This window comes from Chelon labrosus (assembly GCF_963514085.1).
Source record: "Chelon labrosus genome assembly, chromosome: 19".
In the NCBI taxonomy this organism is placed as follows: domain Eukaryota; kingdom Metazoa; phylum Chordata; class Actinopteri; order Mugiliformes; family Mugilidae; genus Chelon; species Chelon labrosus.
Genome location: NC_140352.1, coordinates 8894364 through 9015419, shown reverse-complemented (window position 1 = coordinate 9015419; position 121056 = coordinate 8894364). Strand labels below are relative to the sequence as shown.

Below are 121056 nucleotides of genomic sequence, written 5' to 3'. Positions count from 1 at the left end.
GGTGCCGTGTTGCTGCAGAAAGTGCAGAGAAAATATCAGAACGTTTCAGAGGGAGTAAAATATAGAGGCATTTGTATTCACTGAATATTAGTGAGTGACATGAGCCTGAATCTGGACAGCAAAAAGAAGAACGGATCACAGAGGAAGAAAGAGAAAAGAGACAGGAGTGGACAGATGTGCTGGTACCAGTTTGTAGTCCTCCAGCTGTTTGAGGTCAATGCCCTCTGGATTGTAGATGGCTCCATCAATCTCACCGATGCCCACACACTTGGCCCCGAACCTGTGCAGGTACCTCATGGAATGGAGACCCACATTACCAAAGCCCTGAGAAAAGTCACAGCAAGATTAGAACTACCACAGTCCAACAACACAGTCCAACCAAGAAGTACAGTGTGTTCAGCTTCATGCAATCACATCCTCTGGTGCCATCATGTGGCCAGTGTACATTATAACATTATCCTCATAAAACTGATGTGTGTCCTGAAAAGAGACTGTGAAAAAGATGCTATTTATTCCCTTTGCTCTAAACTGCAACTCCATTTTAGTCAACGGGCAACACTAAATAAAATCATGAACACTTTTATGTTTAATTTAAATCAGTTTAACAGCACCACGAACTACATTCTCCAAAATGATCATACAGTTGATTTACCACCTTTCTGCATAAACTGGACCTTAGAAAAGTCATGAAACTTTAGTGCAGGATTGTTATGGCAATACATATGTTTTCCCAAATCACACAAAAGTATCTTGAGACCTTGGAAAAATACTTAAACTGACTTTATTTGTCTCTCTTTGTTTCCTCCGTAGTGTTGTAATAATCAAATATGCACACAAAACAATGTTTGAGTGTTAGGTTGTTCTTAAAAGCAGCTGCTATTTATGACGCAAACTTGAGTGCATTTGTACTGATTAAAATATGCTCACTACCTTAGTTGGTTTAGGCAACAATGATACTAATAATAACCATACTAACCATGCAGCTCCTCTGTGGTAAAGTGGTAAAGTGACATATCATAGAAGCCCTCAGTATAAATACATTCATGGATTGCACCAAAATAGCTTCTAGCACTGCTCACGGCCTGCGCAACAAGAGCCTGGTAGGTGAAGGTTTTACACTCTGTAAAGTTGTAATGAACTAACTGACCCCTCAGGAAGGCTTACGCATGATAACCAAACTTGATCAACCGCATAGCATGTTTGTCTTAGCCGCTTTATATCAGAGCTGGAGAAAAATGAAAGCTAGATAGTCATTGGTGCTCGAGTCCCTCCACCCTTCCATCACCTCATCCTTTCATCTTGACCAGAAAATCCACCTGTCTTTGGTATGTACCTAATTGTCTTTGTGGTTTTCTCTTTCTGCAGGTAGAGTACAGAGGAATAGAGCAGGGCAGGAAGGAGAAGGGGTAAGTAAACAGGTTAAGTAGACTAGATCACTTGTGACTCCAAACACACCTCCAGACTGTGTAAGGGTTATTTGACTAAGAAAGAGAGTGATGGAGTGCTGCGCCAGATGACTGGCCTCCACAGTCACCTGACCTAAACCCAGTGGCGATGGTTTGGGATGAAATGGACCGAAGAGTGAAGACAAAAGGGACAACAAGTGCTCAGCATCTCTGGGAACTCCTTCAAGACTGTTGGAAAACCATTTCAGGTGACTACCTCATGAAGCTCATTGAGAGAATGCCAAGAGTGTGCAAAGCAGTAATCAAAGCAAAGGGAATAATCTACAATATCTATATAACGACAAAATAAAGATGGTTTATCTTCCTTGTCAAATCTGGTGTCTACATTACCCATAATGCAACTTGATCACTGTCAGGTCAGCGTGTTTTTTTTCTATACGTGGCTAATGTAGCCATGATGTCTTTCTTCCCACATGCTGAACTTCAGATATGCCGTAAATGTTTTTCTCCCCATGTTCCAAAATGAAAACCTTTTCTGGAGTAAATGAAAAACTTTTGCAACACCTGACAAACGTTTCAAAGTTTCTCCAAAATGTGATCACCTTTTGTTCTTGTGCGGCCGCTTTTGTGAAACCGGTTTGCATCATGTCCACAAAGAGTGTAGATGGAAGCTGACTGACATCTTCAGGTTTATTCTATTTTATATACTTTTATTTATTCACATTCTACCAGAATGAATCCTAAAGTTTCCAAATAATCCAAATGCTGTTTAAAATGGTGCACAAGAAAACAATAATATTTTTGGATGGAAGGTTCTACCTCATTAAAAGAACGAGTCTCAGTGTCGATGTCTGAAAGCCACAAGTAAGAACAAGATGATGCAGAAAATATTCCAAAATAAAAGAGACATTAAAATGAAAAACTGGATTTGAGGAGTTAAAATGTTGATTCAAGAAACATCTTGGTTGTTTTTTGGTCTTCGTGAAACTGGTTTTCATGCCAACAAGTAGTTCGAACAATAGTTGGCACCTTTTCAGACGTCCGTCAATCAATAGAACAATTATTAAAAAAATAGAATCAGTTCTCTAAGAGAAAAAATGTTCCAGGAAATGTGATGTTGTTCTTGTGCGGTCGCTTTTGTGAAACCGGTTTGCATTGAAAGATCATGTCCACGTAGAGTGTAGAAGGAAGCTGATTGACATCTTCAGGTAAAACAAACTTTTATTTCACATTCTACCAGTATGAATCCTAAAGTTTCTAAATAATCCAAATGCTGTTTAAAAAAGTTGTGAAGGGAACTCAAGAGATTGGGACTGAACAGCTGTGTAGCCTTAAGAAAACCACTAATCAGTGAGGCTAACTGGAAAAAAAGGCTTCAATTTGCTAGGGAGCATAAAGATTGGACTCTGTTCCAGAGTGATGGGGGCATCAGGGTAAGAAGAGATGAAGGCAGATGAAGTGATGCACCCATCATGCCTACACTGTTAGAAATTGCTGTTAATTTACAGCAGAATTCCAACAGTATTAACCTGTTATTATTTTTGAATACATCACTCTACTGTTAATACAAACAAAAAACTGTGAAATTTTGGTGATTTACTGTTCTTTTAACGGAACTATACTGTCTTCCTAAAATACAGCATTTTACTGCTAATCATTCATCCTAACCTTCTAAATCACGGTATCATGATGTATTTTTTGCATTCTGGGAAATTTAACACGAACTACACATGGGAAGCTGGATCTGTTCGGTGTCACAGTGGTTGGTGGTTAGCACTGATGCCTCACAGCGAGAAGGTCCTGGGTTTGAATCCATGGGCCGACTGGGCCTTTCTGTGTGGAGTTCGCATGTTCTGCCTGTGTCTGCATGGGTTCTCTCCCACAGTCCAAAGACATGCTCGTTCATTGGTTCATTGGTGATTCTAAATTGGCCGTAGGTGTGAGTGTGAATGGTTGTCTGTCTCTCTGTGTTAGCCCTGCGATAGACTGGCGACCTGTCCAGGGTGTACCCCGCCTCTGGCCCAATGACAGCTGGGATAGGCTCCAGCAGACCCCGCGACCCTTCACAGTTTGTAGATTTTGTGAAGACTGATAATGTATTTTTAAACAAAGCAGTTGACTGTAAAGTATTGTGAAAGTAATCTTAACAAACAGTAAACGCTGTATTTTTCAATAACAGCACAAAACTGTAAATTTTAGTGACAGTAAAAATATGTTAATTGTACAGTAACATAATGGCAACCCTGCTGCCAGTTCTTTACTGTTATTTTACAGGAAAATTCTTAACAGTGTAGTGTCTACTGTACAAGCCTGTAGGAGCAGTGCTATGATCTGGGGTTGCTGCAGTAAAGGTGGCAACTTTTTTTTTTTTGCCCAGGCAGTGTGTGTGTGTGTGTGTGTGTGAGTGAGATATATATATATAAATAAATAAAATGATATATATACATTATCATATATATAATGATAATGATGTGGATCAAACTACTTCTTGACTGCATGATGCAGCAGATCATGAAACAAACACATTGGCACGTTTTAGTGTCTCTTTCTGAACATTTTATTGGTTTCCAAAAAAAAAAAAAAAAAAAAAAAACATGAATAAAATAAAAATAGAAAGTAATGTCCTCCTTAATAATTTCGATGCTGAGGAACTGGACGGTTAAAACTGAGGGAAGTAATTCAACCAGGGACTGGGCGATCACAGTGACACCTCGCCCCATCCCTGCTCCTCTTTCTTGGCCAGCGGAGGAGTCGGGGAGAAGCTGCGTTTAAGATGAAGCCAGCAGTAAGAGAGGAAAAATGAAGGGGACGAGGAGCAGGAGAGCATCTACTGAATCCTAACCAACCTTCACACCTTAAGAGTGAGAAGACAAACGTGTGCAATAAAATGATTATTCTCAATACTCACAAGAAGTTAAATCTAAATCCCTTTTATTTAACATTAGACTGAAACGGCCATCTCCCTTTGAGAGCAGACCTCTTTCTGAAATAAGGCAACTGTAGTGTTGTCATCTGAAACAACCAAAACTAGAGAGTCACACATGCGTTCAGCGATCACAAATAGGGCGCTGTGAACATGGCTGCCATATAACAATATAGACATTGACGGCTGAGGGAAGGGCAGAGCCTTTCTTTCTCTCTTGGGATGTCCCGTTTTATGGTCAGTGCAACCTCGGGAATAAACAAGAACATGGCAATGTCTAAACAGAGTTGCAGAGATATAATGGTGGCACAAAGATCACAGGATAAATACCAGGCTAGCCAAAGCGTCGCTGTGTATGTGTGAAAGAGCGGAGTAAACAGTGATATGTTCCAAAGGCTTTTCTAGGAGGTGGAAGAAGGCAGGAGAGGGGGGATCAATAGCAGGAGGGAGGGGTAGCAGCTCGGCTCTGATTGGCTGTTTATGTGAAGGTGAGCCCCGCCTCATTGTAGACTTTGAAGACTTTCTCAATGGCGTTGACATAGGCAGCTGTCCGCAGGTCCAGGCCCAGGTTGTACTTGCTTGCAGTGCGCATGATTTGCTATAAATAAATAATAAATAAATAGAAAAAGAGAAGATTACAAAGTTAGTTTTTGAAATATTCAGGGCTTTGTTATTAGATGTATATGTGTTGAGTTAGGAAACTTCATGTCAACCAGACCAGAGATAGAGACGACTTAATGAAAACATGTTTATACATTTATTCAAAGTGATTTAAATTCCTTTTTAATATCACAAAGAATTAAATTTAATGACTTTTCCACAGTTGCGTCAGAAACAGAATCAAGGCTTTCCAAGATAAAAGTGTCTCTGGGAAAAATGATGGTCCTTTTAGCTAACAAATTCACACTGTTTGACCCTTTTTCCAAGTCCAGTCTGTTGGCCATGACAGGAACACGTTTTTTCCAACTTTCCAAAGTGTATGTTGTATGTTGATGGAAAAGTTAACATATTCTCTGATTATCAAACATATATGACGATATTCACTTCACCACAGAGACATCTACACCCACTTATGACTCACGTGCACAGGAGTATAAATATAGATGTCACTGACAGATAGACACTGTGTTATTGGCTAGGCTAATATCATTGTGTCCTCTCCTTGCTGTGAGTAAAAAAATCCTTAAGTCAACCTCGTCTGGAGTCTGTCTCGTCTCTTCTCTGAAGTGCTGGTAATCTTGAAGATTTATCTGACATATGTTTACTATGGTACCTCACTAAAACACTAAAACAGTCCTGTGTGATCACTTACCCGGGCAGATCTCTCCATGGTGTAGGCCAAACCAGAGTGAACGATGTCCTTCTCAGAGGCACCCTGCAAATGAAGATGGTATCTTAACCACACAACTGAACTCAGAGGAACACTTCTGACTGTGGTTGTAATTTGGTTAAGCCTCCAGGACCCAAGAGGTTTCATCTGTGATTGTTACTCACAGCAACTCTGGCCTGGAAGTCAGCAGTAGGTACGATGGGGATGGGTCCTCCATGCTTGCCAAACTTCCTCTCTAAACTTTCCTGTACAGACACTGGACAGGATGACAATGGAAAAGGAGAAATAAAGTCAGCTATAAAATCCAGAGTCATGGGACTCACTCATGTGATAGCTTGATTAGATGACGTGGTTTTACAACGTAGCACCTATAACTTCTTTTACCATATATGGTGAATAATTATTCTGCCACTCTATGATTGGCTGTGTGAGAACAAGACAAATAGTATAAATGAAAACAGAGAGATGCTGTCAATACTCTTGGACAGAACTCCTTACCGAGCATCATCACCAACACTGCCTGAACTACTAAACTGAGTAAGAATACATCTATTTAACTTTCCTACAAATTCTCATTGACTGATGTTTTTGTACTTAACAAACAGCGATATCTGGGACATAAAACAGTAGAGAAACTGGAACTAAGCAAGGTTTGAAAGAAGTCTGATGTGAGTCCTGAGCTGAGGTTTGTTTTATTCCTTCAGGAAGCAGCTGTGGGACCATACACCTAGACATGGCGTCAACTGGACCATCAAAGGAACGTACACCACCAGCTGATGTAGTAAGTAGTGAGAACATTTACATAAGAAAGGACATATTGTAATGTGTTCTGTAGCTCATTAAGGGAGTCAGATCCTGAACTGGCATCCTGGGAGTTAAGAGTCCATAGGTTTTTGTTAACTTTTGTTAATGATCTCAGTTCAACATAAATCTATATAAATATAATGAATAGAATGAATAGAATGTCACATTTTCATGACTAACATTTATTACATCAACCATGGAAACATTTATTAAAATTATTCACAAACTGCCACTCCAGCCTGGTGTGCTAGTTTAATACATAGACTGGATGTGTGTGAGGATGATAACATCACATTTAGATGTGAACAAAAGCTTCAAAAAACTAACCCTATATGTTTTTATCACTGTAAGTAAGATGCCAATTTATATGTTTCTTTTGTTTCTTTGTAGGTGACTAAGCAGTTTAAGTACAAGCCAGGTGCAACATACTTTGCAAAAAAACAACAGAGACGCGAGCAAATGATGGCAGATCCAGAAACTCTCTTTGAAACTGAGGGGAACGATAAATTGATGTTTTATACAAAAGATCATGAAATATGGAAGAAAACACTTTTGGATATGCCTGAATTGAAGGAGGACATAATAACAACCCACAAATACAGCCTGCCAGAGTTCACAATTTCTGTGAATTCTACTGGATCGTGTGTGATATATAGCTCACAGGGGAATATGCAAAATGCTAAAAGGAAATATCAAGAAATAAAAGAAATAAAAGAAAAAATCATGACGGTGAAAATGGAAGATCTGAAATTGGGTGACAACAGTCAAGGAAAGTCAGAGAAGTAGCTCCCAGATTACTCTTCTCAGTTCCTGCCAGAACCCCACTTCAATTCCTGTCACTTTTGTGAGGCAAAATATCTTTATGTACAATGACAAGTAGAGCAAAAATGACTAGATTCAGATCTATAAAAACTATATGGATCAATATAAAGGGTATATTAATTTTTTTATGACATTATGTTTAATGGATAACCTGGGTTGTAAAAATGTCTAATCTCTGGTTCATGTCTGGGCAGCTGTCACTGGGTGAGAGGTGGGGTACACCCTGGACAGACTATCACGGGGCTAACACAGAGAGACGATGTAATGTCTGGTTGTGGTTTGAAAATATATTTGTCACATTCTTTACACTTTCAAAAATCTACTTCAGGTGTTTCTGGTTTGTTGTGATCATGTCATAAGAGTACTGGCATTGTATCATTTGATTGAGCCCTAGTTTGTCTGTAGGTTTTTGGGGAATCACAGAGCAGCTTTGTACTCACTAAGCAGGTGGTAGTTTGAAGGTCAGTCTTCCATAACTGACATGGTTGAGATTCTTCAGTGACTCGAAATAAGATACTGTCACACCACCAGCATTCAGGTACATTCAGGTGTCCTGCAAGATGAAACATGACATCCTCAGACATCGGCCTGTTTGTAACGATCTTCACTGCTCTGTTCGTGGAAAAGGCTTGTTAAATGTTAAATACTGCAAAAATGATTTGATTAAAACACTACAATAACACTTTTGACGTGTGCTTGTCATATTTAAAAATATCACAAAACTGGTTGAAGAGCAAGAATCTGAAATGTATAAAAAGCAAGTCAACGGAGTAAATCTGTCTACATAATGTTATCATTATTGTTTTAGTCAATTAGCAACACTAAATAAAAACATAAACACTTTAATGTTTAATTCAAATCAGTTTTACAGCACCACAACCTACATTCTCCAAAATTATCATACAGTTGATTTACCACCTTTCTGCACAAACTGGACCTTGGAACAGTCATTAAACTTTAGTGCAGGATTGTTATGGCAATACATTTGTTTTCACCAGTGTACCCAATGAACTGTTTACTGAGTGTGTGTCCATCATTTAGATATGACTGAAATACATCAGTCATATCTAAGGAGGAATGACGTTTTTCTGAATGTAAATCTATACCCAAATCACACAAAAGTATCTTGAGACCTTGGAAAAATACTTTATTTTTCTCTCTTTGTTTCCTTCCTTCCAACCTAGGTTGTTCTTAAAAGCAACTGTTATTTATGACGCAAACTTGAGTGCTTTTGTACCAATTATGCTCACTAAACATATTCACTACCTTAGTTGTTTTAGGCAACAATGACTTAACGCCTCTGTGTAGGGTTAAGTGACACATCATAGAAGCTCTCAGTATAAATAAATTCATGGATTGCACCAAAATAGCTTCTAGCACTGCTCATATGGAGCCAGAGTGAGCATATTAACTGGCTCTTGTCTCTCTTGATTGTTTGTCTAAGAGTCGGTTAAGTTTCGTTTCTCTGCCGGCCGACTAAGTGGCTGAAGACTCACGGTTAAGCAGGGATCCAGGGATCCATGAGCAGCGGTTATGAGTCGGTTAAGTTTCGTTTCTGCTTATTGTGAGTAAGTGAGTGAGTGTCTTAGTTTGCTAGTGGTCAAGTCGGGTAGTACGTTTTGTTTCTCTGCCAAATGAGATGTAAGATGTATGAATGGTGCAGTTTATTGATTATATATCAATCAAACCTAGTAGGACTCAACTGAGCCGGTTAAATAGACTCTAGATTCATGATTCTTCAGTCGTCTTTGATGGCCGGTTATATGAACCGAATCTTTAATCTTTTCATTTTCCTCATGTTCAGATCAGACGCAGCAGATTTCCTGGTTGGAGACGTTTAAGGATCATGAAACAAACACACTGGCACGTTTTAGTGTCTCTTTCTGAACATTTTATTGTATTGTTTATTGTTTCCAAAAAAAAAAAAAAAACATAAATAAAATAAAAATAGAAAGTATTGTCCTCCTTAATATTTTTGATGCAGAGGAATAGGACGGTAGCCTGGGTGTTCCCTGAATGTCAATTGGTTCAGAATTTATGGAAATCTCTTCACGACCTGTTGTCCTCCAGATCTATAAACATAGATTTCTTTTCATATCTAAACATCCAGATGGGTGTAATCCTCAAAAATAAAAAGGATGAATATTTGGTTAATAATCTAATTATAGCAACAAAATATTATATACATAAATGTCGATTTGCTGAGTCCTCCCCCACATGGTCTGCACTTAAAAATGAACTCTTGCTGCTCCAAAGCTGTCTTATAAAGGTAGAGAATGCCCAAGCTAAAAAACTGCATAAACTGATATTAATACTTCAGTTGAGCTGAGTCCCTGTTATTTGGTTTGTTTTATGTTATTTATTTTGTTTTAGTTTATTTCTGTTGTTTTTTTGTTTTTTTTGTGTGTGTGCTGTCTTTCTAGTTTGTTCTCCCTTGTCATGTGAATGGTATGTCTTTTCACCTTTATAGTTGGTCTGCTGGAGGTGTGACTCTGAGGCAATGTTCCCTCTAATTTTTCATGTGTCTGGGCATACACAAAAACTCTGTGAGTACACTGTGGACCACTGTGAGCAACATCACACGTGCATGCTGGGGCCACACACCAGTATCACACCTGTCCAAAACCTGAGATCATAGCAAGTTACATAGTTTATCAAAAGAATCCCATTATAGCAGTAATTTTTTACCTATATATTATATTCATCTATTTATTGCGCATAGTGCTGTCTGTGATGTGTGTGTGTTGCTTGTATGTCTTTATGCCACTGTCAAAGACAATTTTCCATTTTATGTAAGTTTTATGGACATTAAAGAAGTCTAAGTCTAACTGTATAAATGAATATAAAACAATAGAAAGCAGAACATTCCTCTTGTAATAGCGCAATAAGAAAAGTTCAAACAGAAAGTTTGAGGAAAAGTTGTAGCTTTGTTGTCTTCTGGTATCTTCTTCACAAGCAACAGTACCTCGACCAATGAGATGAGCAGGATTCCCGCTGTCAGCTTATTGGTCACAGTTTACCGTAAATGTTCCTATAAAGCGCCTTGTTACTCATTAATTACATTGACATTTTACACGCTACTTTTGATTCTCACGGTAATACGGGACAAAGTGCGTCCTGTTTCAGCTCAATACGGGACGCGTACTTTTGTTTCTAAATACGGAACGATTCTGTTTTTCAAGGGACTGTTGGCAACCCCAAGTTTTGCAGAGCAGACCTTTCTCTCTCGAAAAAGAAAAATCTTACCCAGTGTCACCGCTGGTTCTTTGTTTGCACACACTCCGACAGCCATTCCATCTTAAAAGAACCACATTTAATTTTTACTTTGTCTTGGTGAGTGGATGCGCCACTGCCTTAACTCCGCCGCACTGTTAGCTAACCTGCAAAACACCGGCGCCGCGGTGGATATGGGGGGGCACGTACTGTCATGATTGGCAGCGTAAGTGAACCGCATCATACCATTGGCTGGACAGCTGTCACTCACTGAGTTACATTGCAAAATGGTACATAAACAAATAATTTACTTGTTTAATTTATTTACAGTTCATGTTGGATTTTTTTATGCGCTGCATAGATTTTCTTGTGCGCGGAGAACGTGCGAGCAGTGCGCGATTGCGCAAGCGCGCAGCTTAGAGGGAACATTGCTCTGAGGTATTGTACTACAAGATTTATATTGTACAATTTGAGGATGTCATTCTTTATTTTTTCAGACGTATTGTAATAATAAGAAAAGACTAAATAAAAGGTTAAAATGAAAAAAAAAAAAAAAAAAAAAAAGCCTGGGTGTTCCCATACTGCTTTGCTTGCGATTTCATTCTCACTGCAAAAGCAGTCTGGAAACCATCGCCAGAGATATGTCTATATTGTATGTTGATGGAAAAGTTAACATGTTCTCTGATTCTCAAACATATATGACGATATTCACTTAACCACAGAGACATCTACACCCACTTATGACTCACGTGCACAGGAGTATAAATATAGATGTCACTGACAGATAGACACTGTGTTATTGGCTAGGCTAATATCATTGTGTCCTCTCCTTGCTGCAAGTAAAAGATCCTTAAGGCAACCTCGTCTGGAGTCTGTCTCGTCTCTTCTCTGAAGCGCTGGTAATCTTGAAGATTTATCTGACATATGTTTAGTATGGTACCTGTTCACTAAAACAGTCCTGTGTGATCACTTACCCGGGCAGATCTCTCCATGGTGTAGGCCAAACCAGAGTGAACGATGTCCTTCTCAGATGCACCCTGCAAATGAAGATGGTATCTTAACCACACAGAGGAACACTTCTGACTGTGGTTGTAATTTGGTTAAACCTCCAGGACCCAAGAGGTTTCATCTGTGATTGTTACTCACAGCAACTCTGGCCTGGAAGTCAGCAGTAGGTACGATGGGGATGGGTCCTCCCTGCTTGCCAAACTTCCTCTCTAAACTTTCCTGTACAGACACTGGACAAGATAACAATGGAAAAGGAGAAAAAAGGTCAGCTGTGAATTCCAGAGATAACTCATGTGATAGCTCGATTAGTTAAACTGGTTTTACAACTTGGCACCAATTATTTCTTTTATTATACATGGTAGATAATTATTTTGCCACTCTATGATTGGCTGTGTGAGAACAAGACAAATAGTAGAAATGAAAAGAGAGAGATGCTGTCAATACTCTTGGACAGAACTCCTTACTGAGCATCATCACCAACACTGCCTGAACTACTAAACTGAGTAAGAATACATCTATTTAACTTTCCTACAAATTCTCATTGACTGAACTTTTTGTACTTAACAAACAGCGTTATCTGGGACATAAAACAGGGTTTGAAAGATGTCTGGTGTGAGTTCTGAGCTGAGGTTTGTTTTATTCCTTCAGGAAGCAGCTGTGGGACCCTACACCTTGAAATGGCATCGACTGGACCATCAAAGGAACATGCAGCACCAGCCAAAGTAGTAAGTAGTGAGAACATTTATCTAAGAAAGGGCATATTGTAATGTTTTATGCAGAAAGTAGCTCATTAAGGGAGTCAGATCCTGAACTGGCATCCTGTGAGTGAAGAGTCCATAGCACACGTGTCAAACATACGGCCCTGGGGCCAAAACTGGCCCGCCAGAGGGTGTAATCTGGCCCGCGGGATGAATTTGTGAAGTGCAAAAATTACACAAAAATTGAAGACATTAACTGCAATTTTTCCAATAAAAGTAACTGCTATTCGAAGGATTCATACATATTTGTGGACATAACAACTGAGACCCAGAACTAAACCGAAATTGCATTTCTTTTTCTTAAGAAATGGCCAGTCATAATGTACTTCTTTGCACTAAAACAAAGGGAATCATTTGGAGTTGTCGTTATTTATAGGTAACCATCGTGTTATTGGTCCAGCCCCCTTAACATCAAACTGGGCTGTATGTGGCCCCTGAACTAAAATGAGTTTGACAAGTTTACAATATTCACGTCTGTGTCTATTATTTGATCCAGTCATCCACTAATATCCATTTAAATTGAAAAATGTTGCTTTTTGGGGCAAATATTGTTATGCGATTAAAATGCGATTAATCGAGATTAATTAATTACAAAGCCTCTAATTAATTAGATTAATTATTTTAATCGAGTCCCAACCCTAATATATATATATATATATATATATATATATATTGCTCAGGTCTAGGTTCAGCAACATTATGTGCCCAAAGAATGAGGTCAGCTGACTACCTGAATATACTGAATGACCAGGTTATTCCATCAATGGATTTTTTTCTTCAATGATTTTCAAGGGCATATTCCAAGATGACAATGCCATGATTCATGGGGCTCAGATTGTGAAAGAGTGGTTCAGGGAGCATGAGACATCATCTTCACACATGGATTGGCGACTACTACGACATTAGCTAACCTGCCGGTAACTACAAAAATGTACTGAAAACACTGGCAGAGAGATACCAAAACATGATGCCATTCCATTTGTCATCTCCAAGATTTCTCAAGCCACCAGTACAGACTTCAAAAATGGAGTCTGCCTATGTTGAGTCATTGCCTACTGACACACATGCATTAACATCGGGCATCACAGACAGCAGCAGTGTATATGCCACAAAACAAGTAACCATTGAAGGCACAACTTTTGTGGCTGGCATGTTTGTTTGCACTGGTGCACATGTGCCAGCTAATGTCCAATAAACAGTGAGTTTATTGGACATTAGCTAACCTGCCGGTAAAGTACTGCTCAGCCCTCCACTCTGCTCAACTGGCTCTTCTGTGCAATTCAAATGATGTACGGCAGTTTGGATATGCAAAGGTTTGCACACCTCTCTTGCGTGACCTAAAAACTCTGGAAGACTCTGGTGTCTACATCGAAACGTTTGTCTCAAAGGCACAGTCTACTCTGTTGTGGCTGACAACCTTGCTGCCCATGGGCTAGTTGGTTTCAATGAGAGTTTCAGGTCTACATATTTCTGCAGATTTTGTCTTGCCACCTAGACAGAAATACAAACGTCAGATGCAGTCACTGGCAGTTTTGAGATGAAAACAAAAGATGTGCATGATAATCTTCAAGAAATACAGAACAGTGACAGTGAAGAGAAGTATGGTGTAAAACACTGTTGTGTTCTCTCTGACCATCTCTCTTATTTCCATCCTATCACAGGGTTTCCACCCGACATCCTACATGACCTGTTTGAGGACGTGGTTCCCGTGGAGTTGGCACATTGTTTGAAAGGTTTGATTGCAAAGAAATATTTGACTTTGGAAGAGCTAAATAGGGCAATAGTCCTTTTCTTTCCAAAGTTTGGATAAGGTTGACCGCCCTCACCCAATTGCTCAAAATTTTGCCAGTCGAGGAACAATTGGTGGGAATCGGCACGAGAACCACACTCTGCTTAAACTGCTCCCTGCTCTCATTGGCTCCAGAGTCCCAGAAGGGGAAACATTTTGGGAGGTGTTAATGGACTTAAAAGACATAGTTGAGCTTGCCATGTCTCATACTTTCACTGATGATACCATTCAGTACATGGCCTGTAAGATTTCAGATCACAGGCAGCTGCTTCAACAAGTCTTACCCAGCTTACGATTATGATCATAGAATCATTTCATTGAGCAACATCCTCATCTCATAAAGTGCTTTGGTCCTCTGGTGCATCTCTGGACAATGAGATTTGAGGGGAAGCCTAAAAAAAGTGAGTCAAATGAGTCAAATCAAAATAGTAACTGAACAACCCTACTACAGTAGTCACATAAGAAGTATGAAAAAATATGAAAATCTATACACTGCCTGGCCAGAAAAAAAGTCATCGCCGGGATTTGAATAAGCAAATAGGCGCGAGCATCCTATTGGAAAATTACTGCGTGGGTGATATCTTTCAGCTGACAACAAGTTATTCAACCCCAACTGATGCAATGAGTAGCTCCTCATTTCTTAAACAACCATGTCTAAAGACACATCCTTTGATCATGAAAAAGATGTTCGTCTGTTTGAGAAGGTTCAAATCATTGGCATGCATCAAGCAGAGAAAACATCTAAGGAGATTGTAGAAACTACTAAAACATAAAGATTGGACTCTGGAGCAATGGAAGAAGGTCATGTGGTCTGATGAGTCCAGATTTACCCTGTTCCAGAGTGATGGGGGCATCAGGGTAAGAAGAGAGGCAGAAGAAGTGATGCACCCATCATGCCTAGTGCCTACTGTACAAGCCTGTGGGGGCAGTGCTATGATCTGGGGTTGCTGCAGTTGCTCAGGTCTAGGTTCAGCAACATTATGTGTCCAAAGAATGAGGTCAGCTGACTACCTGATTATACTGAATGACCAGGTTATTCCATCAATGGATTTCTTTTCTTCCCTTATGTTCACGGGCATATTTCAAGATGACAATACCAGGATTCACGGGGCTCATGTTGTGAAAGAGTGGTTCAGGGAGCATGAGACATCATTGTCACACATGGATTGGCCACTACTGTGCTTAGCCAAGAAATAGTCCAGCACATAAGTCCCGTAACCATTCATTCATTCATTTATCCTCTATACCCGCTTATTCCTGTTAAGGGTCGCGGGGGTCTGCTGGAGCCTATCCCAGCTGTCATCAGCAGGGGGTACACCCTGGACAGGTCGCCAGTCCATTGCAGGGCTAACACAGAGAGACAGACAACCATTCACACGGCCAATTTAGAATCGCCAATTAACCTAATGAGTATGTCTTTGGATGGTGGGAGGAAGCTGGAGTACCCAGAGAGAACCCACACAGACACAGGGAGAACATGCAAACTCCAAACAGAAAGGCCAGCCGGCCCATGGATTCGAACCGGCATCAGTGCTCGCCACTGTACCGCCAGTTCCCCGTAACCACCACATGCCGATTTTACTCTACAGATTATGTACAGATTAAACAACCAAGATATAGTGTGTTGATCAGGGATCTTAAGAGCTGCTAGTACGTGGATTTTGTTACCTTTAGACAGAACCAGGCTAGCTATTTCAAGTGTTATGCTAAGTTAAACTGCTGACTGTAGCTTCGTATTTACTCTACAGGATTGTACAGTGTGGTATGTCTTCTCATCCAATTCTAGGCAAAATACCAAGAGTAAGCATATTTCCTCACATATCAAACTTTTCCTTAAATGCTGTGGCTAATCTCTGTCAGCTTTGACAATAGTTAAAATTATGAGCTATTGTTTAATATGTTATGTCTGTCTGAAAATGTCCTGTGCTTTTCTTTTCCATGCAGCTCTACACTGAATTCCATAGGATCACCAATCAAAATCTACCATTTTCCTTCTTTGCTGCACTTGACAAATATACTCCTCAGCTGTTAAAACTCTACAATAAGAGAAAGACTGGACATTTTGGTGAGAAGATGGAAGAAGTTTTGATGGCATATGAGGAACCGGTACAAATATTTTGAGTGCATTACATTGATGGTGAATGTGAACAGCAGACCCTAACACCCTCCTATGCATATCTTGTGTTTGTTTGTTCAACAGGACAAGAACGACATCACTGCAGCTAGAACAGCAGCCCTGGCCGGTCTACCACTGTACTTAAAGGAGGATTCATCAGAGGTCTTCAGCACTTTTTTTCTGAAAACTTCATTAATAGGTTTAATAAAAAGTAAACAGAGAGGAGTAAACTCTTTTTAGAGCTGTGAACATTGAAATGTTGTGTATTCAGTGATTAGTGTTCAGATTTCAACTAAATAAACAGTTTAACTTGTCTTAAAATGTGGATTTTTTACTTTGTGTTAATACGACTTGAAAGGCTTAAGGCAATCGGTTTCCTCAAATAAACTGAGTAGCCACAACAGAGTTTGAAGTTGTCACAGCTAGAATGTAATAATTTGCTTAAATACAAAAAACTGAGTCAGTTCAACTTAAGTGGTAACATTTGTATGAAGAAGATGCATTCAATGAGTTTATTGGACATTAGCTAAACTGCTGGTAAAGTACTGCTCAGCCCTCCACTCTGCTCAACTGGCTCTTCTGTGCAATTCAAATGATGTACGGCAGTTTGGATATGCAAAGGTTTTCGCACCTCTCTTGATTGACCAAAAAACTCTGGAAGACTCTGGTGTCTACATCGAAACAAACACAAGGTTTTCAAGAAAATTGTTCATGACACTCATAACTACAAAAATGTACTGAAAACATTGGCAGAGAGACACCAAAACATGATGCCATTCTATTTGTCATCTTCAAGATTTCTCAAGCCATCAGTACAGACTTCAAAAGTGGAGTCTGTCTACGTTGAGTCATTGCCTACTGATACACATGCATTAATATCGGGCATCACAGACAGCAGCAGTGTATATGCCACAAAAGAAGTAACCATTGAAGGCACAACTTTTGTAGTTGGCATGTTTGTTTGCACTGTTTATTGGATATTAGCTAACCTGCCGGTAAAGTACTGCTCAGCCCTCCACTCTGCTCAACTGACTCTTCTGTGCAATTCAAATGATGTACGGCAATTTGGATATGCAAAGGTTTGCGCACCTCTCTTGAGTGAGTGTTCAGAATTATGAGCGGTTAAGTTTCGTTTCTCTGCGTATTTTGCGTAAGTGAGTGAGTGTCTGAGGGCCTTAGTGTGCTCGTGGTCAAGGAGGGTAGAACATTTTGTTTAGTTTTGTTTTGTTTCTCTGCCAAGTGAGTGAGGTTTGAATTGTGTTTACATTGTGTTTAGTTTATTGATTACATATCAATCAAACGTGGTAGGACTCAACTGAGCCGGTTAAATAGACTCTAGATTCATGATTCTTGAGTCGTCTTTGATGGCCGGTTATATGAACCGAATCTTTAATCTTTTAATTTTCCTCATGTTCAGATCAGATGCAGCAGATTTCCTGGTTGAAGATGTTTAAGGATCATGAAACAAACACATTGACACATTTTAGTATCTCTTTCTGAATATATTATTTGTTTCCAAAAAAAAAAAAAAAACATGAATAAAATAAAAATAGAAAGTAATGTCCTTTTTAATAATTTCAATGCTGAGGAATAGAACGGTTTAAACTGAGGGAAATAATTCAATCAGGGACTGGGCGATCACAGTGACAACTCGCCCCATCCTTGCTCCTCTTTCTTGGCCAGCGGAGGAGTCGGGGAGAAGCTGCGTTTAAGATGAAGCCAGCAGTAATAGAGGAAAAATGAAGGGGACGAGGAGCAGGAGATCATCTACTGAATCCTAACCAACCTTCACACCTTAAGAGTGAGAAGACAAACGTGTAATAAAATGACTATTAATACTCACAAGAAGTTAAATCTAAATCCCTTTTATTTAACATTAGACTGAAACGGCCATCTCCCTTTGAGAGCAGACTTCTTTCTGAAATAAGGCAACTGTAGTGTTGTCATCTGAAACAACCAAAACTAGAGAGTCACACATGCGTTCAGCGATCACAAATAGGGCGCTGTGAACATGGCTGCCATAAAACAATATAGACATTGACGGCTGAGGGAAGGGTAGGGCCTTTCTTTCTCTCTTGGGATGTCCCGTTTTATGGTCAGTGCAACCTCGGGAATAAACAAGAACATGGCGATGTCTAAAGAGTTGCAGAGATATAATGGCAGCACAAAGATCACAGGATAGATACCAGGCTAGCTAAAGTGTCGCTGCGTATGTGTGAAAGAGCGGAGTAAACAGTGATATGTTCCAAAGGCTTTTCTAGGAGGTGGAAGAAGGCAGGAGAGGGGGGGATCAATAGCAGGAGGGAGGGGTAGCAGCTCACCTCTGATTGGCCGTTTATGTGAAGGTGAGCCCCGCCTCATTGTAGACTTTGGAGACTTTCTCAATGGCGTTGACAAAGGCAGCTGTCCACAGGTCCAGGCCCAGGTTGTACTTGCTTGCAGTACGCATGATTTTCTAAAAAAAAAAAAAAAAAAAACACACACACACACAAAAGAGAAGATTACAAAGTTAGTTTTTGAAATATTCAGGGCTTTGTTATTAGCTGTAAACGTGTTGAGTGAGGAGACTTCATGTCAACCAGAGATAGAGACGACTTAATGAAAACATGTTTATACATTTATTCAAATTGATGACATGGACAAAATTTTGATTTTCGATCATTTAATGGTTATTCTGTGCTTAATACACAATACAAGATGGTATCATTTCTCAGCCTGCTGGCATAGTGATTGACCAAACCCAACAGGAAAAGTAAATTATAAAAGACAAAAGTGTCTCTGAGAAAAATGCTGGTCCTTTTAGCTTTAGGAACATAAATTCTCATTCTTTGACCCTTTTTCCAAGTCCAGTCTGTTGGCAGTGACAGCTCATCATTGTAGTTACAACTTGTATGCATCTTTGATCATATAATTATTTATCTTTTCATATTTTGAGTAACTGAGTTGTTATTGTGTTGGTAACATGATGCGAGTTGTCTTTTCATGAAGAACTACACACGAAGTAAGAGTGTTCATTAGATTAATTAGACATCATATTAATATTGGCTTTATAAAGCAGAGTATAAACCAGATATGACATTCGTTAATACGCAGGATTAGATGTTACAATCCCTTGTGCCAAGACAAAATTTGGTGCTATGTCCCTGCAGGCACGCACAACTTCAACAACAACTCAAGACTACCGTCATTCTTAAATAGACAGCGCTATTTTTCTAAAGGTGCAGTGCACCAATTTTTCTTGAAAAAAATAAAAACAAAGATGGAAAGAACTTTTAACACTGGTAACACTTAGTATATATACTGTATATATAAGGGTAGATCACTTTGACTTTGTCATTGTAACAGCAGCTTGCGAGCCAAAAATGTGTGGGCACCCCTGACCTAAATGAACTAAGTAAATGCTGCTGGCTTGTATGGCCCGCTCAGCAGCTAAACAAACAAAGAAACATAATACTGTTACCAACCAACATGAAGACATCAGATACCTGGCCTAGTCAACGCAGCATGTCGTTGGGGGTTGACACATTAAATACACATTACTTCTCAAAGTCATAACATTTTTCAATTCAAATCACTTTATTATTATTTCATCATTATGAATTTTGCGCTCAAAAACTGACCGTTTAGGGAATTCATACAAATACCGATATGAGATATATAGGATGGGGGCCATGACAGGAACACGTTTTTCCAACTTTCCAAAGTGTGTGTTGTATGTTTACTATGGTACCTGTTCACTAAAACAGTCCTGTGTGATCACTTACCCGGGCAGATCTCTCCATGGTGTAGGCCAAACCAGAGTGAACAATGTCCTTCTCAGAGGCACCCTGCAAATGAAGATGGTATCTTAACCACACAACAGAACTCAGAGGAACACTTCTGACTGTGGTTGTAATTTGGTTAAGGCTCCAGGACCAAAGGGGTTTCAGCTTGTGACCCTGTCTGATGTCTGACAGCTGGTTTGGTGATTGTTACTCACAGCAACTCTGGCCTGGAAGTCAGCAGTAGGTACAATGGGGATGGGTCCTCCCTGCTTGCCAAACTTCCTCTCTAAACTTTCCTGTACAGAAACTGGACAGGATAACGATGGAAAAGGAGAAATAAGGTCAGCTGTGAATACCAGAGATAACTCATGTGATAGCTCGATTAGTTAAACTGGTTTTACAACTTTACCATATATGGTGGATAATTATTATGGTACTCTATGATTGGCTCTCTGAGAACAGGACAAATAGTATAAATGAAAAGGGATGTAGGTTGACATGAGACATCATTTTGAGGTCTGAGATTTTCCTCCAGGACAGAGATATTTGTGTAAGTAGAGTTTTTCTTTATTCATCTCGCCGAGTAGTGTCTATTCCATCAGTAGACAGCACTTTATCTTTTGTCCTTGTAGCTGTTAATCAACTAAACTGATAAATAATTATAGGAAGACTAAATGAACAACAGAAATTACAAATGATTATATTATATTATATTATATTATATAAATGAATAGTTTGTGTGTTTTATTTGAATAGCAGGAAGCAAGGAGGTGATATCTGATCACAAGAGGTCACGCAAGACTCAAGTGAAGACACATTCTGTCGTGAAGAGGACCAAAGAAAAGTAAAAATCTATTTATCTTCAAATTTTTGATGACCGTCAATTTAAAAAAAAATATATATATATATATTAGCAGCTTTGATAGTCATGACTTACATTCAGATAACCTGAAACCAAGGTACTATATTTATTAAAACCTTTTACTATTTTGTAAAAGCTTTGTCCAGAGAATGGACTGAAAGAATCTGAAAGACTTTCTTTAGAAAACAGCTGAATATAAAATATACAAAATATATCACCACATCACATTTATGTACCAAATGTGTTTTATGATTGTTTATAGATGCCTGCTCGTCCTTTTAATTACCCTGAGGGATTGACACCAGAGGACAGGGGAGAGTTCACAGATACAACTCTGCGGGACAACCCAGATGTTCTCTATTTCTACACTAGAACAAATGGCTCCAGATGCAATCTAATTTTCTTTACTGAATTTGCAGGTGACTGGGAAGCTGTAATACTGGAGGCATTCCCTGGTACCAATATAGTTAAACTGCCTGACAAAGTCAAACTTGAGCTTCCCAATGGCAAAGGCCATGTATGCATATATCCTAGTGGAAAATTTGTGATTCAAGGTACTGATAGCAACCTTGACATGTTTGAGGAGTGCTTTGACGAACTAAGACAACAAATGGTGATGAAAAGGCTAACGAGGAACACAAACAAGCTGAAGACTGAGGAATTCAGTGACAATTCTGAAACAGAGGAAAAGCCTGGCAGTGATGGGAGCAACATCCCTCCCCGCGAATAAAATGCAATAAAAACAGAAATGCCAGGGAAAGGTAGACATTGATTGTCTAATGAACATGTTCAAAAAGAGGGGGGAAAAAACACAACAGGGTTTTTAGAATGTTAAGTGAAGCTTGTTAAAGCTTTTATCTAGTTTTTAAACAAAAATCAATTCCATATTTCATTCTGATTTGCAATACTTCTATAACACACGTTTGTGACAGTTTGTGGTTCTGGTGTTTATTATATAAAGAACCATTTTAGAATGGTGACATGTAAAGGAAATTTAATGGTGATCTAGTTTGATTACCACCAGCATTCAGGTACATGTCCTGCAAGATGAAACATGACATCCTCAGACATCGGCCTGTTTGTAAAGGTCTTCACTGCTCTGTTTGTAGAAATGTCTTGTTAAATGTACTGCAACAATGATTTGATTAAAACATTACTATAACACTCTTGATGTGTTCTTGTCATATTTAAAAATATCACAAAACTGGTTGAAGAGCAAGAATCTGAAATGTGTAAAAAGCAAGCCAACAGAGTAAAAATCTGTCTACATAATGTTATCATATTGTCATTGTTTGGGTTTCAACTGCAAGGTTTACAAATGCATGTGTTCATTATGTTCATTCCCAGTTCATTACCTTGAACTGAGCTGAAGGGTAAACTCTAAATAAAGTTGAATAAAGTTTAAATTCCACTTCATATCCAAATGCAAAACGTGCATGAATCCTAATAGTGAAAAGGAACGTTGTAGCCGTGTGTGTGCTTACAGGAATAACCATGACGTTGTTCTCCAGGAAGACCTTGTCAGCATCTGGAGTGGTGGGACCGTTGGCACCTTCTGCAATGATCTGGAGAAAATGAAATAAATAAAAAGACACTTCACGACTGCGACCCAGCTGCCCTGAATCCAAAAGACAACCTAAATCACAGCACTTTTTGCGAGTCAAAGTATGTGGTACCTTGGCCAAGAGACAGGAGAGGACAGATGTGCTGGTACCAGTTTGTAGTCCTCCAGCTGTTTGGGGTCAATGCCCTCTGGATTGTAGATGGTTCCATCAATCTCACCGATGCCCACACACTTGGCCCCGAACCTGTGCAGGTACCTCATGGAGTGGACACCCACATTACCAAAGCCCTGAGAAAAGTCACAGCAAGATTAGAACTACCACAGCCCAACCAAGAAGTACAGTGTGTTCAGCTTCATGCAATCACATCCTCTGGTGCCATCATGTGGACAGTTTACGTTATAACATTATCCTCATAAAACTGATGTGTGTCCTGAAAAGAGACTGTGAAAGAGATGCTATTTATTCCCTTTGCTCTAAACTGGAACTCCATTTTAGTCAACGGGCGACACTAAATAAAAACATAAACACTTTTATGTTTAATTTAAATCAGTTTAACAGCACCACAAACTATCTTCCAAAACAATCATACAGTTGAATCAGCACCTTTCTGCATAAACTGGACCTTAGAACAGTCATGAAACTTTAGTGCAGGATTGTTATGGCAATACATATGTTTTCACCAGTGTACCCAATGAACTGTTTACTGAGTGTGTGTCCATCATTTAGATATGAATGAAATACATGTAAAATCAAGAAAGGAGGAATTTTCTGATGTTTTTCTGAATGTAAATCTATACCCAAATCACACAAAAGTATCTTGAGACCTTGGAAAAATACTTCAACCCACTTTATTTTTCTCTCTTTGTTTCCTTCCTTCCAACCTAACAGTCAATGTTTGAGTGTTAGGTTGTTCTTAAAAGCAACTGTTATTTATGACGCAAACTTGAGTGCATTTGTACCAGTTATGCTCACTAAATCTGCTCACTACCTTAGTAGTTTTAGGCAACAATGACTTAACGCCTCTGTGTAGGGTTAAGTGACACATCACAGAAGCCCTCAGTATAAATAAATTCATGGATTGCACCCAAATAGCTTCTAGCACATATGGAGCCAGAGTGAGGATATTAATTGGCTCTTGTCTCTCTTGATTGTTTGTCTAAGAGTCGGTTAAGTTTCGTTTCTCTGCCGGCCGATGGCTGATGACTCACGGTTAAGCAAGGGATCCACGAGCAGCGGTTATGAGTCGGTTAAGTTTCGTTTCTGCTTATTGTGAGTAAGTGAGTGAGTGTCTGAGTATCTTAGTTTGCTCGTGGTCAAGTCTGGTAGTACGTTTTTTTTCTCTACCAAGTGAGATGTAAGATGTTTGAGTGGTTCAGTTTATTGATTATATATCAATCAAACGTGGTAGGATTCAACTGAGTCGGTTAAATAGACTCTAGATTCATGATTCTTCAGTCGTCTTTGATGACCGGTTATATGAACCGAATCTTTAATCTTTTCATTTTCCTCATGTTCAGATCAGATGCAGCAGATTTCCTGGTTGGAGACGTTTAAGGATCATGAAACAAACACACTGACACGTTTTAGTATCTGTTTCTGAACATTTTATTGGTTTACAAAAAAACAAAAACAAAAAAAAACCCAACATAAATAAAATAAAAAATAGAAAGTAATGTCCTCCTTAATAATTTTGATGTAGAGGAATAGGACGGTTACAACTGAGGGAAATAATTCAACCAGGGACTGGGTGATTACAGTGACATCTCGCCCCATCGCCCCTTATGGACGCAAAGATTAAAAGCAGACTCAATTCCGTTAAGTTTCACTTCTGGGTTTTGGGAGAAAGGGAGTAGGTGGGTGGTGCTGCAGAGGATTTTCATCGTTCTTTGTGCTGTGGAAAGATTTTAGTTTGTCCTTGAAGTCACAGAAAGCCATATCCGTAAGTTTTTTATGCTTTAAAGGTTTAGAGAGAATTGGAATGTATGACAATCGTTTTTATGTTGTACGTTGTAATAATTATTCCATGTTCATGTGAGAGGCAGATTTGCTCAGCTCTTAACATGTTAGCCATGTAGCTCAGATGTTGTTACATTCATTTTGAAGTGTTGCACTACACGCTTTCTCTATTTGTGGGTATGTTGTCTGTACTTATTTCAGTCATTGTGATTATTATTTTCCTATATATTTAAAAACCTGTATTTGTGGATATTTTGTATGGTCTGTGAGTCTTTTCTGGCCATACATATTGTTTGGGATAGCTGGATAAACTACTTCAGAACGAAGAGGGAGGCCAGTATAATTATATTATATTATATCATAAAATGTGATGAAAATGAATAGTTTGTGTGTTTTATTTACATAGCAGGAAGCAGGGAGCTGATATCTGATCACAGGAGATCACAGAAGACACAAGTGAAGACACATTTTGTTGTGAACGGGACTGAACAAAAGTAAAAATCTATTTATCTGTCTTGAAACTTTTGTTGACTAAACTGTCTGTTTTTTAAAACTTATTTTAGCACCTTTGATAGTCATGTGTTACATTCAGATAAGGATTAAAACTGGACGAAGTACCTTTTAAAACTATGGTGCTATATTTATTAAAACCTTTTACTATTTTGTAAAAGAAACTGAAAGAACTTCTTTAGAAAACAGCTGAATATATAATATACAAAATATATCATCACATCACATTTATGTACCAAATGCATTTTATGATTTATTACAGATGAATGCTCGTCGTTTTGATTACCCTGAGAGAGTGACAGAAGCGCAGAAGAAACGGTTCAAAAGAAGAACTCTGGTGAAAAACCCGGATGTTCTCTATTTCGACACTATGAAAAATGACGCCAGATGCAATCTGATTTTCTTTACTGAATTTGCAGATGACTGGAAAGCTGTGATACTGGAGGCCTTCCCTGGTACCAATACAGTTCAACCGATTGACAAAGTCAAACTTGAGCTTCCCAACCGCGGTGGCCATGTATGCATATATCCTAGTGGAATATTTGTGATTCAAGGTACTGATAGTGACCTTGACATGTTTGAGGAGCGATTTTCTAAACTGAAAGAAGACATGGAGATGAGAAGGCTAACGAGGAACACAAACAATCTGAATATTGAGGAATTCGATCCTGAAATAGAGGAACAGCTCAGCAGTGACGGGAGAAGTGACGGGAGCAATATCCCTCCCCACGAACAAAATGCAATAAAAGCAGAAATGCCAGGGAAAGATAGACATTGATTGTCTAGTGAATGTGTTCAAAAAGACACAAAAAAAAAGAGAGAAAAAACACAACAGGGTTTTTAGAATGTTAATTACAGCTTGTTAAAGCTTTTTAGATTCTTCAGCCACTCAAAATAAGATACCGTCACACCACCAGCATTCAGGTACATGTCCTGCAAGATGAAACGTGACATCCTCAGACATCGGCCTGTTTGTAATGGTCTTCACTGCTCTGTTTGTAGAAATGTCTTGTTAAATGTACTGCAACAACGATTTGATTAAAATTCTACTATAACACTCTTGATGTGTGCTTGTCATATTAAAAATATTACAAAACTGGTTGAAGAGCAAGAATCTGAAACGTGTAAAAAGGAAGCCAACAGACTAAAAATCTGTCTACATAATGTTATCATATTGTCATTGTTTGGGTTTCAACAGCAAGGTTTACAAATGCATGTGTTCATTATGTTCATTCCCAGTTCATTCTCTTAAACTGAGCTGAAGGATAAACTCTAAATAAAGTTGAATAAAGTTTAAATTCTACTTCATATCTGAATGAAAAACGTGGATCCACCCCAATAGTGAAAAGGAACGTTGTAGCCGTGTGTGTGCTTACAGGAATAACCATGACGTTGTTCTCCAGGAAGACCTTGTCAGCATCTGGAGTGGTGGGACCGTTGGCACCTTCTGCAATGACCTGGAGAAAATTAAAGAAATAAAAAGACACTTCACGACTTCACCCAGCTGCTTTGAATCCAAAAGACAACCTAAATCACAGCACTTTTTGCGAGTCAAAGTATGTGGTACCTTGGCCTTGATCCTGGGGGCGTTGTGATGTGTGAGCTGCTGTTCTACAGCTGCAGGGATCAGGATGTGGCAGTCTGCTTCCAAAATGTTCCCTTCATAGGGCTTTGTTCCAGGGAAGCCCACAATGGTGCCGTGTTGCTGCAGAAAGTGCAGAGAAAATATCAGAACGTTTCAGAGGGAGTAAAATATAGAGGCATTTGTATTCACTGAATATTAGTGAGTGACATGAGCCTGAATCTGGACAGCAAAAAGAAGAACGGATCACAGAGGAAGAAAGAGAAAAGAGACAGGAGTGGACAGATGTGCTGGTACCAGTTTGTAGTCCTCCAGCTGTTTGAGGTCAATGCCCTCTGGATTGTAGATGGCTCCATCAATCTCACCGATGCCCACACACTTGGCCCCGAACCTGTGCAGGTACCTCATGGAGTGGAGACCCACATTACCAAAGCCCTGAGAAAAGTCACAGCAAGATTAGAACTACCACAGTCCAACAACACAGTCCAACCAAGAAGTACAGTGTGTTCAGCTTCATGCAATCACATCCTCTGGTGCCATCATGTGGCCAGTGTACATTATAACATTATCCTCATAAAACTGATGTGTGTCCTGAAAAGAGACTGTGAAAAAGATGCTATTTATTCCCTTTGCTCTAAACTGCAACTCCATTTTAGTCAACGGGCAACACTAAATAAAATCATGAACACTTTTATGTTTAATTTAAATCAGTTTAACAGCACCACGAACTACATTCTCCAAAATGATCATACAGTTGATTTACCACCTTTCTGCATAAACTGGACCTTAGAAAAGTCATGAAACTTTAGTGCAGGATTGTTATGGCAATACATATGTTTTCCCAAATCACACAAAAGTATCTTGAGACCTTGGAAAAATACTTAAACTGACTTTATTTGTCTCTCTTTGTTTCCTCCGTAGTGTTGTAATAATCAAATATGCACACAAAACAATGTTTGAGTGTTAGGTTGTTCTTAAAAGCAGCTGCTATTTATGACGCAAACTTGAGTGCATTTGTACTGATTAAAATATGCTCACTACCTTAGTTGGTTTAGGCAACAATGATACTAATAATAACCATACTAACCATGCAGCTCCTCTGTGGTAAAGTGGTAAAGTGACATATCATAGAAGCCCTCAGTATAAATACATTCATGGATTGCACCAAAATAGCTTCTAGCACTGCTCACGGCCTGCGCAACAAGAGCCTGGTAGGTGAAGGTTTTACACTCTGTAAAGTTGTAATGAACTAACTGACCCCTCAGGAAGGCTTACGCATGATAACCAAACTTGATCAACCGCATAGCATGTTTGTCTTAGCCGCTTTATATCAGAGCTGGAGAAAAATGAAAGCTAGATAGTCATTGGTGCTCGAGTCCCTCCACCCTTCCATCACCTCATCCTTTCATCTTGACCAGAAAATCCACCTGTCTTTGGTATGTACCTAATTGTCTTTGTGGTTTTCTCTTTCTGCAGGTAGAGTACAGAGGAATAGAGCAGGGCAGGAAGGAGAAGGGGTAAGTAAACAGGTTAAGTAGACTAGATCACTTGTGACCCCAAACACACCTCCAGACTGTGTAAGGGTTATTTGACTAAGAAAGAGAGTGATGGAGTGCTGCGCCAGATGACTGGCCTCCACAGTCACCTGACCTAAACCCAGTGGCGATGGTTTGGGATGAAATGGACCGAAGAGTGAAGACAAAAGGGACAACAAGTGCTCAGCATCTCTGGGAACTCCTTCAAGACTGTTGGAAAACCATTTCAGGTGACTACCTCATGAAGCTCATTGAGAGAATGCCAAGAGTGTGCAAAGCAGTAATCAAAGCAAAGGGAAGAATCTACAATATCTATATAACGACAAAATAAAGATGGTTTATCTTCCTTGTCAAATCTGGTGTCTACATTACCCATAATGCAACTTGATCACTGTCAGGTCAGCGTGTTTTTTTTCTATACGTGGCTAATGTAGCCATGATGTCTTTCTTCCCACATGCTGAACTTCAGATATGCCGTAAATGTTTTTCTCCCCATGTTCCAAAATGAAAACCTTTTCTGGAGTAAATGAAAAACTTTTGCAACACCTGACAAACGTTTCAAAGTTTCTCCAAAATGTGATCACCTTTTGTTCTTGTGCGGCCGCTTTTGTGAAACCGGTTTGCATCATGTCCACAAAGAGTGTAGATGGAAGCTGACTGACATCTTCAGGTTTATTCTATTTTATATACTTTTATTTATTCACATTCTACCAGAATGAATCCTAAAGTTTCCAAATAATCCAAATGCTGTTTAAAATGGTGCACAAGAAAACAATAATATTTTTGGATGGAAGGTTCTACCTCATTAAAAGAACGAGTCTCAGTGTCGATGTCTGAAAGCCACAAGTAAGAACAAGATGATGCAGAAAATATTCCAAAATAAAAGAGACATTAAAATGAAAAACTGGATTTGAGGAGTTAAAATGTTGATTCAAGAAACATCTTGGTTGTTTTTTGGTCTTCGTGAAACTGGTTTTCATGCCAACAAGTAGTTCGAACAATAGTTGGCACCTTTTCAGACGTCCGTCAATCAATAGAACAATTATTAAAAAAATAGAATCAGTTCTCTAAGAGAAAAAATGTTCCAGGAAATGTGATGTTGTTCTTGTGCGGTCGCTTTTGTGAAACCGGTTTGCATTGAAAGATCATGTCCACGTAGAGTGTAGAAGGAAGCTGATTGACATCTTCAGGTAAAACAAACTTTTATTTCACATTCTACCAGTATGAATCCTAAAGTTTCTAAATAATCCAAATGCTGTTTAAAAAAGTTGTGAAGGGAACTCAAGAGATTGGGACTGAACAGCTGTGTAGCCTTAAGAAAACCACTAATCAGTGAGGCTAACTGGAAAAAAAGGCTTCAATTTGCTAGGGAGCATAAAGATTGGACTCTGTTCCAGAGTGATGGGGGCATCAGGGTAAGAAGAGATGAAGGCAGATGAAGTGATGCACCCATCATGCCTACACTGTTAGAAATTGCTGTTAATTTACAGCAGAATTCCAACAGTATTAACCTGTTATTATTTTTGAATACATCACTCTACTGTTAATACAAACAAAAAACTGTGAAATTTTGGTGATTTACTGTTCTTTTAACGGAACTATACTGTCTTCCTAAAATACAGCATTTTACTGCTAATCATTCATCCTAACCTTCTAAATCACGGTATCATGATGTATTTTTTGCATTCTGGGAAATTTAACACGAACTACACATGGGAAGCTGGATCTGTTCGGTGTCACAGTGGTTGGTGGTTAGCACTGATGCCTCACAGCGAGAAGGTCCTGGGTTTGAATCCATGGGCCGACTGGGCCTTTCTGTGTGGAGTTCGCATGTTCTGCCTGTGTCTGCATGGGTTCTCTCCCACAGTCCAAAGACATGCTCGTTCATTGGTTCATTGGTGATTCTAAATTGGCCGTAGGTGTGAGTGTGAATGGTTGTCTGTCTCTCTGTGTTAGCCCTGCGATAGACTGGCGACCTGTCCAGGGTGTACCCCGCCTCTGGCCCAATGACAGCTGGGATAGGCTCCAGCAGACCCCGCGACCCTTCACAGTTTGTAGATTTTGTGAAGACTGATAATGTATTTTTAAACAAAGCAGTTGACTGTAAAGTATTGTGAAAGTAATCTTAACAAACAGTAAACGCTGTATTTTTCAATAACAGCACAAAACTGTAAATTTTAGTGACAGTAAAAATATGTTAATTGTACAGTAACATAATGGCAACCCTGCTGCCAGTTCTTTACTGTTATTTTACAGGAAAATTCTTAACAGTGTAGTGTCTACTGTACAAGCCTGTAGGAGCAGTGCTATGATCTGGGGTTGCTGCAGTAAAGGTGGCAACTTTTTTTTTTTTGCCCAGGCAGTGTGTGTGTGTGTGTGTGTGTGAGTGAGATATATATATATAAATAAATAAAATGATATATATACATTATCATATATATAATGATAATGATGTGGATCAAACTACTTCTTGACTGCATGATGCAGCAGATCATGAAACAAACACATTGGCACGTTTTAGTGTCTCTTTCTGAACATTTTATTGGTTTCCAAAAAAAAAAAAAAAAAAAAAAAACATGAATAAAATAAAAATAGAAAGTAATGTCCTCCTTAATAATTTCGATGCTGAGGAACTGGACGGTTAAAACTGAGGGAAGTAATTCAACCAGGGACTGGGCAATCACAGTGACACCTCGCCCCATCCCTGCTCCTCTTTCTTGGCCAGCGGAGGAGTCGGGGAGAAGCTGCGTTTAAGATGAAGCCAGCAGTAAGAGAGGAAAAATGAAGGGGACGAGGAGCAGGAGAGCATCTACTGAATCCTAACCAACCTTCACACCTTAAGAGTGAGAAGACAAACGTGTGCAATAAAATGACTATTCTCAATACTCACAAGAAGTTAAATCTAAATCCCTTTTCTTTAACATTAGACTGAAACGGCCATCTCCCTTTGAGAGCAGACCTCTTTCTGAAATAAGGCAACTGTAGTGCTGTCATCTGAAACAACCAAAACTAGAGAGTCACACATGTGTTCAGCGATCACAAATAGGGCGCTGTGAACATGGCTGCCATAGAACAATATAGACATTGACGGCTGAGGGAAGGGCAGGGCCTTTCTTTCTCTCTTGGGATGTCCCGTTTTATGGTCAGTGCAACCTCGGGAATAAACAAGAACATGGCAATGTCTAAACAGAGTTGCAGAGATATAATGGTGGCACAAAGATCACAGGATAAATACCAGGCTAGCCAAAGCGTCGCTGTGTATGTGTCAAAGAGCGGAGTAAACAGTGATATGTTCCAAAGGCTTTTCTAGGAGGTGGAAGAAGGCAGGAAAGGGGGGGATCAATAGCAGGAGGGAGGGGTAGCAGCTCGGCTCTGATTGGCTGTTTATGTGAAGGTGAGCCCCGCCTCATTGTAGACTTTGAAGACTTTCTCAATGGCGTTGACATAGGCAGCTGTCCGCAGGTCCAGGCCCAGGTTGTACTTGCTTGCAGTGCGCATGATTTGCTATAAATAAATAATAAATAAATAAATAGAAAAAGAGAAGATTACAAAGTTAGTTTTTGAAATATTCAGGGCTTTGTTATTAGATGTATATGTGTTGAGTTAGGAAACTTCATGTCAACCAGACCAGAGATAGAGACGACTTAATGAAAACATGTTTATACATTTATTCAAAGTGATTTAAATTCCTTTTTAATATCACAAAGAATTAAATTTAATGACTTTTCCACAGTTGCGTCAGAAACAGAATCAAGGCTTTCCAAGATAAAAGTGTCTCTGGGAAAAATTATGGTCCTTTTAGCAAACAAATTCACACTGTTTGACCCTTTTTCCAAGTCCAGTCTGTTGGCCATGACAGGAACACGTTTTTCCAACTTTCCAAAGTGTATGTTGTATGTTGATGGAAAAGTTAACATGTTCTCTGATTCTCAAACATATATGACGATATTCACTTAACCACAGAGACATCTACACCCACTTATGACTCACGTGCACAGGAGTATAAATATAGATGTCACTGACAGATAGACACTGTGTTATTGGCTAGGCTAATATCATTGTGTCCTCGTCTGGAGTCTGTCTCGTCTCTTCTCTGAAGCGCTGGTAATCTTAAAGATTTATCTGACATATGTTTACTATGGTACCTGTTCACTAAAACAGTCCCGTGTGATCACTTACCCGGGCAGATCTCTCCATGGTGTAGGCCAAACCAGAGTGAACGATGTCCTTCTCAGAGGCACCCTGCAAATGAAGATGGTACCTTAACCAAACAACAATAACTCAGAGGAACACTTCTGACTGTGGTTGTAATTTGGTTAAGCCTCCAGGACCCAAGAGGTTTCATCTGTGATTGTTACTCACAGCAACTCTGGCCTGGAAGTCAGCAGTAGGTACGATGGGGATGGGTCCTCCCTGCTTGCCAAACTTCCTCTCTAAACTTTCCTGTACAGACACTGGACAGGATGACAATGGAAAAGGAGAAATAAAGTCAGCTATAAAATCCAGAGTCATGGGACTCACTCATGTGATAGCTTGATTAGATGACGTGGTTTTACAACGTAGCACCTATAACTTCTTTTACCATATATGGTGAATAATTATTCTGCCACTCTATGATTGGCTGTGTGAGAACAAGACAAATAGTATAAATGAAAACAGAGAGATGCTGTCAATACTCTTGGACAGAACTCCTTACCGAGCATCATCACCAACACTGCCTGAACTACTAAACTGAGTAAGAATACATCTATTTAACTTTCCTACAAATTCTCATTGACTGATGTTTTTGTACTTAACAAACAGCGATATCTGGGACATAAAACAGTAGAGAAACTGGAACTAAGCAAGGTTTGAAAGAAGTCTGATGTGAGTCCTGAGCTGAGGTTTGTTTTATTCCTTCAGGAAGCAGCTGTGGGACCATACACCTAGACATGGCGTCAACTGGACCATCAAAGGAACGTACACCACCAGCTGATGTAGTAAGTAGTGAGAACATTTACATAAGAAAGGACATATTGTAATGTGTTCTGTAGCTCATTAAGGGAGTCAGATCCTGAACTGGCATCCTGGGAGTTAAGAGTCCATAGGTTTTTGTTAACTTTTGTTAATGATCTCAGTTCAACATAAATCTATATAAATATAATGAATAGAATGAATAGAATGTCACATTTTCATGACTAACATTTATTACATCAACCATGGAAACATTTATTAAAATTATTCACAAACTGCCACTCCAGCCTGGTGTGCTAGTTTAATACATAGACTGGATGTGTGTGAGGATGATAACATCACATTTAGATGTGAACAAAAGCTTCAAAAAACTAACCCTATATGTTTTTATCACTGTAAGTAAGATGCCAATTTATATGTTTCTTTTGTTTCTTTGTAGGTGACTAAGCAGTTTAAGTACAAGCCAGGTGCAACATACTTTGCAAAAAAACAACAGAGACGCGAGCAAATGATGGCAGATCCAGAAACTCTCTTTGAAACTGAGGGGAACGATAAATTGATGTTTTATACAAAAGATCATGAAATATGGAAGAAAACACTTTTGGATATGCCTGAATTGAAGGAGGACATAATAACAACCCACAAATACAGCCTGCCAGAGTTCACAATTTCTGTGAATTCTACTGGATCGTGTGTGATATATAGCTCACAGGGGAATATGCAAAATGCTAAAAGGAAATATCAAGAAATAAAAGAAATAAAAGAAAAAATCATGACGGTGAAAATGGAAGATCTGAAATTGGGTGACAACAGTCAAGGAAAGTCAGAGAAGTAGCTCCCAGATTACTCTTCTCAGTTCCTGCCAGAACCCCACTTCAATTCCTGTCACTTTTGTGAGGCAAAATATCTTTATGTACAATGACAAGTAGAGCAAAAATGACTAGATTCAGATCTATAAAAACTATATGGATCAATATAAAGGGTATATTAATTTTTTTATGACATTATGTTTAATGGATAACCTGGGTTGTAAAAATGTCTAATCTCTGGTTCATGTCTGGGCAGCTGTCACTGGGTGAGAGGTGGGGTACACCCTGGACAGACTATCACGGGGCTAACACAGAGAGACGATGTAATGTCTGGTTGTGGTTTGAAAATATATTTGTCACATTCTTTACACTTTCAAAAATCTACTTCAGGTGTTTCTGGTTTGTTGTGATCATGTCATAAGAGTACTGGCATTGTATCATTTGATTGAGCCCTAGTTTGTCTGTAGGTTTTTGGGGAATCACAGAGCAGCTTTGTACTCACTAAGCAGGTGGTAGTTTGAAGGTCAGTCTTCCATAACTGACATGGTTGAGATTCTTCAGTGACTCGAAATAAGATACTGTCACACCACCAGCATTCAGGTACATTCAGGTGTCCTGCAAGATGAAACATGACATCCTCAGACATCGGCCTGTTTGTAACGATCTTCACTGCTCTGTTCGTGGAAAAGGCTTGTTAAATGTTAAATACTGCAAAAATGATTTGATTAAAACACTACAATAACACTTTTGACGTGTGCTTGTCATATTTAAAAATATCACAAAACTGGTTGAAGAGCAAGAATCTGAAATGTATAAAAAGCAAGTCAACGGAGTAAATCTGTCTACATAATGTTATCATTATTGTTTTAGTCAATTAGCAACACTAAATAAAAACATAAACACTTTAATGTTTAATTCAAATCAGTTTTACAGCACCACAACCTACATTCTCCAAAATTATCATACAGTTGATTTACCACCTTTCTGCACAAACTGGACCTTGGAACAGTCATTAAACTTTAGTGCAGGATTGTTATGGCAATACATTTGTTTTCACCAGTGTACCCAATGAACTGTTTACTGAGTGTGTGTCCATCATTTAGATATGACTGAAATACATCAGTCATATCTAAGGAGGAATGACGTTTTTCTGAATGTAAATCTATACCCAAATCACACAAAAGTATCTTGAGACCTTGGAAAAATACTTTATTTTTCTCTCTTTGTTTCCTTCCTTCCAACCTAGGTTGTTCTTAAAAGCAACTGTTATTTATGACGCAAACTTGAGTGCTTTTGTACCAATTATGCTCACTAAACATATTCACTACCTTAGTTGTTTTAGGCAACAATGACTTAACGCCTCTGTGTAGGGTTAAGTGACACATCATAGAAGCTCTCAGTATAAATAAATTCATGGATTGCACCAAAATAGCTTCTAGCACTGCTCATATGGAGCCAGAGTGAGCATATTAACTGGCTCTTGTCTCTCTTGATTGTTTGTCTAAGAGTCGGTTAAGTTTCGTTTCTCTGCCGGCCGACTAAGTGGCTGAAGACTCACGGTTAAGCAGGGATCCAGGGATCCATGAGCAGCGGTTATGAGTCGGTTAAGTTTCGTTTCTGCTTATTGTGAGTAAGTGAGTGAGTGTCTTAGTTTGCTAGTGGTCAAGTCGGGTAGTACGTTTTGTTTCTCTGCCAAATGAGATGTAAGATGTATGAATGGTGCAGTTTATTGATTATATATCAATCAAACCTAGTAGGACTCAACTGAGCCGGTTAAATAGACTCTAGATTCATGATTCTTCAGTCGTCTTTGATGGCCGGTTATATGAACCGAATCTTTAATCTTTTCATTTTCCTCATGTTCAGATCAGACGCAGCAGATTTCCTGGTTGGAGACGTTTAAGGATCATGAAACAAACACACTGGCACGTTTTAGTGTCTCTTTCTGAACATTTTATTGTATTGTTTATTGTTTCCAAAAAAAAAAAAAAAACATAAATAAAATAAAAATAGAAAGTATTGTCCTCCTTAATATTTTTGATGCAGAGGAATAGGACGGTAGCCTGGGTGTTCCCTGAATGTCAATTGGTTCAGAATTTATGGAAATCTCTTCACGACCTGTTGTCCTCCAGATCTATAAACATAGATTTCTTTTCATATCTAAACATCCAGATGGGTGTAATCCTCAAAAATAAAAAGGATGAATATTTGGTTAATAATCTAATTATAGCAACAAAATATTATATACATAAATGTCGATTTGCTGAGTCCTCCCCCACATGGTCTGCACTTAAAAATGAACTCTTGCTGCTCCAAAGCTGTCTTATAAAGGTAGAGAATGCCCAAGCTAAAAAACTGCATAAACTGATATTAATACTTCAGTTGAGCTGAGTCCCTGTTATTTGGTTTGTTTTATGTTATTTATTTTGTTTTAGTTTATTTCTGTTGTTTTTTTGTTTTTTTTGTGTGTGTGCTGTCTTTCTAGTTTGTTCTCCCTTGTCATGTGAATGGTATGTCTTTTCACCTTTATAGTTGGTCTGCTGGAGGTGTGACTCTGAGGTATTGTACTACAAGATTTATATTGTACAATTTGAGGATGTCATTCTTTATTTTTTCAGACGTATTGTAATAATAAGAAAAGACTAAATAAAAGGTTAAAATGAAAAAAAAAAAAAAAAAAAAAAAGCCTGGGTGTTCCCATACTGCTTTGCTTGCGATTTCATTCTCACTGCAAAAGCAGTCTGGAAACCATCGCCAGAGATATGTCTATATTGTATGTTGATGGAAAAGTTAACATGTTCTCTGATTCTCAAACATATATGACGATATTCACTTAACCACAGAGACATCTACACCCACTTATGACTCACGTGCACAGGAGTATAAATATAGATGTCACTGACAGATAGACACTGTGTTATTGGCTAGGCTAATATCATTGTGTCCTCTCCTTGCTGCAAGTAAAAGATCCTTAAGGCAACCTCGTCTGGAGTCTGTCTCGTCTCTTCTCTGAAGCGCTGGTAATCTTGAAGATTTATCTGACATATGTTTAGTATGGTACCTGTTCACTAAAACAGTCCTGTGTGATCACTTACCCGGGCAGATCTCTCCATGGTGTAGGCCAAACCAGAGTGAACGATGTCCTTCTCAGATGCACCCTGCAAATGAAGATGGTATCTTAACCACACAGAGGAACACTTCTGACTGTGGTTGTAATTTGGTTAAACCTCCAGGACCCAAGAGGTTTCATCTGTGATTGTTACTCACAGCAACTCTGGCCTGGAAGTCAGCAGTAGGTACGATGGGGATGGGTCCTCCCTGCTTGCCAAACTTCCTCTCTAAACTTTCCTGTACAGACACTGGACAAGATAACAATGGAAAAGGAGAAAAAAGGTCAGCTGTGAATTCCAGAGATAACTCATGTGATAGCTCGATTAGTTAAACTGGTTTTACAACTTGGCACCAATTATTTCTTTTATTATACATGGTAGATAATTATTTTGCCACTCTATGATTGGCTGTGTGAGAACAAGACAAATAGTAGAAATGAAAAGAGAGAGATGCTGTCAATACTCTTGGACAGAACTCCTTACTGAGCATCATCACCAACACTGCCTGAACTACTAAACTGAGTAAGAATACATCTATTTAACTTTCCTACAAATTCTCATTGACTGAACTTTTTGTACTTAACAAACAGCGTTATCTGGGACATAAAACAGGGTTTGAAAGATGTCTGGTGTGAGTTCTGAGCTGAGGTTTGTTTTATTCCTTCAGGAAGCAGCTGTGGGACCCTACACCTTGAAATGGCATCGACTGGACCATCAAAGGAACATGCAGCACCAGCCAAAGTAGTAAGTAGTGAGAACATTTATCTAAGAAAGGGCATATTGTAATGTTTTATGCAGAAAGTAGCTCATTAAGGGAGTCAGATCCTGAACTGGCATCCTGTGAGTGAAGAGTCCATAGCACACGTGTCAAACATACGGCCCTGGGGCCAAAACTGGCCCGCCAGAGGGTGTAATCTGGCCCGCGGGATGAATTTGTGAAGTGCAAAAATTACACAAAAATTGAAGACATTAACTGCAATTTTTCCAATAAAAGTAACTGCTATTCGAAGGATTCATACATATTTGTGGACATAACAACTGAGACCCAGAACTAAACCGAAATTGCATTTCTTTTTCTTAAGAAATGGCCAGTCATAATGTACTTCTTTGCACTAAAACAAAGGGAATCATTTGGAGTTGTCGTTATTTATAGGTAACCATCGTGTTATTGGTCCAGCCCCCTTAACATCAAACTGGGCTGTATGTGGCCCCTGAACTAAAATGAGTTTGACAAGTTTACAATATTCACGTCTGTGTCTATTATTTGATCCAGTCATCCACTAATATCCATTTAAATTGAAAAATGTTGCTTTTTGGGGCAAATATTGTTATGCGATTAAAATGCGATTAATCGAGATTAATTAATTACAAAGCCTCTAATTAATTAGATTAATTATTTTAATCGAGTCCCAACCCTAATATATATATATATATATATATATATATATTGCTCAGGTCTAGGTTCAGCAACATTATGTGCCCAAAGAATGAGGTCAGCTGACTACCTGAATATACTGAATGACCAGGTTATTCCATCAATGGATTTTTTTCTTCAATGATTTTCAAGGGCATATTCCAAGATGACAATGCCATGATTCATGGGGCTCAGATTGTGAAAGAGTGGTTCAGGGAGCATGAGACATCATCTTCACACATGGATTGGCGACTACTACGACATTAGCTAACCTGCCGGTAACTACAAAAATGTACTGAAAACACTGGCAGAGAGATACCAAAACATGATGCCATTCCATTTGTCATCTCCAAGATTTCTCAAGCCACCAGTACAGACTTCAAAAATGGAGTCTGCCTATGTTGAGTCATTGCCTACTGACACACATGCATTAACATCGGGCATCACAGACAGCAGCAGTGTATATGCCACAAAACAAGTAACCATTGAAGGCACAACTTTTGTGGCTGGCATGTTTGTTTGCACTGGTGCACATGTGCCAGCTAATGTCCAATAAACAGTGAGTTTATTGGACATTAGCTAACCTGCCGGTAAAGTACTGCTCAGCCCTCCACTCTGCTCAACTGGCTCTTCTGTGCAATTCAAATGATGTACGGCAGTTTGGATATGCAAAGGTTTGCACACCTCTCTTGCGTGACCTAAAAACTCTGGAAGACTCTGGTGTCTACATCGAAACGTTTGTCTCAAAGGCACAGTCTACTCTGTTGTGGCTGACAACCTTGCTGCCCATGGGCTAGTTGGTTTCAATGAGAGTTTCAGGTCTACATATTTCTGCAGATTTTGTCTTGCCACCTAGACAGAAATACAAACGTCAGATGCAGTCACTGGCAGTTTTGAGATGAAAACAAAAGATGTGCATGATAATCTTCAAGAAATACAGAACAGTGACAGTGAAGAGAAGTATGGTGTAAAACACTGTTGTGTTCTCTCTGACCATCTCTCTTATTTCCATCCTATCACAGGGTTTCCACCCGACATCCTACATGACCTGTTTGAGGACGTGGTTCCCGTGGAGTTGGCACATTGTTTGAAAGGTTTGATTGCAAAGAAATATTTGACTTTGGAAGAGCTAAATAGGGCAATAGTCCTTTTCTTTCCAAAGTTTGGATAAGGTTGACCGCCCTCACCCAATTGCTCAAAATTTTGCCAGTCGAGGAACAATTGGTGGGAATCGGCACGAGAACCACACTCTGCTTAAACTGCTCCCTGCTCTCATTGGCTCCAGAGTCCCAGAAGGGGAAACATTTTGGGAGGTGTTAATGGACTTAAAAGACATAGTTGAGCTTGCCATGTCTCATACTTTCACTGATGATACCATTCAGTACATGGCCTGTAAGATTTCAGATCACAGGCAGCTGCTTCAACAAGTCTTACCCAGCTTACGATTATGATCATAGAATCATTTCATTGAGCATCATCCTCATCTCATAAAGTGCTTTGGTCCTCTGGTGCATCTCTGGACAATGAGATTTGAGGGGAAGCCTAAAAAAAGTGAGTCAAATGAGTCAAATCAAAATAGTAACTGAACAACCCTACTACAGTAGTCACATAAGAAGTATGAAAAAATATGAAAATCTATACACTGCCTGGCCAGAAAAAAAGTCATCGCCGGGATTTGAATAAGCAAATAGGCGCGAGCATCCTATTGGAAAATTACTGCGTGGGTGATATCTTTCAGCTGACAACAAGTTATTCAACCCCAACTGATGCAATGAGTAGCTCCTCATTTCTTAAACAACCATGTCTAAAGACACATCCTTTGATCATGAAAAAGATGTTCGTCTGTTTGAGAAGGTTCAAATCATTGGCATGCATCAAGCAGAGAAAACATCTAAGGAGATTGTAGAAACTACTAAAACATAAAGATTGGACTCTGGAGCAATGGAAGAAGGTCATGTGGTCTGATGAGTCCAGATTTACCCTGTTCCAGAGTGATGGGGGCATCAGGGTAAGAAGAGAGGCAGAAGAAGTGATGCACCCATCATGCCTAGTGCCTACTGTACAAGCCTGTGGGGGCAGTGCTATGATCTGGGGTTGCTGCAGTTGCTCAGGTCTAGGTTCAGCAACATTATGTGTCCAAAGAATGAGGTCAGCTGACTACCTGATTATACTGAATGACCAGGTTATTCCATCAATGGATTTCTTTTCTTCCCTTATGTTCACGGGCATATTTCAAGATGACAATACCAGGATTCACGGGGCTCATGTTGTGAAAGAGTGGTTCAGGGAGCATGAGACATCATTGTCACACATGGATTGGCCACTACTGTGCTTAGCCAAGAAATAGTCCAGCACATAAGTCCCGTAACCATTCATTCATTCATTTATCCTCTATACCCGCTTATTCCTGTTAAGGGTCGCGGGGGTCTGCTGGAGCCTATCCCAGCTGTCATCAGCAGGGGGTACACCCTGGACAGGTCGCCAGTCCATTGCAGGGCTAACACAGAGAGACAGACAACCATTCACACGGCCAATTTAGAATCGCCAATTAACCTAATGAGTATGTCTTTGGATGGTGGGAGGAAGCTGGAGTACCCAGAGAGAACCCACACAGACACAGGGAGAACATGCAAACTCCAAACAGAAAGGCCAGCCGGCCCATGGATTCGAACCGGCATCAGTGCTCGCCACTGTACCGCCAGTTCCCCGTAACCACCACATGCCGATTTTACTCTACAGATTATGTACAGATTAAACAACCAAGATATAGTGTGTTGATCAGGGATCTTAAGAGCTGCTAGTACGTGGATTTTGTTACCTTTAGACAGAACCAGGCTAGCTATTTCAAGTGTTATGCTAAGTTAAACTGCTGACTGTAGCTTCGTATTTACTCTACAGGATTGTACAGTGTGGTATGTCTTCTCATCCAATTCTAGGCAAAATACCAAGAGTAAGCATATTTCCTCACATATCAAACTTTTCCTTAAATGCTGTGGCTAATCTCTGTCAGCTTTGACAATAGTTAAAATTATGAGCTATTGTTTAATATGTTATGTCTGTCTGAAAATGTCCTGTGCTTTTCTTTTCCATGCAGCTCTACACTGAATTCCATAGGATCACCAATCAAAATCTACCATTTTCCTTCTTTGCTGCACTTGACAAATATACTCCTCAGCTGTTAAAACTCTACAATAAGAGAAAGACTGGACATTTTGGTGAGAAGATGGAAGAAGTTTTGATGGCATATGAGGAACCGGTACAAATATTTTGAGTGCATTACATTGATGGTGAATGTGAACAGCAGACCCTAACACCCTCCTATGCATATCTTGTGTTTGTTTGTTCAACAGGACAAGAACGACATCACTGCAGCTAGAACAGCAGCCCTGGCCGGTCTACCACTGTACTTAAAGGAGGATTCATCAGAGGTCTTCAGCACTTTTTTTCTGAAAACTTCATTAATAGGTTTAATAAAAAGTAAACAGAGAGGAGTAAACTCTTTTTAGAGCTGTGAACATTGAAATGTTGTGTATTCAGTGATTAGTGTTCAGATTTCAACTAAATAAACAGTTTAACTTGTCTTAAAATGTGGATTTTTTACTTTGTGTTAATACGACTTGAAAGGCTTAAGGCAATCGGTTTCCTCAAATAAACTGAGTAGCCACAACAGAGTTTGAAGTTGTCACAGCTAGAATGTAATAATTTGCTTAAATACAAAAAACTGAGTCAGTTCAACTTAAGTGGTAACATTTGTATGAAGAAGATGCATTCAATGAGTTTATTGGACATTAGCTAAACTGCTGGTAAAGTACTGCTCAGCCCTCCACTCTGCTCAACTGGCTCTTCTGTGCAATTCAAATGATGTACGGCAGTTTGGATATGCAAAGGTTTTCGCACCTCTCTTGATTGACCAAAAAACTCTGGAAGACTCTGGTGTCTACATCGAAACAAACACAGGGTTTTCAAGAAAATTGTTCATGACACTCATAACTACAAAAATGTACTGAAAACATTGGCAGAGAGACACCAAAACATGATGCCATTCTATTTGTCATCTTCAAGATTTCTCAAGCCATCAGTACAGACTTCAAAAGTGGAGTCTGTCTACGTTGAGTCATTGCCTACTGATACACATGCATTAATATCGGGCATCACAGACAGCAGCAGTGTATATGCCACAAAAGAAGTAACCATTGAAGGCACAACTTTTGTAGTTGGCATGTTTGTTTGCACTGTTTATTGGATATTAGCTAACCTGCCGGTAAAGTACTGCTCAGCCCTCCACTCTGCTCAACTGACTCTTCTGTGCAATTCAAATGATGTACGGCAATTTGGATATGCAAAGGTTTGCGCACCTCTCTTGAGTGAGTGTTCAGAATTATGAGCGGTTAAGTTTCGTTTCTCTGCGTATTTTGCGTAAGTGAGTGAGTGTCTGAGGGCCTTAGTGTGCTCGTGGTCAAGGAGGGTAGAACATTTTGTTTAGTTTTGTTTTGTTTCTCTGCCAAGTGAGTGAGGTTTGAATTGTGTTTACATTGTGTTTAGTTTATTGATTACATATCAATCAAACGTGGTAGGACTCAACTGAGCCGGTTAAATAGACTCTAGATTCATGATTCTTGAGTCGTCTTTGATGGCCGGTTATATGAACCGAATCTTTAATCTTTTAATTTTCCTCATGTTCAGATCAGATGCAGCAGATTTCCTGGTTGAAGATGTTTAAGGATCATGAAACAAACACATTGACACATTTTAGTATCTCTTTCTGAATATATTATTTGTTTCCAAAAAAAAAAAAAAAACATGAATAAAATAAAAATAGAAAGTAATGTCCTTTTTAATAATTTCAATGCTGAGGAATAGAACGGTTTAAACTGAGGGAAATAATTCAATCAGGGACTGGGCGATCACAGTGACAACTCGCCCCATCCTTGCTCCTCTTTCTTGGCCAGCGGAGGAGTCGGGGAGAAGCTGCGTTTAAGATGAAGCCAGCAGTAATAGAGGAAAAATGAAGGGGACGAGGAGCAGGAGATCATCTACTGAATCCTAACCAACCTTCACACCTTAAGAGTGAGAAGACAAACGTGTAATAAAATGACTATTAATACTCACAAGAAGTTAAATCTAAATCCCTTTTATTTAACATTAGACTGAAACGGCCATCTCCCTTTGAGAGCAGACTTCTTTCTGAAATAAGGCAACTGTAGTGTTGTCATCTGAAACAACCAAAACTAGAGAGTCACACATGCGTTCAGCGATCACAAATAGGGCGCTGTGAACATGGCTGCCATAAAACAATATAGACATTGACGGCTGAGGGAAGGGTAGGGCCTTTCTTTCTCTCTTGGGATGTCCCGTTTTATGGTCAGTGCAACCTCGGGAATAAACAAGAACATGGCGATGTCTAAAGAGTTGCAGAGATATAATGGCAGCACAAAGATCACAGGATAGATACCAGGCTAGCTAAAGTGTCGCTGCGTATGTGTGAAAGAGCGGAGTAAACAGTGATATGTTCCAAAGGCTTTTCTAGGAGGTGGAAGAAGGCAGGAGAGGGGGGGATCAATAGCAGGAGGGAGGGGTAGCAGCTCACCTCTGATTGGCCGTTTATGTGAAGGTGAGCCCCGCCTCATTGTAGACTTTGGAGACTTTCTCAATGGCGTTGACAAAGGCAGCTGTCCACAGGTCCAGGCCCAGGTTGTACTTGCTTGCAGTACGCATGATTTTCTAAAAAAAAAAAAAAAAAAAACACACACACACACAAAAGAGAAGATTACAAAGTTAGTTTTTGAAATATTCAGGGCTTTGTTATTAGCTGTAAACGTGTTGAGTGAGGAGACTTCATGTCAACCAGAGATAGAGACGACTTAATGAAAACATGTTTATACATTTATTCAAATTGATGACATGGACAAAATTTTGATTTTCGATCATTTAATGGTTATTCTGTGCTTAATACACAATACAAGATGGTATCATTTCTCAGCCTGCTGGCATAGTGATTGACCAAACCCAACAGGAAAAGTAAATTATAAAAGACAAAAGTGTCTCTGAGAAAAATGCTGGTCCTTTTAGCTTTAGGAACATAAATTCTCATTCTTTGACCCTTTTTCCAAGTCCAGTCTGTTGGCAGTGACAGCTCATCATTGTAGTTACAACTTGTATGCATCTTTGATCATATAATTATTTATCTTTTCATATTTTGAGTAACTGAGTTGTTATTGTGTTGGTAACATGATGCGAGTTGTCTTTTCATGAAGAACTACACACGAAGTAAGAGTGTTCATTAGATTAATTAGACATCATATTAATATTGGCTTTATAAAGCAGAGTATAAACCAGATATGACATTCGTTAATACGCAGGATTAGATGTTACAATCCCTTGTGCCAAGACAAAATTTGGTGCTATGTCCCTGCAGGCACGCACAACTTCAACAACAACTCAAGACTACCGTCATTCTTAAATAGACAGCGCTATTTTTCTAAAGGTGCAGTGCACCAATTTTTCTTGAAAAAAATAAAAACAAAGATGGAAAGAACTTTTAACACTGGTAACACTTAGTATATATACTGTATATATAAGGGTAGATCACTTTGACTTTGTCATTGTAACAGCAGCTTGCGAGCCAAAAATGTGTGGGCACCCCTGACCTAAATGAACTAAGTAAATGCTGCTGGCTTGTATGGCCCGCTCAGCAGCTAAACAAACAAAGAAACATAATACTGTTACCAACCAACATGAAGACATCAGATACCTGGCCTAGTCAACGCAGCATGTCGTTGGGGGTTGACACATTAAATACACATTACTTCTCAAAGTCATAACATTTTTCAATTCAAATCACTTTATTATTATTTCATCATTATGAATTTTGCGCTCAAAAACTGACCGTTTAGGGAATTCATACAAATACCGATATGAGATATATAGGATGGGGGCCATGACAGGAACACGTTTTTCCAACTTTCCAAAGTGTGTGTTGTATGTTTACTATGGTACCTGTTCACTAAAACAGTCCTGTGTGATCACTTACCCGGGCAGATCTCTCCATGGTGTAGGCCAAACCAGAGTGAACAATGTCCTTCTCAGAGGCACCCTGCAAATGAAGATGGTATCTTAACCACACAACAGAACTCAGAGGAACACTTCTGACTGTGGTTGTAATTTGGTTAAGGCTCCAGGACCAAAGGGGTTTCAGCTTGTGACCCTGTCTGATGTCTGACAGCTGGTTTGGTGATTGTTACTCACAGCAACTCTGGCCTGGAAGTCAGCAGTAGGTACAATGGGGATGGGTCCTCCCTGCTTGCCAAACTTCCTCTCTAAACTTTCCTGTACAGAAACTGGACAGGATAACGATGGAAAAGGAGAAATAAGGTCAGCTGTGAATACCAGAGATAACTCATGTGATAGCTCGATTAGTTAAACTGGTTTTACAACTTTACCATATATGGTGGATAATTATTATGGTACTCTATGATTGGCTCTCTGAGAACAGGACAAATAGTATAAATGAAAAGGGATGTAGGTTGACATGAGACATCATTTTGAGGTCTGAGATTTTCCTCCAGGACAGAGATATTTGTGTAAGTAGAGTTTTTCTTTATTCATCTCGCCGAGTAGTGTCTATTCCATCAGTAGACAGCACTTTATCTTTTGTCCTTGTAGCTGTTAATCAACTAAACTGATAAATAATTATAGGAAGACTAAATGAACAACAGAAATTACAAATGATTATATTATATTATATTATATTATATAAATGAATAGTTTGTGTGTTTTATTTGAATAGCAGGAAGCAAGGAGGTGATATCTGATCACAAGAGGTCACGCAAGACTCAAGTGAAGACACATTCTGTCGTGAAGAGGACCAAAGAAAAGTAAAAATCTATTTATCTTCAAATTTTTGATGACCGTCAATTTAAAAAAAAATATATATATATATATTAGCAGCTTTGATAGTCATGACTTACATTCAGATAACCTGAAACCAAGGTACTATATTTATTAAAACCTTTTACTATTTTGTAAAAGCTTTGTCCAGAGAATGGACTGAAAGAATCTGAAAGACTTTCTTTAGAAAACAGCTGAATATAAAATATACAAAATATATCACCACATCACATTTATGTACCAAATGTGTTTTATGATTGTTTATAGATGCCTGCTCGTCCTTTTAATTACCCTGAGGGATTGACACCAGAGGACAGGGGAGAGTTCACAGATACAACTCTGCGGGACAACCCAGATGTTCTCTATTTCTACACTAGAACAAATGGCTCCAGATGCAATCTAATTTTCTTTACTGAATTTGCAGGTGACTGGGAAGCTGTAATACTGGAGGCATTCCCTGGTACCAATATAGTTAAACTGCCTGACAAAGTCAAACTTGAGCTTCCCAATGGCAAAGGCCATGTATGCATATATCCTAGTGGAAAATTTGTGATTCAAGGTACTGATAGCAACCTTGACATGTTTGAGGAGTGCTTTGACGAACTAAGACAACAAATGGTGATGAAAAGGCTAACGAGGAACACAAACAAGCTGAAGACTGAGGAATTCAGTGACAATTCTGAAACAGAGGAAAAGCCTGGCAGTGATGGGAGCAACATCCCTCCCCGCGAATAAAATGCAATAAAAACAGAAATGCCAGGGAAAGGTAGACATTGATTGTCTAATGAACATGTTCAAAAAGAGGGGGGAAAAAACACAACAGGGTTTTTAGAATGTTAAGTGAAGCTTGTTAAAGCTTTTATCTAGTTTTTAAACAAAAATCAATTCCATATTTCATTCTGATTTGCAATACTTCTATAACACACGTTTGTGACAGTTTGTGGTTCTGGTGTTTATTATATAAAGAACCATTTTAGAATGGTGACATGTAAAGGAAATTTAATGGTGATCTAGTTTGATTACCACCAGCATTCAGGTACATGTCCTGTAAGATGAAACATGACATCCTCAGACATCGGCCTGTTTGTAAAGGTCTTCACTGCTCTGTTTGTAGAAATGTCTTGTTAAATGTACTGCAACAATGATTTGATTAAAACATTACTATAACACTCTTGATGTGTTCTTGTCATATTTAAAAATATCACAAAACTGGTTGAAGAGCAAGAATCTGAAATGTGTAAAAAGCAAGCCAACAGAGTAAAAATCTGTCTACATAATGTTATCATATTGTCATTGTTTGGGTTTCAACTGCAAGGTTTACAAATGCATGTGTTCATTATGTTCATTCCCAGTTCATTACCTTGAACTGAGCTGAAGGGTAAACTCTAAATAAAGTTGAATAAAGTTTAAATTCCACTTCATATCCAAATGCAAAACGTGCATGAATCCTAATAGTGAAAAGGAACGTTGTAGCCGTGTGTGTGCTTACAGGAATAACCATGACGTTGTTCTCCAGGAAGACCTTGTCAGCATCTGGAGTGGTGGGACCGTTGGCACCTTCTGCAATGATCTGGAGAAAATGAAATAAATAAAAAGACACTTCACGACTGCGACCCAGCTGCCCTGAATCCAAAAGACAACCTAAATCACAGCACTTTTTGCGAGTCAAAGTATGTGGTACCTTGGCCAAGAGACAGGAGAGGACAGATGTGCTGGTACCAGTTTGTAGTCCTCCAGCTGTTTGGGGTCAATGCCCTCTGGATTGTAGATGGTTCCATCAATCTCACTGATGCCCACACACTTGGCCCCGAACCTGTGCAGGTACCTCATGGAGTGGACACCCACATTACCAAAGCCCTGAGAAAAGTCACAGCAAGATTAGAACTACCACAGCCCAACCAAGAAGTACAGTGTGTTCAGCTTCATGCAATCACATCCTCTGGTGCCATCATGTGGACAGTTTACGTTATAACATTATCCTCATAAAACTGATGTGTGTCCTGAAAAGAGACTGTGAAAGAGATGCTATTTATTCTCTTTGCTCTAAACTGCAACTCCATTTTAGTCAACGGGCGACACTAAATAAAAACATAAACACTTTTATGTTTAATTTAAATCAGTTTAACAGCACCACAAACTATCTTCCAAAACAATCATACAGTTGAATCAGCACCTTTCTGCATAAACTGGACCTTAGAACAGTCATGAAACTTTAGTGCAGGATTGTTATGGCAATACATATGTTTTCACCAGTGTACCCAATGAACTGTTTACTGAGTGTGTGTCCATCATTTAGATATGAATGAAATACATGTAAAATCAAGAAAGGAGGAATTTTCTGATGTTTTTCTGAATGTAAATCTATACCCAAATCACACAAAAGTATCTTGAGACCTTGGAAAAATACTTCAACCCACTTTATTTTTCTCTCTTTGTTTCCTTCCTTCCAACCTAACAGTCAATGTTTGAGTGTTAGGTTGTTCTTAAAAGCAACTGTTATTTATGACGCAAACTTGAGTGCATTTGTACCAGTTATGCTCACTAAATCTGCTCACTACCTTAGTAGTTTTAGGCAACAATGACTTAACGCCTCTGTGTAGGGTTAAGTGACACATCACAGAAGCCCTCAGTATAAATAAATTCATGGATTGCACCCAAATAGCTTCTAGCACATATGGAGCCAGAGTGAGGATATTAATTGGCTCTTGTCTCTCTTGATTGTTTGTCTAAGAGTCGGTTAAGTTTCGTTTCTCTGCCGGCCGATGGCTGATGACTCACGGTTAAGCAAGGGATCCACGAGCAGCGGTTATGAGTCGGTTAAGTTTCGTTTCTGCTTATTGTGAGTAAGTGAGTGAGTGTCTGAGTATCTTAGTTTGCTCGTGGTCAAGTCTGGTAGTACGTTTTTTTTCTCTACCAAGTGAGATGTAAGATGTTTGAGTGGTTCAGTTTATTGATTATATATCAATCAAACGTGGTAGGATTCAACTGAGTCGGTTAAATAGACTCTAGATTCATGATTCTTCAGTCGTCTTTGATGACCGGTTATATGAACCGAATCTTTAATCTTTTCATTTCCCTCATGTTCAGATCAGATGCAGCAGATTTCCTGGTTGGAGACGTTTAAGGATCATGAAACAAACACACTGACACGTTTTAGTATCTCTTTCTGAACATTTTATTGGTTTACAAAAAAACAAAAACAAAAAAAACCCCAACATAAATAAAATAAAAAATAGAAAGTAATGTCCTCCTTAATAATTTTGATGTAGAGGAATAGGACGGTTACAACTGAGGGAAATAATTCAACCAGGGACTGGGTGATTACAGTGACACCTCGCCCCATCGCCCCTTATGGACACAAAGATTAAAAGCAGACTCAATTCCGTTAAGTTTCACTTCTGGGTTTTGGGAGAAAGGGAGTACGTGGGTGGTGCTGCAGAGGATTTTCATCGTTCTTTGTGCTGTGGAAAGATTTTAGTTTGTCCTTGAAGTCACAGAAAGCCATATCCGTAAGTTTTTTATGCTTTAAAGGTTTAGAGAGAATTGGAATGTATGACAATCGTTTTTATGTTGTACGTTGTAATAATTATTCCATGTTCATGTGAGAGGCAGATTTGCTCAGCTCTTAACATGTTAGCCATGTAGCTCAGATGTTGTTACATTCATTTTGAAGTGTTGCACTACACGCTTTCTCTATTTGTGGGTATGTTGTCTGTACTTATTTCAGTCATTGTGATTATTATTTTCCTATATATTTAAAAACCTGTATTTGTGGATATTTTGTATGGTCTGTGAGTCTTTTCTGGCCATACATATTGTTTGGGATAGCTGGATAAACTACTTCAGAACGAAGAGGGAGGCCAGTATAATTATATTATATTATATTATATTATATTATATCATAAAATGTGATGAAAATGAATAGTTTGTGTGTTTTATTTACATAGCAGGAAGCAGGGAGCTGATATCTGATCACAGGAGATCACAGAAGACACAAGTGAAGACACATTTTGTTGTGAACGGGACTGAACAAAAGTAAAAATCTATTTATCTGTCTTGAAACTTTTGTTGACTAAACTGTCTGTTTTTTAAAACTTATTTTAGCACCTTTGATAGTCATGTGTTACATTCAGATAAGGATTAAAACTGGACGAAGTACCTTTTAAAACTATGGTGCTATATTTATTAAAACCTTTTACTATTTTGTAAAAGAAACTGAAAGAACTTCTTTAGAAAACAGCTGAATATATAATATACAAAATATATCATCACATCACATTTATGTACCAAATGCATTTTATGATTTATTACAGATGAATGCTCGTCGTTTTGATTACCCTGAGAGAGTGACAGAAGCAGAGAAGAAACGGTTCAAAAGAAGAACTCTGGTGAAAAACCCGGATGTGCTCTATTTCGACACTATGAAAAATGACGCCAGATGCAATCTGATTTTCTTTACTGAATTTGCAGATGACTGGAAAGCTGTAATACTAGAGGCATTCCCTGGTACCAATACAGTTCAACCGATTGACAAAGTCAAACTTGAGCTTCCCAACCGCGGTGGCCATGTATGCATATATCCTAGTGGAATATTTGTGATTCAAGGTACAGATAGCGACCTTGACATGTTTGAGGAGCGTTTTTCTAAACTGAAAGAAGACATGGAGATGAGAAGGCTAACGAGGAACACAAACAAGCTGAATATTGAGGAATTCGATCCTGAAACAGAGGAAAAGCCCAGCAGTGACGGGAGAAGTGACGGGAGCAATATCCCCCCCCACGAACAAAATGCAATAAAAGCAGAAATGCCAGGGAAAGATAGACATTGATTGTCTAGTGAATGTGTTCAAAAAGACACAAAAAAAAAGAGAGAGAAAACACAACAGGGTTTTTAGAATGTTAATTACAGCCTGTTAAAGCTTTTTAGATTCTTCAGCCACTCAAAATAAGATACCGTCACACCACCAGCATTCAGGTACATGTCCTGTAAGATGAAACGTGACATCCTCAGACATCGGCCTGTTTGTAACGGTCTTCACTGCTCTGTTTGTAGAAATGTCTCGAAATAATGATTTGATTAAAACACTACTATAACACTCTTGATGTGTGCTTGTCATATTAAAAATATTACAAAACTGGTTGAAGAGCAAGAATCTGAAACGTGTAAAAAGGAAGCCAACAGAGTAAAAATCTGTCTACATAATGTTATCATATTGTCATTGTTTGGGTTTCAACAGCAAGGTTTACAACTGCATGTGTTCATTGTGTTCATTCCCAGTTCATTCTCTTCAACTGAGCTGAAGGATAAACTCTAAATAAAGTTGAATAAAGTTTAAATTCTACTTCATATCTGAATGCAAAACGTGGATCCACCCCAATAGTAAAAAGGAACGTTGTAGCCGTGTGTGTGCTTACAGGAATAACCATGACGTTGTTCTCCAGGAAGACCTTGTCAGCATCTGGAGTGGTGGGACCGTTGGCACCTTCTGCAATGATCTGGAGAAAATGAAAGAAATGAAAAGACACTTCACGACTTCACCCAGCTGCTTTGAATCCAAAAGACAACCTAAATCACAGCACTTTTTGCGAGTCAAAGTATGTGGTACCTTGGCCTTGATCCTGGGGGCGTTGTGATGTGTGAGCTGCTGTTCTACAGCTGCAGGGATCAGGATGTGGCAGTCTGCTTCCAAAATGTTCCCTTCATAGGGCTTTGTTCCAGGGAAGCCCACAATGGTGCCGTGTTGCTGCAGAAAGTGCAGAGAAAATATCAGAACGTTTCAGAGGGAGTAAAATATAGAGGCATTTGTATTCACTGAATATTAGTGAGTGACATGAGCCTGAATCTGGACAGCAAAAAGAAGAACGGATCACAGAGGAACAAAGAGAAAAGAGACAGGAGTGGACAGATGTGCTGGTACCAGTTTGTAGTCTTCCAGCTGTTTGGGGTCAATGCCCTCTGGATTGTAGATGGCTCCATCAATCTCACCGATGCCCACACACTTGGCCCCGAACCTGTGCAGGTACCTCCTGGAGTGGAGACCCACATTACCAAAGCCCTGAGAAAAGTCACAGCAAGATTAGAACTACCACAGTCCAACAACTAACCCAACCAAGAAGTACAGTGTGTTTAGCTTCATGCAATCACATCCTCTGGTGCCATCATGTGGCCAGTGTACATTATAACATTATCCTCATAAAACTGATGTGTGTCCTGAAAAGAGACTGTGAAAAAGATGCTATTTATTCCCTTTGCTCTAAACTGGAACTCCATTTTAGTCAACGGGCAACACTAAATAAAATCATGAACACTTTTATGTTTAATTTAAATCAGTCTAACAGCACCACGAACTACATTCTCCAAAATGATCATACAGTTGATTTACCACCTTTCTGCATAAACTGGACCTTAGAACAGTCATGAAACTTTAGTGCAGGATTGTTATGGCTATACATATGTTTTCCCAAATCACACAAAAGTATCTTGAGACCTTGGAAAAATACTTAAACTGACTTTATTTGTCTCTCTTTGTTTCCTCCGTAGTGTTGTAATAATCAAATATGCACACAAAACAATGTTTGAGTGTTAGGTTGTTCTTAAAAGCAGCTGCTATTTATGACGCAAACTTGAGTGCATTTGTACTGATTAAAATATGCTCACTACCTTAGTTGGTTTAGGCAACAATGATACTAATAATAACCATACTAACCATGCAGCTCCTCTGTGTAGAGTTAAGTGACATATCATATAAGCCCTCAGTATAAATAAATTCATGGATTGCACCAAAATACCTTCTAGCACTGCTCACGGCCTGCGCAACAAGAGCCTGGCAGGTGAAGGTTTTATACTCTGTAAAGTTGTAATGAACTAACCGACCCCTCAGGAAGGCTTACGCATGATAACCAGACTTGATCAACCGCATAGCATGTTTGTCTTAGCCGCTTTATATCAGAGCTGGAGAAAAATGAAAGCTAGATAGTCATTGGTGCTCGAGTCCCTCCACCCTTCCATCACCTCATCCTTTCATCTTCACCAGAAAATCCACCTGTCTTTGGTATGTACCTAATTGTCTTTGTGGTTTTCTCTTTCTGCAGGTAGAGTACAGAGGAATAGAACAGGGCAGGAAGGAGGAGGGGTAAGTAAACAGGTTAAGTAGACTAGATGACTTGTGACCCCAAACACACCTCCAGACTGTGTAAGGGCTATTTGACCAAGAAGTAGAGTGATGGACTGCTGCTCCATATGACCTGGCCTCCACAGTCACCTGACCTAAACCCAATGGAGATGGTTTGGGATGAGATGGACCGAAGAGTGAAGACAAAAGGGACAACATGTGCTCAGCATCTCTGGGAACTCCTTCAAGACTGTTGGAAAACCATTTCAGGTGACTACCTCATGAAGCTCATTGAGAGAATGCCAAGAGTGAGCAAAGCAGTAATCAAAGCAAAGGGAAGAATCTACAATATCTATATAACAACAAAATAAAGATGGTTTATCTTCCTTGTCAAATCTGGTGTCTACATTACCCATAATGCAACTTGATCACTGTCAGGTCAGCGTGTTTTTTTTCTAAACGTGGCTAATGTAGCCATGATGTCTTTCTTCCCACATGCTGAACTTCAGATATGCCGTAAATGTTTTTCTCCCCATGTTCCAAAATGAAAACCTTTTCTGGAGTAAATGAAAAACTTTTGCAACACCTGACAAACGTTTCAAAGTTTCTCCAAAATGTGATCACCTTTTGTTCTTGTGCGGCCGCTTTTGTGAAACCGGTTTGCATCATGTCCACAAAGAGTGTAGATGGAAGCTGACTGACATCTTCAGGTTTATTCTATTTTATATACTTTTATTTATTCACATTCTACCAGAATGAATCCTAAAGTTTCCAAATAATCCAAATGCTGTTTAAAATGCTGTTCAAGAAAAGAAGAATATTTTTTGATGGAAGGTTCGACCTCATTAAAAGAACGAGTCTCAGTGTCGATGTCTGAAAGCCACAAGTAAGAACAAGATGATGCAGAAAATATTCCAAAATAAAAGAGACATTAAAATGAAAAACTGGATTTAAGGAGTTAAAATGTTGATTCAAGAAACATCTTGGTTGTTTTTTAGTCTTCGTGAAACTGGTTTTCATGCCAACAAGTAGTTCGAACAATAGTTGGCACCTTTTCAGACGTCCGTCAATCAATAGAACAATTATTAAAAAAATAGAATCAGTTCTCTAAGAGAAAAAATGTTCCAGGAAATGTCATGTTGTTCTTGTGCGGTCGCTTTTGTGAAACCGGTTTGCATTGAAAGATCATGTCCACGTAGAGTGTAGAAGGAAGCTGATTGACATCTTCAGGTAAAACAAACTTTTATTTCACATTCTACCGGTATGAATCCTAAAGTTTCTAAATAATCCAAATGCTGTTTAAAAAAGTTGTGAAGGGAACTCAAGAGATTGGGACTGAACAGCTGTGTAGCCTTAAGAAAACCACTAATCAGTGAGGCTAACTGGAAAAAAAGGCTTCAATTTGCTAGGGAGCATAAAGATTGGACTCTGGAGCAATGGAAGAAGGTCATGTGGTCTGATGAGTCCAGATTTACCCTGTTCCAGAGTGATGGGGGCATCAGGGTAAGAAGAGAGGCAGATGAAGTGATGCACCCATCATGCCTACACTGTTAGAAATTGCTGTTAATTTACAGCAGAATTCCAACAGTATTAACCTGTTATTATTTTTGAATACATCACTCTACTGTTAATACAAACAAAAAACTGTGAAATTTTGGTGATTTACTGTTCTTTTAACAGAACTATACTGTCTTCCTAAAATACAGCATTTTACTGCTAATCATTCATCCTAACCTTCTAAATCACGGTATCATGATGTATTTTTTGCATTCTGGGAAATTTAACACGAACTACACATGGGAAGCTGGATCTGTTCGGTGTCACAGTGGTGAGGTGGTTAGCACTGATGCCTCACAGCGAGAAGGTCCTGGGTTCGAATCCATGGGCCGACTTGGCCTTTCTGTGTGGAGTTCGCATGTTCTGCCTGTGTCTGCGTGGGTTCTCTCATACAGTCCAAAGACATGCTCGTTCATTGGTTCATTGGTGATTCTAAATTGGCCGTAGGTGTGAGTGTGAATGGTTGTCTGTCTCTCTGTGTTAGCCCTGCGATAGACTGGCGACCTGTCCAGGGTGTACCCCACCTTTGGCCCAATGACAGCTGGGATAGGCCCCAGCAGACCCCGCGACCCTTCACAGTTTGTAGATTTTTTGAAGACTGATAATGTATTTTTAAACAAACCAGTTGACTGTAAAGTATTGTGAAAGTAATCTTAAACAGGAAACGCTGTATTTTTCAGTAACAGCACAAAACTGTAAATTTTAGTGCTTAGTAAAATATGTTAATTTTACAGTAACATAATGGCAACCCTGCTGCCAGTTCTTTACTGTTAATTTACAGGAAAATTCTTAACAGTGCAGTGTCTACTGTACAAGCCTGTAGGAGCAGTGCTATGATCTGGGGTTGCTGCAGTAAAGGTGGCAACTTTTTTTTTTTTTGCCCAGGCAGTGTGTGTGTGAGATATACTGTATGTATATATATATATATATAAATAAAAATAAATAAATAAATAAAATGATATATATACATTATCATATATATAATGATAATGATGTGGATCAAACTACTTCTTGACTGCATGATGCAGCAGATCATGAAACAAACACATTGGCACGTTTTAGTGTCTCTTTCTGAACATTTTATTGGTTTCCAAAAAAAAAAAAAAAAAAACATGAATAAAATAAAAATAGAAAGTAATGTCCTCCTAATAATTTCGATGCTGAGGAACTGGACGGTTAAAACTGAGGGAAGTAATTCAACCAGGGACTGGGCGATCACAGTGACACCTCGCCCCATCCCTGCTCCTCTTTCTTGGCCAGCGGAGGAGTCGGGGAGAAGCTGCGTTTAAGATGAAGCCAGCAGTAATAGAGGAAAAATGAAGGGGACGAGGAGCAGGAGAGCATCTACTGAATCCTAACCAACCTTCACACCTTAAGAGTGAGAAGACAAACGTGTGCAATAAAATGACTATTCTCAATACTCACAAGAAGTTAAATCTAAATCCCTTTTCTTTAACATTAGACTGAAACGGCCATCTCCCTTTGAGAGCAGACCTCTTTCTGAAATAAGGCAACTGTAGTGCTGTCATCTGAAACAACCAAAACTAGAGAGTCACACATGCATTCAGCGATCACAAATAGGGCGCTGTGAACATGGCTGCCATATAACAATATAGACATTGACGGCTGAGGGAAGGGCAGAGCCTTTCTTTCTCTCTTGGGATGTCCCGTTTTATGGTCAGTGCAACCTCGGGAATAAACAAGAACATGGCGATATCTAAACAGAGTTGCAGAGAGATAATGGTGGCACAAAGATCACAGGATAAATACCAGGCTAGCCAAAGTGTCGCTGTGTATGTGTGAAAGAGCGGAGTAAACAGTGATATGTTCCAAAGGCTTTTCTAGGAGGTGGAAGAAGGCAGGAGAGGGGGGATCAATAGCAGGAGGCAGGGGTAGCAGCTCGGCTCTGATTGGCTGTTTATGTGAAGGTGAGCCCCGCCTCATTGTAGACTTTGAAGACTTTCTCAATGGCGTTGACATAGGCAGCTGTCCGCAGGTCCAGGCCCAGGTTGTACTTGCTTGCAGTGCGCATGATTTGCTAAAAATAAATAATAAATAAATACATAAATAGAAAAAGAGAAGATTACAAAGTTAGTTTTTGAAATATTCAGGGCTTTGTTATTAACTGTATATGTGTCTGGTGAGGAGACTTCATGTCAACCAGACCAGAGATAGAGACGACTTAATGAAAACACGTTTATACATTTATTCAAAGTGATTTAAATTCCTTTTTAATATCACAAAGAATTAAATTTAATGACTTTTCCATAGTTGCGTCAGAAACAGAACCAAGGCTTACCAAGACAAAGGTGTCTCTGAGAAAAAAGGTTGGTCCTTTTAAGTTTAGGCACATAAATTCACATTGTTTGACCCTTTTTCCAAGTCCAGTCTGTTGGCCATGACAGGAACACATTTTTCCAACTTTTCAAAGTGTATGTTGTATGTTGATGGAAAAGTTAACATGTTCTCTGATTCTCAAACATATATGACGATATTCACTTAACCACAGAGACATCTACACCCACTTATGACTCACGTGCACAGGAGTATAAATATAGATGTCACTGACAGATAGACACTGTGTTATTGGCTAGGCTAATATCATTGTGTCCTCGTCTGGAGTCTGTCTCGTCTCTTCTCTGAAGCGCTGGTAATCTTAAAGATTTATCTGACATATGTTTACTATGGTACCTGTTCACTAAAACAGTCCCGTGTGATCACTTACCCGGGCAGATCTCTCCATGGTGTAGGCCAAACCAGAGTGAACGATGTCCTTCTCAGAGGCACCCTGCAAATGAAGATGGTATCTTAACCACACAGCAGAACTCAGAGGAACACTTCTGACTGTGGTTGTAATTTGGTTAAGCCTCCAGGACCCAAGAGGTTTCATCTGTGATTGTTACTCACAGCAACTCTGGCCTGGAAGTCAGCAGTAGGTACGATGGGGATGGGTCCTCCCTGCTTGCCAAACTTCCTCTCTAAACTTTCCTGTACAGACACTGGACAAGATAACAATGGAAAAGGAGAAAAATGGTCAGCTATGAATTCCAGAGATAACTCATGTGATAGCTCGATTAGTTAAACTGGTTTTACAACTTGGCACCAATTATTTCTTTTATTATACATGGTAGATAATTATTCTGCCACTCTATGATTGGCTGTGTGAGAACAAGACAAATAGTAGAAATGAAAAGAGAGAGATGCTGTCAATACTCTTGGACAGAACTCCTTACTGAGCATCATCACCAACACTGCCTGAACTTCTAAACTGAGTAAGAATACATCTATTTAACTTTCCTACAAATTCTCATTGACTGAACTTTTTGTACTTGACAAACAGCGTTATCTGGGACATAAAACAGGGTTTGAAAGATGTCTGGTGTGAGTTCTGAGCTGAGGTTTGTTTTATTCCTTCAGGAAGCAGCTGTGGGACCATACACCTTGAAATGGCGTCAACTGGACCATCAAAGGAACGTACAGCACCAGCTGATGCAGTAAGTAGTGAGAACATTTATCTAAGAAAGGGCATATTGTAATGTGTTATGCAGAAAGTAGCTCATTAAGGGAGTCAGATCCTGGACTGGCATCCTGGGAGTGAAGAGCCCATAGCACACGTGTCAAACATACGGCCCTGGGGCCAAAACTGGCCCGCCAGAGGGTGTAATCTGGCCCGCGGGATGAATTTGTGAAGTGCAAAAATTACACAAAAATTGAAGACATTAACTGCAATTTTTCCAATAAAAGTAACTGCTACCAAGGATTCATACATATTTGTGGACATAACAACTGAGACCCAGGACTAAACTGAAATTGCATTTCTTTTTCTTAAGAAATGGACAGTCATAATGTACTTCTTTGCACTAAAACAAAGAAGGAATCATTTGGAGTTGTCGTTATTTATAGGTAAATACGCCATCATGTTATTGGTCCGGCCCCCTTAACATCAAACTGGGCTGTATGTGGCCCCTGAACTAAAATTAGTTTGACACCACTGGTCTATAGGCTTTTGTTAATGATCAGTTCAACATAAATTTATATAATTTTACCTCCTTTAAGACTAATTACACCATCTACTACACAACAATCACTGTCAATGCAGAAGCTACAACTGACTTTCTTTGATAAAATATCACATGCCTGTATTTATTCATAAACTGTTCTTTTGTTTCTTCACAAGGTTGGATTTCCATCGAGTTATTTTTGGTTAAATGATTAACTGCATATTATTGAAGGTTTCAGATGTGAAACCATTCCCATATTGTGATACAAGCATGTTTCATTTTCATAACTAACCTTAGTACATCAGTCATGGAAACGTTTATGAAAATGATTCACAAACTGCCACTCCAGCCTGGTGTGCTGGTTTAATAGTTTGGATGTGTGTGAGGATGATAACATCACATTTAGATGTGAACAAAGGCTTCAAAAAACTAACCCTATATGTTTTTATCACTGAAATGTAAGATGCCAATTTATATGTTTCTTTCGTTTCCTTGTAGGAGCTCAGACGTTTTGTGTACACACAAAATGCATCACAAAATCAAAGAAAACAACAGAGAAGCGTGCAAATGAGGGAGAATCCAGAATCTCTCTATGTAACTGAAAGACAAGGGAGAGATGATGCGTTAATGTTTTATACAGAAAATACAGACGCATGGAGGAGAGCAATTGTGGAAAGCCTCAATGTGAAGGAGGAAGAAATAGGGCACAATGCATACAGATACACCACCCCAGAGTTCACCATAGATATGACTTGTACTGGGGAGTGTGTGATACATTCCACACAGGAGAATATGGAAGAGGCTGCAAGGAGAATTGAAGAAATAAGACCAACACAGTAAAACCTTTATGGATCAATATAAAGGGTATATTATTATTATTTTTTTTTTTTTTTTTGATGGATAACCTGGGTTGTAAAAATGTCTAATGTCTGGTTCATGTCTGGTCAGCTGTCACTGGGTGAGAGGTGGGGTACACCCTGGACAGACGATCACGGGGCTAACACAGAGAGACACGATGTAATGTCTGGTTGTGGTTTGAAAATATATTTGTCACATTCTTTACACTTTCAAAAATCTACTTCAGGTGTTTCTGGTTTGTCTGTAGGTTTTTGGGGAATCACAGAGCAGTCTTGTACTCACTGAGCAGGTGGTAGTTTGAGTCTCTCTCGTATTTGAAGGTCAGTCTTCCATAACTGACGTGGTTGAGATTCTTCAGCCACTCGAAATAAGATACCGTCACACCACCAGCATTCAGGTACATGTCCTGCAAGATGAAACATGACATCCTCAGACATCGGCCTGTCTGTAACGGTCTTCCGGTTCATATCTGAATGCAAAACGTGGATCCATCCTAATAGTGAAAAGGAACGCTGTAGCCGTGTGTGTGCTTACAGGAATAACCATGACGTTGTTCTCCAGGAAGACCTTGTCAGCATCTGGAGTGGTGGGACCGTTGGCACCTTCTGCAATGATCTGGAGAAAATGAAAGAAATAAAAAGACACTTCACGACTGCAAGCCAGCTGCCTTGAATCCAAAAGACAACCTAAATCACAGCACTTTTTGCGAGTCAAAGTATGTGGTACCTTGGCCTTGATCCTGGGGGCGTTGTGACGTGTGAGCTGCTTTTCTCCGGCCGCAGGGATCAGGATGTGGCAGTCTGCTTCCAAAATGTTCCCTTCATAGGGCTTTGCTCCAGGGAAGCCCACAATGGTGCCGTGTTGCTGCAGAAAGTGCAAAGAAAAAGCATCTGTATTCACTGAAAATTAGTGAGTGACATGAGCCTGAATCTGGACAGTAAAAAGAAAAACAGATGAAAAGGGAACACAGAGGAACAACAAGAAAAGAAGAAAACTTTAAATAAAGAAAGAGAAAAGAGACAGGAGTGGACAGATGTGCTGGTACCAGTTTGTAGTCCTCCAGCTGTTTGGGGTCAATGCCCTCTGGATTGTAGATGGCTCCATCAATCTCACCGATGCCCACACACTTGGCCCCGAACCTGTGCAGGTACCTCATGGAGTGGAGACCCACATTACCAAAGCCCTGAGAAAAGTCACAGCAAGATTAGAACTACCACAGTCCAACAACTAACCCAACCAAGAAGTACAGTGTGTTCAGCTTCATGCAATCACATCCCCTGGTGCCATCATGTGGCCAGTTTACGTTAACATTATCAAGGTGCTACTACTTTACAACAACTCACCTTTTTGCAATATATATAATATATGTTATTCATGCTAATGCACAATATTGCATCTTACCATGTATATAATATATATTCTTCCATCTCTGTTTCTTGTATGTGTGTTCATTTTCTAATTCTGTAAAGTTTTTGCTTAAACTATATTTTATTTTACTAGATTTGACATTTATTCTCTTTGCTCTAAATTTTATTGTGTTGCATTGACACGTGTGTTTATTACTGTGACAACTACATTTTAGTCAATGGGCAACAATAAATAAAACTAGAATATGGGCCAATGCATTGGCACATCTAAAAAAAAAAAAACTTCAAATCAGTTTAACAGCACAACAAACTATCCTGCAAAATGAACATACAGTTGAATTGCCACCTTTCTGCATAAACAGGACCTTAAAAAAGCCATGAAAGTTCAGTACATGAGTGAAATACATGTAAAAACAAGAAATGCCAGTGCACTGATGCCAAGCTTCTGTTAATCCCTGACTGACATTGTGCCGTAAAGCAATCACCACTATGCAACGTCATTCATTCATTCATCTTCTATACTCGCTTAGTCCTGTTAAGGGTCACGTGGGTCTGCTGGAGCCTATCCCAGCTGTCATCGAGTGAAAGGCAGAGGTACACCCTGGACAGGTCGCCAGTCCGCAACGTTAATCAATAATCTAAAACCTAATCAAAGATGCAACATATTTTCGTATTTTCAACAGTCATTTAATACCCTACCTCAGTGTTCCTCCCCTTATCCCACAGAACTGTGGGATAAGGGGAGGAAGAAGAAGAGACAACTACACTACAAAAATAAATAAATAAACTGACCTTGTTTTGTTCCTAATACCACACTAGAGATCTGCCCTCTCTCCTTTCTCACTAATAATTCTCTAAGAAAAATCTAATCTCAGCACGACGTAATCCTCAAACACACACACAGGGATTAGCATTTTGAACATCCACGACACGATTCAGCTGCCGTCACCGCTCCTTCACCTCTTCGGTGACGTCCCTCCCTCACTATACCCCACACCATCCTCCTTTATTGTTGCTGAAAAAAACGAAATGTGCCTCTACGCAAAAAAAGATTTTTGAGGACGTGATAAACATCCTGTAAGGAAACGAGTACAGAACGAAAGGAAACCCTGTAGCAGATGAATGGCTCTATGTTACAGAGCTTGCAGCTACCAACAGAGCTGTGTTATAGGCTGGAGGGGCTGTTAAACAAGAATGTGATGAAGAAGCGAGGTATGTATGGAACGAGGTATGTATGGAAAACATTCTAGGAAGACGGAGTGTGTGTCCATAACACGTGAGGAGCTGCCATGTGACAAATGGAAGTGAAACTCCTGATGAGAGTGCTGCGCTTTGACTTTTTTTGTCGCCCCTCCACAGATGCACTTCTCTTTTCACAGGATAACAGTTTAAATCAGTGTATCCGCACAGAGGACAACGGTGTTTTCTGGATTCTAATGTTTAATATTCTATTTTTGTCATTATGCTTTCCCCCAAAGACATGCCAACACAAAAACAATAGCAATGAGCTAGCATAACCGACGATTTATACACAAAACTCTGTCTCACAAAGCTGTAGGAATTAGACTAGCAGACTAACAGAGACTCTAGTTTCTCTGCTAACTGGTAGGCACTTCTTCAACTGAGTCATCATTTTACGTGCACAAAGAGGAAACCTCAGCTCACTGCTGGGTGCATGGTATGATGAGATCAGGACTTTAGTAAAACAGATGGCGTGGCCCTGATTGAGGCGCAACTCTAAAACCCTCATGGAGTGTTAATGAAACCTTAAATCCCGCTTGTATCAGTGAGCAAATGAATTACAAGACATTTAGCATCTCCTCCAGTGAAATGTATGATCACACTATGAGTGTGTGCGTGTCTTTGTACCTGGATGACAAAGGTTTTGTCCTGGAAGCCAGGAGTAAAGCCCAACATGCTCATGTACGATGCCTCGTTAATGAAGTTCTCAATGCCGTGGAAAACTCCGCGGCCGGTGGCTGAGATACGTCCGTGGATTCCTCCCTGGCTGATGGGCTTTCCTGTCACACATGCATGGGCGTTGATGTCCTGGAAACACATAAAAGAAAGATCAGACCGCGTAGACGGTAGACCATCATCTTCCAAAATACCAATTAGAAGCAATATAAAATGAAACCGGGAAAATAAATAAATAATGTTAACCGACTGTGTATCTCCAAATTAGGTAACAGAACATCTGACTGATGACTGAGCCAATTGCACACTGATGGAAGTACTGCAATACAAGACTGCTGCTGGTGCAAAGTGAACATTTCCTAATGTTAAAGCTACACATTAAAAGCATCTAATGGGAGCATGTAACACAAACTGACTTTTATTTTGAAGCGGTCATTGGAGATGCAATGTGTTCATCATTACGCAAAGCACTATCGGTATTGATCAGAAATGCATCTACAAAACAAGACTAAAGTCGTTTTTGGCAGCAGATTGGTTTCAAATATTTCAGGGAGTGACGGAACAAGACGGAGTAGTCACAGTGAGCTGATAGAGGAAGAGCTGCAGGAACAAGGCTGCACATCTCCAACTTATCAATGAGACCGTGTCTGGCCATTTACTTTGGGAACCAGCATCTAGCAGCCATCAGTGGAGCACAGCTTCCCTTTGGTCGTGGGCCTGGCTGCTTGACACATGCGGTAAAATGTTATGGCAGCTGACTGGACATACATGCACTGCCTTCAGATACCCAGAGCAGGCATGTGTCACCCACTCCAAACCTCGGTCAGGGCTATGTGGAACAAAGGGCACATGACTGGAAAAGGTGAGGGGAGGCTAGAGACGAGAGGGGATCGAGAACAAGACTGGATAACAACATTAAAAGTCATTAACTTTTGAAGTATTCGTATGTTTTTATTGACAGAGGTAAATGGATTCCACATGGACGACATCACACACACCATATATGAATGTGACGTGTGTACAACTACAGTCTTTCTTGGCGTCTGAACGGTTAACAAGCCCAACTTTAAACAAACCAACAGCAAATTTACAAGCACACGTTGAAACGTTGCTCTTTTTCCACTGAATCTCGTTCTACATAAACAGGCATATATATATATAGCCATATAATTCAATTGTGAGATAGATGTTGCCAAATATATTCATAAAGGAACACACAGTTAAGTTGCCTTTCAGAAGGAAATATTAGAAATGCTTAAAATCTACTAAATCTTTACTTATCCGCCCTCATCAGGACGGTGATCTCCCAACTCAAGTCTAGTCTCTTCTGCAGCTCGCTTTTCTCTCTCTCTCTCTCTCTCGCATGTGCAAAGCAAAGCAAAGCACACATATTATAAATATTTTCCATGTTTGGTCAAATAAGCCATGTTTGACAGGCCTTGATAGGAGCATGATTAACTGATAACCCAAACACACACAAGGGCCTCAGTCTGAAAAGCTGCATTTAAGAGAGGAGGAATGTTTCCATGGTGGAGTGGGAAGGGAGAGGCAGGAAACCACTGCTCATAGTTTACATGTGACTCACTCCTTGTTTTTTCTGGCTATTTTAAAATTTGCACCGAATCCTCATATGCAACCAAGTCAGACAGATTGGTTGCGATATGTCTTTATTGTATAAGTCAAGAGAACTCACAGTGTGCGCAATGGTGTTGGCATATGTGTCCGCGATCCAGGACATTTCCCTCTCTCCGGTGCTCATGTCTGGGGCAGGGACGTCGATGCCAGGTCCTGGTGAACGGAGGGAGGAAGGGGGGGGGGGGAGTAGTGGGAGAGTTTCAGGAAAGTGTGCCAGTGAGAGTCTGAGCTCAAAAGCAGAAACTTTGCACGTTACAGTCTATTTGTTAAAAGCATATACTTGAATGGGAGAGGAAATACGAGCACACACACAAGGTTGTGTGACACAAATACGTGTACCCTTGAGAGCCTCTCATCCCAAAACAAAAGCAGACAGGTTGAGAGAGACAATACAGGCCAGAGACATGAGTTACCTCTAGGGAGTAAAGTAGGCCCTAGTATAAAACCTCACCAAATGACGCAGATATTCCTGACCGCTAGCAAATTACAGTGCCTCTCTGTTCTGTGTGAAGTGAACACACTACTAACATTTACATGCTTCCTGGTAAGGGCGATGAAGCTGTGGCTATATGGAGGCTGTTAACCTGCTCAACCAGTAAATGTGTTTATATGTGACCCAGCACTGAATATACATGCCCCCCCCCCAAAGAACTAAACATTATAGTATAGCACTATGTCTTGTCTTTGTCAGCCAACTACCACTAAAAGACCACACGGCCAGTAAAACATGTGCATGTATATAAAACACATGTGCATGTATATAAAATCAGCGGTGGGAAAGTGAACAAAGTATAACAGTATGCAAATGTTTCTGCTGATTTGTTCTTTCACTTCACTAGAACTAAGAAGCAGTCGTTAATCTTTTCACACTTGCATTTGCACTTTGTGGACAATAACTGATTATTAATACAGAGTAAAAGAAATTAAGCCCTTTAGGTTCCTTAAGTTATGAACATTTATTGTATATCAAGATGGCCGCCACCATCTCAGCAGTTAAGACTCCCGGCCAATTCAAGACTCAACCCAACTCAAGGCAACCACGCCCTTATAATATATGGGTGATTAATTACAAGAATTCAAACTCCAAAATTAGCTATACAGACCTAGAGACCAAACTTTTTTGTCCCTGCTGTTAAAGCTTTTTTTATTTTGCAGTTAAAGGAACAGTATGTAAGAAATGTATTTCAATTAATCATAAAATGGCCCTGATATGTCACTAGACATGAAGAAATCATGTTCATTTCAAATACTTATATCACTGACAACAGTGGTCCGGCCAGGATATTGTCATTTAAAAGTGAGAGTTGCAGCCCTCAACTGATGTTGATGTTGTCATTTTGTGTTTTGCTCTGAGGCGCCACCCTCCAGCTATCGACCAATCACGAAGTCAGTAGAGTTTCGTCATCCGGGTTGCCAGCTCTGCTCTAGTTACCGCAGCTGCAGCTACGAACGTGTCGGATAAAACATGTATAACGTTACGAAACCTAAAAGACCTCGTTATAAATCCGAACTACGTCGTGACAAAGTCCGAAATAAAACAAGGATTTGTAAAGGAGATGCCTTTGAAAGATGGAGACGGCTGAAAACGGAGAAGAATTTGAAGACAGACGCCAACGTTGCTAATTTTCTCCTGGCTAACTTACTTGTACATAATGTAAATGCGATGCGTTATGAGCCCGTTTCTCTGTCATTATGCTGAAACGCCGAGGAAAACAACATTAGCACGTCGATTATGGCGATGTGAAACGTAATTGAGACGTATTGAGTAGCCTAACGTTACCTCGGTAACCTGGCAACCTCGAGTCAGGGGGGAGGTTGGAGGGGATACACCGTTCTACAGTATTTAGAAAGTGATTGCAGTACCAGTTTTGGCCACAATCTTACATACTGTTCCTTTAAAGCTGAATATTTTATGAATTTCATGTTTGCACTTCCCCCATTAGCTTCATCTTGTCAGACTTCACCACTGACAGGCTTCCAAAGCTCATTTAGCAGCTTTAGCAATATAATTTCAGAATAACCAGCATTAACATATTTATAATTCAGTTTAATGTTTGATAAAGAGCACCTGACTTGTGTTTCTTTTTCTTGTCACAAATGCTTTGCTACTTTTTCCATCACTGTATTGTATATACACATTTCCATTTGTCATTTTTCCCCACCACTATTTGTCGTCTCCATCTTCGGCTGACAAAGACACACCCTGAGCTACCCCTCCTGAATAAACAGAGCTGGATCATGTTCAAAGAATGCAAACATTCGCCTCTCACCACACTAAGAGTCACTGTAACTCGATAGGAGAAATTTTGTGGGGCAGATAAATACCAAGCAGGGAACAAAAGGGTTGCCGTCGACTGTACTAGATCTGGCTGACACTCACCAATGAAGCCCTTCTTGGCCAGCTCAATGGTGAATCTCCTGGTAATCTTCTCCAGCTCATTATCCTGCAACAAAGAGTAGATTTTAGTGACAGCCTGGTATCACTACTTTCAGCAAACCTCACATTTAAAACATGTCTGCATATCTTTGTAGTTGTATGCCAGTGTTTGAGAGAGAGGGATTGACATTAGAAAGCTTACAGAGTAATTCCTGGGGTTGATCTTCACTCCGGCTTTGGCTCCCCCAAATGGCACATCTGGAGGATAATAACAGAGCTTAAGAACCACTGGAACATACAGACGTTTTTGTGCAAACACACATGACACTAAGATGCACATGTAGATTCAAATTCTTCATTTGTTATCAGAGCAAAAGTCCAAAATATACAGCAGTTTTGGAGGTTGTCAAGCCATCAAAATGTTGCTTTTGTTTAAGTTGCTCAAATCCTTCTACTTTCCCCATTTCTCCTGTTAACTTGCTGCCAAATAAATGGCTCAGGTGCCACGATAAGCAGTTAATCAGCGTCATTCACTTCACTCGTCAGCGGTCATAATATTATTGGCATACGCATAAGAGGGTCATAAAAAGGAGGAACCCAAAACTTTACTACTCACCAACGACAGCACACTTGTAGGTCATCAGAGAGGCCAGGGCTTTCACCTCATCCACAGACACTTCCGTACTGTAACGGATACCTGAGAGAGAGAGAGAGAAACGCAGACCGTCAGCTGTTTATAACGCAGCCACCACACAGAAGGTCAAAACATTTTACTGTATGTTAAGACACAAAGAATTCTGTCCACTAGTTTGACATTTTTATTATCTAGTTTAGGAGTTGAGATGCCTTATGAACTGACAGTTGAATATATGCTCATACAGTAACACGAGGAAATTACATTTGTACTCTATTACATTTACAGAAAAGGGAAATGATTATCAGAGACTGACTGCTATGGAAAAACGTGACAGGGCCCATAATAAACAGCACGCTCTTCTTCGCAATTACACAAGACCATATGAACAGGTCAGAGATCAATATTTGCGTCTGGCAGTCAAGGTAACGGCGGATGGGTGGGTGGATTTCAAATGAACCAATCCCAGCCATCTATTCTGACCCCAACCCTCCAAGCCGCAGTAATAATAATTTCCTGCTGTCTAGCGTTTACAACCATTGCCACAGTAACATGTGCAACGTTATACGAGAACGAGCAGGGCGAGCTGCATATGCCACACTACGTACTCCATACCATTGGCACGGTGCGCACGTGAGTGTAACAGAGCAATGACAAAAATAGCACATCCACAGTTAGCCTGCAAAGAGAAACCCAAGGGCACAAAGAGGATTCTGCGCACTGATTTGACCGTTTATGGGCCTTCAAATGCAAGAAAAAAAACCCACAAAGCACAAGTAAAAGCCCTCCTCCTCGCCTTTAAGTGCCATTTGACGGCATCATTTTGTGCCCACTATTTGTGTGAGTCACAGCCAGAGCTTTCTAGCCTCTCAAATTACATGACGGGCTCAGAAGAAAGAAGAAAAACAAAGTGCCGTCTTTCATCGTGCTGCTGTGGCGCTCCCCCTTTTCTTCGTCTCCATTCAGCTGAAGATCAGCTGAGCTGCTGCACACCACAGTTGAGCTCACTGATCAAATTAAAGGAAAATAAAAAAGGCCCGCTTGCCTTACCATCCCCCATCCTAACATCCATTCATTCATTCATTCATCCTCCCAGTCAGCAGCCCAGCACAGCAACAAGAACCAAAACAGATCTGTAAACACATTCCTCTCAAATAGGCCGCAGATTTCTTGGAAATAAAAAGAAAAAAGTGATTTTCCGCAGCACCCAGAGTAGTTCAGTTACTAAAGTCGGGCCTTGAGGCCTAACATATAAAGGTTCAAAGCAACCGGAGAGGTTTAAAGTGTCACAGCATTTCAAATTTTTCACTTAGTCTGCAGATACAGACTTTTTAAAGTGTGGTATTTTAATTATGCTATCAATTAGCTATGTTGTTGTTAGTGTCAACTATACGCTCACTTGCCGGTTTATTAGATGCACTATTGAAAACGAACGCATGCTAATATACCTGCACTAAATCGCCCCTTCAACGACTGCTATAATGTTCGGCTCATGTTGAAACAGCACAAGAAAAGTGGCAGTTCAACTGTATGATCATCTTGGAGAATGTGGTTTATGATGCCGTTAAACTGGATTAAATTAAAACACAGCAGAGTTTCTGTTGTTCAGCCAGGCCAACCGTCTAAAGCCGTGTTAAATTAATAGAAACATGCAACGGCACAACACAGTACAATTCAATATAAATCACAATATATATCAATTACAGCTGATTGACATGATATATAGTGTGAGCAGGATGTTATTGTCTAGCTATAATAACTCAGTGTTTAGAGTTTAAACTTGTATTTGGTTCAAGCAGTCTAACTTACACTACATGGCCTTAAACATTCATTTTAGTGGACTTTTAATTTTTTGCACAGGGTGCCATGTGAAACATCCCACAGATGTTTTCCCACTTCTGCACAGAAAGGAGAAGAAAGCCGACCAAAACTAGCTTCTAGTGGCCTTCCATGGACGTGGGAACGACTGTGCATACCCACGCACGTACCACATCTACTGTTTTCATGTCCAGTAAAAAGCAGTGTGGTCCAGTCTGAGGCTGTCAAAAGGGGGCAGATGAACAAAAAAAAAAAAATGCACCCTTTGCACTTTGCAGTTTGATCTGAACACAAATGAGGGTCTGTGCACTGTATCAATGATTAAACCCACTGAAAGATAACAGTTCTCACTGCTGTCCTTCCATATTGTCTGGGCATTAAGGACACATACTTGAACATTGGGCAACTATGATGTATGGCAACTGCATATTGCTCTGCGTCAAGGACACTTAAATATCTGACATATCTCTTGAGTGAACTGCAGGATCAGTGCTAGCATTGGTTTCATTTTTTAAAAATGACACCTGAGAGATTATTTTACATTTATTAACATTTTTTTTTTCAACCTATTTTGAAAACCTTGCGTGCTCTACCATTTTAACCACTGGCCGTGAATCCACCTTTGATATGGATGAGGCGACAAGAGAGAAGGGAACTGCAAAGGACAGTTATTGTAGGATGGTTTTGATTTATGCTAAGATAAGCTACGGCTGTCGGCACTGGATAAATTTAACGAAACCATTTTAACAGTATTGATTTTACTCCTACAGCTTCATAAAACGCCATCGCTTTTAAGTGGCTCAGGGAGGAATTTTTTAATGGACACTTTATCTCCTTGCCATAAAACTCAAGTCTTGTGCAGAAATTAAACCTCCTCAGAACACGTCTGCGTCCACTGCATCAAGCAGCTGCAGAGGAAGTGTTTACCAGGTCAGTGAAACACGGCTATCGACTGGCCGGCTGACCGGACGGCACGTTTTTTTTCAACTGAGAATGCCTCTTCTCCAAATAACCCTCCCCCACCTGTCATAGTGCTGACAAATCGGAGGGCTTGGAAATACAACCACCCCCTCCCCAACCTTCATGCCTCCCGTTTTCCCATACATCATATCCCGGCTATTCATTTACCCAGAATGCACTGCCACGATGCCTTCGCTTTGAACCTTGAACTTTGAACCAAAGAGCATATATCTTCTGGCAAATAGAAGGGCCGCACTTTTGGGTATTTGCCTTGCTTTTGAAACTCATCTGCGTAGCACGAGTATGAGCAGTCAATAATCAGCCATGTGTTTTGTGCAGCACATGTGGAGATGCCAAGAACTGGTGTGTGCTCAATGACATGACACCTGATGCCCTCAGGACGGCCCTCACCACTAAATCGCACACCTCACAAAACATTTAGAATAAGCTCATATTGATGTTTACAAGAAATAAACCAGCAAATCCAAACAGTTTTCTATCATTTAAAATACTTTAATTATGTGAAGTTGGATTGATGGTTGTCAAAATAATTGCACATGAATAACAACTTTTAAAATGCATGGTTTAAACTGGAATCAGACCACAAGCTAAGAAGGCTGCTGTGGTCTGTTAGCCTGAAAGCTAACAGTCAAACTACAGCCACAGGTGAGCAGGAAGGTCACTGTAAAACTGCTCAAAAAGTACCACGAGAGCACTGCGCAGACCTGTGTGACAAAAACAACACAAATATGCAGCAATTGTTTAACCCCCCTCCCTGAATGCAGTTAGCTGCATGGTTGGCTGAGGATATAATAGGTGAAGCTGCGGGCAAAGTCAACAACTGTAGCAGCTGTTGACAGCAGCTGTATTGTGTTTTGTGCCTTATAAACAAGCTAACGTTTCTGCTAACTAATGCTAACTAGCTGGCTAAAGCTAGCTGTCAAAGGGGGGCCAGCGGGGGGAGGGTTGACTCAGTCCTTACCCCCTTTGCACGGTGTCCTGTGCTGGCTGTGTTGGGCGCGGTATCCCTCCACCACCTCCCACTCTCCGTTATCCCTCTTGATGGGGAAAGACACGCTCAGGACGTGGTTGCACGGCTTGATGATGCGCAGGATGCCCCGCACACGGTTCCTCTTCTGCTCGGGGCTCTCCCTGGTCCTCAGATCCTCCACCAGCTTGTCCTCCACGATGGTGGCCCCGCGGTCGAAGAAGCCCTCGACCATTCTGAAGAAGTTTGGGTCGTCGGGCTGATCGGCTGCGTCGGCATAGCGACGGACCCGCATCAGGGACGAGGACACCGGGAGAGCGGAGTCCACGCAGCCCGAGGCCAGGGCACTGCCCGCGGAGCGAGACAGCAGCTCCCCGAAATATCTGTACATGACTGACGCTAGCTAACCGTGTACACGAACTAATAAAAGGCAGCTAAACAACAAAGGCAATGGGGGGGTGGCGACAGGAGAGGGGATAGAATGAGCGACACAGCAGCTTCTCACCGTGTCCCGTCCTCTGGCCGAGTGGGGAATGACATGCCGTGTCCGTTTGCTTTAAAAGGCAGCGCGAGCCAGGGAAAGCCGTTGGGGGCACGGCCGCGGAAGAGGAGGACCGACAGGGGCGCGCGCTCACGAGTTTGCGCAGTTCATTTCAATTTATTTATTTTTTTTTTTTTTTTTTTTTTTTTTTTATTAATTCAAATTAATTCAAACACGAATAATAAATATTATTTGCAAATTGTCAATTTTAAGACATGTTTGTGTACTTTTATTTAATAAATTGTAAAAAATAAAAATAAAAATAAAAAAATGTGCCCACTATTTTAATTGAACAGCGTTAGTTCCATGTTTGTTTTTATTATTATTTTATTTATTTATTTATTTATTTTTTTAAATATGCTTCCCCTTGACCAGCCGTTACTAAGACCCAGGGATTATAAGTACTTTTACTTTTAAAGATATTGTTGCTCTTACTTTGTATGCTCTGTACATACTTGAATGCTTCTACAAACACATTAATGGCAAAAAATAGTGGCTAGCACATGTTGTAGAGAAACTATCAACTCTTGGCCAACACTTCATTATGTCGCACTGAAATGTGCCGTCTGTGTGACTGCACATTTTATATTAGCAGCTCAACACTTTGTGAAAATGTGCTCTTCCTTTTCTTGCACGATAAATGAGAAGTTCAGTTCAGTCTCTCATGTCTGTTTGGTAAATGTGAAACTCCAGAGACGCTTTTATATGAATATAAAGAAAAGAGGTGAACGAGAAGGCCTTAAAATAAATGCTGTGCTTAATATGTCAATATTTAATTATCTTTCGGAGTATAAGCTTGCAGCTACATGTTGTGCACCAGCCCTGGTCATTCATTAGCTTCTGCAGCATTACCGTTTTGTACTTTGTGGTTTGATCAAAGGATCTTTGCAAGGCCTGCTGTCATCAGCAGTTTCTTGATCTGTTGGATGAGTGACAAAGCCATGGGGGTAGAGAGAAGGCGAGTCCGGTGGGAGTTATTAAAAAAAGGCCCACATCAGCCATTAACCTAACTCATGGTCAGCAATATTTAATGAGGTGGCTGATCTGGCGATGAACTGTCTGGGACTAGTAGCACAAACAATCGACTAATTACAGCTTTGATATGAAGATATTGGCCTCATTAAGCATGACTCAGTCAACTCTATGGTTCTGTGTGAACGCTAACATCAACATGCTTTGACTACAGTGACAATGCTAACAGGCTGGTATTTAGCATGCTATGGTTTTTTGTTTTTAACAGGAACTGGACCACAAAGTACAGATGAAGCTGGAGACGTCGATGAAGTAGTTTAGTCATGCCGTAAACCAAAAAAACATTCAGGAATTTCATTGGAAATTCATAAATACTTGTTAGTTCTTCCACAATTTAATATAAACACTATCAATGTCATTGTAGAAGGAAAACTGCCTAACCTCCCATGCACGTTCAGCTTAGATGGGCATGAATGGAAGCGCACGCAAGCCCATGTGTGTTGTTACAGGTGTTTTATTGAGGGGGTGTAATTTAGGGCAGCAGGGCGCTCACGGTGTGTGTGAATGGGCATTTTGAGGACAGCTGGCACGAGGAAAGCGAAAGTGAGGGACGGCTGGTGTCTCGCAATGAGCTCCAGAATGACATGTTGCTCAAGATCGGTTTCATCAGAGGCCTCTTGACTCAGCATAAGAGCAAGGTATAACAAGTTCAACCTACTGATTAGCCAGTCTATAAATTATACTTTGTCTGTTTCACCGTACGTCCTGTATCAGCTGTAAAGTGTCTTGCACTAAGGAGCCGCCAAGTGAGTCATTTTCACATTTGAACACACTCCTGGGGATGAGCATGCACACGTCCCACCATTAACCAATGACCATTTTCTTGCCTGCTACATCCCCTACTGCAATGCTTATCCCACCCACTCTAAGACAGGGAGGCAGTAAGTAGCTCTTATACAACATGTTAACGTTATTCCACACTTGAACATTATCTACCACTCTGCATGGCACAGAAAGACTGGATCTTAGTGCTGAGCTCGTCCGATTAGGGCCCTGACCTGGGCTTACAACCATGGACTCTGCACATGAGATAAGATTAGGTCAGGTACATACATCCATTCATACACTCAGACGGTCTTAGAAATGTTGCACAATGTGGAAAAATAAGGCGAATAATGTCTGATTTAAAACATGCAGAATGTATATATGTATAAGCACACAGCATTTTGTGCAGGTTTGATCGCACATGCTCTTAATCTAAATGTGTTCAACATCCTGTCTCATCTCTCTGATGTCAGTTGGACAAACTAATCAATGGAAACCTTGTTACCCATTGCAGCTGGCACAGAATCAAGGCAATATGTCCTTATTACTAATGCAACAGTGCCAGAGCTTATCTCCTCATTGTTCCGTCTCTGCAGTATACAGCCACATAGCTTTATCGGTTTATTGAAGCTGATATCCGGAAAGCAAGCTCAGATGAAACTGCACGACGTTAGCTCCTCAGAACGGACAGAAACGGAAAGAAAGGATAAACTGTACGGGGATTCGTATGTCTGTTTGTACCAGCAGCTGTGTGTGCCACTGAAGCTACAGGAAGGACACATGTTCGACACAAATTTCGATTTCAAGCTGCAAAAATGATACATTTCAACTTACACGACCTTCTTCAAGCAAACATCCAGGTGGAGAAGCTGTGGAGTATATATGGTGTGTATATGTACAGCACTGATCATCTTTGTCCATACGTTGTTGAATTCTGGATGTATTTGAATATATGAATATGTTCTTTACCCGGCGCTGTGATTTCTGCACCAGACGTTCAACTTTTTTCACTCTTTCTTTATTTAGATGCCTCTTTCTAGTGAATGCTCAAGAGATTAGTGACTAATAAAACATGAGTAATAGCTGAATGTAAATTACAAAAATGAGAAGCAGGTACTTCTCTGTCTTTCCTTCATCTGTAAAGTTTTTCTGCTTCTTTAAACGTGTCACTCTGCTATCTCCACCTCTCTCTGTGTTTTCACTCCCTGCACTGACACACACTGATTTATCGTGGTTTGTTTATAAGGGGTCGGCGCCGTCCTGTAATTGGCTGACGGCATGACAACACCCACCCGGCAAGAGGGGTGTGACGGGGGGGGAGGAGAGGAGGGTGAGACGAGGGAATAGAGGGTTGAAGTAAACAAGGGTCCGCTCAGCAGGGTCACGTGGTGGGTTCAGTGGAATCTGAAGTAACAGACACCGTTTCCTGACCGTCTGTGTGAGAAGGTTGAAAAAGTTTCGCGTCTGTGAAGTTAAACCCACAGCCCACCCCGCCACCGGCCTCTTCCGCCGCTTATCTCCACTGTCTGTACCTTAGACTCTGCTGCAGAAAGTGGATCAGGCCTCCAAAGCAACATTGCAAAGACGCAATTCCCCTGAACGACTGCCAGGGTCACCTTGAAATCCAGCATGGTCACAGCCAACTAGAAAATGCTGCCCATTGGGGAAATGAATATAACATGTTGAAAGGGATTTTGTTGAATGTGCTGTTTTTTTTTTGTTTTTTTTTTTTACAATGAATGATCAGTGGAGCTCAAAGCTCAACGAATAAACTCAGAGGCAGATGTTGACAGAAACTTAGACCCATTAGAGTTTGCCTATGAATAAGGTCAAAGGGACAGATGATGCTATAAACAGCATCATGCACTTAATTGTAAAATATCTTGAGGACCTGTGGGCCTATGATCAGCTGCTTTATATAGACTCCCTCTCCATTTATATATATATAATATTCTTCAGCCTTATTTTAGAAACCCCCCCAACACTCCCCCGCATTTTGACACTGTACACACACACATGAGTGCGCTGACAGCTCCTCACCGTGCCCCTATGGCATATGGTATTTTGAGTCGAGCATACGTGCAAGAAGACTGCAAAGGCTTGAAGTGTAATCTGAAACACATGACGGTATGCTCAAAACATGGTGAGAAGACAAAGAGAAAACAACATTAAAGGAGTCGTGGCCCTTTCTTGCTCTGTACATGTGACTCCCTGTTCTACATCAGTCATGAGCTGTTGCTGTTTCTACATATTCAAACCTGACTCCCGGTCTCCCAGAACCACATGGAAAAATGTGTCAGGGGTCTGATGAGACCAAGACTGAGCTGGTTTTTGCCCAACTTTGTAAAAGCAACACAGCATACGCACATGGACACCATATCCTCAGTGAAGCATGGTGGTCGCAGCATCATGTGTTTGCGGTTGGCTTTCTTTATCCTTGGAACTTTTGTGAAGGTGGTGGAGGAACAGAACTTTCTGGCGTCTGCTTAGAAAGTCGAAAATAAAGAAAATTATCACCTCACCATGATTCAAAGTGGGCACCTGAACCAACAAAAGGGAATACTTCCGCAATAATAAAGAGTTTTGGAAGTAGCCAGACCCTCCGGGTTTGAATCCAGGCCGAATGAACCTTTCTGTGTGGAGTTTGCATGTTCTCCCTGTGTCTGCATGGGTTCTCTCTGGGTACTCCACTGTCCAAAGACATGTTCATTAGGTTAATTGGTGATTCTAAATTGGCCGTAGGTGTGAGTGTGAATGTTTGTCTGTCTCTTTGTGTTAGCCCTGAGATAGACCAGCGACCTGTCCAGGATGTACCCCACCTCTCGCCTAATGACAGCTGGGATAGGCTCCAGCCCCCCGGCGACCCTTCACAGGTCGAGCGGTTACAAAAGATGAATGAATGAAGTAGCCAACCCCAAGATCTGAATCCAACAGAAAATCTGTGGCAGGACCTGAACAGGAGATGCTTCACAATTTGACAAACAAAAATCAAAGAAGAGTGGGAACATAAAACTAAGACAGGATGTGAGCGGTGTTCGACTCTTTTCCAAACAGTGCTGAAACAAAATCAAACACACACACATTTATGCATGCGGGATTTTACTAAATGTTTTATTTATTTAGTTTTACGTTGGTTTTCAGTGCCGTTGTTTAGGTTGCATGTGGAGGAAGCTTCTTGCTTCAATGGCTGCGGTCAAACACTAGATGGCGCAAGTGTCTTTCCAGCGGGCTACTCTTCTTACAGGAGCACAAGTGCCTTCTACTTTGGCAACAAGGATCAGACAGGAATCAGACAAAACAAACAGAAACATAAAAGCATGTGATTCAAAAGTATGTAAGTGCTGAGTCCCAGGAATAGAACTGATAAGGCTGGCCAACTGAAACAACGTCTTCCAATGGTGCATCACATTACAAAAAACAAACAAAAAACAGATTAAATATGTCTGCTGTGTGAGAATCTTACAATCTGGAAAACAATCGGCATCTCACATGTGCACATTTAACCACCAAATGAAATGAAATTATACCGTATCCCTTATTTGATCCCACAAAAAGGGAAATTCTCTGCACACTAGTCGCAACACACGTGAAGCTGTGGGAAGACACCTGCCCGGTGCCTAGGGAGCAGTTTCAGGGGTTGGGGGGCCTTTCTCCAGGGCACTTCAGCTGTTAGGGGAATCACCCCAGTGGCTCTACAGTCCCTGGTCTGCTTCTTCAACCGCTAAGCACGCCAAATTTTATTGCAGATGTGGATTTAAACCCTCCAGACTGTCACAGCACCTTGACAACTTATGGCATATACCTTTTTTTTTTTTTTTTATTAATGCATTGTTTCTAAAATAACCACCTCTGTGTTTACTGGACCACTATGTTACAGCAGAGGAAGTGCAGCAGAATAATTGTTGTAAACACACTCATTCATTTAAGTTCATATTACATAGCAAAAGTTCAAACTCATGAAATTTTGCTGTAATCAGCTGTAATTTCCTCATTTTCACCGCGTTACGATGCATGTTATTTCGAATTCACATGAGTGAAGACAGTTGAAGCAGAAAAATCGAAATTGTGCGTGCATGTGTGCGTGCGTGCGTGCGTGTGTGCGTGCGGGTTTGCGTGCAAGCAGAGGACGAGAGGTAAAAAGTTGACAAAGTTCCCACGAGAACGTTCCTGTCGAGTGTCTTCATTCAGGAAGCTGTGGCTTTGACTTGCGTCTACTCACATCTCCTCATCAGTGCAGAGCCTATCACTCTATATATACCGTATGTGTGTATGCGTGTGTGTGTGCTCGACAGTCAGATGTCACGCCACGTGTCAGGTGACCCAGAAGGAAACCCCACAGGAAGTAGGGTCAGGCCCCGAGAGGTCAACAAAAAGTCAAACTGCCTGTTTTCGTCAACAAATTTCAACTCTCACTACGCCCCGTCAACTGTCTGTCGACCGCAGTCTACACCTAAAGCTTTCGGATTTCTTTTAAGATGGTAGAAATCGTGCTAGTGCGATGATTATGTAAAAGACAAGTCTGTTATCGGTTTGAACTATCAGGATGGTGTGATGCGATCAAGTGTTTCAGACGTTTGCAGCTTTAGGCAAACAATGGCATGCGGAGACACAGACACACAAGCAAGGCGGGTTTTAATTATCTGATATGTTTTTTTTTAATACAAGTTTAATGGTTATTAGTGCACAAAATAACTGATAAGAATTGACGGAGGGTGGTGGGACAGTCTGCTGTGTCTGGTGGGTTTTGCGGGCTCCTCTTCGGACGCCACTCTCAGGCGCTTAATATCTTGGCATCGCCTGGTCCAAAGAGAGCTGCAGGGTCGGCTCCTCCACGCCACTGTGACACAAACATAGTATTGAATATATTTAAATAATAACAATAGAGTTGTATTAAAAAACAGCCAAATCCAGCTATACCCCTCTCAGAAAATCCACTGTAAAGCCACAAAGCAGCTTCGGCAGTTCCGTTATTGGAGTGTTTTTTTTTATTTTAAAAGGAGCGTGCTTGTGTTTTTACATATTCCTGTGCAATGTAACAGATATTTTACATTTATTTACGTTTTTTAATGAAAAAAATAGAGCAGAGACGACCTTTTCTTTGGTTTCTAAAATATGAAGATTTAAGAAAAAACAAAACCAGACCTCGGCTCAATAAATAAGACTAATAGGCGGTTTAGGCTTCTGCGTCAATTTAATGCCGTAGCTATGCGACAGCGCAGAGCATACGCAGACCCTAACGCCGTAACTGACGTGCACCTCCCCAGAAATGTAACTATGCGCCGCATTGGCGACGCAGACTGCAAGAGCTGTGATTGGTCCGCTTGGTAGTAGCGTGTTCCCGCTTTAGTATTTCCGGCTGCTGCTCCATCTCCCCAATTTTCATTTTGGATCAATAAAGATGGGGCACATCGAGGAAAGGTTAACTGAGGAGGTTTGGTGGTACAGACATCTGTAGGACTTGACTTCGGTGAAATTTCGGCGAAAGTTTCAGTCGCCGTTGTTGTAATTGGAGCAGGAAGTGGAAACAAAAATTAACCCGACTGGCAAATAAAGACACAGCTTCGACTAGCGTTTGCGTGACGTTTTTACAGAGCAGCGCACAAGTATAAATGGCTCACACCGGCGTAGGCTACGTATGTCGGTTATACCATCTATGTCCTTAAATGAGCCTTAACTTGGCCAACATGTGAAACACGACACTTTGAACTGCAACACAACCAAAATCTGATGCAAAAGAAATGAAGATGATCTAAAATGGATGTTTTTTAATAACAGATCCTCTGATAATGGTGGAGGCACCTTTATGATTGGAGGTGAAGGGTCCAGAAACGTATTACAGTCTGGACAAGACAGTGGATCAACTGACCCTAGAGCTAAGGCAGCTTCTCTGAAACTAGATTTCTATTTACCTGAGGACATAGGTAACACAGAGGATGCAGAGCGGCTGGTGAGCGGAGGGCCTGGACTTGGAGGTTCGGACGCTGGAGATGACGGCACTGTGACTCTCCACCCAGACGTAACCTCCGCCTCTGACCAGTATCCTGTACTGACCGCTGACTGACTGACTCTTCAGGCACACTGCAGAGAGATGGAGAGAGAGAGAGAGAGAGAGGGGGGTGTCAACAGGTGCACGACCATGCGTGGGCGTAGGTCCTTATGTGCGCGTGTGCATCAATGCTTACAGTTCAGATGATTTTTGTTCATGCAGTTTGTGTCCAGAGTGTGACAGAGATCATAAATGGAACGGCCCAGCAGCTCCTCGGGGCTGTAGCCTAAAAGAGCAGTCACCCTGCGCAGACACAAACGCTCGGATCAACACTTTATGTCACAAAACGGCAGCTTTAACGAATCGAGAGGCCGCTCTTAATAAGCAGCAGCCAAAGACAAGCTCACGGTTCAGTGGTTTTATGCAGTCGCAGGTCTCAAACTGGGCAAAAAAAGGGGAAGGTTAAAAGGTTTCGTCCTTGTCACGCAAAATTAACCCATTAATATCCAGTTCCCTAATTTTATTTCCCTGCAGTTGAAATATTCTGCCCGCACCATTCACACATTCGTTTTACAATTAGGTATATTTGGAAACTGTGAAGCCTGTGATGTTTGAACACTGTGAACTCTTTGGTTTTGTGTTATAAATATGCTACCATTACCCTGGAACTGGCTTGAGTCATCATGAGAGTTAACAGATTTTGCATGCACCTTGTTTTTTTTTTCTTTATCTCTTTCATGTATGTATAACTGCGGTTAGTAAGGGAGACTTGCAAAGTAAGAACGTCATTGTACGGTCTAAAACTGTGCATAAACATCTTGAATCTTGAATCCTGGTCACGAAATCGGCGAGCAAAACCTTTATTAGAGACTATTTTTTCTTTGATTTTAAAAAGGAACAGACTTAAACTTGCTTTAGGTGTGTGTGTAGAGTTAACGCCGCCGCCATTCAGCTACAAAAAGCCTAAAGTTGCTTAGATTTACCTCACTGATGATTTCTTTGCTGGGTTAGAAGCAGAGAAACAAAACGGTGGAAAAAAAAAACTGGGATGGGTATTCGGTTTAATCCTTTTCCTTCCTTTTTTAAAAAAAAAAAATGATTTCCTAATATATAGCATTGCATAATGGAATCACAATTCCCTTTTATCATAAGACAAAGAAAACCAGTCATACAGTACGCAGCTGCTCCAGGGTTTCAACTGTACAACTCGCGCTCCACTCATTCGATACAAAAAGCACAAATAAATGATGGCGCACACACACCGCTGGTCACAGTACGTGAACCTCATGTCCATGCTGTGCTGGCTGGTGAAGGTGTGCGTGCTGAGGAGCGTGTGCGAGAGCGGCAGAGGTCGGCAGGTCAGGAGGAGGCAGGAAACCGACGACGGGGCCACGGAGACCTTCGATCTGCCCTGGCAGTGCAGGACCTACGGAGTCGGCGCAATCAGAGCTCAATCAGCACCATCAGAACGACTTCACAGACAAAGAGAGAGTGGGAGTTTTTTTTGTTTTTAGCGGTGCTGGTTCTCACAGACCTTCCACGTAGCCGACTTGAGGTTGGCGCTCCTTCCTCTGTGCGCCAGAGTGCTTTTTATCCTCATGACGAAGTCCCTTTTCTCACCGCACCAGACTTCCTCTAAAGAAAACGAGAGGCTTATTGAAGGATGAAACAAAATGAAACACACACGCACACAAAAAACTTACGTAAACAAGACCCTTGATCTGTCTTTTTCACGCACCTGCCGTTAGACGAAGATTGTGTCTGATTTCTTCGTGGTCGCACGGATGTGTGTACTCAAAAATGTTGTGTCCCATCAACTCAGTCTGTCAGAAAACATAAAACCTGAATCCCAAACACAATTCGTGCAAGAATATATATACACACATACATAAACGTGTTCGCTTACCTGCGTTAAGCCCATGTACGTGCTGACATTGTCAGACAGGAAGATCATGTCTCCTTCGGTGGACAAGACCATCAGAAACCCCTCCAGCGTCCTCAGGTACATGTTTATCTCCAGCTCCTCCGTGTCTTTCTTCTCCTTCTCCTCCTCCCGTCCTCCGACACAGCCGCTCAGGTCCATCAGTTGCTGGTATCTCGCCGAGTGTCTGCAGTCTGCGGTTGCCCGACCGTTTTCTGAAAAGGAACAAGAATTTTAACTTATTGGCTTAGATTTTTTTTCTCTCTGCATTTTCAGTGGGTTTAGTATTTATGGGAACTAAAGAAGACAAAGGATGTGTGTGTGTGTGTGCTCCAGGTGTTTGTGCTATCACTTCCCCTGTCCAACTACAATATTTGACACAGATTTGACCCACTAACTATTTTTGTAAATTGAAAATTCACTTGAAATATACCGTACTTTGGATACTGCGTCACAAATACTTTTGACATTTGCATTAATGCACAGCTCTGTATTTAAACAAAGCAGCTTGTGCCACCTGAAAACATTCACAGGCACATTACAAAATCTGATTTCATGGCTGAAAATGAACTGGAAATGAACGTATCCAACTTCTGTCTGCATCAAGAGACAAACTTAACCTGCGTATTTTGCAAACTGGCATCCTTAAGAGGACACGTTCAGTTTTAAGGATAAATTCAAGACAAAGCATTCTCTCCTGGCCTAAAAATGATCTCAAATCACACTAACGCCACATGTGTCAGGTGCGCGTCTCGGCCCCTCCAGGCATCCACCTTTGAGCAGTGTGTGCATCCGCATGTAGCTGAGGGTGAGGCGAATGATGGAGGGCTTGTCCAGGTGAGCCCGGAGCGAGGGCTGCAGCGGCAGGAGGCGAGACAAATCCCCGAAGACGTCGGACTCCACCCGCCGCCTCCTTCTGGCCGCCTCACGGCTGATCGCTCTGCGAGAACAGAAGCCAGGAGAAGTCAGGGCGAGAGCCAGCGGACTCGAGTTCAGATGAATTTTTGTCAGATAGAAAAGTGCGACAAAGCTCTTACGCAGAACGCATTAAAGTAAGAATTGCACAAGTAGAAGACAGCAAAATTAATAATTGAAGTGCATTTTTAAGCTCTGAAACTTTAATTTTTCTTTTAATTTGTTGTGAATTGTGTTAACTTTGCAGGCTCAGATTCTTTGTTAATCTAAAATAGCGCCTGGTGAAAAATTTAAACAACTTTACAGGAAAAAACATTACAGGATTGTAGAGTTTCTCAACATGTAAGCAAGCAGGCCATTTTATGTCTGCCACAGATCCTATTTAACTGCCACTGTATTTTTTCACATCTTTACTGCAACTACATTTTTTGCAGGGTTAAGTACTTCTGCCAGTAATGAACTGAACAGGAAGGTCAAGAGTGCACTGTGGTCATCCCACAGCACCATGTTTGGCATCCCTGCATCATCTCAGCAACAAACCAAAATGCCACAGACACAGCAAAAGCCGTGAATTCACTTTCACACGAACGCAAACTGCAAAGCATCCGTCATCCTTTACCTTCTCTTCTCCTTGTCAGTTGTCATCGTGTCCCGTGGGCGTCTTTATCCGGTGCCATGGTGAATGCCAGCTCAGAGCAGAAGGAACGGCGGCGGCAGGAGTTCACAGCCCGGCGGGGTACCTCCACACTGCGATTTGCACCGTCGCAGGTAGGCTAGTTCACCAGAGAGGCCAATTAGCGGCGCCAAATGTCGCGGGACAAGTGGTCCCTCGCAGCACAGATGACTTGAACTGACTCCAGCGAGTGATCTCGTCTCCCCCTCAGCATGCAAATCACCTACAGGCCTCCAAAAGTGAGCACGGTGATAGGTCAGCCGGCCAGGAAAGGCATCACCCTCCCCTCTCCTTCTTCCCTCCCACCACTCCACCCTCTCTTCTTCTCTTGCGAAAAAACTTTTGAGCATCCCACAGATTTGCCTCTGAAGAGCAGCAGCTGCAGGCATGAAGCGATAAAAACACACACTAAAAAAATAAATAAAAATATTAAAGATAAGACACAGAGAGGGCCGGGACTGATGTAGACAGCTCAGTGTTTTATTGGAATCAGACCAGACAGGACTAGCCCGGCTGTTGCACTACATTTTGGCACAGAGTAAGATAGTGTGACCAGGAACAGCCCTACCCCATGGTGCACGAAGCTTCACTAGACACCGACTCTACTGCACAGAGAGCAGCCAGCTCGCTTTCAGATCACTGTACAGTACACGAACAACAGTCCTTCTCTGTGTGTGCGTGTGTCTGTGTGTGTGTGAAAAAGACAGTGAGAAGAAGGGGAGGGGGGGAGGAGGCAAAGGGGAGAGAGAGAGAGAGAGAGAGAGAGAGAGTCTGTGTGTGGTGTTTAGTGTGTGTGTGTTTGAAATGAGAGGTAATTCAGCTGCTGGTTCTCCACATTTCTTATCGCCCGGCTGTAACAGACCTATAATAGTATAGTTATAGTATTGTACACAAAGGTTTCCTCCAGATACACTTTACAATAATAATAATAATAATAATAATAATAATAATAATAATAATAAAAAAGAGAGAGAGAGAGCAATAAGAAAGAAAAGCCATTCTTGAAAATAGCTAAAGCAAGTGGTTTTGGCTGAGTGATACGGCTGCTGGAGGAGGGGAAAGGGGAATTGGTGCTTTGGAGGGAGAGGGCAAGGGAAGGGAAGGTGGTCAAAACACTGATGGTAGCTATGGAAACGCCGAGGACAAGAAGTCACCCACACACACACACACGACAGAGAAGGGGAGGGGGGGAAAAAATAAAATAAAAACAAAGTCACACGCAGAAAAATGTACATTCACGACTCACCCTCACCCTCCCCCCTACGAGCCAGCCGCACTCTCACACCGGCAAAGACAGCAGACTCTTAACGGAAAACGGACAGATGGATGAAATAGCTGGAAACCGGGCTTTTTTTCACTGCTACACAGGCCGCCTGTAACACTCTGCTCCACATAATTAGTTCAATAGCCTGTAACTCGTGAGCTTGACATTCACTTTTATACACACGGGACGGGAGGACAGGAGAGTGTGTCCCCCACGCACAAAAAAAAAAATAATAAAATAAAATAAAAATAAGAAAAAACACAAAAATAACACATGAACAAAACAATAAAATATATATAGATAGTCAGGGTATTGCACAAAAAGGGGGATTTGGCCCTAACTGGTCCACAATGAGGACAGTATTAACACAGGTAGGGTGCTTGTCCATGCGCCACAACGCTCCTTTACTAGCAGACAATACCAACACAATACAGCCACTCAACACAGGCTATGTACAAGGTGCCCCTTGCACCCGGCACCTACAGTCCACATGTGTACAGGTGCCGGGGTAGAGGAGCAGTGTAAGTGTAAGTGTCTGTGTTTGGTTGTCTGAGCATGTGCAGTGTACGTAGGTGTGTGAGCGCACGGAAAACTTGGGCCTGTAGTGTGTAAATGAGAGTGTGTGTGAGAGCGTGTGTAGGTGAGCATATTCATATTCATATTCATAGTCATATTCATATTTGTAATAAACCCAGGCAACAAGAACAACACAATGCAAGTAAATAATATTCCAAAAGTAACAACAACCAAATAGCTTCAAAGTAAAGGAGTGACCGCGCGTGCGTGTGTGTGTGTGTGTGTGTGTGTGCTTCGTAAAGGGATTTATGGATCTACTGAGTGTCAGCATGTGTGCGTACGTGCAAGCCAGGTTTAGTGTTGATGGATCGGTCGGTGTGTGTGTGTGTTAGGTCTGCGTCTCCTCGGGGGCGCAGTAGGAGAAGTCCTTGAACTCCTCCTGGTTGATCTGTCGGATGATGGCCTCGTCCGTGGGCGTCAACACGGGGTCCTCCTTGGTGAAGTCTTGGTCAAAGTTATTCACATCTCGCTTGGTTTTCTGCAGAGGCGCACAAACACAAACACAGAGAGAGAGAGAGAGAGAGAGAGAGAGAAGTGCTTTAAAAATAATATAACAGCGACACCTTCTGGACATTAACAGTTACTGCATTTCTTCTGTGACTTTCTGTGGTTTCCAAACTTGGCCTTAGGAGCCGTCTGAAGGACGTCAAGATAACTCTTTGGTGTCATAAGATGATAAACAGAACAGCTAAACAGCTAAAAACTAGAAAAATAGTATTTCTGCTGTCCATAAATAATAATCCAGAAATACTGGATCATTTTAACTCCTCCAAACTGGAGCATCATGTCTTTTAAAAAAGCTTCTGTACGTCCATCGATGCACGTTATATTTAAAATAATAATACAGCATGTCAACTTCTTTAAAATCATCAGTGATTATTATTAGTAGCATATTTAGTTAACCCTTTAAAACTGAATGTGTTACCAGTGGCATGTTGAATTACCGTAATTACCATAAAAAATGTTTTTTGAAAGTTGAGACATTACATTTTACATTACATTTTCATTACGGTAATTTCCGAGGCTTACATTTTGACGCTCAGGGTTAAGCAAGCGTAAATAATTAAGTACTATAATGAGGCTTTTAGGTACTTTCTTAGTGAAGAAATAACGATCTTCCTCACACACCAAACCGTCGTCAAGTAACTACTGGCAACAGAGGCCACCTGATGTGACGTCGCCTCGTGTCACATGAGTCTGAGGCAAAAGGTTTCGCTTGAACACACCGCGAAGCCTACAGCTAACAGGAACACATGAGATCTGTGTCTGTGGTCAACGCTTTGAATCAGCTGAAAACCCAGCGACAGGGGTCCGATTAGCGTCAACGGTGTGGGAAACACCAGAAAAATGCCCTGGATAACGCCTGACCAGAGGCAAATCTAGAGTCTATTGGGGAAAAGTTTGGGATGGGGGCCCCTTAGGGAGGTCTGCTACTGTCACTGGAACTGTTTAAAACTTCCTCTTGCCAGCCTTGACTGTTCACTAGCAAATATGTTGGCTTGGTGTGTCACAGTCCTCACCAACTTTAATATTTCTGCAGTGAAGAGTAGCTTAGCTAATGTTAGCAGCCTTTTAGCTAAATGTTGCTGTGTAATGGGATGTTAGCCTCTGTGCTCACCTAATGACTCTACACTTTAATCGTTTACATGGGAGCGACTAATAAAATTATCTGATACGATATATGTTCACATGACCCCGAAACAAAGATAAGAGTGTAATCTCTAGGTTTTGTGGGATGTAAACGGCTGCAGTGTGTTTGGTTATACAGTATGTGTTACTTACAATTCGGGGTTTAAAGGGTGGTTTGACTTTCCTCTGCTCCAGCAGCACCCAGTCGATCTCTCTGAAGAAGGAATGGGTCTTGATGGCCTCCTCGCAGCCCTGGCTCACCACACAGCCCAGACGCTTGGCAGGGTTCTTCGTCATAAACTACAACGAGCAAAATACGTACGCATTTAATTTGAAACAATATCATCTAAAAATCAGCTCCTGTAAGAGGGCTCCATTCATAAAATGTTGAGGATAGAAACAGGGGGGAAAAAAACAAAAAAAACATTTTAGTGCTAATAATAGAGAGGATGCATTAACGGCTCTGTGGATGGTAGTGGCACAGCGATGAAACAGGTCAGCCCAGAGCCGGCGTTATTTACTTTGCGAGCACTTTGTGATCCAGTGTGGTTTTATGATTGCATTGTTATTACTTTAACCTTTTTGACTGACTTTTTCATCCATCCCAGTGTCAGAGCAAAGTGCTTCGCAACACATTTGCATTAAGTGAGTTAGATTTGCTTGTGAGCGGCCTTTAAAATAGAAACATGAATGGTCACAAGAGTGTAGCGCGGAGGAGCGTTGGAGTATTTAATGCCACAGCCGCGTATTTCATAAAAACATCCAGGTTCAAACCAGGCTGCGTCTGGCTGAGAGTGAGATATCTAGGTCACATGGCTGCATTTTAACATCAAAATCGAAATATGGGCTTAAACAACAGGCATACACCGATCAGGCATAACATTATGACCACCTTCCTAATATTGTGTATCAGAGAATGGACATGGGCCTTCTGAGGGTGTCCTGTGGTGTCTGGCAACAGGATGGTGTTAGTGGGGGGCCTTTGGGTCCTATGGGTTTGGGGGAGGAGCCTCTATGGATCATCCCACAGATACTTGATCAGTTTGGGATCTAGTGAATTTGGACACCAGGTCAATGCCTTGTGCTGTTCTTTATTTGAGTTGTTCTTAAACCGTTTGTGTGTGTGTGCCTGTGTCAGGCTGCATCCTGCTGGGGATGACTGCTGCCATCAAGGAGTGTCATTGCTATGCGATGGGGGGGGGGGGTCTGGTCTGGTCTAGGTGGGAGGTACATATCTGCGTAACATCCACATGAATGAATGCCCGGTCCAAAGGTTTACTTCTCCGTCTACTTCTCCTGCCAGTGGTTTTAATGTTGTGGCTTATCGGTGTATGTAACCAAACCCAACATCCCATTGCTCAATTTATATGACACGAACCAAACTATCACTTCTGATTTGCATATATTAATTATAATATTATTATCTAAGATGTTCAAAAAATGCAAATTTCCATTTGAATAATAACTATAGGATTAAATGCATTAAAACCTTTATACAGTAGATTCTCTGATTGGGACAAAATCCACTCAGTTTAATTATAGTAAACTTCAAGTTCTCTTCAATTTCCCATTGACGCCGTCAAGCTCCAATGGTAATCAGTTACGAGAACACGAGATGCAGCTCTCGAAGAAAATTGAACGGCTTTTTTCGAAATCTTACAACCAAACAAAGAAAACGTTCAAAGTCACGCACCGCTCGAAGGATTGAAACCGCCTCCTTGCTGAGCCACACAGGGTAGAGGACGTCGTCGTGGAGGATCGACTCAAACAGGTCGTCTTCGTTGTCGGCTTCGAACGGAGGCTGTCCGGCCATCATCTCGTACATCAGCACCCCCAGGGCCCACCAGTCCACAGAGGCTCCGTACTCCAGCTCCTGCAGGATCTGAATTCGACAACAACAGGATGCGGTTCAACGTGGTGCATGCAACGCACTGCAAGTCACACTGGTGCAAAAACCTGCACTAGGAAACACTCAGGATATATAACATACCCTATAGTGTGAAGTTTAACATATTTAGGAGGTGTAGAGAAAAAAAAAACACTAAACAGAGACTCATAGCTTATTTAAATGTCATTAGCAGCAGAGGTAGAAGAATTGACATGACTTACTTAAGGATATAAAAACACTCTGCCTTGAATAATAATGTCTCTGATGCATTTTCTTGCAGGAAAAAAGCTGAATTAACTAGCTGGAAAATTCTTAAAGGCGCATCTACGCCTTCTTCCCCCACCCCAAAATTAAGAACGGGTGACTATGCAGATAACAATGAGTTAAAAGAACAACCGCCTCAGTCTACATGGGGACATATACACTTGAATGAGATGCTGCAGAACAGTAAGAGTCACACTAGTATGATTAGTGAAGGTCAGCACCTTGTGCTGTTTTATCTTCCTATCTTCTCCTAATCTGGCCCTAATCTGCCTCTTGTTTTCCTGAGATAACACAATTAATAAACTACTTCGCCAACTGTTTAACTAAACAGAGTAGATTAAATGAGTTATCGCAGTGCAGCACTGTGAGGCTACAATATTTATAGAGCACTATGACTTCGAAGACTCACCTCAGGAGCGATGTAGTCGGGTGTGCCGCAGAACGTGGTGGTGGTCACTCCGTTCATGATGCCTTCTTTGCACATGCCGAAGTCCGCCAGTTTACAGTGGCCTTCTGCATCCAAAAGGATGTTATCCAGCTTCAGATCCCTGTGAGACGAGGACAAAGACAGAGACAGAGAGTTAAAATCACAGTTTGTTGGGAGTAGTGACAGAATAGGGTGTTTTGGCTAAAAAAAAACATCAAAGCAAACAAGGAGCCGGGGGAATTTACCTGTAGATGACTCCGTTACGGTGCAGGAACATGAGGGCTGAGGTGACTTCGGCGGCGTAGAAACGACTGCGGGCCTCATCAAACTTCCTGGATCGCTGGATCTGGAACATCAGATCTCCTCCGTTCACATATTCCATTACAAAGAACAGACGATCCTGCAGAGAGAGAACAAAAGAGAGAGAGAGAGCTATGAGACAGGAAAAAAAAAAAACCAAGATGAGCTATTTAAATAAAGCTGCATGTTTGTGGCTGTGGCCCTACCCGTGTCTGGAAGCAGCAGTAGAGCTGGGTGAGGTAGGGATGGCGGCGGGCGAGGGCCAGGATGCGCTTCTCGGTCATAGTGCAGTCCACGTCGTCGTCTTGTAGGATCACGTCCTTCTTCAAGACTTTGACGGCGTACACCTCCTCTGTACCCTTCAGTTCTGCCAACATCACCTGGGAAGGAGATATACAGATTTATATGACATCAGAGCCTGGATAGCTCAGTCGGTAGAGCATCAGACTTTTAATCTGAGGGTCCAGGGTTCAAGTCCCTGTTCAGGTGACACATTCCGTTAGTTTGATGTAGTGCCATTGTCTTGAGGGAAACTTAAATCTTCTTATTTTGTTCTGCATCTGCTTTAGTGAGTTGGAATGACAATAAAAATACCTTTTGACCTCAATTTCAGAATTGCTGAAAAACCCAAAAACCCAATCAGGATGTATCTACTTTTTCCTGGCTGTTCAACCTTGACGAAATTTTCAAAACTGCAAATGGTATAATAAAAGAGACATTTCTACATTTTTATTTTTAAAATTATCTTATTTATATTGTCTTGTGATATATTGGTTTTATTCCTCCCTCTTCTTATATATAATACTGTTTATACTGTGGTTTATTGGAGTACCTTTGACAAACCCAATTTCCTCCTGGGGATTAATACGGTATTTCTGATTGTTTCTGATTCTGATTGTCTGATAATCACCTTTTAGGGTTGTTACATTTGCCAGAATCGACCCGAAGCAACATTAGCATTAATCTGAGATTAGTCTTTCTACCTACGTGGCAAGTATAAAACTGGGGTTTTGAATGGGGCTCCATATGAGCAGCCTTACTTGTGGTTTTCTTTCTTATTTTACAACATGTCTGAGGAAAACGTTGCTTTTAACCAAAAGCCTCATCCTTTTATTACACCACTGCAAGTTGCCCAGTTGGTAGCTTGCTAACCCTTTAGCCAAGGACGCTAACAGTTGCCTAGAAGCAGCATTTTCCCACTTAAACGTTGAATGTTTTGCCAAGTTCCATTTGACAACGGCCTAATGTTGTGTTCACACTGCTGCGTGACAGGTGTGACATGCTTCATATCAAGACAGAGCTGGCTCAGATGTTTTTCGACGCCTGTATCGCTGGGAAAATAGCGTCAGTTTCGCTGATGCAAGTAAGGTGGCGAGCCGTTGCCCATATTTATATACAGTCTGTGATGTAGATAGTCATGCATGCTTCTGTAGCTTGTACTGTGAATGCATCATCCAGTCTGTTTTACCTCTATTTTTGGTCAACGCAGGAGGCCAAAAATAGGCCAGTGAATGGTTCTGTAGCTGCTTAAATGCTCCTAGTTTTTAACTTACCATTCAGTATTGGGTGGATAACCTACAGTGAAGCTTATTAAAGTTTAATTGTGGCCTGCGGTTGGACATTTTGTTGATCGTATGAGCTGTAAGATGACTAACAGCTTAGCAAAGCTGAGGGTGAGTGCACAGTGGAGGCGAACCGTGGTAAGTGGTAGCGGAGGACTAAAATGAAATGTGTAAAACACCTGCTTTGTGTATTGTAATGCACATGTGAATTGGTCTACTCCGGTCCCCTTGGTATTATCTCAGCAGGGAACCCCGGCCGATACGATGCTAACAAAAGAATTAATCATAAACGTAATCAGCAGTAAACAAATAAACATGCCCCTCAAATCACCTTGCCAAAGCTGCCTTTGCCGAGAACCTTGATGAAGTTGAAGTCCTTGAGGGTCCTCCTCTGGATCTGTCCGTTCTCCCTGCCCGCCGAGGAGGAGGACGAGGAGGAAGAGGAGGTGGTGGAGGTTGAGGAAGAAGAGGAGGAGGAGGAGTGCTGGGGTCCCTGCTGGTTGAGCGACAGCGTATCCTGCAGGCGATCCAACTCTGCCAAGTCTGTGGGCGTCGTCGGAAAAGCAGATCAGACATCAGTGAAAACAGGCGGACTGCCTTTTTTTTTTTCCTCCTGTCGGCTAATAATGCAAAGGAGTTTATTTATTTTTTTTTAGAAACGTTGGCTACCAATTTCTTTTCAGTAAACTTTTAAAATCTTTGTTAAAATCCGGTAAGAGTCAGCTTCTGTGTTTGAGGCCAGGACGATTAAATAACAGCAGTGGACGGTCTTGGTGTCATCATCGTTTGGCTCGATAAAAAACAAAGATGGGAAAACTTCCACAAAGAGAAAGTTAACTTTTCATTTCTCAGCTTGCAAAGTGTGATAATGCGATGACTAACTGTGACAAGCAAATGGTGGTGGGCGGTGGGGGATAATTCAAGTCTTGTATCTACGAAAACAATAACACATTTAACCGCTTATTTTTTTAAAAGGAGACAAAATATTTTTACTGAAAATCAAACTGCTACCTCTTACTGGTTAAATTAACACATTTAAGCCACACGGCGCTAAGAATCCATCTCTAAGGGATTTGAAATGTCTGTTTGTTTGTGTCGAGTGTGTGTTTTATCGACGGTTTGCGTGTACATGTGTGTTGTGTTACCCTGTTGTGAGGGGGAGGTGGGGACAGCTGGCTGGCTGAAGCTGTTCTCCTCAGTCTGAGAGAGCTCAGGAGGAGACTGGGGAGGGTCCTGCCCTGGAGTCAACTGGAGAGACAGAGAGAGACAACATGATCTTTCTTAAAATCTTTTACTTGAATCATGAGTCTGAGAGTTGAATTTGAATGTTGGAAACTCCTTGATGAGCCTGTAGAGCTCGAAAAGAAGACCACACTTATGATGAAGAGACTGACGTTAGCAGACAGTTAGCTTAGCTTAGCACCAACACTAGAAACAGGGGCAAACAGCCAGTGTTTCCCATGGTTGACTGTTAACAAGCAGCAACTTCCAGGGATAAATGCAGTTCCTCATATGACCACTTGAGGCTCTAAAAGCAAGTCAATCTCCACAAACCAGCCAACTCTACAGCAGAAATAAAAATGTCCACACTCTGGTTTGTGCATTCATAACAACTATACGCGCTGTTACATAATTTGAATTATATTAAAGCTATGCATAATTAGCAACATAGCTGGTTTGTGTCACACATTGCTAGCCATCTGCCAAGGCGTCACTCGTCCGCCTCAGCCGCACTCACGCTCCGTCCATTTGACCATTTTCTGAATAAGCCAGGACTTAGACAGAGTCAGGCACTGGCAAGATGGCCACAGTGGAATCCATCCACACTGGGCTTCCAAACAGCAGAAACCTTTAAACATAGTCGATATTACATAACGCACCATTCTCTACAGGTTAGACTAGAGCTTGACTGACTACTCTATATGCTAAGCTAAGCTAACCGTTGATCTATTCTTGTAGTGTCTTGAGAATAAACAAAAGGGTTTCCCAAAACTTTCAAATATCCCTTTTTATTACAACATCATGAACGTCTGCAGGTTCATCCCTGTTCATTCGAAACTTAATGGTGAAACACCGTTTACGAGCGATTTGGCCAAAGTGCCACAGACTTGATGACTTGTTACCTTCCTCCTGCGCTGTGCGGTGTTGGAGATCTTGTCCGGCGTGACTCCCAGGTCAGACAGGACCTTAGCGATTCCTCGGGCGTCCACACCGCAGTTAGGAGCTACATTGGTCTCACATCGCCTGTGCACATTCATCTTACACACTGCGAGCCAAGGGGCAAACACAAGACAAGGATCAGCTGAAACCTGGGTAGGTTGATAATTACCTAAAAAAATAAATGTATTCCTGCCAATAAAAGGTTTCAGGAAAACCTCAAACAATACAAAGGTCATATAGTACAGGAGTGATGCAGCACATGTCATCTGGGGATGCTATTACAGCTAATGATTAATTACATTATTAAAATTTTAATTGTGTTAATTATTTACTAAACTGATCTCTTAATCTATAACATGTCAGGAAAAAGTAAATATTTCATGTAATCTTGATTTAAGATTTATAGCTGCTGATGCATTTTCTAAAATTATGTTAAAATAATAAATAAAAATAATTATGAATCCTTTGTCTTATATTACACAAAGATAAATATGTGTTATTAATAATCAAGTGTAATGAAATTTTATGGTGTCTGACTTTTTTATTTATTTGCAGTCTTTATCTCACACGCATATATTAACTAGGCTTTAATATTACAATGTTGTTAACATTTCCCGCGGTACACAAACTCACCTTTGCACTGCAGGCCCTGCCTCATGAGGCCCCACAGCAGGGAGCCACAGTGGTCACAGAAGGTGGGCACCTTGTAGTTGTGGATACTGAACTTATGGGGCATGTTAACGCTGAACCGCTGGGAACCCACCTACAGAGGGAGACACACGCACGCAGAAACATGTACGAGGTGTTACAAAGAGGTCACTGCCGCATTATGGGAGGAATAATGCATGCGGCTCAAGTATTAGATCACACAGAACACACATGTTACCTTAAGTAACACAGATTTATTCACCGTCAGTCTGAACGATGCACATCTCTGTCTTTCCATAGTGATTTAGTTAATGTGCTCGTGGCTGTATCATCCACAACTAACTCACAAATAATCCACGTCAAAGAGGGCCTTTAATCTACATTGCAGTTAAATTCTCTCATTTCTAAACAGTCTGAAAGTGTGCACCGCACCTCCTCAGGTGTGTCCTCCTGCTTCTTCATCCCGGCACACTTGGTGATGATGAGCTCATGGCAGCGCTTGTGGACGACGCACGTGCACACTGAAAGCACAGCATTGGTCAGCATGCGTTCACAGATTTTGTTAAATTGTAACCAAATAAGCAACGGTTAATACAGATTATAAAAATGTGATTGGTGCAACATCAATCTGTCCTGTGAACTGCCTTAAGTGAACCGCAGGATGATTTCAATGTCTAGACGAGTCGTTAACATTTTCATATTGTTGTGTATCTACACTATAACCATTATTAACATTAACAGAGAACAATTCTGCAAAACCTGTTCATTCAAATTATTATTAAAATAATTATTTTGACTTTAATGCGGCCGGAGTGCAACAGCAGAGACACGACGGCTTCAGTCACCTGTCTCTGTGCACGCATGATGCATTCAGGTGCGTGGGTTTTGAAAAATAGGCTTCAAGAGCAAAAGTAGGCTTCGGTTTGGAGTTTCCCCAGAAAAACAGGTTAGAACAATGAGATGTATCTCAGTCTGTAAACAGCTGTTTTAACTAAAATAGATAAGCCTAAGCTGTGTAGAAGAGGCTTTGGGCACCTAGAGGTACTTCTTTGGTTATGGTTATCAACATATCTGCTGTTAAATAATTAATCCATATATGGAAATCCATGAGCAACCAAAGAACCCATCATCTTTCGTCTGATGACTAAGTGTGCAGATCCACAATGACGAGTCACAACCGCGTGTTGACGTTATCATGATGTAATCTCTTTAACTGAACTGGTCAAACAAAAACATACGATTGGCTGAAACAGCAAAAGGGGAAACCTGCTCATTGTGGTTTATGCCTCTGCGGTACTAGACGCTGTAACCTACGCACGTAACCTGTGAGACAGTTACACTTCGTGCGTTCGTCAGTCTGGCTCGCTCTATAAAAACGCCTCCCAAATGTTAGTTGGCGCTGTGTCTTTTTTGCCAGTTGACTGAAACTTTCGCCGAAATTTCGCTGAAGACGAGTCATACAAATGTTTGTGTCTCCGAACCTCCTCAGTTAACCTTTCCTCGATGTGTTCCATCTTTATTGATCCAAAACAATCAATTTGAAAATTGCGGAGATGGAGAAGTAGCAGGAAATACTGAAGCGGAAACACGCTGCTACATAGTGGACCAATGACAGCTTTTGTGGTCTGCGTACATTTCTGGGGAGGTTCCTGCACGTCAGTCTACGCCGTTAGGGTCTGCGTAGGGTTTGACGCAGAAGCCTAAACCACCCATTAGTTCACATTGCCGGCTTCCGTTGAAAATTTCCTGTCGCCTTTTTTGTCTTTAATGTGGACACAGCAATGTTTCGGGACTACCTGTCCTGTGTGTACACCAACTTGAGAAACAAAGTTTACGTTGGAGCTGAGAGACAATGTTCTCAACCAGACAGTTTAAATTTGAGTTAAGAGCTTAAACACCAGTGGAACCGAAGTGTTTTGTTTAACAAATGCAACATGCTAGCAGCCACATGGGTTGCTTACCTGCGTTCAGACAAAATCTGCTCAAACGCAATTGGTCTATACAACCACGACAACAACCTGAAAGCTTCCAGTACCAAAAAACGTAACTTGACAACTTTCTGGACAGTTTCAACTGCTGTACAACTTTTCTGAATGTACCTCATGTTCTGCAGAATTGTCCATTATGATATTAAATCACGAGCAATTGTCCAAGAAGTACCTCAAACTTTGAGAACTGGCAGTAATTTTATAGTGTTTGCATCCACAGTGAAAAAAAGCCTGTTCATGAGATGTTTAATGACATTATGTATGCAGTGTAATACTATAAATGCGCTCTGGGTGATGGCTCGCATCCAAATCACAGCTGTCACTCAGTAACACGTAATCCCTCTTGTGCTCTCACACTTTAATAATAGATGATGTGCAATGTTACTGGAGAAATTGGAAGCCGCCAGAGAAAAGTACTCACCCTGACACTGGTAGCCCTGCTTCCCCAGCACACCCCTATCAGATCACACACAAGAGGAGTCAGCGTTTCAGACAGGTTGGCTGGATGAATCATAACAGCGGCAGGTAAAGCCAGACAGATGTGTTTGTGTGTCTCCTACCAGATGAAGTCTCTGCAGTGCGAGCAGTAGGTCGGCTGTCTCAGGTAGGTGGCCATGAACTTGTGCCCGTTGACTTGATGGACGCGCCTCCGGACGGCGCCCTGTCGCCGGCGAGGGCCGATCCTCTCTCGAAACACTCGCTCCTCATTCTCATTGGCTCCCGAGGCTGTCGATTGAACACACACATACAAAACACACACACACAAAGGTTTAACAACTTAAAACGCAAAGAGAAAGTGCAGAATGCTTGTGCAGCTCACTGTCTCCATTGATCGTTTGGCAAATAAGGATCATTTGCATCATGTTGGTCAGGATGTTTAATCATTCAAGGGCCTCTCATCTTCCTTCCTTGCCTCCCTCCTTCTCACAAACATCCCACACCTACTATACCGGGGGCCTATGCATACGTATGCGTGCACGCTATTTATACTTCCATGTGTGGGCACGAAAACGAAGGACAGCATATTAAAATACTCCTCCATCCAACCAGTCGCTCACTTCCTCTCTGCATCTCGGTGGAAAGATAAAGGCTTTCCGAGGGTAACCTTAAGACAAGAGAACCACCTCCACTCTCACTCCCACACACACACTCCTTCACTCCGCGCTCCTGTCCTAGTTTGCCTTTCTTTCTTTCACTCTCCCAGCATCTCTCTCCAGGGTGCGTTGTAGATGTGGTTACTGCTGAGCCTCTCCAGAGTTCGATTACAGACATGCTGTCTAGGGACTCTGTGTGTGTGTGTGTGTGTGTGTGAGTGGATCTCTGTGTGTGTGGGGGTGTTGCTGGGGGGGAAAGCAGCTAAACAGGGCCCGCTACTGGGATCACTTTGTTTTACATAATACATCATCCATCTGTCTAGGACCCACACATGCACGCAGGCATGCTGACAAGAAGAGGTGATGAGGCATAACAGCAGTTAATAGTGATCGTCGTGGAGACCAACGTACTCTGGACCCCGTGAATGACCGACCGGGAGATGGTCGTCCAGTAAACACACGCTAACAGAAGAACACGTAATGACCGCAGAGGGCGATTTAAACAAATATGAACAGCTGTACGTCCTCAAAATAAAAAAAATATATATAAGATTGCACATAAGTGTGTGGAAAAATTATTACATCGCTGCAAAAACTCAAGTCGCAGCAATGAAATAAATAACTTGAAGTGGCCGTTCAAGCGGCTTCTCAAATGTTGAAATTGCAGGTAGTGCAGTTGAAATGTCACCGATCAGGCATAACATTATGACCACCTTCCTAATATTCCTAATATTGTGTAGGTCTCCTTTGTGCCTCCAAAACAGTTGTGACTCATCAGAGAATTAATGGACATGGGCGTTCTGAGGGTGTCCTGTGGTCTCTGGCAACACAATGTTACTAGTGGGGGGGCCTTTGAGGGGAGGGGCCTCTGTGGATCATCCCACAGATACTTGATCAGTTTGGGATCTAGTGAATTTGGAGGCCAGGTCAACACCTTGTGCTGTTCTTCACGTTTGTTTTAGTTGTTCCTAAAGCGTTTTTGTGTGTGTGCCTGTGTCAGGCTGCATCCTGCTGGGGATGGCTGCTGCCATCAAGAAGTGTCATTGCTATGGGGTGGGGGGGCCTGGTCTGGTCTAGGTGGGTGCTACATGTCTAAGTAACATCCACACTAATGAATGCCAGGTCCAAAAGTTTCCCAGCAGAACACTGAGTTGTCACAAGATGATCAATACTATTTACTTCACCTGTAAGTGGTTTTAATGTTGTGGCTGATCGGAGTATGTTTGTGCACACACTTTTGATAAAAAGTCTGCCTTATTATAGTCATTCTTAGCGCCGTGATGAAGCAAGCCAACGGTCCGCTGTTTACCAGTGTCACGCTCCGTTGCCACTAGTCCGTGGGTGAAGAATCAAGAAAACATGATCGGGCAAATTCCCACAGTTTCAGGTGAATATCTGGTGGTTAACAGACCATATTTATGTGAGTTTTGTGTGGGCACTACCCACAGATGTTTCTAATAAAAACCTGAACTCGTCATCAGTCATTTAAGACGAACGAAGCTCAATGGATGAAACGTCTTCAAGGAATCTAACAATCCAGCTGCCTTTGTTTCCTCCTTTTTTGGGAGGGGAGGGGGTGCGTAGGACTCTAAGGTATTTAGTATTTAAGTTCTCCTTATCATTTTACATGTAAGTGTGGAATTATCATAAAGATTAACGTTTAAGCTCTGAGGGATTCCACTTTTTCAAGGAAGAAAAAAAACGTATGAAGAATTGTGAGGGCAGGGAATTCAGAAACGCAGAGGGAGAGAGGGAGAGTGCAGATGGTCAGATTAGGTCAGATTATTGTTATTCACTTCCTGAAAACAACAGATGCAGAAGGATGGAGAGGAGAGGAGAGGAGAGGAGAGGATGACAAAGGAGAAGAACATGTTCTTACAGCCTCTGAAGCTGCAGAGAACAGATTGCACCAGAGGAAAAAAATAAATAAATCTGCTAAAAATACCACCTCTTCCTCTAGTTCTCACCCTCCATCTCTCCATCCCTTACTCCTCTCCATCCCTCCTATCAGTGCACACACACCATTTGTTTTTATCGGCGCACATTAACATGACGAGCTCTCAAGCCGACTGAACCCGGGGAGGAAGTTCAGGAGTGGGCGGAGAGTGGGTCGTGAGGTCACGGCAGAGTGTCCAATCACCGGCGAGCAGGGCACGACACGGAGTCTGGATGTTTGTGTGTGTGTGTGTGTGTGTGCATGTAATCCGTGGCTCAATCTCACCTACTATTTTAAGAATCTACTCCTTCTCCTCTTCACTCTCCACCGCTCTCTTTATCCGTCTTTGCAGATGGAGAAATATACTGCTGGGCTTCTCTGCTGCGCCCTCCCCTACTTAGGCTATCCCACCACCCTCACAGATATATATCCCCACGCACACTTTCACTGAGAGGCTGAGAATACTTTCTATTTATAACCAGGTGTGAAAAAACACAGGTGACTCTTATCAGTCAGCGCGCAGCGAGTGCGTGTGCAGCAGAGGCTAATTGACGGGAGATATTCTTGATGTTTCCGTCTTTAATCAGCGCAAACAAATAGAGGCGATGGAAAAAGAGAACAAGACGGAGAAGCTTCTACGAATTCTGCAACTTTCTAGGAAAACAGGAAGCCTTGTGCGTGGTCTTCCCATCACACCCTGCAGCCACCAGTTTGAACACAGAGGGACTGTAAACACATAATAACCCATGACGCGGCAGCCACAGATCACACGTCACCTTTTTATACATTTGACGAGATTATCTTGTTTATTTAAGCAAGTGTTCTGCAGTTAAATTGTCACTTATCTCCAGTTGTGAATCTCAGCAACCCACAGATTTAGGTCCAACTATGGTCTTTGGTGTCCACCAGCTCCTGAGGGACATTTCTTGATAATTAGCAGCTAATGCCTCCACTAAGACGCTAACTATGTCTGTCTGTCTGCTATTTGTCGCTGGGGAGGTTGTATACTGGACAGCTAAATAAATAACTAAATATAAGAGGAAAGTAAACTGATCTGATTCAGTACTTATTATCAAATTTTCTTTTCCATTAGTTGGAAAAAGCTTTATGGGATGTTTTAGATTCTTTCAGCTGTTTCTTTTGGTTTAACGACGCACAGCTTTATTGTTTAGTTTCACTCTCACGGCGCTCATCACCCTTGTTCCCACCAAGAAAACGGAAACTAAGGTTCCCAATACATATCTATAGCTCACTGTTTGCTTCCTCAACAACCGAGAGCAGACAGAAGAAGTTAACAATTAATCATTGTTGTAAAAAATCTTTAAAGTTTGGTGATAGAAAACCAGTGTCATTTCACGTTTGTAACATCTTAAAAAAGCACAACTCACTGAGCCTTCGAGAATTTTAAAAATCTTAAATTTGCTTGTTTCATGTACAAGGTGTTACATGGACCGTGTCTGACTTTCTTAAAAAAAAGGACTCACAGCAGTCTCTGGACCAGAGCCTCCTCTAGAGGGGACTGTGAGGTCCCGCACAGAAAAACAGCCTTTGGACAAAATGCTCTTTCTGTAAAGACCAGTAAGATCTGGAACAGTCCTCCACTCTCCATAAGGGAGTGTCCCACATTACTAACCTTCAAAACTCACCTCAAGCGGTGGTTGAAAGCAAACCAGTCTTGTAACCATTGACTTTTATTTTCTTAGTAATGTCCTGTCTCGTGGCGTGCTCTTATTGTGATCTATTGTCCTGTCCTATGTCTTATCATGTTTTTGTGTTACCTGCCTAGGGACTGCGGATGCAAATTAGCATTGTTGCTATAATCCGGCATATTTACATCTATTGCTGTCTGAATAGATGTTCATTAATGTGCACTGTCCCTATCAAATAAATGAAAGCGAACCCTTTAAATAATTAGTTTTACACACTGTCCCAAAAACTAGAGGCAGATGCGCTTTTATCATGGCGGCTGAACTGTTCATGCTCATACCCAACAGCAACACGCAAGCACCTCAACAGATAAGATCTGCTGGATTTTCGACCTCAACACAATGAGCGTTTTAACAACTGAGCCAGTACTCGACCATCGTGGTGAGTTTTGTCTGATTCTTGATTGGAAGTCAGCGCCGGTGCCTGAAAACATAACTCAACAAAGACTCCCTGGTGCAGATGCTAATGGCTAGCATGGCAACACTCGCCTTCCGGTGCATTTACAAGTTGGAAGCCATCGGCACATACAGACCAAGAAAACGAAGAGTGTACATTTCCCTTAACACTGTGCTATTTCCACTTACAATCAGCCACAAGTCACTGCAGCTAACACTAATTAATGACAGAATATAGTAAATAACACTGAACAAGTCTGAACTTATCATTACATAAAAGTTAAATTTAGTTAAACGAGTTTTGACGTCGTGTCCGTTGAGATTTCTTTCTCCGTTTTCTGTGTTTACACCGGTGAAATGTTGTGGCCTTACCCTCAGTGGAGGATCCGGACAGATCAATGACCACGTACACCTTCCCCTCTGGCTCCAAGTCAATCTGTGGAGACAAAGGAAGAGAGAAATAACACAGCTGAACAGTGAGGGCAGCGGGTGGGGGGGCTGTTCTCCAGCACAAACAAACACACCAGTGCACACGCAAGAGGTGATTATCTTCACTAGAATTATAGTCCTCCTCAACGCTCGTATCATTATCACCATCCTTATCATTATAGACCTCCTCTGGGCCGGGTGTTAAATGTAAATCTGAATCTGCTGTGTTGTCTGGATGAAGATTTAAAGGTTTATGACCAAATTTGCATTGCAATGGATCGTCAAACTGAGGTTACCACTGCCTCAGTTTGTGGCTAAATTTGCTACAAGTCTCAATCCAATCGAGCATCTGTGAGGTGGGCTGAACAAACAAGCCAGATCCATTAATCGCAGCTTGAAGAACTTAAAAGATCTGCTGCTAATGTCTTGGTGCCAAACACCATGGCACACCTTCAGAGGTCTGGTGGAGTCCATGCCTCGACAGGTCATCAAAAGGGGGACCTATGCAATATTAGGCAGGAGGTCATATTGTTACGGCTGATACTAAGACACGAAGCAAAGAAGCCTTCTAAATGGATATAAAGTCAACCTAAATTTTCGTTATGAATGGTAATCATTAGCAGCATGGAGGAATGTAAATTGGGGTTCAGATTAGTAACCTGTGATATGACATATTAATTAATGCACATTAATTATCAGGATGATTTACTGCAGACAAGTGTCAAGCTCTGTACAGAGCAGACAGAGGATGTTTGTGGTTATAGCAGAAATCTAATCATTCAAATAGTCAAAATTTAGAAAGTCAGAAATTAGTTGGTTCTCCTGTGTAGTAGTTGGCTCTCCTGTGTAGTAGTCGGTTCTCCTGTCTATCAGTTGGTTCTCCTGTGTAGTAGTTGGTTCTCCTGAGTATTAGTTGATTCTCCTGTCTATAAGATGGTTCTCCTGTCTATAAATTGGTTCTCCTGTCTATAAGTTGGTTCTCCTGTCTATTAGTTGGTTTTCCAGTCTATTCGTTGGTTCTCCTGAGTATTAGTTGATTCTCCTGTCTATAAGCTCGTTCTCCTGGCTATTGGTTGGTTTTCCAGTCTATTTGTTGGTTCTCCTGAGTATTAGTTGATTGTCCTGTCTATAAGTTGGTTCTCCTGTGTATTAATTGATTCTCCTGTCTATAAGTTTGTTCTCCCTTCTATTAGTTGGTTCTTCTGGCTATTAGTTGGTTCTCCTGAGTATTAGTTGATTGTCCTGTCTATAAGTTGGTTCTTCAGTCTATTAGTTGGTTCTCCTGTGTATTAATTGATTGTCCTGTCTATAAGTTGGTTCTCCTGTCTATTAGTTGGTTCTCCTGGCTATTATTTGGTCCTCCTGTGTATTAATTGATTGTCCTGTCTATTAGTTGGTTCTCCTGCGTATTAGTTGGTTCTCCTGTCTATTGGTTGGTTTTCCAGTCTATTAATTGGTTCTCCAGTCTATTAATTGGTTCTCCTGTGAATTATTTGGTTATCCTGTCTATTAGTTGGTTCTCCTGTCAATTAGTTGGTTCTCCTGTGTATTAATTAGTTATCCTGTCTATTAGTTGGTTCTTTAGTCTATTAGTTGGTTCTCCTGTCAATTAGTTGGTTCTCCTGTGTATTAATTAGTTATCCTGTCTATTAGTTGGTTTTTTAGTCTATTAGTTGGTTATCCTGTCAATTAGTTGGTTCTCCTGTGTATTAATTGGTTTTCCAGTCTATTAGTTGCTTCTCCTGTGTATTAATTGGTTCTCCTGTCTATTAGTTGGTTCTCCTGTGTATTAATTGGTTCTCCTGTCTATTAGTTGGGATCTCCTGTGTATTAGTTGTTTTTTCAGTCTATTAGTTGGTTCTCCTGTGTATTAGTTGGTTATCCTGTCTATTAGTTGGTTCTCCTGTCTATTAGTTGGTTCTCCTGTGTATTAAACTGATTCTCTTGTCTATAATTTGGTTATCCTGTCTATTAGTTGGTTCTCCTGCGTATTTATTGGTTCTCCTGTGTATTAATTGATTCTCCTGTCTATAAGTTGGTTCTCCTGGCTATTAGTTGGTTCTCCAGGCTTGAAACCTTGTAAATGGTGATCTGAAAACTTCTCCACATACGTTTATAAGAAAAATTTATATTATTTAGAAATGTTACAAGATACATTTACACTAGTATTGTACTGATCTTTTCAGACACTACGAGCACCACACAGTTACAAGCCTTTGAAGCCTTGATTTTTTGGAAGTGTTCTCTCACAGCTCTGCCTTGAACCTGAGAATCAGACTGAATGAAAACAGACAGGTCATTTATTCTTAGTCTATTGGATACTCTTTGCTCAACTAAAGTTTAATCACACGTCGTATTATATTATCATGCCGACTGCTCTGCCAATAAGTGACAAGGAACAATACACTAACAGAATGAACGGCTCTGTACAGACTGACGGTCAACAAACACTGTCTGCAGCAGTCATGGACTTTTGTAAAAGAAAATACATAGATATTATTCCCGTACTTGACCTAGAAAATTGCCCAGAGCAAGCATGCTTGCATGAACACTTACGTATTCATCCACTTTTCGAGCATAATGTTTGCAGTCACTTCCTGTAATAGGTAATCAGAAACACTGGCCAGTCCCTTCCTTTTAAATAACACTAACCATGCTGTGTATGCAGGAAAAGATTATTTTCATACAGAGATTAGTACGGTATAATATTAACTTTCTGTATATTATTAGATTGATACTTCATTCTTATCAACCACGCCACAGAAGAAATGAAAAGTACACGAGTCCAAAAGACACTTATTAAACATTTAAAGATTATTGCTGTTAAAGCGCCCAAATCCTAAATCTAACTCCAGAGAGTCAAATCTGCTTGTGAAGAGTTTGCAGCCAACAAATTTGCCGCGCTGCCTGCTGGACAAAGCCTCATCCAAAACTTTACTTGTATTTGTTCATTTACTCATGGCACTGGGATGTTAAGTTGCCAAAACAAAGACTAGTTGTTAAAAGACGACTGCAAGCGCAAGCAAAGCTGCAGAAATAGGGAATGATATCACTATGAGAATTAATTAATCAGAATTAATATAATCTATTAATCCTCTATATAAACCGCATATATTAGAGTCAGCGTGATTAAATTAAATTAATTACGAGTCGATTTAAATTAATATTCAAACGTTAATGCAAAGGTAAGAAAACATCTGCATTCACACACAATTTCTCAACACATAATGACATCATCCACCTACAATACACATGCAATTACACAGATTAGAGAGAGTGCAACAGAGAGCGCTAGAGAGGCAGACGACACAGGAAGAGAGAGTGCGAGAGAGAGAGAGAGAGAGAGAGAGAGAGAGAGAGAGAGAGAGAGAGAGAGAGTGAGAAAGAGAGGTTTAAATCCTTAGTTAAGCTCTGGGACAGCAGCAGATCCTCTTATGCAACAGTCAGACTCACACACACACAACAACACACACATTCGCTTCCATGCATTGCTGAACATGAGACAGAAAGAACACAGATACGACACCGTACCCTCCTCACGCCGCCCTGTCCTCGTCCCCTGACAATAAGGCACGCGGCATGCAGCCCATGCAGCAAACAGTCGTATAATTAATAAAGTCATAAACACTGAAGTGACTTCTCATGTCAAAGTAAACATGAACGCAACTTTTTCCATTCCCTCAAAAACTAAAATAAAAATGTTACCTGCACAAAACTAAAGGCCGAATGTTGGCTACTCGTATTATGAGCAAAAACTAAAAGCTTTTCTGATCAATAGATTTTTGTCTCTTGTAAAACACTGCACTCACGCTCTTAGTTGTTTTCGAATGTCCTGAACAAAACGCAACAAGAGATAGTGAGACTAATGTCTGCTGAAGCTGATGCTGTCAGAATAATTGGAAATATAATAGGCAGCTATTCTGCTAATGCAATATTTCTGCAGTTTCTCAAGCAAAAATTAAAGAGATAACGATAATTTTCTTCCCCTCGCTTCTCAAACTAAATGATCTGTTGTTTTTTTGCACTGAAAGGCTCCAGAGATGCACACGGGCCTGCGCGCCGTATCATCCTTTTGTTGTATGTAAAACACATAACAACAGCATGGGATTTGTGACCTACAAACGCCATTGGATTCTTGTATGCCTACCCTTGGAAATGATGTGCTAATCCCCAAATGTAACCTCTTGCATAACAGCACATCTCAACAGGGATTTCAGCTGAAAGATGGACTCAGAGTGATTTGGAACAGAGTGGAGCAAACAGGCGGCTCCATCATTGATTTAGCGCCCGGGTCCTGAGGTGGCACGCCAGCCAAAAGACTGCACTCTTTCCACATCGCCAGCTTCTGACCACTTGAGCCACGTGGCGCTTTGGAGCCAATCTTTTCAAAGCCGGCTCTATTAGAATTACTACCATGTGGAGAGATGGGTTTTGAACGATGAATGAAACTAGATAAGGGCTTTGCAAACTGGTTTGCCAACAACTAATCAAAGCAGAAGTAGAACTTGCTGTAGCTTTACAATACTGTGAAGGGAAGAAGATTAAACTAGTCCAGATGAGAGAAATGGTTTAGAAAACGCGAGGTGTTAACGTACAATTTGTACGGTTGCGTGACAGCACCGTCAGCTGGTCCGTGTTCTTGTACACTCTCATTGGCTATTTTGATAACACTCATGTAATCACGCAGATTTTAAATCCTAAATATCGGCCACGTTCTGGTGAGTCTGCGAGCAGTTCAGGAGGTTTAAAGGCCGTTACACAACGAGCCGACAGTTGGTGTCTGCTGGTGCGCAATCGGGGGAGCGTCTGTAAACCACGGGCTTAGCTGTTTGCCCCGCACACTTGGCCCTGGTCGGACACCTGTTGGCGTTTTTTCAGCGGGTTCCGCGTGTTCAGTTGGCATTGGGTGAAAGAGATCATTCTGATTGGCTGATCGGCTTAGTGTGCGGGAAGAGAAATGGAAGTGACAAAGGTAAACAAAAGGGCGACGTTCGGGAGGACACAAAGAGAAGTTTTTCATCTACACATGTGTTCACAGCACATTCAGAATGAAAGCTTCCCTTAGACCAAGTGAGCACAATTCAGGAGAGGCCAGCTTTGTACAGCGGTTTTGTAGCTCTTCATAGCCTCCTAGCCTCCCAGCTAACAGTAGCTCTTCCTGTTTTGCCCTTTAAAGGATGATGAAACCACTCCCTGCTAGTATGAAGAGTTATTTTCTTTCATGCAGACACAGAATTTAGTCTTTGCAGACAAAGGCGTCGCAAAGCTACGTCACAGTCGGCCTTGCAGTTTGATGTGTTCGTACTTTAATTAAGCGCAGTCCAGAGCTCCAGTATTAGCTGCACCAGTTTCAGGGTCTTGTGCAGTCCTGTGCATGCTAGCTCCATGGCATACTGAAGCGGAACCGAGCCATCACTAATGCCATTAGAGGTTTTACTGCTCTAACAAGTCTTCACGTCCGTCGTGACAAAGCTCCATTAGAGTCGACGTCTCCGCGAGGCTAAGCTCACCTGTCTCTGTTTGAACTGTCATAAACCACGTCATGGCATAATGCCCACCCTAAAGCGGCGTATCCAGGATAAAACAAACACATGTGGTATTCCGCATCGTGAAACAACCAGTTTTATGTAATCAAGCCGGCGGCGGCGTGGCTAAAACGACTGCGTTATAAATAATGTGGAACGTTTCAGCGTCCGTCACCTCATTGTCTTCTGGATGACGTCCTGTCCCGATCGGCTGCCAACAAACAAAGTTGGCGAACTCAGTTGAGCGTTTAGAGATTAAGGAGTTTCGCTCGAGAAAACAGTGGAGATGAAATTAAATCTAAATCAAGAGTTAAACTAAGACTAAGACTGTTGGATAACACTATGAGTTTAAGGTGATATTCTGGGTCTGGTTGGTGTTTAGTTCATTCCTCAAATAGGCAAAAAAGTTTATATAATGCAACTTAAAGTATTTGCCGGCAAATCAATAAATACGATCAATACACAGGATTGTATTTTGGCAATTTATATGATTTAGCATGAATTAGCTACTTTGAATTTTGATTTGAGGAGCCAAAAGCTGACATTTTTATTTGGCAGTCTGGTGAACAACTGCAAAAACGTATACACCGATCAGGCATAACATTATGTGTAGGTCCTCCTTGTGCTTCCAAAACAGTTGTGACTCATCAGAGAATGGACATGGTCCTTCTGAGGGTGTCCTGTGGGTGTCTGGTAACAGGATGTTGTTAGTGGGGGGCCTTTGAGGGGAGGGGCCTCTGTGGATCATCCCACAGATACTTGATCAGTTTGGGATCTAGTGAATTTGGAGGCCAGGTCAACACCTTGTGCTGTTCTTCATGTTTTTTCAGTTGTTCCTAAACTGTTTTTGTGTGTGTGTCTGTGTCAGGCTGCATCCTGCTGCCATTAAGGTGTGTCATTAACTATGGGGTGGGGGTGTCTGGTCTGGTCTAGGTGGGTGCTACATGTCTAAGTAACATCCACATGAATGAACGCCAGGTCCAAAAGTTTCCTAGCAGAACATTTAATTGTCACAAGATGGTGAATGTTATTCACTTCTCCTGTCAGCGGTTTTAATGTTGTGGCAGATCGGTGTAAGATAAATCAGTATCGCAGCTAATTATCATTTTGTCTGTTAAATGCCAACAATAAAAGCATTGTTCATTAATTTTCTGTCTCTGACCCAAACGTTTCAGCGCTGGTAAAATTACACATACCACGATAGAGGAGCTACATCACCACCCGTGTTAAATGAATTGTAACGTGACTTGGATTTAACCTGGTGTGTGTACAGACACACACAGACACACACACGCAGAGGTTCCCCGCCTCGACAACAAAAGATGGGAGGAGGGCGAGCAGGAGAATCTAGTTCGCCTCATTAATCTTGTTAGTCCAATTAGGACACTGATACAGCCACAGAGAGACGGATAACTTCACAAACCTCCTCTCTCTCACACACACACACACACACAAACACACAAACAGGAAGCAGAGTGTGTGAGAGTCTGGGGATTTTTAAAACAGACTTCAGAGGGAAGTTAGCATTAAACACACGTTCAAGCTTAACCCTGCCGCTGTTGTTTCCATCCCTTCACACGCGCGCACACACAACCGGCAGAATGAAACACACACCATATGCAGCCGCACAGAGAAGCACTCAACCAGGCAGACAGGGCACTCAAAGCATGCATTATATCAATACTGTGGAGCTAACCCCCTCCCACTCTCCGTCCATCCAGCTCGCTATCTCCGTCCAACCAGACAGCTCTCTCTGCCTCTCTCAGGAGCATTTAGTCTCAGTGACAGCCTCCCACATCCATCTGTCAAACAACAAATTTCGGCTTTGAGAGAGCTCGACCGCATTCACACGACGACGTGTGTGTGTTTGTCCCTAATTCTATCGCAACTCGAGGGCACACACACACACACACGCGGGAGGCCCATGCTGAGTGAGACAGCGTGAGAGTCATGCATCTTTAATGTAACATCACAGACGGCTAATAATGTAAGAAGAGCTGTGCTGTGTGGCAACGGCGGCGGCGGCGGCGGAGGGTGTGTGAGGCGAAGGGGGGAGGATGGGAGAGGCTCTCATCTGGTGTTTGACTGCAACAAAGCCCCTGCAAACACAAGGGAGAGGTCTAACCGACAAGCCTGCAGCGTCTCCTCAACGAGGCGAGATTTAGATTCAGGAGAACGGACGCTCCCGACCAAATCCTCCGGCCTGTTCAGTCATCTCAGAGATCGCAAACACTCAAGACGACTGTGTGACATCCAGATGGACTGGCAGACGGTCTGATGAGCAGCCGCTGCAGCTCAGGCAGTTGGATGACAACACACTTCATAAAGATTCAAGCTGCACAAGGAAGCCCTGTCCTGGAGGAATAAATGTAATTACACATCATTTTATTTATTTTTTTTTATAACCCACATTGTGACGTCGCTGGCATTTTCTATTAATTAAGCTCCACGCCTTATTAGGTTACTATTCATTTTTTTTCAAAACCTGCAGCAGAAATGTCGAGTTTGAACGTTTGCTTTGAACCTCTCAGCTCACGTCTGCAATTTTACATAAATAAAATAAAAGGTGTGACATTTTGTGGTATCAGATTCATGCTATTTAACTATTATCATAATGACAAATTGCTGGTTAGCCGTTGTCAGGCGGTGAAGTCGACAGTTTTGCTCGGAAATCTCTAGTAAAGCTGTTAAAAGGTCTAAATGCTCCGGCTAACGCTAGCTTCCTGCTAAAAGCTGCTGAACCGTATTTCGTTTTTTACAATGACAATACAAAACTTCTTCCTCACAGACTGACAGGTTCAAAGACCGATGGAAGCTTGGTGCCATTTCCACCAACAGCTGATTAGCTTAGCTTAGCATAAGCACTGGAAACAGGAGAAAACTGATGGCATCTGTATAACGCTCTGTGCAACCAACCAGCACCTCTAAAGCTCATAGGTGCAGGAAGAGACTGGCAGCAGCGTGCCGACCAAAGACCATGTCATGTCAGTTAGCGTTACCAACCAGACCGCTTAACTTACAACCGACTATCTGCTACGAGGAGGCAGGCAACAAGTGTATCACTTTATATATATATGGATGAAGTTTTAGTGTCTTAATGCAAGATCCCAACAACTCTGGGCAAAGCTAACTGCTAACTGCTTGTATGATAATGGCTTCTAGGTCTCACTCAGCAGGTCTTTCTGAACAGAAAACAAAAAACAAAACAGGGTGGTGTTTCTTCCAAAAATACATTCGGCTGTTAAGCTTTAACCTTTTAAAAAAATGAGTCGACGTCAGCACGTTTGTGCAACAGCACTTTGGATTATCGCAATCACAGCACAGTTCGCGGAAAGATTCTGTTTCTGGAGCTGAGACGCCGCGCTTCGCAGCCAATATGGCGTCTTCTGTAACCGCTTGTCCTGTGAAGGGTCGCGGGGGGGTGGAGAGGTGGAGCCTATCCCAGCTGTCATCGGGGGAGAGGCGGGGTACACCCTGGACAGGTCGCCGGCCTATCGCAGGGCTAACACAGAGAGACAGACAACCATTCCCACTCACACCTACGGTCAATTCAGAATCACCAGTGAACCTAACCAGCATGTCTTTGGACGGTGGGAGGAAGCCGGAGTACCCGGAGAGAACCCACGCAGACACAGGGAGAACATGCTCCTTATTAAACTATAAACTACTAGATATTGAAGGTCACAAATATTCCGGAAAAAATGGGAAAAGCACGGGACAATTTCTGACCTTTTTATAGTCAAAATAAACACACTAAGCACAAAATAAATACAGTGGTCCCTCGTTAATCGCGGGAGTTACGTTCTAAAAATAACCCGCAATAGGCGAAATCCGCGAAGTAGTCAGCTTTATTTTTTACAATGATTATAAATGTTTTAAGGTTACAAAACCCCTCACTACACACTTTTCTCAATAACTTGCAAACATACTGCACTTCAGTCACATTGCCAGCGATCAAAGATACTGTATATGTAAATTTGGCAAGCTGAACGCATTCTGTACTGTACAACAGACACCGTACGGAGGAGACTGATTGACAATGGTCCCTTAGCCAATCAGGACGCAGAAAACAATGCAAAAAGCATGCAAAGTTGCACTAAACAAATCTGCGAAACTGCGAGGCCGCGAAAGGTGAACCGCGTTATAGCGAGGGACAACTGTATACTAACCTGGCAAAAGCTTTAGGCTTAATGAAATCTGAACAACTCGTGAAGTTAAATATTCAAATGGAAAGTGGAAATCTCCGTTTTGTTGTCTCTTTTGCAGCACCTGAGGCATTAAATGGTAAGTGAAGGAAAATAACTACTGGGTGGATGTATCAGTAACTGTGCGACACTTGTGACTATTTGATTGAGTGTCACCACAGACGCCAAGCTCTGATTACTACAAATGCAAAGGTTCTCGTTTAATTTCATTTCTGTTACATCATTTGGCGACAAATAGCGACGGGAAAGACAAATATTCACATGAAACTCTTCGAGATTTGCCACTTTACTGACAACTTACTGAGACTGTTGGTGTTTGGGACTGAGTATTGTTAGAAATTGCTCAATTTAGCACAACTACAACGACAGAGTTTTCGTACTGAAGTTGTCCGAACTACACCTTCCTCTGTCAAAACACAAAAATAGACACACACCAGGGGACGGAGACACAGAGAGGGGACAAACAGTGTGCATTTCACCTGCCGTCCCAGCGCTCTCACATATCCTCCCATTTCGTCCCTTTCACGGAGCACATGCATTAAACACCCTGCAGCGTGCACACACTCGCCAAAAGGTTTGACCTGATTTGGCATCAGCGGCCGGAGCACCGCGCGCGTCTTTGTGAAGCGCGTGCGTCGCATTGTCACTGTGACAACAGAGCATCTTAAATCCAGCCTGTCCTACTTAACCGGCGGGTCATCGAGGGGTGGAGCCCGTAATTGTCATTGTCCGGCAACTCGCCGCGGTGAGGGAACGGAGTCTGGGGGTCGGGACTACAGCAAGGGATGATGACAATGTGGCTGTGACCTCAACGATAATCAGTCATGTCTTGAAACAGAACACGGGGGAGGGCGGGGGCGGAGGATGATGCTGCTGGCCCGTACACAAAAGCATTATGATGATATTGGAGGATATTTTTAGTTTTACCACGGTGCTTTCCGTGGAAAAAACATCTGTAGCAGCTACGTCGCTTCGGACGCCTGTTTTCTAATTGTTCCTTAAAGTTCTGCAAACCGCTCACACTTCAGCAGACGGGAGTTAAACAAATGTTAGCTTCCTCTTATTTTTGATCCAAGGACAAGCTGGCAATTAAAGGTGACCTATTATGCTCATTTCCAGCTCTATATTTTGATTCTGGGACTCCACAATAATAGCTTTGTATGACTTTGCGGAAGCCTTCGCGTGTAAGCACCACCTCACTTTCTTTCCAATTCGGAGGTGATGAAAGTAAACGCTGTAAACCTATTAGGTAGAAATGTCTCATTCCAGATTGGAAACAGCAACTTCTCAAGTCTATGTGTGAATGTTGAAGCTCCAATCTGACCCAGAGTATGAGTGTGGACAACAAAATTACTATTACAACAGGATGTCTCTGCTCTTTATCTGCTTATTCTGAGACATGACAGTGATTATTTATATGATGTAGTACATTAAATACTCCAACATGTACTTAAAAAACCAGTGAGATTGTAGTTTAACCTTTTGGTCGTGTTGTGGTTGGAACCGGTCACCGTATAAAGAAAAGTGTAAAGTGTTCAGAGCAGTTTGAATCACTTATTTGAAACTATGGCTGAAACATAGACACAGAAGATTTGTGGATTTTCATTTGGCTGGTTTAAGAATATGAACAGAAAACTTCAGCCCTCTTAAATGATGTAGTGACAACAGCTTTATGCAACTGCACAGCAATCAGGCATAACATTATGACCGCTGACAGGTGAAGACCATCTTATGACAATACAACGTTCTGCTAGGAAACTTTTGGACCTGGCATTCATTCATTCATGTGGATGTTACGTAGACATGTAGCACCCACCTAGACCAGACCAGGCACCCCCACCCCATAGCAATGACACTCCTTGATGGCAGCAGCCATCCCCAGCAGGATGCAGCCACAAAAACGGTTTAAGAACAACTCAAAAAAACATCAAGAACAACACAAGGTGTTGACCTGGCCTCTAAATTCACTAGATCTCTGATGAGTCACAAATGATTTAGAGGCACAAGGGACACTTGCACAATATTAGGAAGTTAGTCATAATGTTATGACTGATCAGTGTAAGTTACCACGACACAGGTCACGGTATTGCACTACAACAAATGAGCAAATGGAATGCCAAATGTCAAGGTGTGGTTTCTGACAGCTATGATTTCTAAACTAAACCATCAATATTAACCCACATATTATACAATGACTCTACAGTGTTCACGAAATATTAACACATGTAAAGCAATAAAAATAGCTCATTTAATCTGCAAACTACTGGAAACTATTTGACACTGGTTTAATCGTTTTTCTCAAGGAGATGGCGTCAGCTCTCTAATGGTAGCCCTTCCGTCATTAATCCCTGCTGCTGTATTTGAGCATGTGAGTGTTTCTGCGTTGATGCCAAGTGTCAAACAGTAGCTGGCTGACATCTGACGTGGCCCGCGTCCCTGCGAGGAAACATTACACCGCGCGGTCATCGGGTCTCAGACCGAGTCCCACAGCTCTCGGCGTCCAGCCTGACATATTTACATGTACACAGAGCTTACTTCTACACCTCTCCTCCTGCTCGCCATCACTAACTTCTCTCGTCTCGGCCTTCCAGTCCGTGTTTTGTCATTTCACTTTCACCCCAAACAGCTTGTACATAGAATTTTGGAGCAAATATAAAGTGCTTAAAATGCTGCGAAATTGAATTCGCTAATGGAGGTTATAATAACTGTTGATAATAACTGTATTAATTTAACCAGTAGATTTAGTATATTAAAAAAATGGTAAATTGTTTGTTCAATTGCTTGTACTAAATGTGATCTACGATTATTATTATTTTTAATTCTAGTTATGTTTCAGAATATACACCGATCATGCATAACATTATGACCACCTTCCTAGTATTGTGTAGGTCTCCCTTGTGCCTCCAAAACAGTTGTGACTCATCAGAGAATGGACATGGGCCTTCTGAGGGTGTCCTGTGGTGTCTGGACACAGGATGTTGTTAGTGGGGGACTTTGAGGGGAGGGGACTCTGTGGATCATCCCACAGATACTTGATCAGTTTGGGATCTAGTGAATTTAGAGGCCAGGTCAACACCTTGTGCTGTTCTTCATGTTTTTCTTTTTCCTGTGTCAAGCTGCATCCGGTTGGGGATGTCTGCTGCCATCAAGGAGTGTCATTGCTATGGGGTGGGGGTGCCTGGTCTGGTCTAGGTGGGTGCTACATGTCTAAGTGACATCCACATGAATGAATGCCAGGTCCAAAAGTTTCCCAGCAGAACATTGAATTGTTACAAGATGGTCAATGTCATTTACTTCACCTGTCAGTGGTCATAATGTTATGCCTGATTGCCGTGCAGCTGCATTAAAGCAAGTATAGTTGAGAGTATTCTGATTTATTTACAATTAATGACGTATTAACTACAGACAACCATGTGATTAAATATTTGAACTGACTGACCACCTTAGTCATACCATTATCAAATGTTTACCTTTGCTTTATCAATTATCAAACCAATAAATCTTATCTGGATTGTTTTAAGACGGTCGTTAATGTTTTTACCACCAAGCCCGGCTTGCTTAAAGAAAGTTTTTTTATATATTCTTCTTTCAGTTGTGTCCCCCTCATAAAGCCACACTGTACTGGATGCTCGGCTGCACCAACGTCCAGCTCCAACCCATACATCTCAGCAGCTTATTCTGAAAAACATTCAAGCTAAAAAGTCGAGCTTTCGTTCGGCCACCGGCATACCATGGCTGCCACAGAAATGCTTTGAGTTTTGTTTACAGTGGTATGTGGTATATACACATTTCGCTCAAAGTCAGCTGCATGTGCTTCCAGTTAAAAGGCACACGGCAGTCGTAACGTACAGAACACACATTGCACATAAACTACGGCATCTAACAGCAGGATGTGGACTAATATGCGGAATTGTAACCGAAATGCGCGCACCATTAAAGCGTACGTCGATGTGAGACGCAGCTGCGCGCTGTGGAGGATGATTATAGAGGACATCTGAGGTTAAAGCTTTTTAACTAGTCTCATTACAGCTTTTGACTTTGACCTTGAGACTTTTTTTTTTTTTTTTTTTAACCTAAACAAAGGTGGCAAAAATAACTTGTTTAAACCTGTCTGAGCCCAGGAGACAGCGGCGTAATGTTGTGTCACGCTGAGTATCTCCATACACCATCTCCACAATTATGCTGGTGAGGAGTAAAATGGAATTTCCCCATAAAGAGCGGCCGCGCAGCACAAAGAAACCTTTGAATCTTTGAAGGCCGAGAATTTAAATTAGTCTTAAAGAACCAAAATGGTGCACTACCGCTCTGTTTCTCTCTCTTCCTACCCCCCTCTTATCCCCCATCTCCCCCCACCAACTCTCACCTTCCTATCTCTCTCTCTCTCTCTCTCTCTTTCTGGTGTGGGTGAGAGGCTGTCACCAAGGGGACGGGCTGTCACAGTCACCATGGGGATGGGCTCCGCAGAGCATCTCAATTACTGAGTGGGACAATTAATAAGCATCAAAGCCTGGTTAATATTTCACCGGTGGCACAGAGCGGGAGCCTGCGCTTGGGTCCACAGGAGACGGCTCGTGGAGAGGAGGTGGAGGTGGCGGCGGCGGCGGCGGCGGTGGAAGACAAAAGAGAACAGGAAGCAGAGAGGACGGGGATAACAGAGACAGAGGGAGACGGCGAGATGAGATGAGAGAGGCAGCAGAAGGGCGGAGGAAGTGAGAAAGACGGAGCTGAGGTACACCAGCCTTGGTGTTCATGTGAACAGCAGGAAGTGTACCATTTGCTCGGACTGGCCTTGCCATGGTGCTGCAGACTTTCTTTTGTTTAGGGCACCACACCGAGTAACGTTATCATCATTGCATTACGAGAATCTAATTTATATCATCATGCATTCCAGTTTATGCCACTTAACTGCTTCGTATCATGCAGTCTAAGTTGTTTTTCCCCCATTAAAGACTTTCTAAACCTTATTTTTTTCATGGTTACTGCGACCGAGGCAGTTCTGTTCACACGTAGACAGGGTACGTTGCCCCCCAACCTCTAAATCCGACAGAGAAAAATCGCACAGCACTCCTGCGGATGCTTCCGAAAGGCTGGCTGTGTGTGGGATTATCAGCAGCATCCATTTACTGATTGGGTTACAGTGAAGTGTCGATGACGAGGTGTGCCAAGTGGCACGGAGTAGCCTGCAGCCGGAGCTCCTTGCAGCCCCACACTCCCCTCGTGGGCGGGCACAGGGCTATGATTTCCAGAGGATCTGGAAAAATTTCTCGCCGGGAGTCGAGCAGCATCTGCGCTCCCTTGTATTCTTTTAATGATGAATTATAAAGGTGCGGACGCCTCCTCAAAATGAAGCTGTTTCGGAGTTAGCGGCTTTGGCACAGCTTGAGCGCAATTTCGGGGGCTGCACGGGAACGTCTTCATTGCGCACATGAAGAAACTGTCATGTAACATCATCAGTTTGATTCCACATGTACGCCTTAGTCAGATATGTGTATCTATGACAGATGTATGTTTATCTTGCTGTTCTCTTCTCTCTTTCTTCTGTCTGTACCCGGCTGGCCTTAGGCAGGTGGGTCCCTCCATATGAGCTGGGTTCTGCTCAAGGTTTCTTCCTGTTAAAAGGGAGTTTTTCCTTGCCACCGTCGCCTTCAGGCTTTCTCTGGGGGTTTCAGGCCGGGTTTTGTAAAGCGCCTTGAGACGATTTGTATTGTTATTGACGCTATATAAATAAAATTGAATTGAATTGAATTGAATTGAAATGTGCGTCGCATGGAGCCTTTTGTGCACAAATCACGAGCCTACAGCCAGGCTCTGTGAAGCTGTACCAAATGCTTTCATTATCCTACAACCACACAATGACAGTGCTGATGTTTAGGTACACGTCCGGCCCCGTGCATGTGTTAGTTTCATGTGTTAGCAAGCTAATATTTGCTAACTAGCACTACACACAAAGTAAAGTAGTATTTAGTCAATGTTTTGTTCACAATGGAGGCACTAAGATGTGATCCTCTGGGGACCAGGACCAAATTAGAAATTCATATTTTGGCAAGCAGTTGATCGAGGGAAACTAAAGACTTGTTTTATCAAGTAAAAAGACATTCCACGTGATCAAATCTGACAATCTACTTTCTTTTTATTATACAGTTTATTAGATCAAGGGCAATCCTTGAACGTTCTAGATAGCGCTAGCATCCTGCACGAAGACAGGTAATAAAAGGCTGGAAAAAATGTAGTGTCAGAACTTATTTTTGTGTTTGCAGTCGCCACTGTTTATCCTCATTTAATGCAATATGCTTTGAAAGCATTAGCATTAGAGGTAAGCCGCCACAATTTTATGGTACAAACGGGAGAAAAACGTGAAAAAATTGATGAACAACGCAACTCAGACGACTTGAGTCTGTGCTTGATCCCTCCCTACTGGAGACTGAAGAGTAAGAGAAGGTAAGAGCATCGGGAGGAAGCAGATAAATGAGGAGATTAAGATACGCAAGTGAGGCAGGAAGAGGAAGATGATGGGTAAACGAAGAGAGGAGGAGGAGGGGGTGGATAAGTGTTCGTAAGATGAGAGAGGAATTCACTGTTGGAGAGGGGAGGATGAGGGAGGCAGGAGCAACGAAGGGAGGAGGAGGACGGAGGAGGATGGAGGGGGAAGTGGGAGGCACTGTGTCGCTCTGAGGCAGATGTATTGATGAGCCGGCTGGCTGATCAATGGGACGCGGTCATTCAACAAAGTGATCCATACGCTCTGACCTTACTTTGGACGGCTGAGGGCCGCGGAGGCATGCGTGCGATTTTATGTGTCCCTATTTATATATACGTACATGCCTGTGTAAATTGATATAGCATGAGGTTACATAACCGTACATCAATTACGCTTTCTCACTCGCACTTTCACATCTTTCAAACATTAACGAATCTTGCGATAAGGTTTTAACAGGCATGCGGTTTCAAAAACAGGCTTCAGATTTTAGATTAATTCACCCCAGCGGACACCGTGTCACCTCCCTGTATTTTAATATTACATCATGGTCGTGTTAATCCGAACACTCTGACATTCAAAAGCCTTCAGAACAGCGTTGCCGTGCAAAAAACGCCACTTGACAAAACAAATACTGGGTCATTATCGCGTTATTTGCTGCAGAGACAGTTGATTTTGTTTTATCATGTTTTGGTGTAAACAGAAAGCGAAAGCCGCTCGAAAAGGTGGAAAACTTGGGAGTGTTCTCTGAGAAGCAGCTGGAGGTAACGTTGAACGCGTGTAACGTCCGCTTAATCGGCTAAATGCAAAGCGACCCGTGCGGTTATTTCATACCCTCGGCTGCCAGAGTACCAGCAATCACAGTGGAGCAGTAGATCACATGTTTAAAAAGGAGACGATAAAACTCGCCGACCCAACACAAACAGCCCTTTATGCCCGTACATACAGGACTACATGGGGCAACATGAAATGAGATTACGCGGGGAGAAACGGAGACAAATGAAAGGACCTTCAGTCCTTCCTGCCGCCGAGTCGTGTCTCTCAAAATAAAAGAGAAAGAGAAATTGTTAAAGGCGCTGATTAACATCTACACTGCAGTTATAAATGTATTTCTGCAGAAACAAAAAAAAGAAAAAAACAAGGGCAGCTCTGATTTCTTGCGGCCCAAAGAGACGGGAGGAATGTGAGGAATTGAGAAAGGACGACTACAGGTCGGACCTGAGGTGCCCAAATTAGAGGTAATGCAAGTCCGAACAACTCCTGTGTCACAGATAGAGGAAGTGAAAGCTGCAGGATTAAAGAATAGGCAGCGATAAACTGCTCTTCCACAGCTTCAAATGAGTTAAAGAGGACGACACAAATTTATGCAAGACCCCGAGACTAAACTGCACCCAACTGCACTGCCGGACAGCATCTCATTATCTCCATCAAATTCGGCGAGGACGTCTTCTGAATGGAAAGCTTTGACTTTTGATTCGAACATTTTGGAAATAAGGTGAGTGTGACTGTGCCTGAAATTAATTAAGTCCAGATAGTTATCGGCTGTGATTGGCCAGAGGTGCAGTTGAATACACTTCCTTGTGGAATTCAGAGTTGCAGTCAAAAATGTAAAAAAAAAAAGACTTAGAGGAAAGTGAGCAGTTGTATCAGTATCAGCAGATACCACGAGGTTAAAGATAGGAATCTGTGTCGGAAGAGGAGAAATCAGATCAGTGCATCTACTCATGAGCGAGGCGGTGAGGCAGACCACGAACCGACAGACAATAAAAAACACATGCATATTGTGGCCTGGGTCTGATTCTCACACAAATACACCACGCAAATTATGCCACAGTCGGTTTTCAATTAAACCGCAGCCACCGTTTGTCTCTGTGCTCGTTGTTTGCTGTTAAATCTCCCCTCACCTGCTCGGAATCAAATTACACACATGCACAGTCACACATCAAACACGTACCCAGTCTTCGTAGTGCCTGGTTCCGTTCTGCAGCAGGTCCTCCAGCTGGATGGTGCAGTTGGCCACAAAGTCATCATACCCGATGGGCGCATCGTGGAAAACGGACAGCTCCAGGCTCCTTCCCTCGCGGACCTCGGTGCAGAACTCTTGGTGCCAAGCGGGACTGTTGGTCTTGGTCCTGGTGGCGGTCTGGCCCAGCCTGGTCTGGTCCAGGTTGAGGGCCAGGTAAGGGTCCAGCAGGAAGGAGCCGCTCTTCCCCACGGCGTGACGCAGGGCCCACGGGGTGGGCTTCAGGTCCACCGCCTCGCACACTCGCACCTTCAGCAGACCACTGAACACAGGCATGGCTGCAGGCTGCTGGTGTGTGTGTGTAAAAAGGATGAGTGTGTGTGTGTGTGTGTGTGTGTTTAGGCTAGTCTGCCTATTCCTGCTCCTGTACACAAGAGTGTTTCCTTCCAATGAGTGGGGTCACTGCACAGTCCTGCTACATCCCATAATGCCACAGGCTCCTTGGACTCTCAGTCTAGTACAGCCATATCAGAACACCGTGTTATCCTCACACACACACACACACACACACGCACACACAACCAGAACAACTAATGGATCTCTAATGGGCTGAAAAACGTAGTAACAACAGACTCACACCCTGCAGAGGTCGCTTGCTTGAACGCTCTCCCACCCGAGCGGCTGCCTTGTTTGTTTACGGTCGGGTCCCGCGCGCCACGCAAAAATTTCGGGAAACAGGCCGGGATATAAACGGCAGCGAGGAGGTGGGGGGGGAGAGAATGCGGGTTATGTGGCTCATGTGAAGCCCCGGAGCTTCTCCGCGGTCCTTGTGTGTCTCTACCCGGGTCAGGGTGGAAGAGAGCGCGAGCAGCCGCGCCTAGCCATCCGGGATTGGTGCTCCGTTTCCAGCCCGTCGCGGCTCGCTCGCCTCTTCACTGGGATTAACCTCCTTCGCTTCGAGCTCACAGCGCCCGCGATATTTGCGCGTACTACAGGAAAGCGATGCCCCCTCCTTTTAGCCCCACAATGCAGTCTTTTTTTTTTGTCTTTTCTTTTTTTGTAGGGCTCACGAGCACCCCAGACACATCACAGTTGCTCCGCTCCCGTTTTTTTTTTTTCTCCTCCTCCTTTCGGTCCTTGCGCGCGCCCCTCGTTTCCCGTCCGCTCTCTCTCATGAATCTGAGCGCGAGCTGCAGGAAATGCGCAAAACGCGTCACACGCGCTGCCGGGGCTATTGCGCCGGATGAGAGAGAGAGAGAGGGAGAGAGAGAGAGTTCAGATAGAAGAGGTGTTTTCAAGAGACGAGGAGGGGTGCGGGCTGGAATTCACCCGCAGGCATGGAGAGTGCGCGTGCGTGTGTGTGTGTGTTTGTGTGTGTGTGAGCGCGCGTGTCCGTGTCGTGGCCAGACGGCCGACAGAGCCAGTCAGTCAATCAGTCGGGCCGTATG

General features: G+C 41.5%; 6 protein-coding genes and 3 long non-coding RNA genes across 9 annotated transcripts; 2 read left to right on the top strand and 7 right to left on the bottom strand.

Annotated features, from left to right (window-relative positions):
- Positions 1 to 3875: 3875 nt before the first annotated feature.
- Positions 3876 to 6709, bottom strand: LOC311503937 (glutamate dehydrogenase, mitochondrial-like). The gene is made up of 3 exons (XM_084566865.1): positions 5824 to 6709; positions 5642 to 5704; positions 3876 to 4927 (listed from the first exon to the last, which is right to left on the bottom strand). Exons 1-3 carry the CDS (start codon positions 5971 to 5973, stop codon positions 4808 to 4810), a joined length of 333 nt encoding a protein of 110 aa, XP_084422991.1. The 5' UTR covers positions 5974 to 6709; the 3' UTR covers positions 3876 to 4807.
- A 17435-nt stretch (positions 6710 to 24144) lies between these two features.
- LOC311503944 lies at positions 24145 to 26188 on the top strand. Its single transcript, XR_014699612.1, has 3 exons — positions 24145 to 24299; positions 24723 to 24810; positions 25089 to 26188. It is a non-coding gene; the product is annotated as an uncharacterized lncRNA (long non-coding RNA).
- Positions 26189 to 30464: 4276 nt separating this feature from the next.
- LOC311503943 lies at positions 30465 to 32397 on the bottom strand. The gene is made up of 3 exons (XR_014699611.1): positions 32306 to 32397; positions 32123 to 32185; positions 30465 to 31447 (listed from the first exon to the last, which is right to left on the bottom strand). It is a non-coding gene; the product is annotated as an uncharacterized lncRNA (long non-coding RNA).
- Positions 32398 to 43830: 11433 nt separating this feature from the next.
- LOC311504272 (glutamate dehydrogenase, mitochondrial-like) lies at positions 43831 to 52276 on the bottom strand (the record flags this gene model as incomplete). The annotated part of the gene is made up of 8 exons (XM_084567291.1): positions 43831 to 43950; positions 45260 to 45322; positions 45475 to 45566; positions 47140 to 47161; positions 47477 to 47686; positions 51723 to 51860; positions 52035 to 52172; positions 52262 to 52276. The coding sequence occupies 8 exons, from the start codon at positions 52274 to 52276 to the stop codon at positions 43831 to 43833; spliced, it is 798 nt and encodes a 265-aa protein (XP_084423417.1).
- Positions 49521 to 51484, top strand: LOC311503945. Its single transcript, XR_014699613.1, has 3 exons — positions 49521 to 49625; positions 50064 to 50151; positions 50430 to 51484. It is a non-coding gene; the product is annotated as an uncharacterized lncRNA (long non-coding RNA).
- A 3549-nt stretch (positions 52277 to 55825) lies between the features above and the next one.
- LOC311503931 (glutamate dehydrogenase, mitochondrial) lies at positions 55826 to 71936 on the bottom strand. Its single transcript, XM_084566858.1, has 13 exons — positions 71335 to 71936; positions 67557 to 67637; positions 67143 to 67198; positions 66944 to 67007; positions 64622 to 64716; positions 62881 to 63060; positions 60690 to 60827; positions 60371 to 60508; positions 60179 to 60259; positions 59927 to 60050; positions 57693 to 57784; positions 57511 to 57573; positions 55826 to 56823 (listed from the first exon to the last, which is right to left on the bottom strand). The coding sequence occupies exons 1-13, from the start codon at positions 71729 to 71731 to the stop codon at positions 56704 to 56706; spliced, it is 1629 nt and encodes a 542-aa protein (XP_084422984.1). The 5' UTR covers positions 71732 to 71936; the 3' UTR covers positions 55826 to 56703.
- A 5996-nt stretch (positions 71937 to 77932) lies between these two features.
- Positions 77933 to 80454, bottom strand: LOC311503940 (hypoxia-inducible factor 1-alpha-like). Its single transcript, XM_084566868.1, has 3 exons — positions 79861 to 80454; positions 79588 to 79756; positions 77933 to 78515 (listed from the first exon to the last, which is right to left on the bottom strand). The coding sequence occupies exons 1-3, from the start codon at positions 79880 to 79882 to the stop codon at positions 78458 to 78460; spliced, it is 249 nt and encodes an 82-aa protein (XP_084422994.1). The 5' UTR covers positions 79883 to 80454; the 3' UTR covers positions 77933 to 78457.
- A 1-nt stretch (position 80455) lies between these two features.
- On the bottom strand, positions 80456 to 82200 carry LOC311503935 (endothelial PAS domain-containing protein 1-like). Its single transcript, XM_084566863.1, has 4 exons — positions 81571 to 82200; positions 81403 to 81487; positions 81199 to 81299; positions 80456 to 81090 (listed from the first exon to the last, which is right to left on the bottom strand). The coding sequence occupies exons 1-4, from the start codon at positions 81745 to 81747 to the stop codon at positions 80794 to 80796; spliced, it is 660 nt and encodes a 219-aa protein (XP_084422989.1). The 5' UTR covers positions 81748 to 82200; the 3' UTR covers positions 80456 to 80793.
- Positions 82201 to 83647: 1447 nt separating this feature from the next.
- Positions 83648 to 120777, bottom strand: prkcea (protein kinase C, epsilon a). Its single transcript, XM_084566857.1, has 15 exons — positions 119600 to 120777; positions 101384 to 101447; positions 96440 to 96605; positions 96301 to 96335; positions 94324 to 94412; positions 93877 to 94006; positions 93207 to 93349; positions 92229 to 92331; positions 91415 to 91626; positions 89728 to 89901; positions 89467 to 89621; positions 89204 to 89342; positions 88336 to 88524; positions 86796 to 86942; positions 83648 to 85491 (listed from the first exon to the last, which is right to left on the bottom strand). The coding sequence occupies exons 1-15, from the start codon at positions 119942 to 119944 to the stop codon at positions 85342 to 85344; spliced, it is 2241 nt and encodes a 746-aa protein (XP_084422983.1). The 5' UTR covers positions 119945 to 120777; the 3' UTR covers positions 83648 to 85341.
- Between the last annotated feature and the right edge of the window lie 279 nt (positions 120778 to 121056).

Excerpts from the sequence above, each read along its gene's own strand:
- LOC311503937 (XM_084566865.1), bottom strand. The coding sequence starts at position 5,973 with ATGACTCTGGATTTTATAGCTGACTTTATTTCTCCTTTTCCATTGTCA. Across the intron at positions 5,705-5,823 it reads ACTTCCAGGCCAGAGTTGCT|GGTGCCTCTGAGAAGGACAT; the intron begins GTGAGTAACAAT and ends CTTCATTTGCAG. Across the intron at positions 4,928-5,641 it reads CCATGGAGAGATCTGCCCGG|CAAATCATGCGCACTGCAAG; the intron begins GTAAGTGATCAC and ends ATTTATTTATAG.
- LOC311503931 (XM_084566858.1), bottom strand. The coding sequence starts at position 71,731 with ATGTACAGATATTTCGGGGAGCTGCTGTCTCGCTCCGCGGGCAGTGCC. Across the intron at positions 64,717-66,943 it reads GGCCAAGAAGGGCTTCATTG|GACCTGGCATCGACGTCCCT; the intron begins GTGAGTGTCAGC and ends TCCGTTCACCAG. Across the intron at positions 56,824-57,510 it reads CCATGGAGAGATCTGCCCGG|CAAATCATGCGCACTGCAAG; the intron begins GTAAGTGATCAC and ends ATTTATTTTTAG.
- LOC311503940 (XM_084566868.1), bottom strand. The coding sequence starts at position 79,882 with ATGAACAAAAATCATCTGAACT. Across the intron at positions 79,757-79,860 it reads GAACAAAAATCATCTGAACT|TGTGCCTGAAGAGTCAGTCA; the intron begins GTAAGCATTGAT and ends ATCTCTCTGCAG. Across the intron at positions 78,516-79,587 it reads TGTGTTACCTATGTCCTCAG|TGGCGTGGAGGAGCCGACCC; the intron begins GTAAATAGAAAT and ends TTTGTGTCACAG.
- LOC311503935 (XM_084566863.1), bottom strand. The coding sequence starts at position 81,747 with ATGGACCTGAGCGGCTGTGTCGGAGGACGGGAGGAGGAGAAGGAGAAG. Across the intron at positions 81,488-81,570 it reads CGTACATGGGCTTAACGCAG|ACTGAGTTGATGGGACACAA; the intron begins GTAAGCGAACAC and ends GTTTTCTGACAG. Across the intron at positions 81,300-81,402 it reads CAATCTTCGTCTAACGGCAG|AGGAAGTCTGGTGCGGTGAG; the intron begins GTGCGTGAAAAA and ends CGTTTTCTTTAG.
- prkcea (XM_084566857.1), bottom strand. The coding sequence starts at position 119,944 with ATGCCTGTGTTCAGTGGTCTGCTGAAGGTGCGAGTGTGCGAGGCGGTG. Across the intron at positions 101,448-119,599 it reads CCAGGCACTACGAAGACTGG|ATTGACTTGGAGCCAGAGGG; the intron begins GTACGTGTTTGA and ends TTGTCTCCACAG. Across the intron at positions 86,943-88,335 it reads CGGTTTCAATCCTTCGAGCG|TTTATGACGAAGAACCCTGC; the intron begins GTGCGTGACTTT and ends TGCTCGTTGTAG.